The sequence below is a fragment of the Petromyzon marinus genome, chromosome 2 (assembly GCF_048934315.1).
Source record: "Petromyzon marinus isolate PM22_M1 ecotype Great Lakes invasive population chromosome 2, UKy_Petmar_22M1.pri1.0, whole genome shotgun sequence".
NCBI lineage: Eukaryota > Metazoa > Chordata > Hyperoartia > Petromyzontiformes > Petromyzontidae > Petromyzon > Petromyzon marinus.
In genome coordinates this window covers 4,247,331-4,391,509 of record NC_133668.1, presented here as the reverse complement: position 1 = coordinate 4,391,509, position 144,179 = coordinate 4,247,331, and the positions used below count along the sequence as shown (strand labels likewise).

Here is a 144,179-nt window from a genome sequence, read left to right as displayed (position 1 = left end):
CGTGGCCTGGAATATTCTCCAGGTGGCCTCCAGAGCCCGGAGGCACGTTTCTTGTGATACTGTTGCAAATTCTCAGAAGTGTTCAAAACATAATTAAGCACCCTGTATATACAAATAAATAAATGACTTCAAATAAATGAAAATAGAATTCTGGGCACGAACACCGGGAACACGGCGGTTACCACCCTGAACAGAGAGGCGGGCCGAGTCTGTGTTATTGACGCGAGTCTCGGGAGAACGTCCATGCGCATGCAGCCAAACAGCCCACACACAATACCCCCGCTATTCCGCCAGTCGTCGTGGTTACCATCAGGAATCGACGTTTGTCTCGGATGTGTCCGCAACGTTCGCCTCTGGCCGGTCGTCTCGCTCAGTCAACCCACGGCACCTGGGTCTGTCCCGTGACCTCGTGCAGCCCAGCTGCGAGCCTTCGACACCTCACGTGGCCTCAAATGGCCCCCCCCAATGGCCTGGTACAGGCGCTCTGGTGACATCACCGCCACTTAGTGGCGAAGGAGGGTTGTTGTTGTTGTTACTGCTGTCCGCCTCTGGTTTGTTCCCCTTCGACCTAACGCGCAGCCTAAACGGAGCAAAATAATGGATGCTTAAACCATCTTTCGGTAAAGTCACGTAGGTAGAAAAATAAAATAAAACAAATCACGACGTTTCGATCGCAACACAAGCAATCATCATCAGGTGGGACAACCACGGCAAGAAAATGCTGAAGTAGGCGAGAGAGCTGCCGTAGCAAGAGGTTATAGAGGTAAGAGAGAGGGGAGGCAAGGGGGGAAAGAGCGGGGGGGGGGGGTAGGGGAAGGGGGGGGCTGGGTAAGCGCTAGGGGGAGAGACGACGTGAGAAGTGGGAAGCTGAGTTTGGGACACGGGGGGGAATTTGTTTTTTTAATCAACGAATCGAGTACTCAGCGAGTCGATTAATCGTTTCACGTTATCTACGGACGAGGCATGCGCCACACAAACTATGAATGCTCACGAAAAGTGAAATTGAAAAAAAGTCTACCGACTTAAACACATCGCGTGATTACTTACCGCGCTTTATAGGAATTAGAACTGAATTGACGCGATTTGAATCGCTAGAACACCGCTGCTGTTTTTGTTTTCAATTGTCGTGCCTTACGCATTGGCAAAGTGCTGTGTTACCTCCACTTGTGAAGCCCAAATCTCCCTTTGAAACCCCAGGTATCCTTTGAGAAAGAACTAGGATCTCGCCAGTATGTATTTAAACCAGGACTGATGTCCCTTGCAATCTGTGTTCAGGCCATTTCTCATTCCCACCGCTGGATAAAGCGCCGCTCACGCCACGCTGTAAAGGGGTCGTGGGGGGTTTTGTGACCATACTTCACCACGATGGCATCCCTGCGGACGGGTTCCGGGCGGGGAAGCACAATTTACCGAGTGCGAAATGAGCGCTTGACGTTTCGTCCTGTTACCCTCCGCCGGCTGCGAGGAATACGGAGCCGGAGTGCGTTGCGCTCGGAGGCACGCATGTGGCACACTCGAGGGGACGTCGAGAGGAGAGAAAGCCCGACGAGAGAGAGTCGATACCGGGAGTAGCAGAGCGCGAGGCGTGGGAACACCGCCTCGCGAGGCGCATCCCGGGGCCCTGGTTCCCAAACTTATCCCGACGGAGCCGCCACGCCCGGCCACGCGCAGCAGCGCTCACGTAGCCGCCAGGAACCCCTGGGAAGTTCCACTCCGCTGCCCTCCATCCCTACAAACCCCTGTCACGTTCAACAATGCTCTCGTGGGCTATTGGTTGAGCCGCTGGCTTCTCTGTGTTCTGCGACGCGACTCGTTTGCGCGTAGCCTCACATGTAAACAACGCGTGTTTGCACGTTTACGCTGGTGATTATATTGTTGTTGACGACGATGGACGTTCGTAAATTTGTTTATTTTTCTAAACGCTCCCTTGCTTACCGGGGCCCTAAAGCTAGAACAAACGCCAGCAATAAACAGCACGAACGAAGGTGTGACAGATAAGCGGGCTGTAAGCGGGACGGTTGAACGGGTCACCGTGGTGATGTTGATGATGTCGGGAAGAGGTAGAGACGAGGTTGTCGTGAATGTGTTTCCGTCTGTCTGTCACTCGCAGGCGTTTCCGCGGGTTTCATAAACGGTGTCCGCGGGTGTCCGCGTGCCGCTATCGGCGGTAATTATTAACGGGGCCGCGTGCTCGTTCGTCGCTGAGTCAGCAGCTTCGCTCGCTCGCTCGCTCCTCTCTCGACACAACTCATTTCGGGAGAGAGCGGCCGCTCCCTATAATTAGGTTTTCTTTAATCTCGACGCGCAGCGCTCTCGGCCGCCCCGAGATAGCGCTGCGGCTGAAGAGGCAGCCTCCTGCTCTTCCTCTAAGCGAGAGAGAGATCGTGCTCTCTTCACTTTCCCGTGTGGAGGTCAATCTCGCCACTCGTAAGAACGGGCCTTGGTCAGCAGCAGTAGCAGCTTCGAGTGATTTCATTTTGCACCCCGCTGCGGTCGCGTGTCCTGATGGATGTTGTCTACAGACAGACACAAAGATCCACCGTAAAGACTTAACAGACTGTAGGGGCAAGTGCTGTTAGCGAGCACCTATAAAGGCCGGCACGGCACACGATGGGGTGGGTGACCAGCACCACGCCCGGCCGCCTTTGTCTCCCGAGTGGTGATGTTTAGACACCGCACCAGGTACTCATTTGAGGCCCAGGACCGGTTCAGGTAATCGTCACCGGTGTTGGCCGTGAGCGGGAATCGACCCGGGTCGCCAGGTTCGTAGCGCAGCGTAGCGCTAACCACTACACCACCGCTCCCCACACGGGTTCCACACATGAACACACACACACAGACAAAGATCCCCCGTGTAGCCCACTGAAGCTTTTAGGGCAAGTGCTTTCTACCCAGCACCTATGAAGATCCACCCCCGGCAAACACGAGGGGGAGGTGTGGCCAAAAACCACTGCCGGCCGCCTTTGTCTCCCCTGCGCTGTTTACTCACCGCACCACGTGCTCCCATACACGGTGGTGTGAATGTTGAGTTTTCGTACAGAGCGCGGCTGAGTGGCCTGCATTCTCCACAAGGCTGACGATGAAAGTGTTGAGCTGTGTTCTGAATAGAGTTCTTGCCAATACACATCTGGAAGTTCAGTGTTGCCTTAAGCAAGCCTCACTCTGCCGATGAGACGCTGAATTGTCAAAACCGGCCGAGAGTGTTGTGTTGCGTGAAAGCAATGCAGCTGCAAAAATCCACCCCGAGAAGGCCGTGAAGCTGATGGTATGTGTAAAATAAAACACACACACACAAGTTTTATGTTGAGAGACATGTGACAAAGAGGCGAATTGTCTGTTTAATTATTTGGTTGTAGATAAGCGAGTTCGACGCCTCCCCTGCCCCCGCCCCTCCAACGTCCCCCAGATCACCCATGCATGGCGTGTTGACTGTGTTTTTCATCCCAGCCTGCGGACATGGGGAGTGGATCTTTCCATCGTAGAATTGTGAGACAAAACAGGTACCGCGCAGTGCAAAGTCAATCGTGGCTGTCGAATGGAAGCGCGCGCGTTCCCGCCACGCTAACGTGGAATGCCCAGCTCAGCCTTGGAACCGAGGACGGGGAGACTGACGTCACCAAAGCCCTTTCCTGCGCCACGAGACGTTAAAGACCCGGCGAGACGTAGCCTCGGTCACTGCGTGCCCGTGATGCGGATCAATGTTCGAATGCGATCAGAGCGGTGACGGTGGCGGAGGTGGTGGTAACCACACACACCACACGTGTACCCTGGGTCGTGATTATAGTGGTAGCCACACACACCACACGTGTACCCTGGGTCGTGATTATAGTGGTAGCCACACACACCACACGTGTACCCTGGGTCGTGATTATAGTGGTAGCCACACACACCACACGTGTACCCTGGGTCGTGATTATAGTGGTAGCCACACACACCACACGTGTACCCTGGGTCGTGATTATAGTGGTAGCCACACACACCACACGTGTACCCTGGGTGGTGATTATAGTGGTAACCACACACACCACACGTGTACCCTGGGTCGTGATTATGGTGGTGATATTGGTAACCACACACACCACACGTGTACCCTGGGTCGTGATTATGGTGGTGATGGTGGTAACCACACACACCACACGTGTACCCTGGGTCGTGATTATGGTGGTGATGGTGGTAACTACACACACCACACGTGTACCCTGGGTCGTGATTATGGTGGTGATGGTGGTAACTACACACACCACACGTGCACCCTGGGTCGTGATTATAGTGGTGATGGTGGTAGCCACACACACCACACGTGTACCCTGGGTCGTGATTATGGTGGTGATGGTGGTAGCCACACACACCACACGTGTACCCTGGGTCGTGATTATGGTGGTGATGGTGGTAGCCACACACACCACACGTGTACCCTGGGTCGTAATTATGGTGGTGATGGTGGTAACCACACACACCACACGTGTACCCTGGGTCGTGATTATGGTGGTGATGGTGGTAACCACACACACCACACGTGTACCCTGGGTCGTGATTATGGTGGTGATGGTGGTAACTACACACACCACACGTGTACCCTGGGTCGTGATTATGGTGATGGTGGTAGCCACACACACCACACGTGTACCCTGGGTCGTGATTATGGTGGGGATGGTGGTAACCACACACACCACACGTGTACCCTGGGTCGTGATTATGATGACAGTGGTGGTGGTAGTGATAATGATGTCCCTATACACATGCGCGCTGGTGATTATGACGACAACAATGATGATAATGATGACAGACATACACACGAGTGATGATTATGACGCAATGCACATTCACGATGTATGAGATGATGATGTAATCCTCCTAATCTCGAAGGACACAATGCACACACACACACACCGCCTATACAAATGCGCGGCACATTCAACATAAGGTAGGTTGGGTAAACAAAATATTAATGTAAGCCCTTTCTATTTGTAACGCCGCATGAATACATTTGCTCCGTTACCCACAGCTATAAAATGCAAATCCCTCCACATCACATTTATATGCAAATGACGCGTGTTTTTAATGTGCGGCATAAATGCAGCCGATAATTCAGTGAGTGTAAGCAACGGGCGTGATGTGTGTGTGTGCGTGGTCACATGTACATTCCCGCTAACAAAGACACGCAGAGACGCGCACACAAAGACAAAGATCCCCCGTGTAGCCTTAACAGACTGTGGGGGCAAGTGCTGTTAGCGAGCACCTATGAAGGCCGGCACGGCACACGAGGGGGGTGGGTGGCCAACACCACGCCCGGCCGCCTTTGTCTCTCCAGCGGCGATGTTTACACACCGCACCAGGTACTCATTTGAGGCTGAGTCGATATAGGGGAGGCCCAGGACCGGTTCACATAATCTTCACCGGTGTTGGCCGTGAGTGGGAATCGAACCCGGGTAGCCGGGTTCTTGGCGCAGCGCGCTAACCGCTACACTACCGCTCCACACGCACGCACGCACATACAATTCACTCAATTCACTCCCACATACACGGGCAACGCAAAGACAAAGATCCCCCGTATAGCTTTAACAGACCGTTGGGGCAAGTGCTGTTCGCGAGCACCTATGGAGGCCGGCACGGCAACACGATGGGGTGGGTGGCCAGCACCACTCCCGGACGCCTTTGTCTTCCCAATGCTGATGCTTGCACACCTCACCAGTTTCTCACTTGCCGCTGAGTCTACGTTGTATGCACACTCACACGCAGATCCAGAACTCGCATGCACTTCACAACAGCCGCCATTCGCCACTAATTGGCAGTGACGTCACAATGGCAACTGTGCCAGGATTGGTGGGCCTGGAGGCGACGTCACTCGAGGGTTACGTTGCCGATACGCCATCCGCGAGCCGCAATGCCGCCACCTTGTCGTGCTTTGTCCGCCCAGCGTTCTGCTCGTTGTTGTGAGCGTCGCTCTGCCACGTTGCGTTGTTGTTATCATCTCTTGTTGTATTTCGATTTAAAGCTTTCGTGACTGCAGGGATTCATCTTCTTGGTTCTTTCGGTAAAGTCACGTAGAATGGAAACAAAGTAATAAAAATAAAACATAATAAAGCTATTTCTGTGACCAGTCACAAGCTGATCCCTCAGCGATTTCAATGCTAAATTCTCCTGTTTGATATGTAAACTCCTTTGTCAAGGCGCTCCACTTCTCTCACCTAGCTTAAAAGACGCTGCGAATCTTGGCAGCGTTCATTGAAGCGCTGTCGTCCCGACAAGTTCTGTTCCTTCACCTGAAGAAGGCTACTTGTGTTGTGGCCGAAACGTCGTGAGAATTTTATTTTATTATTGTTTTATTTTTATTACTTTGTTTCCATTCTACGTGACTTTACCGAAAGAACCAAGAAGATAAATCTCTTGTTGTCTTTTAAGGCGTACACAGTCTTGTTGATCAGTGTGTTAATTTGTTAAGTGTGCTTGGGGTTGCCGCGGTGGCGAGATGTTAACTACCTCGCCTGGTTTACATGACGCCGTGGGTTCGGTCCCAATCCCGACCCTGACGCCCGCTGTATGTTTGGACTTTGCGTGTTTCTCTTGCCGTGGTCGCGTGGATTTTTCGCCGGGCACCCTCCGGTTTTCCCCTCCACATTTAGAAGCGACATCACGCGCTCAGAGTATTTGAGCTGCCGCTGTACATTGCCACCCGATGATGATGATGATGATGATAAGCCACTGCGTTGGGCGAGCATTTGTGATAGCCACGTCGCTTGTGAAAAACAGCTACATGGCTCAGTGGGCCTTACCTCGTAAACTACAATCAGTCGGTATCGTTTAATAGTCGTTGTTGTTTTGCTTGTGCAAAGCAGCAGCAGCAGCATCGGGTGAGTTGCGCGATTGTTGTTGGGAGGACGGCTGCCTTCACCTCCCCAAGAGCGTCTCTCAATAGCCGCATCCACAGTGGCCGATCCATTTCCTCTCGGCATCGGGAGGAGGGAGAGAGGCGATACAGCAAACCTGCTACGAAGCTGGGTGACGTGATCTAGGCAAGGTTTCCCCAAGTCCCCCTATATCGTATGCGTCGATCTACAATTAAGAGCTGCTTCGTGTGTGCGAGCTTGCGAGACGAGACGGCGGAGCAGTGCGAGCGAAGAAGCAGAGAGACGGGTTTTGTGATCTGCAGTGTGAGTGAGTGGGTGGGTGGATGAGTGAGTGTTGTTGTGATCCGCAGTGTGATGAGTGAGTGAGTGGGGTGAGTGAGAGGGTGAGTGGGTGAGTGTGTTGCTGTGACCTGCAGTGTGGTGTGGATGAGACGAACGTGTCTGGAGAAGAAGAATAAGGAGGAGAATGAGGAGGAGGAGAAGAACATTTCTGCGGTTCATGTTTCTCGCGATGTTATGCGTGGGTGAGCAGAGGTGGAATATAAAATATAAATATATAATATCCACGCTGGTAGCTCGGCGGTAAGAAAGAGATTGCATCGCAACGGAAGGTTGAGGACGGTTGACGCAATCCATCATCCCAACTGGGGGTCGACAAAACGAGTACCACTTTGTGTGGTATTCAAAAGTAGTTGTCCCCGTCGGATAGACTCCCTGCCGCCTCGATGCGGACTTGAGCGGGGAAATCGCCCTGACCCGAGGTTGCTGCGGCATTAACTTTGTCGACACGACCGCTGAGACGTTCGGCTTTGTGCCGATGACGATTGTGAAGATGCTGATGATGCTAAAGGTCCACGCTGGTTGTAGGGTTTGGGGGGGGGGGCACCGCACGTCAGGAGCGCGCGGGATGATTGAGAGCTCACGCCGAGACTCTCCCTCGCCCTGCCCCCCCCTGCCCCCCCCTCTCCTCTCCTCTCAAATGAAATGAATGAAGAGCGACAGCCGCCTCCGCGAGCGCCACTAACGGCGCCATTACCTCCGCGAAAGATTCATAGCGCAAATGTGATTTAGGGTTATTGATTTCGGCAGCGAATTACAAAACAAAAAATACGGGAGACAGAGAGAGAGAAAGAAGAGAGAAGAGGTGGGGGAGGGGGCGAGGTAGGGTGGGGGGGAGGGAGGGAGGGAGTGAAACACAGATAGGAGACGAGAGAGAGAGGAAGAGTTGGCGATATCAGGGAAGTTGGCCGTCATCGCGAGCCACGTGAGTTCGCCCCACATCCTCATCTCCACATCCCCCTGTCCAGGACCCCCTATCCAGGACCCCCTATCCAGGACCCCCTATCCAGGACCCCCTATCCAGGTCCCCCTATCCAGGACCCCCTATCCAGAACCCCCTATCCAGGACCCCCTATCCAGGACCCCCTATCCAGGTCCCCCTATCCAGAACCCCCTATCCATAACCCCCTATCCAGGACCCCCTATCCAGGACCCCCTATCCAGAACCCCCTATCCAGGACCCCCTATCCAGGTCCCCCTATCCAGAACCCCCTATCCAGGACCCCCTATCCAGGTCCCCCTATCCAGGACCCCCTATCCAGAACCCCCTATCCAGGACCCCCTATCCAGGACCCCCTATCCAGGTCCCCCTATCCAGAACCCCCTATCCATAACCCCCTATCCAGGACCCCCTATCCAGGACCCCCTATCCAGAACCCCCTATCCAGGACCCCCTATCCAGGTCCCCCTATCCAGAACCCCCTATCCAGAACCCCCTATCCAGAACCCCCTATCCAGAACCCCCTATCCAGGACCCCCTATCCAGGACCACCTATCCAGGACCCCCTATCCAGGTCCCCCTATCCAGGACCCCCTATCCAGGACCCCCTTGTCCACATCCCCCCGTCCAGGTCCCCGTGTCCATTCCCGCGTGCGGCCGAGACGCACCGCGTGTGCCGGTCTGAGACTTTCATTTTTGGTTCTAACCGCCGGTGCCGCCTCTGAACCGGAACAGTCCGGAACGCTGTTCCGGGAATCCTCTTTGTTGGCACGACGCTGTCCATCTCGCCTTGCGAAGTCCTCACAGGATCACGGGGACAGGGGACACTAATTCTAACGATTCCTGTGGATCGTTGCACAGTGTACTCTAGTGGTAGTGCCTTACGCCGACCACCTCTTACTCCAACCCAAGCCTAGCAGCGTTCCAGAAAATATCGAGTGAGAGAAGCAAGCCCCGCTTATAATGGCCATGAACGACAGTGTTGTTTGGGCAGCGTTCGCGCGGCCGTGAGCATGAACCTAGAAACGTGAGTTTCATTCCAGGCTCTGCGGCTAAATGAGTAACAATAACATATCTGAACCGACCATACGCCCCAAGCTTCACTGGTAACTGCACTAACAAGCGTGGTGAGGAATGGTCAATCCACCCCCCATGTCCGACATGGCGTCGGAAGGCCGTCATCCAGCAGTGGATTGTCCGATGTCTGTAACAATGTGCGTATCGGTTGTGGCTGTGTTCACTGTGTGGTTTGGAGGCACGTGCCCAGCTACTGCCCATATCGTCCCGTGCCCCCCCTCTCTCAAAATTAATTGAGTGATGGGGGGGGGGGTGCAAGGAGGACGCGGATAGCGGCCATAGAGAGAGACACGGAGAGATACTGAGACAGACAGAGAGAGATCAAGGAGCTTGACGTGACCCGGATGAAGCGGAAGACATAGAGAGCGAGCGAGAGACATCGACAGAGAGACAGGGAAATAAACAATGATAGGGGCAGAGAGACACATAGGGAGAGGGAGCAAGAGATAGAGAGGGGGTGGGCAAACAGAAATATCGAGACCGACACGAAGGCAGACAGAGACAGACAGAGAGACAGAGACAGACACAGACAAAGAGACAGACATAAAGCCATACAGATAGAGACAGACACAACGCCAGACACAGAGACAGACCCAGACAGAGAGACAGACTCAGAAACAGACACAACGCCAGACACAACAAAACGTTGATATGGCTAGGGGGGCGGTGGGGGTCTGTGCGCATGCACGTGTGTCGCGAGCATTGTGGCAAGAACAGCCCCACTCCCCCTTAACCCCAGCCCCCCTCCCGCCGGGCCTCCATCCCTCCCGACCGCTCCTCGCAGCTGCCTTGCTCCGAACTCCAGCGTCGTGGACCCCCCCGCCCCCACTCCTCTCCTCGTCTCCTGCCCCCCCCCCCCCAACTCCTCTCCTCGTCTCCTGCCCCCCCCCCCTTCAAGGCGCGGCAGCTGCTTAAAGCGCGCGCTGCCAACCCGCGCTAACACCACGGGGGGGAGCGGGGGGGGGGGGGCAAAGAACTCGCCCCCTCCTCCCCCTCCGCCGCCAGCCCCACTCCTTCACCACCCCTCCCCTTCCAACTTTTTGTTGCGTATTTCGGTATCTACAGAAGACCCCCACCCCCGGTACTTTAATCTGCCGTAAAGGTGGCGAAATGTTAACTGCCTCGCCTGGTATGCAGGAGGTGGTGAGTTCGTTCCTCGACGCTTTCTACGCCATAAGCCAAACTTCGTTTCCACGTGATGACCATAGGCCGTTGCGTTGGGCCTATCCTTCGTGATAGCCGGGTCGTTTCAGAAAAAAAACAATAGCTACGTAGCTCAGTGGGCCTTATCTGGTCCCCTACTTCGGGTAAAGCCGGAGACATTGGCTGTTGGGGCGAGTGCTGTTACAATCACGCGTTGAGAGTTATTTGGCTTCTGCTGCTCTATTAAAACGTCCACGTGATGACAATGATGACTTCTGAAAAAAAACAACTCTACGGCTCAGCGAGCCTTACCTGGAAACATCAAGAGTCGTTTGGTTTAGCGAGCATCTCCGGAGGCAGGCGACTGTGGCACACCCGGTGGGTGGTTATCCCTGAAAGGCTGTGAAGGCCGAAATACACACATTCACTACACACACTACACACACACCACTCACATACACTCACATACACAACAACAGCCGCCATTCGCCACTAAGTGGCGGTGACATCACCACGACGCTTGTGCCAGGCCATGTGCACCTTGAAGTGTCGAACGCCCGCTGGCAGGAGGTCACGGGGCAGACCCAGGTGCCACGGGTCGACTGACTGAGATGACTGGCTGCAGCACCACCTGTGCCCCCTACTGTGCCAATACATATACACACGAGGGGGTGGGTGGCCAGCACCACGCCCGACCGCCTTTGTCTCCCGAGTCGCGATGTTTACACACCGCACTCATTTGAGGCTGAGTCGACCTAGGGGAGGCCCGGGACCAGTTCAGATAATCATCACTGGGTGGTGTTGGCCGTGAGCGGGAATCGAACCCGGGTCGCCAGGTTCATAGCGCAGCGCGCTAACCGCTACACTATCGCTCCCCACATACACACACCACACACACATACACACACCACACCAACATACACCCCATACACACCACGCACACATACACACACCACTCACACACACACCACACACACCACTCACACACACATACACACACCACGCACACATACACACACCACATACGCTTGCGCCTTCGGCTGACCGAGGAGTTGAATCCCCACGGCGCGCGCGCCGCCGAGTAATGAAACAAACGAGGAGACGCGAATGAGGAGGAGGAGGAGCGAGAGAGAGACGCACATCATTGGAGCCGTCCCACTCCGCGCGTTTGTATTCGCGGGGATGTGAGAATAGGATTGGCAGGAGGAGGAGGGCAACAGAGCGACGACTCCACCGAGAACAATTTAACTGGGAGCGGAGCTAAGCGACGGCCTTAATTACTGCGCCTGATATCAGAATTATCTCGCCACCCATTTCGATTCGAGCCGACGCGCGGAAGCCCTACGCAGCTGCACCCCCCCCCCCCCTTACTGCACTCCACCCCCCACCTCCCTCATTCTTCTCTGCATCGCCATCATCATGAGACGACTACGGGCGGCCTCTACGGGCAGGCCAATATGAGCCCACAACGTCATCCGGCTCCCCCTACCCCGTCCTCTCTCTCTCTCTCTCCACTGTTCTTCTCTCGGCCCCGGTGCCACTCGGACCCACGCGGCGTGGGAGCGCGCTCCTCCTGACACTCTTAAGAGCGACTCGCAGCAGCTGCCACTGATGTTGGCAGCTATGGACCGGGCCTCTGGGAGAGCGACGAGAAGCGATGGCAATGTGGGGCGCCGCGGTGGTGCAGACGTTAACTACCTCGCCTGGTTATTCCTGAGGTCGTGGGTTCCATCCCGACCCTGGTGAGATGTTAACTACCTCGCCTGGTATGCGCGAGGTCGTGGGTTCCATCCCGACCCTGACGCCTGCTGTATATTTAGAGTCTGTGTGTTTCTATCCCTGTTGTCACGTGGATTTTTCTCCGGGTCCCCTGGTTTTCCCCCTCCGCATTTAGAATCAACATCACGCGTTTAGAGTGTTTGGCTGCTCTACATTGCCACACGATGGAAAGTCACTTCGTTGAGCTATCGTTTGTGGCCAGGTAGCTTCTGAAAAAGAGCTTATACAGCTTAGTGGGCCTTGCCTGGTTAGATAAAATAGTTTATTTTAGTTAGCGCACTCCGCTTGGGTTCAATTCAAGACCACATTAAAATAAAAATAAAAACCTGCACCGTCACCCCCTTCCCCAACTTCACCAAACCCGCACTGGCCATCGTGGTGAAGTATGGCTAAACAATCCCGGCACGATCAACACGGCTTAACTGAGGCCTTCATCCAACATTGGATTGACGCCAGAAAGGCGTTTAACCTGTAGCAACCGCGAGTCGACGCGCGAACGATGTAGAATCGCCCTCGAAGGTAGAAACCACACGCGGAGCGCCGATGATGGCCATTTATAATCTAACAACCCACGACATTCGATCGATGTGTGTGCGCCCGCTGCATCCTCCCTTATGTCGCCTCGTGTCCGCCGTTACCATCGCCAGCGACCCCCAGGCGCCGGGGTCTTTTTGTATATTCCCGACAGCCAATGCTCTCGGGACATCTGTACAAAAAAAAAGAGCTTTATAGCTCATCGAATTTATGCTTTAATGTTCTCTGGAAGCACTGATGACGATTAACAGCCCCTTTAGAAATCCACTGCTGGTTGAACGCCTCCGTGTCGGACATGAGGGAAGAAGGGGGGGGGGGGAGAGTGGGGGGGGGGGTGTTTGGCCATGCTTCGCTACTCTGTTTCGTGCGGCTTTGTGAAGGTAGAGCGCTGAGGACCGGTTGAGGTATCGCTCGCTACCGATGTTAGCCGTGGCCGGGAGCGAACTCAGGTGGCCGGTTCCTACCACGTGCGTGTTTCTGTGTTTCTAATCCAAGCCTCTCTCGAAAAGAGGAATTTGACCACCGCTAACGGGCGCACCCCTTTCCCTGGACGTGCCTGCAAACAAACAAATAATGAATGAGTGAATGAATGAAACAACGAGGGGTTGACTTTGATGCCCCCACCACCATCCAGATTCCTCGTTCCCCGCTCCGTTTCCCCGCTCCATCTCCCCGTGAGCCTCTCCTCTCTCTCTCTCTCTCCTTCCTCACTCTTCCCTCTTCTCTCGTACTATCCTCTACCACCCCGCACTATGCGCTCTCTACCCTCACATCCATCTTACTCTCATTCTTTCTCTTACATCCGGATTCCCTTTCAGCTCTCTGTTCATTTTCTCAAGCCACAGCATCCCCTTTCTCTCCCCCTGCGTTATTTTCTCCACTCTCTCCGCTCTCTCTATCCCCCCCCCCCCGCCCCCTGTCTGTGGTCACGTGGGACGCTACTTATGGTCAAATTAATGACGCTGGTAAAGGCCGTGGTGATGGCAGTGGCCATGAGAATCACGGCGATAATGGTGGCGATGACAGTGGTGATGGTAATGATGATGACGATGATGCCATCGGTCTTGATGTTTAATGCACAGGAAGCGTTCACTGCAGTTGAAGCATGCTGCCCCGCTGCTTCTGAAACCTCTGGGTGTTGCCGAGCCTCGCTCGGTAATGGGAAGATAATGCTCATTGCTTCTGCTGCCTCGGTCGCTGCGCCTGATCCCCCCTTCCCCTCTCGCTCCCAGTTTTCTCCATCGCCCTCCGCCGCTGGACAGGAGCAGCCGCGCGGCAGGGGAACTGATTTTTACCGGGGGGGGCGGAGGGGGGGATAAACCTCCTCGTCTCCCCCCCCCCCCGACCCCCTCGCTTCCACCTTTCTCTCTCCCTCCTTTCTGCTCTGTCTCTTTCTTCCTTTAGCACGACACACAGCCAGCTAACCACCCAGCACTACCACCTAGCACTACCACCCAGCACTATCACCCAGCACTATCACCCAGCACTACCACCCAACACTACCACCCAGTACTACCACCCAGCACTACCACCCAGCACTACCACCCAGCACTACCACCCAGCACTGAACACCCAGCACTGACCACCCAGCACTACCACCCAGCACTACCATCCAGCACTACCACCCAGCACTGACCAGCTACCCACCCTGCACTACCACCCAGCACTACCACCCAACACTACCACCCAGCACTACCACCAAGCACTACCACCCAACACTACCACCCAGCACTACCACCAAGCACTACCACCCAACACTACCACCCAGCACTACCACCCAGCACTGACCACCCAGCACTACCACCCAGCACTACCATCCAGCACTACCACCCAGCACTGACCAGCTACCCACCCTGCACTACCACCCAGCACTACCACCCAACACTACCACCCAGCACTACCACCAAGCACTACCACCCAACACTACCACCCAGCACTACCACCAAGCACTACCACCCAACACTACCACCCAGGACTACCACAAAGCACTACCACCCAACACTACCACTCAGCACTACCACCCAGCACTGACCACCCAGCACTGACCACCCAGCACTACCACCCAGCACTGCCACCCAAAACTACCACCCAGCACTACCACCCAGCTAACCACCCAGCACTACCACCCAGCACTGACCACCCAGCACTACCACCCAGCACTAACACCCAACACTACCACCCAGCACTACCACCCAGCACTACCACCCAGCACTGACCAGCTACCCACCCTGCACTACCACCCAGCACTACCACCCAGCACTACCACCCAGCTAACCACCCAGCACTACCACCCAGCACTGACTACCCAGCACTACCGCCCAGCACTACCACCGAGCACTAACCAGCTACCCACCCTGCACTACCACCCAGCACTACCACCCAGCTAACCATCCAGCACTACCACCCAGCACTACCACCCAGCACTGACCACCCAGCACTACCACCCAGCACTACCACCCTGCACCTCCACCCAACACTACCACCCAGCATTACCACCCAGCACTACCACCCAGCACTACCACCCAACACTACCACCCAGCACTACCACCCAGCACTACCACCTCGCACTACCACCCAGCACTACCACCCAACACTACCACCGAGTACTACCACCGAGCACTACGACCCAGCACCTCCACCCAGCACTACCACCCAGCACTACCACCCAGCACTACCACCCAACACTACCATCCAGCACTACCACCCAGCACTACCACCCAACACTACCACCCAGCACTACCACCCAGCACTACCACCCAACACTGCTACCCAGCACTATCACCCAGCACTACCACCCAGCTAACCACCCAGCACTACCACCCAACACTGACCACCCAGCACTACCACCCAGCACTACCACCCAGCACTACCACCCAGCACTGACCAGCTACCCACCCTGCACCACCACCCAGCACTACCACCCAACACTACTACCCAGCACTACCACCCAACACTACCACCAAGCACTATAACCCAACACTACCACCCACCACTACCACCCAGCACTACCACCCAGCACTGCCACCCAGTTTTACCACCCAGCACTGACCAGCTACCCACCCTGCACTACCACCCAGCACTACCACCCAGCTAACCACCCAGCACTACCACCCAGCACTGACCACCCAGCACTACCACCCAGCACTGACCACCCAGCACTACCACCCAACACTACCACCCAGCAGTGACCAGCTTCCCACCCTGCACTACCACCCAGCACTATCACCCAGCACTACTACCCAGCACTACCACCCAGCTAACCACCCAGCACTGACCGCCCAGCACTACCACCCAGCACTACCACCCAACACCAACACCCAGCACTAACCAGCTACCCACCCTGAACTACGACCCAGCACTACCACCCAGCACTACCACCCAGCTAACCATCCAACACTACCACCCAGCACTACCACCCAGCACTACCACCCAGCACTACCACCCTGTACCTCCACCCAACACTACCACCCAGCATTACCACCCAGCACTGACCACCCAGCACTACAACCCAACACTACCACCCAGCACTACCACCCAGCACTACCACCTCGCACTACCACCCAGTACTACCACCCAGCACTACCAGCCAGCACCTCCACCCAGCACTACCACCCAGCACTACCACCCAGCACTACCACCCAACACCTCCACCCAACACTACCACCCAGCACTACCACCCAGCACTACCACCCAACACTACTACCCAGCACTATCACCCAGCACTACCACCCAGCTAACCACCCAGCACTACCACCCAGCACTACCACCCAGCACTACCACCCAACACTACCACCCAGCACTGACCAGCTACCCACCCTGCACTACCACCCAGCACTACCACCCAACACTACTACCCAGCACTACCACCCAACACTACCACCCACCACTACCATCAAGCACTACCACCCAGCACTACCACCCAGCACTGACCACCCAGCACTACCACCCAGCACTGCCACCCAGTTTTACCACCCAGCACTGACCAGCTACCCACCCTGCACTACCACCCAGCACTACCTCCCAGCACTACCACCCAGCTAACCACCCAGCACTACCACCCAGCACTGCTACCCAGCACTACCACCCAGTTAACCACCCAGCACTGACCGCCCAGCACTACCACCCAGCACTACCACCCAGCACTACCACCCAGCACTAACCAGCTACCCACCCTGCACTACCACCCAGCACTACCACCAAGCACTACCACCCAGCACTACCACCCAGCTAACCATCCAGCACTACCACCCAGCACTACCACCCAGCACTGACCACCCAGCACTGACCACCCAGCACTACCACCCAGCACTACCACCCAGCACTGCCACCCAACACTACCACCCAGCACTACCACCCAGCACAACCACCCAGCACTGACCAGCTACCCACCCTGCACTAACTACAACCACCTCAACCTGGTGCCCCGTATATCGGCGTGTGTCAGTATGTTGGGGCACGTGCTGTGAGTGAGCGCTCATGATGACCGGCACGGCGCGCGAAGGCCACGTCTGACAGATGTTCACACACCGCACCAGGTACTTCTTTAAGGCCGAGTCGGCCTTGGTGAGAGGGCGGGAGGAAGGAGGGGGGGGGGGGCGGCCCAGCACCCGGGGTTCATATATTCGCGACTTCTTCTTGTCCGTGAGCGAAAATCGCACTCGAGTGGCGGTGTCCGTACCGCGCGGTGCGCTAACCACTGCACCACCGCTCCTACGCCCTACTTATCACCCCGCGGCTTCCTTCCTCTCTCCCACGCTCTCGCTTCGCCCCACCACTGCGGCCACCCACCCACAACTCAACCCCCACCGCCGCCGCCACCACCACCGTCACCGCCGCACACCTCGACTGGCCGAGCCGGAATGGATTATTTCTGGCTGGTTGGGTACAGAGTGGAGTGGCTCGCCCCACACTCCATCTTCGCATTAACAGCGGCCGGGCGTATTTTAGAGGCTTCGCGCCAGGAACGAAAGCGAGTGAGAGATGGCCTCGCCGTGATAATGGTGGGGATGGGTGGCGAGAGGGGAGGGAGGGGGTGGTTCCATTTACGGCCGCCGGGTTTTTAGTAGCCGCGACTTTCGCCAAAGCTTGATAAATCGAGCTCCTCTTCGCGCGGAAGAAATAAAAGAGATTACATTGATTCGGTGGGCCAGGGGATGGCGCGCGCGTAAACGAGCGTCGGAGGGGGGGGGTGGTGATGGATTCCCTCTAAATAAATAAATAAACATCCCACCCCCCCCACACACAACTGTACTCGGGCCTTCTGCTCTCTCTCTCTCGCGCGCGCTCTCTCTTCTTCTCCATCAAGATGATCTGGGTTCTTTATTTATTTATCACCGATCATAATTTACAGCTCTTTGTCGATGCACGCGACGGATCGAGGGCCTCGCCCCCCCCCCCTCCGCCTCCTCTCCACGCCGTGTCGCGCGCGGAGGGATGTTTGGACGGTACGTCTGACCATGCTTCACCACGATGGTCAGTGCGAGTTGGCAAAGGAGATAGGGAGTGAGGGGGTGTGTGTGGGGGGGGGGGCTGTCGCGTGTTTATTATTCACCGCTGATTTCAGCTGTGGCCGGAAATCGAACTCAAGTTTTCCGTGTTCACAACGCAGTGGGTTAAGACCACTGCGCCACCGCTCCTAAGCTCGCCGTCTCGGCGGCCGTGGGAAAGCCGAATCGAACCGTGCCGGGCCGTTCCAGGTCCGGCCCGGCACGGTTACAGCACGGCTCGTTTCCCCGTCAGAATGCTTCCAAGAGCTCCCCCGTCCCTCTGCGGACGGAGGGGAGCGCGAATGAACAAGGGTCGACGCAAGCTGTGGACACGAGATCCCAAGCTATAATCCGTTATATTTGTACATTTTTATTCAGCGGTGTGTTTTGCTTTACGAGCAACGCGCCTTTTCGAGCTGACGATTCGCATCCGCGTGTCGTGACGCCGAAGAGCGGCTGCGGAGGAAGCGGCGCCGCTCACTTTTGAGAGGGAGCCACACGGCCCAGGTGGCCCAGATGGCCCACACGGCCCAGGTGGCCCACACAGCCCAGAGGCCCACACGGCCAAGGTGGCCCACACGGCCAAGGTGGCCCACACGGCCCAGGTGGCCCACACGGCCCAGGTGGCCCACACAGCCCAGAGGCCCACACGACCCAGATGTTCCACACTGCCAAGGTGGCCCACACGGCCCAAATGGCCCAGGTGGTCCACACGGCCCAGGTGGCCCACACGGACCAGGTGGCCCACACGGCCCAGGTGGCCCACACAGCCCAGAGGCCCACACGGCCCAGATGGCCTACACGGCCAAGGTGGCTCACACGGCCCAGGTGGCCCACACAGCCAAAATGGCCCACACGGCCCAGATGGCCCACACGGCCCAGATGGCCCACACGGTCTACATGGCCAAGGTGGCCCACACGGCCCAAAATGGCCCACACGGCTCACACGTCCAAGGTGGCCCAGGAGAATGAGGCGGCGTTTGCGGCCGAGTTGGCCCGTCAAGGTGTGTCGTGAGCATCTGGGCCGAGCACACCTCCCTGATTCTCAAGTTGGGCCGTCCATAAATGATGTCACGCGATTTTGGACGATTTTTGACCCCCCCCCCCCTTCGTCACACGACGTCACAAAAAGTCAGACCCCCCTCAAATATGACGTCACAAAGCTCTGACCCCCCCCCCCCCCACCAAAAAAAATGTCTGGAGGACAGCGCTGTCCTCCAGACAGTCTCAGCGCTGTCCTCCTCCAGACAGTCTCGTCCCCTTCACCTGATGAAGGCCGCTTGTGTTGTGGCCGAAACGTCGTGAGAATATTATTGTGTTATTTTATTTTATCAATTTATTATTTTATTCTCATTCTACGTGACTTTACCGAAAGAACCAAAGAAAATAAATCAAATTTTATTGTTTTATATTTTTATTATTTTATTGTTTCCCTTCTACGTGACTTTACCGAAAGAACCAAGAATATGCTTCAAATCTTTTAAACAATTGTCATTGTAGTGCGTATTTAATGTGGCGCTGCACTCTGATGTTGTAGGAGAAAACATTTTTTTTTTTAAGTCTGTTGTCTATATATATTTCAAGTTGCGTATTTTGATGTGACGTCACATTTCTCAACCCCCCCCCCTCGTCACACATCGTCACAAATGTCTGACCCCCCCCCCCCCCCCAGGTGCGTGGCGTCATTTATGGACGACCCCAAGTTGGGCCGCTTCGCTTGCCCAATAGTCGTGGGAACGCGGCACGCGGCAACCGGCATGGACTGGCTTGGGGTTGTGCTCAAGCTTAGAGCAGCTCTTGATCGACTCAGGAAGTTGAAAGGCACTCAAAACATATATGGCATATGTATTTTAATATATATAAACTCGTCTCAATCCCCCTACCTGTACGGAAAACCAACTGTTCCTCAAGCCACCGGGGGCGACTGGAGTGCAGAGGTCACGACCTCGTTACAAACACCTCGGCGATTCCTAACGCGCCCGACCCGCCGCTAACCCAGGCGGAATAAATAAAATCGGTATTTTTTTTTGGTGAGAGAAAAATAATCTAAGATTTGGACATCGCGGGTTGTTGGCGTGTGAGGTGGGGGTGAGGGGGGGGGCAGCGTTGGAGGCTACGCCCCCCCCGCCCCCCCCCGCCCCCCCCGAGTTTTCCGAATGTCACCGCCCCGTGCAGGTTTCTCAGTGGGCCGAGGCCTCGACCGCGTTCAGAGTCAGTGACGGGATGCGCAGGAGCAGCTCTGCCCTAATGACGGCTCGGCTGAGATGAAACTGCGCGAAGAGCAGCATCAACGGGAGCTGCCACCACCACAGCAACAACCACCACCACCACAGCCAACGCTACCAACACCACCACCACGATCTCTGCCACTACCACCACCACCATGATCATCACCACCATGTCGCATCATCATAATTACCACCACCACTACCACCACAGCAACAACCACCATCACCACCGCCACGATCATCTCGCGTGAGTCTCTGATTCTCAGCCGGGATGGGCCATACAGCCCAGGTGTCAATACGCTCTGCACGCTGGACGGCTAAAGCCCTCTGGCGAGTGGGGGTGCTCGATGGAGGGGGGGTCTCCCCCTATCTGTAGCCATCGGGAGCCGCGGCCGCATTCCACTTCAATTACAAACTCGGTTGTTATGCGCGTCACGCGCCTGATGATTAGTAAAGACGTCCCACGTGACGTACAGAGGGCTCTTTGTATCAACGTGGGGCGTGTTCACCGATCATCGGGCGCGTTAGCGAGCAACTGTGAAGGCCCGAATGGCACTCGAGGGGTGGGAAGGCCAGCACCACAAGACAAAGATCCCCCGAAAGCCTTAACACACTGTTGGTGCGACTGTTAGTAGGCGCCTATTAAGGCCAACGCGGCACAAGACAGGATGGGAGGTCAGCACCACGCCCAGCCGCCTTTGTCTCCCCAGTGGCGATGCGAATACACCGCACCGGTACCCGTTCACATAATCGCCACTGGTGTTGACCGTCAGCGGAAATCCAACTCGGGTCGACCCGCTTCGCCGCGCCACGCGCGCTAACCATTGCGCCACCACTCCCCACCACAAAGACACAGCGACACACGTGAACTCACAAGCGGAACCGTGTGCTGAAAGCCACGTGGCACGAAGGGCGTGCAAACGAGGCAGAACGTTTTCAGAAAATGACACAAACGAGTCCGTCAAAAAATGAACGCGTCTTTGAAACGAATGGTGACCGTAAAATCGCGGCGAATCCTCGCGCTCCGAGAAACACGGGTGGGAGATACATATTCATGGTTCTTTCGGTAAGGTCACGTAGAAGGGAAACAATAAAATTATATAAATATAAAACAATAACATTCTCACGACGTTTCGACTGCAACACAAGCAAACATCATCAGGTGAGAAAACCACAGCAAGAAAATTTGAAAAAAGTGGCGATTATTTTAACGTTAGCACCACGGAGAGCGATTTGACAGTTTGTTCAGATGGACGAGTCCATCTATGTCCGGAAAAGAGGAGGGGGGAGACGAAAATAATGGACGCGGTCTGAAAGCCACCGTAAGCGTGATCAATCAATTAAGACCCGAAATGGTTTATCAAATTCTTCCAATGAGAGAGAGTGGGAGAGTTCGACCTCGAGGGTGGGACGTCGGGGGAGGTAGTGGGGGGGGGGGGCAGGGGGGTGGTGGGGGGGGACAGGGGGGAGGTGGTGGGGGGGACAGGAGGGAGGTGGTGGGGGGGGGACAGGGGGGAGTTGGTGGGGGGGGGCAGTGGGGGGGGACAGGGTGGAGGTGGTGGGGGGGGGACAGGGGGGAGTTGGTGGGGGGGACAGGGGGGAGTTTGGTGGGGGGGGACAGGGGAGAGTTGGTGGAGGGGGACAGGGGGGAGTTGGTAGGGGGGGGCAGTGGGGGGGACAGGGGGGAGGTGGTGGGGGGGAAAGGGTGGTGGGGGGGACAGGGGGGTGTTGGGGGGGACAGGGGGGAGTTTGGTGGTGGGGGGGACAGGGGGGAGTTTGGTGGGGGGGGGGACAGGAGGGAGGTGGTGAGGGGGACAGGGGGGAGTTGGTGGGGGGGGGACACGGCGTAGGTGGGAGGGGGTCAGGGGGTCGGGGGGGGGGGCAAGGGGGAGGGGGGGTGGTGAATGATGTCTCTGGACAGACGAGAAGAGGCGACGCGTGGAGGCTGCGCGTCCTGCCCACCGTGAACCACCGCCACCGCCTCCATCGGCCCCAGCCGGCAACGGCGCAACGACAAAAAAAAACAGAATTCTCTCTTCGCCGGCGGTGAGACCTGGGAAGATTCAGAGAGGAGTTTGAAAACAAAATTAAATGAAGCGAAATTAAATGAGTGAGCGCGCGCGGTGAGGACTGGTGGTGGTTGGGAGTGAGTGGGGCGGTGTGACCTCGGCGCGATGCTGCAGCGCCCGGGCTAATCACGGGCACGCGGCGCGATGGGGGATTTAATAAACACGACGCTAATGTGGACAATTTACTAAACACGGGGAGCAAGCGCCAGCCGGCTGCTCTGGGGTGGGGGTGGGGGGATATCTATCGGCAGCTGCTCGCTCCGTCTCCCGCTCACCCCTTCTCGCTCTCTCCGCGTCTAAGAACAGACGAACGCACGCACACACGCGCCCTGATATTTTTTCAAGGGGGGAGGGGGGTACCACGGTGGCTACGAGATGTTAACTACCTCGCCTGGTGCGCAGGAGGTCGTGGGTTCGAATCCCGACCCTGACGCCTGCTGTATGTTTGGAGTTCGGGTGTCTCTCTCCGCGTGGTCGCGTGGATTTTTCTCCGGGTCCTCCGGTTTTTCCCATCCACATTTAGAATGAACATCATGCGTTTAGAGTATTTGGCTGCTCTAAATTTGCACGTGATAAGCCCACTTCGTTGAGCTATCACTTGTGATAGCCAGGTCGATTCTGAAAAAGAGCGATACAGCTCAGTGGTAAAAAAAAATGTTGTTTTAGTTTAGACATGCACGCACACACACGCAGATAAAACGACCAAAGAGCCAATCTGACCGTTTTCTTTCGACCGAATAAAGTTTCCTAGTTCTCCATGACACCGACCCAAGTGAATTGTCACAATTCAGAGTGTTGCCAATCCGCCGCTGGATGGCTGCCGCGTCGTTCGTAGGCGAATTTTGACCATACTTCACCACACTGTGGCCATCACAGTTCAGTAAAGAGGAGGTGTGGCGGGGATGAACCAGGCCCAGTTGAAACATTGCCGATGTGATCACCAAAAGCGGTGATTACAAAATTCAAAAAACAGAAAACAAGTCCACCAGCACCTTTAATGAAGGCGATGCAGAGATTCAAACGATGCAGAGATTCAAAGGATGCAGAGATTCAAACGATGCAGAGATTCAAACGATGCAGAGATTCAAAGGATGCAGAGATTCAAAGGATGCAGAGATTCAAACGATGCAGAGATTCAAACGATGCAGAGATTCAAACGATGCAGAGATTCAAACGATGCAGAGATTCAAACGATGCAGAGATTCAAACGATGCAGAGATTCAAACGATGCAGAGATTCAAACGATGCAGAGATTCAAACGATGCAGAGATTCAAACGATGCAGAGATTCAAACGATGCAGAGATTCAAACGATGCAGAGATTCAAAAGATGCAGAGATTCAAACGATGCAGAGATTCAAACGATGCAGAGATTCAAACGATGCAGAGATTCAAACGATGCAGAGATTCAAACGATGCAGAGATTCAAACTATGCAGAGATTCAAACGATGCAGAGATTCAAACGATGCAGAGATTCAAACGATGCAGAGATTCAAACGATGCAGAGATTCAAACGATGCAGATATTCAAACGATGCAGAGATTCAAACGATGCAGAGATTCAAACGATGCAGAGATTCAAACGATGCAGAGATTCAAACGATGCAGAGATTCAAACGATGCAGAGATTCAAACGATGCAGAGATTCAAAAGATGCAGAGATTCAAAAGATGCAGAGATTCAAACGATGCAGAGATTCAAACGATGCAGAGATTCAAACGATGCAGAGATTCAAACGATGCAGAGATTCAAACGATGCAGAAATTCAAACTATGCAGAGATTCAAACGATGCAGAGATTCAAACGATGCAGAGATTCAAACGATGCAGAGATTCAAACGATGCAGAGATTCAAACGATGCAGAGATTCAAACGATGCAGATATTCAAACGATGCAGAGATTCAAACAATGCAGAGATTCAAACGATGCAGAGATTCAAACGATGCAGAGATTCAAACGATGCAGAGATTCAAACGATGCAAAGATTCAAACGATGCAGAGATTCAAACGATGCAGAGATTCAAACGATGCAGAGATTCAAACGATGCAGAGATTCATTAACTCCCCCCCCTACTTCGCGCAAGAAAGGCTCACGAGTGACGTCTTCACATCTACACCTCTATTTAAGGAACGAAACAGGAGGAGGATTTCTCCACAAATCTGGCTGTCTGCCTGATGATGGCGGTCGTAATTATTGGCGAAACGTCACGCTACTCAGATTGTAAATGTTGTGGCTTTGCTCTCCAACACATCGGTGTGCTGTACTAGTGACGAATTGGCATGTTTTGTTTACGTGACAACTCCTTACTAGTTGGCTGTGTCGCGTGGTGGCGGGTTTAACGACACATTTATATATTTACGCAATCTAACCCCAAAAAAACTGGTTTTTATGGAAGGTTTTTGAGATTTAGAATTAAAGTGGGCTTAGTTGACCGGTGATCGATGAGGGGGGGGGGACTCATTCTGCGGGTGTGTCTCTAGTTCTGCCGATCCCCACCCTCCACGTGACCCCCAATGACCCCCCCCCCCCCACCGTCCCATCCCCAACCAAAGTTCCACCTCGATGCCGGATACGTAAATATTTTGATTTGCAGCACCCACAAATAATTTAACTTGCCCGAAGGCAGCGGCCCTGAGCCCCGTGGCAATTGGTGTGTCAATAGGCGACTAGACGAGGGCATGCAGGGTAGGGATTGAGTCACGGTTCGTATGTATGTGGAACTTTTGCGCCGTACGTAGCCAACCGGAGGTTCGAGGGGAGGAGAACAAACTAACACGAAAAAAGTTGTAAAGATATTAGATTTAATTGGCTACAGAGCTTTCTTTTTTTTTCAATAAGTGTTTCTCACAACGGCGCTTCTCCGGGCCGCAGGGTTGTCGTGAGACGAGATGACGCGCTACGTTCACCACGGGGTGCTTAACAGGGTCTAGTATAAGTGTGGGGGTGGGCTGCGTGTCAAGAGGGAAACTTCCCCTTCCAACTTTGTTTGTCAAAGGGTGGACGAGCCATTTCCCCCTGTGCCCCCCCCCCCCTCGGGACGGAGCGCTGCGTGGGGTCCCCATGGCGTTTGGCTCTCCACATTCCCACACTTAAAGGTTGTTCGAACGCACCTCGGGGCTAAGTCAAAGAACCCCTGATGGAGTCAGGGAGAGAGACCTTTTAGACGCTCTTTGTGTGTGCTAAGAATACCGCCCCATGAAGCAAAGGTTTCGCGTTTATGGTTTTCATCAATTTGGCCACTTAACGCGCAGTCCCCAACACCGTCTCTCCTGTGTGCGTGTGTTCTCCTCGCGTGTTCTACTGTCGGCACAAACACCCATTGAGTCACGATTCGTACGTACGTTGAACTTCTTTCGCACCGTACGTAGCCAATCGTGCTCATCGGAAGTGCGGTGGAAAGGACACCAATACTAAACGCAACAGCAGATCACAATGCAGTTGGCTTTCTGATCAGTGGCGCGTGCGGAAAAAAAAACTCGTGTGAATTGGGGCGGTGGGGGTAGTCCTAAGTCGGTTGTGGAAATTCCACATTGCTATGGCGGTGGATGTGGAGAGACAGCGGCGACTTTGGTAGGCCATCGTCCAGCAGTGGATCAATCGTGGCTGACGACGATGATGAAAATGACGGCGGTTGGAAGGTTTATCGGCGTGACAAAGAATCGTCAACCCGTCACAACGTGGTACCTATTTGTTGTTGCTGTTGCTGCTGCGTTAGCCACGGAGGGATGATGATAAGTCGTCGACTCGCTCTCCATCCACGCGGGGCCGCGACTCCCCCTGCTGGAGCGAGAAGCGCGCTGCTGCAGGGAGTGGGGGAGGAGGAGGCCGAGTGGGTGCTGGTATAATCATAATCGTTATAAATGGCCTCCTGTAAATCATAAATTTTAAACCCATTAAATTTCACAGCTCCTCTCTCTTTAAGGCGCAGTTACGGATCGTGTTTGTGAGTGACGGACGAGCGGAGCGTCGCGTAACTCTGCGTGCGGGGATGGGAGAGCAGGCGAGGAGCGAAGAGGGGCGGAGGGGAGGGGACGAGGAGGATGGCGTGGGGGGGGGGACAGGCGGAGTGGAACCGTCGAGAGGAGAGCGGAGAACAGTCAGGAGGGAGGGGAGCGGGAGGAGGGAGATGCAAGGAGGAACGGGGAGATGTCGGAGGGAGCAAGGAGAGGAGGTTTCGAAGCGGGAGAGCACAGAAAGCAAAGGGGGGGGTGGGCATTACGCACCCCCCCCCCCCACTCCCTCGCCGTCCACCGTACTCCTTCCCTAAGCAGGTATCAATGCATCGACTAAAATCGATTTGAATGGAACCAATCGCGCGATTCCACAGCCGATCGTTCGCCCGCGTCGCGTGCAATGAAATGGGATCGCAACCGCTCCTGCGCGCGGCTCAGAATCCGAATCTTGGAGGAATCCGATGAGCTATGAAGCGCTTTTCCGCAGATGTCCAGCGGCGTCGGCATTGTGGCCGGACCGCTCCGTTACGCGTTTCACGGTCAGTCTCACACCACCCGCTCCCTACTCCCCCCCCCACCGCCTCTCCCCCCCCCACTACCCTCCCCCCACTACCCCCGAGGTCTCGCGCCCTTAACTCACGCGGCACGCGGTGGCGCACGCGCGGCCCGACAGACACAGCACAGCGAGCGCGCGCCGGGGTGGGGGGGAGGGGGGATTTACGGCCTCGCGCGCGCATGTGGGCAACACCCCCCCCCCCATACACAGTAACATCACACGCATACCTACATACACGTAGAAATACAAAGATCCCCCGTGTGGCCTTAACACACGGTTGGGGCAAGTGTTGTTAACGAGGACCTGCGAAGACCGGCACGGCACACGATGGGGTGGTTGGCCAGCAACACTCCCGGCCGCCTTTGTCTCCCCAGTTGGCGATGTTTACACTCCGCACCGGGTACTCGATTGAGGCTGAGTCGATCTAGGGGAGGCCCAGGATCGGTTCAGATCATCGTCACCGGTGTTGGCCGTGAGCGGGAATCAAAGCCGGGTCGCCGGGTTCGTAGCGCAGCGCAGCGCTAACCGCTACATTACCGCTCCCCCCACACACACACACAGACACCGCTGTTGCAGACCACGGGGAGAGAGAGAAGCCGAGGGAGCTACTGAGTTCAGGTATCCTCGTGCGGATACAGAGAACGCGGCCAGGAGAAGATCTTCGCGCTTTCATAAAGTTACCAACTTGTCCCGGTTTGGTCGGGACAGTCCCTGTTTCGGAAGGGGTACGACCGGTGTGTGTGTGTAGGTGCTCGCCTACAGCACTTGCCCCTACAGTCTGTTAAAGCTATACGGGGGATCTTTGTCTTTGTACCCCCCTGCCCACCCTCCTCGCCCGGGAACACTTCACGAAATCTCGATTTTGTCGTAGATTTAAAAAATTATCCTAAAGCTTTAATCCGGGCTCGCGATTCGGGCACAGGGCGGAGCGATCCGAGCGGCGCCTCAATGTTGACGAGGGGATCCGTGCCGATAACGTCTGGAAGTTCACCAGCGTTGATTGGTGGTGGGGGGGGGGGGAAGCCGACCGCTGATGAGACACTGCGTGTCGGAGGCGGTCCCAGAGGTCCTTGTGCTGACATCAACGCCGCTAGTTATGCACTCCCAGAAGGCGATTGGGCCGATGGGCTGTGTAAGACATACACGTACGCGTACTTTTATTTCGTGTCTGGAGAGACAGATGTGTAGTGACACCCGACGCAGCAAGTCTTCAACAATAGGAGTATTTATTTCTTCCAGCAGGATACCCACGCGGGTGTTCAAGGATTACCTTCACTCTCAGCGTCCCGAACTCTCTCGCTTCCCCCCGTCTCTCTTTCACGAAGAGTCGCTCGTGGCGGCGGGAGGAGGGAGGAGGCCGCCTCCAACGAGCCCCACCACGGGACGGTTTTTCCCGTGATGGCGTGGAGAAGGCCGTGAGACACTCGCTCATCTTACACTGACTCGCTCATCATACGTTGACTCACTCACACATCATACACTCACTCACACAACCACTGACCCATTCACCCATCATACACTGATTCACTCATCATACGCTGACTCACTCACACATCACACACTAACTCACACTACCACTGACCCATTCACTCATCATACACTGGGAGTGTCATGCTGCCAGCTATGGCTGCAAGTTTGGTCGTACATGTTATGTATATCGTTTATTGTTAAATTTGAATCACAATTCCTATGATTACTGTTGTTACATTGTTTTTATAGCTTTATTTTGGTGATTTCGAAAACGCGTGGTTAAGCCATGTTTCTTGCGGAAGTGCGGAGTTGGTCTGATAACTTGAATCTAAATTGTCTTATGGTTGTTATTGTTTGACTTGCATCACGCTGGGATTTTTTCACACAGCGTTGCAATACGGTGGGTTTTTGTGGAAGATTTGCTGGTTTATCCAGGATGTTTCTGTTTCGCGCGTCGTCGCTTTAAGATGTTCTCTGTTCATATTTTGCTGCGGTAGCACCCGACTCAAGAGCCGCATGGCTCACAGGGCTATATACCTAATAAATAAATAACCGTCATATATCCCTCAAGCCTCCTTCCCGAAGGTTCCTTGACCTTCCGCTTTCCCTCCAGCCAATGGCCTTCCCACTTTCCCTAACGAATTCCAACCGTGCCACCCTGTCAATTATCCTCCATTCCCCGTTATTTTCACGTTGAATTTCTCCTCGAATCCCTCGGCCATTTGGCTAAGACCATGAGTCGTATCTAACCAAATCCCCTTTCAGGCCCCGTTAAGTACCAATCTGAGTGGCTTGTTTTATTTCCTGACTGTCCATGCCATGCACGCCGTGTTCCAGAAAAAAAACGAGTGAGCATTTTGGGTTCAGATTGAATCACTGCGGATGCATGCAGGAGACATTGCCCCCGTGTGGGCTGCTGAAAAACCTCCGCCTGGATGGGCGAAGTCACGTGTCCACCGCTGCTAGCGAGCGAGTGGGCGTGGCTGTGAGAGTGGGCGGGGCTACAAGCTCACGACGAGCCCCACGGCACTGTGCTCGCTTTACGCGATCAAGTCGAGCGCCCTCCGTGACCAACTCGTCCATATGGGAGCACGTGGAGCGCCGCGATGGCGAGATGTGATCTCCCTCTCCTGGTATGCAGGAGGTCGTGGGTTCGATACCGACCCTGACGCATGCTGCTGTATATTTTGAGTTTGCGGTGTCTCTCTCCCCGTGGGTCGCACGGATTCATCTCCGGGTCCTCCGGTTTTTTCCTCCATATTTAGAATCAACGTCACGCGCTTATAGTATTTGGCTACTTGTTATACATTTCCACGTGGTAACCTGGCACTTCATTGAGCTATCGCTTGTTGCCAGGTCGCTTCTGAATAAGAGCTACATAGCTCCGTTGGCCTTACCTGGTAAAATAAAACAAACTTTAGTTCATAGTTTAGTTTGGGTGAAATATCTCCCATATTCGCTCTGAGCGACAACGCATCATACACTCGTTCAGCCCACTGGCGCATCACCCAATAATGGTGACGATTCGGTCGCGATTCAAACTGAAGCGTCGATTCGTTTGTTGCGTCCTTATTGATGTCTCGTTTGCTCCCTCTCGTTTCTGGACTGCCTCGCTCCATTACCCCGCTGTGTGTTCTGAATCGTGAGCCTGCTAAACGGTCATAATTTTTGACGATGACAGTGATCTTTTGCGCGTTTTATGACATAATAAATCGAGAGCTTTAATCGTAAATAGTAGATTATTCCGTGCACGATCGATGGGCTGTGAGCGAAGTAGTAACGACGTTCCTGTGCTTTAGCGTCGCTGCTCTGGAGACCGGGAGATCGATCATCGATGTTCGACGTTCGGTCGCCACGTTGTGAAAGATCCATCGCAGAAGATCCCTGGTTTTGATCTTCCACGAAGCTCATGGTCCACCCCAAACCGCATCCGCACAAACCGTGGCAGATGCGGATACCCGATGAACAAATGTAAGATTAAATCTCCAGTGTGCGACCTGTGGGTCATATAGAACAGAGGCCGTATCACGCACAACGACGCAATGCCCCCCCCCCCCTCCCCCCCGATCCACAAACACAAAGGAGGCATCACAGCGGACGACAAACTCCGATGCTCGTGACGCCGTTGTCTGGGCTTGACCGCCCGAATGTGAATTTGCAGTCGTGGCTCTGCATCGACATCAGCAGCCGTACGAGAGACGAAGAAAGGTGGCGAGTGTCGCCTCGGCGGCCGAGTCGGACTCGCGTCTGGTCCCGTGGCGCCGCCTGCTGGCAGAATCCGGCACGGCACGCGGGCTCGGCGCGACATTCGCGACTCCGGCCAGCCATGGGCAAGAGTCGAAACGGGACCCGTCTATAGCAGGGGTGGGGAGAACCTTTTTCCTGCAAAGGGCCATTCGGATATGTATAACATCATTCGCGGGCCATACAAATTTAATTCACTAAAAAATGAGCCTGTTATATTTGGTCAAACATTTAATTAATTCACCCTTAATGTGATGGCTGGAACTGCTTCTCTTTGGTAAGAGGCGTGTGATGATGTTAGCTGGTATTGATGATGGCGAGGCGTGTGATGATGTTAGCCGGTATTGATGATGGCGAGGCGTGTGATGATGTTAGCTGGTATTGACGATGTTGCTACTCGCAACTGCTTTTCCAGGTTTGCTCCTAGATTTATTGGATTTCGAGTCCCGTCTGCGATTGCCTTGGCAGGGCCAGACCCAAATGATTCCGTGGGCCTCATACGGCCCGCGGGCCGGACGTTCCCCACCCCTGGTCTATAGTGGCACGACTTTAGATGGGGGGGGCACACACATATTTACAATGCAAAAACCCCCACCAGCAAACGCCTTTATAACCTCACTCATTCCAAATGCGCATCGCCATAATTCACTCTTATTGACCGCATACAAAAACTAAATTGGAACCGCGAACGCTACGGCCACCTCAGCCGGTAGCATTACCCTAAAACTGTCTTCCGTATCAGGAAATGTTTAGAATCTTTTACATATTTATTTTTAAAGGCAGAGCCAAAGAACCCAACGAAATGCCTTACCCCAGCCCCACCTAAACATCGCACCTCTTGGCTTTGACATTCCTCATCGAAGTCACGAGTGGTGGAACCATCAACCGCATCAGAACATCAACAGGCCGATGCACACATCTCACCCATCAATGGGAAAACTAAAGACACAAGCCACGGTAGTGCGATTGTGGCCATGCAACCCACACTATTGGGCCATGTCGTAAGCCACTGTGATCTGCGCTCCTTCAACGGTGGAGGATGGAACAGCAAAACGACGCGAACTCTCTCTTGGCGCCTTCTCGCCGCGGCCAGCAGACCTCGACATTGCAATTTAGCTGCCGAACCGTACTGCTGCTGCCATCACCACGCGAGGGTAGAACCGAGCCCACCCATCCCATCCGCACCCAGTGCTCCTCACTCATCCCCCGCGCTCCCCAAGGCCACGGACCCCGGTGATTAGCTGCACCGCGCGCCTCTGCGATCCGGCGCGGACTTTGATGTTTGTACACCGATACATCGCGACCCCTCGCGCTTTCACGAACTCGGGCATGGCCCAGACTCGTCCACCACGGGCAATGAGCTCGTGCGCCTGCGCTGTGGATGTGTGGATGGATGAACACGTCAAAGGATCGTGAGAGACGGCGCCTTGCGAGGTGGATGCCTTCATCCAGCAGTGGCTGGACCACCGCTGATACGTCCGCAATATGTGCGTGGTAACGTTACGGCAAATGGGGAAAAGCTATTACCCACGCCTGCGTACTAACAAGCTGCAGGGTTAGATCGAGCCAAACGGCTTGGGAATTTACGACCAACGCTGTCAAACGCTTTGGGAAATTAATGTGAGGGCCGTTGCGTGGACTGATGATGGTGATGTCGGGCGGAGCGAAATCAAGAGGGACCATCGCGAGAGGGTTCATGAATCGTAGACATAGTTACCGGTCATCGGCAGCGGGATGTCTGCTTTAGAGGCACCTCCGCTTTGCACGGTTGGCGAAGTACAATGCGAAAGAAGTTCAACATGCAGTACATACACTTAGCAGGCGAATTCGTTCACTGATGAAGGGAATCGTATGAACGCACGTGTTTTGCAAGAGACCGGAAGCAGTGTGACTGGTCCAGAGTTTGCTTGTGCCGAGTCAATGCTGCTGTAATGATAGCCTCTCAGCAGCGGGGAGCGGTAGCGCTGCGCTATGAAACCTGGCGACCCGAGTTCGATTCCCGCTCAAGGCCAACATCAGTGACGATTATCTGAACCGGTCCTGGGCCTCCCCTAGGTCGCCTCGAATGAGTACCTGGTGCGGTGCGTAAAAACATCGCCACGAGGGAGACAAAGTCGGCCGGGCGCAGTGCTGGCCACCCACCCCCTCGTGTGCCGTTCTGGCCTGTGAAGGTGCTCGTTTTAGAAGACCGTTGGACGGATGGGCTGTGTAAACTGTTCTTGTATTTTTTATTATGTCAAGACAGCCATATAAAAAAACAGTTCACATCAATTGCGTAAACAATGTGAAACGTTAGGCTGACCGTGCTCTTGAGGATAAACAATCAATCTTCGATCCATCATTTTTGGGGAAAAATATGCTTTCAGATTGTTTTCCAGACAAAAGCATAGACTCACCAATGTGTTGCATCTATGCCCAGCTCCCTGGCCCTTCTACAAACAACAACATTTAACATCGGCAACTCACGGAAGTCGCCATCGCCTGCATTCGACGAGACTGGTTCACAGACACCCTGCAGGCCAACAGTTGGACACCTTGCCCGGGGCCACCAGGTCATACCTTTTCTCTGCTTGAGTGGAATTGTGGAGATTATTGTCCAAGTTTAAACACTGCCGTAGCCTCACACTGCGCGGTCATTCGCTGGCTCGACCCCAGCAGCCGTGCAAAGCCGCCGGCGTCCGTTTGCAAACTCATGGCGTCATTTCCCAAGAGCCTCAAGATCCCATTTTAAGAGGATCCTGCCTGGGTTGTCTGCCCAGTAACCATCCTGTGGCAGGGTTGCAGTGTGCAGACACCCAACGGCATACGAGACGACTCAAAACTACATCTATATATTTTATTGAAATGTTCCTTAGTATACACGCTTGACCTGATACATTTATATTTTGTAAATTATTGATTGACAACGGCCCATTGTAGACGGAATCAATGACGTAAATGTAACCAGCCTGCCAGACGCCTCACTCAGCTTGCTTTGAGTTGCTGGATTACCGGTGGGATTTACCAGGCAGTTGTGAATGTAGCGGCCTCTGATGGCTGCAGGGGTCACGTAAAAACACCACACGCGACGCTCCGAATCAAACGTCGTTTCTTACAGGCGTGTCACGCCTTTAACCCTTTCCCATTCGATGACGTACGCGTACGTGTGTGTGCGTCATCGGAACGGAATGGGAAGAAAAATAACTTTATTGGTACCGAGGCTCCCACAAGGCCATGCGGGAGTGCATGTGGCACAGTTTGGCTCCAGCCATCTGACTGCGGTTGTGTCGCTGCAGTTCTCTACGATGAGTACAATGTCTTTAAAAACGGCGCTACGCCTCGCTAAACAAAATATGCCAACCGCTTCCGAGATTCAGCGGTGAACGGGATCCACCCTGCAACTTGCAGACAGATCGAAGCATCGTCCCACCCACAGCGCACACGATACTCACGGCGTCGAGAAGAAGCAAGATCACGGCATTGCGTTAAGCCAGACGTCGTAACGTGTTCTTTATTTACACAAATATAATACAAGCACGGCAAGCACTCGCAAGAGTCGCGATTATCGCGTTTAGGAGCCACGTGACCGAGGTCGCGTGCAGCTCATGTCGAGGTCAGGGAGGGGGGTGGGCCCCGCGCGGTGAGCAGCACAACCAAAACGTGAACACGTCGCATTAAAGACCGGGGAAGTTGGCAAAGTACGAGATGTGGGGTTATGGATAGGGCTCTTGCTCGCGAGAGGGCTTGTACTGTAGTGGCTGCTTGGATAACTAGTCAGGCTCGGTCATTCGGGCGAACGAAAGTGGCTTCCGAGTCGGTTGGTTAAAATTAGGGGAACTATGAGTATTAGTGGCTGGTTGATTAGGAGTAAGGCTACAGTGGCTGTCAGTGCGCATTGCTTGTTGGCAAGGTGGTTACAGCTAGGGGGGACTAGCACTTGGAAGGTTCGTGAGCGCTATAATGCGCCTGGCGAGTGTGCTCCACTCTGAAGAGACTCCCCCTGTCACCCCATCCCAATGTCGCACACGTCCCTTTCTGGCCACATGTTTCCGACGCTCACGGTGCATCTCCATTGATCCGACCTCACCACCGCCTCCTACCTCCGCCCCGCGCACCAAGCACCTGCCGCACACCTCCAAGGGCGTTCAACTTAATCAACGTTTCCCATCGCCAGTGCGAGAGCGACGCCCCCAGCGCGATAGGTCAGTGTTCGCCCCGTGAGGGTCGGGACAGGACACGTGGGTAGGAACCGAATTCTGTTGAAAGCTCCCACCCACCCCACCCCCCGGCGTCACAAACTGAACGCCGAGGCGACGATATTCGCTGCATGGCTTTGCACTCGGGGCGCCGTGGGCGTCCAGACACCCACCCCCAGCAAGGTTTGGAATTCTGCCGAAAGCGAAACCCACAACGTAACGTTTTAAATAAGAGCCCTGGGGGTTCTGTTTTAAGTCGGCAAACTTTTTTTGTTTCTCCCTTCAATGAGGTGACAAGAAAGCCGATGTATGCCCATGACGGAACCTTTAAATACAGACAGCATCGTACGAACAGTCGTCGGCTCAGTACTCGGTTCACGGACCCTGTCTGTAATATTACCAATAACACGACCGGGAACCATCCGTTCGGGAAAACTCCACAACTTCACAACAAGCGTGGCTGTGCCCTTACTTTGCAAATGTCCACGATTTTTCTGCAACCTACTCCCCCCCTTCCATGACTGTATCCTTGTGAAATATCAAACAAAGTTACATGATTGCTTTTCTGCGCGCATATTTCCAAAACATTTAATGTGCACGAAGACGAATTCATTCGCATTTGGTCGCGAATCGAAACCTGTGAACACATTGGCGTCTCGTACTCCAGCGATTCACAACAAAACACGGTACATTTCATACGCAATTTCATTGAGATTTTCTCGCACACGTTTTTACGACTACAACTAAATGGATATCATTTAAATTCAGCCAATCAGGCGTTTTTTTTTTGTTAAGAACCCGCGTGAAAGCGCGGCGTGTACGAGCCCAAGTGATCTGCAATTGCTAAAGTTTTAGGATGACACCCACTGCCCCTTCTTCACCAGCCCAGAAGACTTGTCCTCGTCAGAGCCTACGTAAAATCTAATCAAGGTTGCGTAACACAGCGAGACGAGGGTCTGCCATAGTGCCCCGTTCCCTTGGTCTGTACGTCCCGGGGGTGGGGGGCATGGGGGAAGGGGGGATTGGGGACCTACAGACCACTCACCCGGACCCCTACGGGGTGCAGGGAACTGCAGCAGGGAATCGCCATACAAAACGCTTAAGGCAGAAATATCGTCAAGTAAATATAATATTCAAGTTTTTGGGTGTTTGTGCCGACAGTAGAACACGCGGGGAGAACACACGCACACAGGAGAGCCGGTGTTGGGGACTGCACATTAAGTGGCCAAATTGATGAAAACCATAAACGCGAAACCTTTGCTTCATGGGGCGGTATTCTTAGCACACACAAAGAGCGTCTAAAAGGTCTCTCTCTCTCTCTGACTCCATCAGGGCTGCTCTCTGACTTAGCCCCGAGGTGCGTTCGAACAATCTTTAAGTGTGGGAGTGTGGAGAGCCAAACGCCATGGGGACCCCACGCAGCACTCCGTCCCGAGGAGGGGGGGGGGGCACAGGAGGAAATGGCTCGTCCACCCTTTGACAAACAAAGTTGGAAGGGGAAGTTTCCCTCTTGACACGCAGCCCACCCCCACACTTATACTAGACCCTGTTAAGCACCCCGTGGTGAACGTAGCGCGTCATCTCGTCTCACGACAACCCTGCGGCCCGGAGAAGCGCCGTTGTGAGAAACACTTATTGAAAATAATAAAGCTCTGTTGCCAATTAAATCTAATATCTTTACAACTTTTTGTTGTGTTAGTTTGTTCTCCTCCCCCCGCACCTCCGGTTAGCTACGTACGGTGCAAAAGTTCCACATACATACGAACCGTGACTCAATCCCTACCCTGTATGCCCTAGTTTTGCCGCATATTAACACGCCCATTACCATGGCGCTCGATCCCAAAACCAATTGTGATTGGTAACTCGCTGATTTTTTTTAGCAACAATATTTTTCAAAGCACCTCTCCTCCACCTTGGGGAGACGGTGCCGTCTCTGCACCACGTCTCGTTACACCATCCAGGGACAGACATTCCGAGCCTTAAACATCGACAGCGGTGAAGGAGATGCGAGGCTTAAGACCTGGACCGAACTGATGTTAACTCCACCCAGCAGGACTCCGCGCGTGTGAATACCAAGCGATTCTCAAACTCCAGCCCAGTCTCCCTCAAACGTGCGACTCGGGCTCAAAAAGTGCCACTTTAAATTGAGAAGCCAAGCACCCCAAACACAATGTGAACCAGATTCACATCTGATGAAAAAGCATGGCCGAGAGAAATCCACCGTCCTGGCAATTTCTCCCATTATTGTTGGGACAATGGTTGTTTATTTGCAAAAAATATATTTAATGAAACTGACCGTTCTAGGGGCAGGCGCTGGCTTCAGCGCAGGAAAGGCTGCGGGTAGACCGTGTGGCCGGGCGTGGAGGCCTCTAATGTAACGCTCTGAAGAAGACGGGGTGGGTGGACTACGCAGAGATGAAGAATCACTGTTCGTCTCCCTAACTGTTGGAATTACAATTTGACCAAACGGTACCAAGGCACATGTGTTTCCTGGCCTGAAGAGTTTGTGTTTACTCCTCGTGCTCACACCAATCATTACAGCTTCTTTCCACACACGAAATTTTTTATTACGGAAATGGCCTAACATTAAACGGCAGGATCCCACTGATTAGCTTGCATGCACTAAACAGAATCAGTGTTATTAAATTAGGGCTCTTCAGTGAGACCCCCAGGGGGTGATAACAACACAACCCTGGGGGCAGGTCCCCAAGCGGGACCGGTGGGTGATAGTACCGACGATAAGGGAGAGTGGGCTGCGAACTTCCACAAGGATCACGTGATGGCAAAACACCCCTTGAGTGACATTTCCAGCCTTGGTCTGGACTGCAGTAACTTCACGTTAATCAGAGCGGTGCATAGCCAAGAACGAGGAGCGGTGAATTGTCAATCGTCCCTCGCATCGGCGTGTCCCTCGAACAATAATAATGCTTGCTGGTAGGTGATGACCGTGAAGCGGGGAGGGGGGTATCACGATATTGTGATTTAACAATTTAACATAGGTTTGATGTAGATTCATATTTGTGTGCGACTCCGATATTTCATTTGATTTAACGTTCACTAAATAGTTTGAACGAATTTTATTTTTTCCAGAGAAGCCAATACTCCAAAGAGCCGATTTCGACATTGAAAAGTAGGTTTTCACTTGGGTGTTTCAACGCACGATCTTATCTCTCTTAGCCAGGGCAGGTATAAATAGGCGAGGCGATGCTGGCAGAGCACGAGTGCGTGGGGAGAAAGTCCGGTGCGCCGCCCCGCGACTGCTATAGAGTTTGAGAATCGCGGGGGCCAATGCGAGGGGCAGGGGGTAAAGGGGCCTTGCGTGGACCCGCCCCGCAAAGCAAGTGAGCACCGTTTGACTTTGTCCACACTCATAATCCACAGAAAAGTATTCATGATAGAATACAGAAAAGTATTCATGATAGAATATAGAGGGGGGGGGGCGGGGAGAAAACAAATCTATTTCACATTAGGCATTATAATTTATTTTAAAAAAACAAGCCACCCAACTGCATTCAAATGTCTAAATCCAAACCGCAGGTAAAGAGTCCACCGAAGAGCGGGCACCATGCCTCGAGGGCGAAAAATATAAGCCCAACTTCCCACACTTGCTAAAATCCTCCTCCATGCAACTCCAGCGAAGACCATTTCACAATCTGCAAATTGGCTTGAGTAGACACGTACCGCAGTGTCCAGCCCAAGAGGCCTCAAGTGGCCCATCGTCGAGAAGCAGTTAAAAAAACGGCGCACACAACAAAACTGAACAACGGTGTGTGTGTGGGTTTCTCCGCGTATGAGCAATACAGCAGGCTCCGCACCAAAAAAACCAGTCCGGGTATTATCTCAGGAGTTCCGGCTCTCCTGAAGTGCCCAACGCACGTCCTGTGAAAGGCGCGCACAAGCGAGGCAAGTCGATCGTTCAGCACCGTCGCGTGCGGGCGGCCACGAGCGAGCACCGCGGCAAGGACCGTCCCGAAAATCTCCCGAGTGTTCCCGGGCGCGTCCGTTTTGCGAACGCTGCCGTGGGTCCACAGTTGCTTCCGTCCATTATAAGGCATGAGCGTGCACGTTCATTGAAGTCCGCGCGCACGCGCTCCAGTGTTGCCGGGCGTTCGTCCCACGGTTGATCGATTTCGCTTTTGAGTTCACACTCAAAAGCGCGAACGCTTAATTTTCTTTTCGCATTTGCAGATTGTTTAAAGTTACATCTTGTTTTGTTCCACCAGATAAACTTAGAGACGGAATTCTTGAAACAAGTTTACAAAATCCGTAGGTAAAACGTAATAATACCGCTTTATAATAAAGCTGCTAAACACTTAAACACACACATCTTTAAGGAGCATATAAAAAAATCCAGCTCTCGTTAATCATAATCCAACACCAACGGCGTTTTGGCAGTAGTGGGGTAGTATCGATGGCTGCTTGTTTCACAACTAGCATTGCCTGCACTTCGAGTAAATTTGCCAAATTTCTTCCTGGCTTGCTCGGAACTGAACATCTCTCAACTGAGCGGAGGAGAGCTGCGTTTAAGGTGTCAAAGACCGGTTTCCCCTCCACCACGTCCAAGTGTGGCTAAAACGCGTGCGATTTTACATTTAGTACTCTGCCATCTGTTATGTCACTGTCGCTTAAATGAACTGCCCTTATGAGGTGGAGTGAGGGTGGGTGAAATGAGGCCTCTTTAAAACCACAACCTGAGAGCACCGGTAATATCTGGCAGTGTAACTCAATTCCAATCTGGAGCACAACACCACAAGGAGAAATTATGAACTGCATTAAACCTGTAGTGATTTATGTTTTTGCCTTGCACTGCTTTACAAGGCATGCAAAGGGACATTTACACTTTTGGTGGTTTATGCAATTGGCCAGATGCAACTGGCTAGGCCAATGTGAAGGCTAAGCTGCTCGTTGCCATGCACATGTAGAGCACAGATTGTATTAACTTGCTTACAGAACCCACTGATAAGTTAACAAATTGATATAGTAACATTGACGAGTTAATGCCCCCCTCACACAGTTTATCCTCTCCATTAAAGTTAATTCGGTTTCTGTACGAACCATCACTATAACGGTTTGCATTGAGGTTCGTCTGGCCAACAGAATTCTCCACTCGCGAGTTGGAATCAAAGGCCCAGACTGGCTTAGTGTTTGCCATAAACCGTTACTGCCTACACATAACAATGCATAACATATGCATTACACTTATAGGGGTGGAAGTCAAAATAAATCTATGTTTAGGCTATGGCTTCTATTAAAATTTAAACTTTCCAGACAGGGGCGGAGCCAGGGGGGTGACAGGGTAGACAATTGTCACCCCCGAAAAAAAAAAATCGAAAATCTGAAACATTCTGCGTATAAGTGTACGAAACTCGGTCTGGCGGACTCCGTGCAACTGCATTGTCAGAGTGTGTCGCCAACCGATGGCGTCTAGTTCAACAGCCTGACTCTCTAATCATTCTTGAAATTAAAATTTGTTGAATGTCACCCCGGGCTGAAAATCCTGGCTCCGCCCCTGTTTCCAGAGCTTTAATCAACTTTGAAATGCGTAAAACAGCCGAAACGCACACCTTGTCCGAAATACATTTTGGCAGCTTCGATTGCATTTTATATACAAATCCTCATTAACCCTGTACACATTAGTGCACTGAAACCATTGTCGCCAGGACTTTAATGTGTGTAATTTATCAGACGAAACTAGGCACGGCTGGTGTGCCATTTGGAACCCAAAACATGCAACACGATGTTTGTTTGCCACATCTCCAGCAAACAATCCTTTGGTTAATAAAACATTGTGTGTTTGTGTATTTTATACTTTATTTCTTTAAATAAAAGCAGAGGGAAGAGGCTTACCTTCCACTTTTCAAGTACTGTGCCTTCACTTCATAACATGCCCACGCCATGCCCTCTGCAACAAATTAAAGTTTGGTCTAGACAACAACTTCAAATGTTAAATGCTACACAAAATACGCACATTAAAAGAACCCATCCCAATCGCAAGTAAATTGGGTGCAAATTTCACTGGGGCAGAGTCCCTCTCTCTGTGTGTTATTGGGGGGGGGGAAGGAGGCCAGACACAAACAAATCAAAATCACATAACTGGGTGGGGCTAGAGATGGAAGATCCCCGGCAATACAACCTTACACGGCATCAAACAGTATACTCTAGACGCAGCGCTACGTCACGAGAACTATTTAATGAAAACACAACTGGGGGGGTGAGGCTGTAGTATTCAGCGTAAATAATGAGGGTATAACTTGTGGTTTTGGTGCCCCAGCGGTCCGGTTTACATGCCAATCACTCGAATCCAATACACGTGTGCTCCAAGCTGGTGATTCGGCTTGCTGGCTCCTGCAAGGGTTTTGACATGTTGCTCCCTCCCTCCATATACAATGCAACACTCAATATCAACCAGTGCAAGACAGTAAATTAACCTTAAATTAAATAAACCCGGTAAACATGGTAAGCTCCACAGATATGCAAAAAAAAACCTCAATCAACAGGTGCCTAAGCTGTGACTTCCAGTACATAACTTCAAGCAATTGATGAGGAGAAATCTGAATGAGTTTGACCGTCACCGCCTCTACATGTCAGAAATCTGTATTGTTAGCAAAAAGCAGTTGTGGGGAATATTATCATGGGCACTGGAGCCGAGGGTTTATGAATCTCCCAAACAAGCATTACGTCCTTCTAATTCGGACCAACTCAAATGCGTACATTCCTACCATTTTCCACCACAGATTACCGAGGCCTGGCACAAACTGTTCAGTGCTGCGCTTGCTTGATGCAATTGTCACAAAGTAAAAAAAAGGTTCTAGCTGTGTGTACTTTACTTGAGGGGACACTTGCAAGATGTGGGAAACACAACTTTCAAACTCCACGTAAAAATACATTTAACTCAAGACATTCTGCAAACCAATTAAAATCTCCTTCAAATCTGCCTTGGCAAGTAAATGCTACCAGGTATTTTTGTAACATTGACAAAGGTTCCAAAAGTCCACCCCCTGGCCCAATCCACATCATGGGACCTGGGAAATGGCAGCCCATCGTACCTCACAGGGTCAAGTACAGTGGGGCCGCTACTGTCGCCGTGATGGCCTGTTAGGAGAGCCCTGATAATACCCGAGCCGACGGGGCTCTAGCACAAGTTCCAAAACGGCAGAACAGGCAGAAGTGGATACCTGCATCCTCAACGGCTGTGGATATCGGGCAGCAGATTAGTCTCTAGCACCTTCGGCAGAAGCTGCTCTCTGGATCAATGGAAAAGCTGTTCTCTTTTACTGCACTCTCCACCTCCCCTGCCAGAGTATTCTGGATAATCCAAACATGTGAAATGAAAAGACAACCTTAAAGCACCTGGTTTCAGGCCCTCATTTAAACGGTGTTCATTGTCGACGAGCACGCAATGCTTGGATGACTGGCATGACTGAAAGTCCAGCTGTGGAAGGTCAAGCCAGACCTGCAAGCACTGTTCCCGGTTACTTTTCTGGAAGGTACTCTCCATGAAAGGCCATCGTACACAAACTGGCCAAATATAACATTATCTCCAGTATTACCGAGGTCAAACTCACAGGTAGTGGTCAAGCCACTGTTGACAGCGCAACCATCGCGTAATATGGAGGTCGACATCACCTACTTCCAGAGGAAGTTCAGCATGCCATCATGAAAATGAAAAACGGTCAAGCTAAGCAGCTGGGCTAGATGGTATTTCTCCAGAACCGTTGAAAGGTGCTCTGCATCCAATCACCAGAAGTTTACATGAGCTTTTAATCAAGGTCGGGATGTGCGGCAAAGTACAATGCCGATTGGAGAGAGAGTATAATTGTTTCTCTGCAAAGGGAAGGAATCCTGCATGGCATGCAGCAATTAGAGACCTATATCCCTACTTTCGAGACCGGGAAAGGTTTGGGCTCAAGTAATTCTGGGCAGGCTGCTTGCAAAACACTGTCGCCCACAGCGATCAGGAATCACAGCTGGTCGATCAACGATGCTGCTGTCCTTGCACTCCGCCTACTTGCAGAACTGCACTGCGAGTTCGACTGCCTATTCCGTGTCGCTTAGATTGAGTTGAAGGCGGATTTTAACTCTGTGGATCGATCCACGATCTGCTCTGCCTTGAGAGGGATTGGGATTCCTGGCATCTTGCTGGAAAAATCTGCACACAGGCTACAAGCGCAAAGGTTCGTGTCGAGTCAGAATTCTCACCACGATTCGAGACGACATCTGGAGCACGTCAAGGATGCGTCAACGCACCGGTGCTCTTCTGTCGAGCTATTTCCTGAATCATTTGAAAACGTGACCAATGACCTTGGAGTAAAGATTGGCCGGCACCACTTGACTGACCTCGACTACACCATTAATGCAGCTTTGTTTATTGAGAAGCCTGAAACATTCACACCGATCCCCCAAAACTTGCACAATGCGAGGAAAATGGGACCTTATGTCTCATGGCAGAAAACAAAAGGCCAGAAGAACTTGAGTTCCAGACCTCTCGAAGCACCTTGTGTTATCGAGGGCAACACTGTCGAGGCACTGGAGGAATTTGTCTACCTGGAATCTGTACAAACCACTGTTGGATGATGTAGACCCAATATCATACGCTAAATCGGCATTGCCTCAGGAATATTGAACAGTCTGGACCACATTTAGTCCCAGAAATGGTCCAGTCTGTCTGTGCACCAAATTGAGCCTACCAGTGCTGTTTTGACAGTTTTGTTGTATGATGCCGAGGCCTGGACAATGCTTCAAGTGGATTTGCATCGGCTGCAGTCCTTCCAAATGCGATGCCAAACATGCCTTCTTAAAAACTCATTTCTTTATAGCTTTTTATGTTTAGTTTGTTCTTCCCCTGTACCTCCGATTAGCACGGTTGACTACATACGGTGAAAAATAAATGGTTGGACATGAGAAATGCCACCATTGCATCCAGGACCAGTCTCCGAGCAATCACGAGCTCAATTCGAGGGAAGACGGCCGTCACCTTTTGGACTCGTCGCCCGTTTTGACACGCAAACTCCAGAAAATTGCGCACTTCAGTTGGCGGTTGACATTGTAAGTGGACTGCGACCCTCTAAAGAATGGCGCCGCCCCCGTGGTCATCCCCCCCACCCCCCGCCACACCCCCACCCCCACCATGAGACGTGGATCAAACAAATAACTCGAGACACCGGCATGGCAGCGAGAGCAGAAATTCTGTCGCAAGAGGTCACACGTTTGACGCACCGGTCCTTCGGCGACTATGCGTAATTGATTGACATACAAGCAGCAGGGTTGGGTAATATAACTGTTAAAAAATTAATCAATATTCAATGCAAAACTTCCTTTTCCAATTATAATGCTGGCATGTAAATACAAATGTCATCTCTAAAATGTGTTTTCCGCAGCTCGCCGAGTTCAGTGAAGCCTTTCGCCAAATGGAAACCTTCTCACACCTCATCCTCAATTGTAGCGCGGACATCAGTGAAGTATCTGCGTTATGCCTGCTATCAATCCCCCCCACCGTCCCAGAGCAAAATTCCACGCAGCAGGGCCACCAATGCTCTTGCCACCGAGGAGGCCGATTCCTAACACAAAAGGGGCCTTAAAAAAAAAAATGCATGTTGCCAAGGTCAGGGTAATCACCTTCATTGCAGAAACCTTCCCTTTATGCATGCAGCTTGTTCAACACTACAGTATTCCCTCATTATTCACAAACTTGCTATCTGCGATTTTGGCTATTTTGGCTATCCGCAAATCGCATCCGGAACTCTGCACGACTACTGCATCCAAAGTGATGAGATAAAGTGACGAGAGAGAACGTGGGGCGAGAAAGAGATAAAATGATGAGCAGGATCATCATAATTTAAGGCAAGTTGATTTATGAACTATTATTTCATACTTTATTATTTTTTATTTAAGCAATTTTTTTCATATAACCATTTTTTTTTCATATTTTTCATGTATTTAATAGCTTATTTATGTATTTTTTAAAGATAGGTTTTCGTAGGTCAATATTATTAGTATCCCCGAAATTTTCTATTCACAAGCATCTCCGGAGCGTATTCCACACGAATAGCGAGGGAATACTGTACACAACAGTCAAACTATAAAAAGAAAGGCTACATGAGCCCAAAATGTGACATTGACGATCCCAGTTGGGTTTTTCTTATACAAAAGCAGAGCGCAACGTGATCACAATTGTGAAACCTGCTACAAAATTAACCTTAGAGCGAGAATATAACACAGCAGTATAATCCCCACAGCGTCATGTTCCAGGAAATGTCAGGTCAATATCAAGCTATTGATGATAAAGGGAAACCACTCAGTTTGTTGCTGTTTGACATCACTCACAGCTGCGAAATATACCCTCTTTTGGGAGACTTACATAGTACACAACCATTTATTTAGACTAGTGGGGAAGGGGGGGGGTGTGTCGTGGCAAATTTGTTAGAATCAACGCAGTTCGATAAACAACGTAGAATAGGAATTGTGCCTTCTTCAGGCACTGCACTCCGATACGAACATTTCATATTCAACGCCATTAAAAAACTCACGCTCTAACGTTCAGGCCTTCCTGCGAGCACCTGGATGACGCACGCTAGTGACATTTCCGCACCCTTCTAGATGGAAATAATAATAAAAATCTCGAGCCAAAAAATTATATTTAATTTACGTTTTCTTTGAGCCACTAGTTTCAATAGCCTAGCTATAGAGTGCAGCTCGTTTTTGTCTTCTGGATCTCACGTGGAGGCCTTTAAGCTTAGTGCCTCAAAAGCCTTTGGTCACATTAACACATTTGGCCGCAGACAGCCTGCAGAGAAGCACAGCAACTACTTAAGCGTCATCTGTGAAGCGTCGTCTGTGAAGCGCCATCATAGGCGTGTGAGCAACATAGAAAGAGAAGCACGGTGATGTATAGCAAAAGCGGGATGATATATAACAGCAAGTAAATAAAAAAACACCAAGCCAGCTTGAAAATGTACACAGCAACACAAGCATGTCTGAAATTTAAGAAACTGGCATTCAGGCACAATCAGCTGACAGTGCTGCAGGACACACAAGCCCAGGTGAAGCTGTGGACACACCTGGGACAGTGCGCGGATGCCCATGTTTTTACAGTAGCTACCAAGCCAAAACCTCCGATTCCTGAACTGAAGAAACAATATTCACCTGAAACCCTGTGCGTACGCCAATCCACCCAGAGACGGCACGACGAGGGGACGCTGGAAGGTGACAGCTCTCAAACCTTTCACGGAAAAAAATGTCTTCTAAGCAAATCAATTAAGGTGTCTGTACAGTAGCGCAAAAATACAACTATGTTCACACTTCGCATTAAGGGAATTCATTTTTTGTACATCACAGGTAACAAACACCCACCCAAAAGCAGTTAATGGCTTTTGGTACATAGCTAGTGTGCTTACATATACACTACACTCTTTTCCAGGAGACGTCCGGATGATTGTATTGAACGTCTCTCGCCTGCCAGCATTGCGGCTCACCGAGTGGCAGTGGTGCGAGTTTCTCTCGACAGGGCCACCCACCACGTCCATCAAGCACACACTGCCTCCCCCCCAACCCACCCCCTCCTTGCTTGCAATAGGTTCCTCGAGACAACAGCCTCCCCCTGCACATGTACAAAACAGTGCTGCAATTCACTCGTGCATTGTCTAAAAGCCTCAAGAAATCAAGAGGTTTTCTTCAAGCGCACAAAGGCCGATGATCAGCAAAGTCACATTTTTCTTCCTTGGAGATCGAAATGTCATGCGATCTTGCTTCACAGTTATTTGCTCACTCCATAGATCCACATCATTCTGTAGGTCCCATATGGCTCATTGTGGTGTTTTAGGGAGAATAAGAAGAGGTTTACAAGTTGCTATCACTTGTCTCTGTGCTCCGTACATTGCTCTCTCTCAAGTGTTAAGAGTCTCAATGTTAATGGGGTCCCTTCAGATTTGCTAAGACGACCCCACCCCCACCAATGGAGGCCACCGGCATCGGACTCCTCTCTTCAGCCAGAGCCCTCACTGCGGGGTCCGGGCCTGCGCCACGTAAGGCCTGAAAGGTCCGCCGTGGTAGCCACCTCTGTACGGCCGCCTCGCGGCCCCATGCGCCGCGGGTGGAGAGTACCGACGGGACGAGGCGGGCGGCGGCCGTCGCGTATGCGTGTCCCGCCCCCTCCACCTCTCTGCCGGCCCGGGGCCCGTGGCGCCACCGCCCTGAGGCCCCGTGGCGGCGCTGCCACCCTGCGGCATCGTGGCGCCGCCGTGCGCCTCCACACCGTTCTCCCAGTCCTCCCCGTCCCCTGGGGCCGCCGCCGTTACACCGTTGCTGGCGCTTGAAGGTGGAGGCATGGGAGGCGGTTCTTTGGGAGGCCTCTGGCAAATTTCGGCATAACTCAGCTTCTTTGGTTCCTGATTAAACAAAGCAAGGATGAGAAAAAAACAAGCTTACTCATGGATCAATTATCATTTTCAACCATTGCTTCATGTGTTTGAAAGTACTGATTCATTACAAGCACAGTTGGCAACATACGGTGCGAAAGAAGCTCAACATACATACGTGTTCAGAAGTATTAAAAGCAATACAGAATACACATGTTGGTAACTGTCAGGGCAAAATTTATTTGCATACTTGAACTATGGAACTCTGGATCATGCCAATAATAGCAAACAACTTTATACAAAAGTTGAGTTCATATTGCACCTTGCAGATGGACACATCTAATGTAATGACGCTTTCTACCTTAATTGGACAGTGTACAAAATAACCACATCAATAATAACTGTAGTGAACATGCGCACAATCCACTGGTTGAGCTGTTGCTGCTGCTGATTGTAGTAACACGGTAAAAGTAATGGTGGGAAAGAGGCAGTGGGACTCACAGTCGTGCTGGTGCTGTGTTTGCTCTGAGACACTGCAGGGGCTGAACTCGGGCTTGGGCTGATGACCGGTGGGGAAGCCTCCTGTAGGTGAGGGGGCCCAGGAAGGACACTGTCCCTGGACACGCAGCTTTCACTACTAACGGACACATTACATGCGCACGCAAACACACGTATACACGCACACAAAACCATCCATAGCGTTGGGGCGTAATGCAATTCACAGTATAGTCGAACATCAAGTTTCCAGGCAGCGAAAAGCTGAAAACATTTATTCTGTCTCATTTTCACCATCTAATTTGTATTGTTTAACTTTTTGGTTTTCTTTGCACAGCTTTGTTAACTTCATTAGCTAATGTAACTTTCCCATGTCATTAACGTGAGGTTTGGACACATCTTAAACTATCGATTTTTATCGCCATAATCGTGACCTTGAGATTCTATTTAAACCAATGAATTGATGCATCAGCACGCGTCTAATATAGCTAAATATAAAAGTACAAAAAAGAGGCCAATGGCACACTTCTGCATAATGTCCAAGTGCTGCATTCAGATCTCAATCTGCGCTATCATAGGGACCCGTCCAGGAACCGAGCAGCCCATCCAGAGATAGAAGAAGCAGTGACGGTGAGAGGGAAATGAGAATTGATGGTTATGATGATGGCACAAAACTCAGGTGAAATGAACAGTGGAGAGAGATGGTGAGTGGTCTATGTGGAGACAGGTTGAGAGGGAGGTGGTTAGGCCGCCATCGGCCTGTAGAGTTTCCCTCGCCGCATGGTACTTTGGTCATCATCGGGCGGGGCACTGCATTTAGCAATTGACAGCAAAACGAGGCAACTTCTGCTGAAGAGGGAAGATCTTCCCATTTGCTCATCTTGCAAAATGCTTTCAACTGTCAGTTAAAATGGTGAATAACAAAATGTTTACACTTAGAATGCAACGTAACAATTAATGTATTTCTTGAAATAACAATGTGTTAAATATTCTTAGTTTTTTCGGTAAAGTCACGTTGAAGAGAAACAACAAAATAACAAAATATATATAAAACAATAAAAAAAATTCTCACGACGTTTCGACCATAACTCAAACGGTCATCATCAGGTGTGTCGGTTTGCATAAATTTATTTTTAAAACGGCACATTTATTTATTTATAAAAAACGTTGGCGTCACGCGCAGCGATTGGCAGTTTGCCCAGGACTAGTCCATCTATTTTTTTTGAAAACAGGAGGGCAAAAGAGGAGGGGGGAGACGAAATTTTTTATAATGTATGCTGTCTGAAAGCCACTGTAAACGTGAACAATCAATCAAGAACTGAAATGATTTATCAAATCTTTCCAATGATTGCTAAGATAGAATCCATCTTCTCGGTTGAAATTGTCTCTGTGCTTGTATATGTGGATAGCCTCATGAACGAATCTCTCATGGAAGCCAGATGGCTTACAAAGAACCTCCGTCTTGGAAAAGTCAATGGCATGTGAGCCTACTGAATTAGAACAATGATCTGCTACGGCCGAGGTGTTGGTCCTACCGTGTTTAAGGTCTGCTTTATGTTCACGAATGCGGTCCGAGACATGGCGTTTGGTTTCTCCAATGTAACTACTACCACAGAGGCAACTTAGTCTGTAGACACCAGGGTATTGTATGTCCGGAATCACATCCTTTACAGACGGAACCAGATCACGGATTTTATGTAATGTGTTGAAACGGACCTGGATCTTGTGTTTATTCAAGATTTTGGAGATCTTTTTTGTGATCCCAGCAATGTAGGGTAAAGTGATGGTTTTGAAAGGCTCCTCAAGAGGGTTCTTCTTCATGGTTTGAGTGATAGCTTTGCGGATTGTATAGTCGGAGTAACCATTAGCCCTAAGAGCTTGGTGTACGTGCTTGAGTTCACTGCTTATGTGTTCCTGGTCGGATATGCATTGGGCTCTATGATACAGAGTCTTGATGAGAGAATTCTTCTGTGATGGATGGTGGTGGGAATCCGGTTTCAGATAAGCATCCGTATGGGTAGCTTTCCTGTAGACAGAGTGGCTCATTGAACCATCAGGTCTCTTTTTAATTAGGACATCCAAAAAAGGTATCTTGCCATCTATTTCGACTTCCATGGTAAATCTGATGGCTGGGTGTATGGAATTGATGTGGTCGAAGAATTGGTCTAGAGCAGGCCGGCCATGTGGCCATACACCCAGCCATCAGATTTACCATGGAAGTCGAAATAGATGGCAAGATACCTTTTTTGGATGTCCTAATTAAAAAGAGACCTGATGGTTCAATGAGCCACTCTGTCTACAGGAAAGCTACCCATACGGATGCTTATCTGAAACCGGATTCCCACCACCATCCATCACAGAAGAATTCTCTCATCAAGACTCTGTATCATAGAGCCCAATGCATATCCGACCAGGAACACATAAGCAGTGAACTCAAGCACGTACACCAAGCTCTTAGGGCTAATGGTTACTCCGACTATACAATCCGCAAAGCTATCACTCAAACCATGAAGAAGAACCCTCTTGAGGAGCCTTTCAAAACCATCACTTTACCCTACATTGCTGGGATCACAAAAAAAAGATCTCCAAAATCTTGAATAAACACAAGATCCAGGTCCGTTTCAACACATTACATAAAATCCGTGATCTGGTTCCGTCTGTAAAGGATGTGATTCCGGACATACAATACCCTGGTGTCTACAGACTAAGTTGCCTCTGTGGTAGTAGTTACATTGGAGAAACCAAACGCCATGTCTCGGACCGCATTCGTGAACATAAAGCAGACCTTAAACACGGTAGGACCAACACCTCGGCCGTAGCAGATCATTGTTCTAATTCAGTAGGCTCACATGCCATTGACTTTTCCAAGACGGAGGTTCTTTGTAAGCCATCTGGCTTCCATGAGAGATTCGTTCATGAGGCTATCCACATATACAAGCACAGAGACAATTTCAACCGAGAAGATGGATTCTATCTTAGCAATCATTGGAAAGATTTGATAAATCATTTCAGTTCTTGATTGATTGTTCATGCTTACAGTGGCTTTCAGACAGCATACATTATAAAAAATTTCGTCTCCCCCCTCCTCTTTTAAAAAAAAATAGATGGACTAGTCCTGGGCAAACTGCCAATCGCTGCGCGTGACGCCAACGTTTTTTATAAATAAATAAATGTGCCGTTTTAAAAATAAATTTATGCAAACCGACACACCTGATGATGACCGTTTGAGTTATGGTCGAAACGTCGTGAGAATTTTTTTTATTGTTTTATATATATTTTGTTATTTTGTTGTTTCTCTTCAACGTGACTTTACCGAAAAAACTAAGAATATGAATTACTGCAGTCACGAAAGCTTTAAATCAAAATTTAATGTGTTAAATGTTCTACCCTGGCAATGCTTCCTCCCAATCCAACACATTATGTGAATGTATCAATGGCTGGTGGAAAGGACCAAAGCTGAAAAATGTTAAATTGACCTCTTGTCTTGTCTTCAGCCATCCTCGCTCCGAGGGTTGGCCACACCATGGGCAAACCTTCGCCATGTACATCGGTTTTCTGCCAACCTCATTGTCTGTTCCAGCATGAGCCTCGTCCACGCTTTGATGTTATCTATCTACGTGATCCTTGGTCTTCCTCGCGCACATGAACCGGGTATTATGCCTTGCATAATCTGCTTTTCCAAACAAGTTCCATCTTTTCTCATTAAACAACCATAGTAGGCTAGCTTTCTTGATTTTATCACCTCAAACAGTTTTCTTTGAACACCAGCTTTCTCCAGAACCCATTCATTGTTTTATTTTCAGTTCACGATACATGTAATAAATATCCACCTGAATCCTTTCATTTCAAAGGCATTTATTCGTGCCACCTCGTTCTTCATGACGGTCTAACTTTCACAACCATATGTTGCAAACGGCCACACAAGGGAATGCAGAAGTCTGATCTTCGTTCCAATCTGAATGCTGTGACTCTTCCAAATTTTCTTCAGGGATGATCCAATCGCCTGACCCTTACTCACTTGACTCATGTACAAAATAATTTTAAAACAACGAAGTGCCAGTGTGAAAAAGCAATATCATGAAAGGTGCCTGAAAACAAACGTTAATACAACTCTGCCAAAACCGTTAATTACTTTTCAAAGTAAAACACACAAGAGGGAATTCAACGCAATTTCCTACCAGTCAAATCAAAACAGTCTGAATAAACTTTTTCACAAGAGGTCCGACTCCCCAACACTTCGCAGCCTGAAGGGTGGCATAACGTTGAGACGCAGCTGGCACATGCCACGGTTAAATAAAACGCCAACACCCACCTGCCAAACGTGACGCGTGGTGACGGGGAGGGGCTCTGAGGCTTGGGGGGCAGAGAGACGGGGGCCACGGAGGGAGGCTGGGCCGGAGGCACCTTGGCCGCGACGACCGCCGCTGTGCCGTTCACGCTCCCGCCCTGCGCACGCCAGACGCAGCACAGCAACAGGGCCAAGTTTCTGTTTAACACGCGTGTCAAAAAGCAGCCAATGTTACACAACCAACAATTTAACCAAAGTGCGCCTCCCCCACCATCCCCGTTCGCCCCACAAGTTCACGGCCAATCGTGATGGATTTGAAAGTTTCCTCGTGCAAAGTCTATTGCTTCAAATAAAAATTAAAACGGAGCATGAAATTGCAGACGAATGAGCGCACCACACTGGCACTTAAGAATCGATTTCACATTTCAAATGGTTCATAATCAATAAAATTAAAATCGCACGATAGAAACTGCAACTAATAATTGCATTCATTCCAAGTGCTGCCCTCAGATCTCATAATCTGTGTTATCATAGGGACCCGTTTCAAGTCCGAAGGAGCCCGTCCAGAGAGAAATAGAGTGTTGAGGAGGGGGGAGGGGAGATGGCGATGAGTGGAGACAGAACGACACTTGGATGCAATGAACAATCGAATGAGATAGTGGCACAGGCAGTGGAGAAGTGGGTGGGGGGGAGTTGAGGGCCGGGTCCTCGGCCTGTCGGGTTTCCCTCACAGCGCGGTACTTTGGTCATCATCGGGCAGCAAAAATATCTACGTTCTAGAAACAACACGAGTCACCCGGTCGCTACACATCCTACAACATTTGCTTGACCACTCTAGAAAAAAACATTAACAAAATGTTAAATGTTCCTATGGCTTTCTTCGGTGCACTTGTTTTAAATCCCATGCTCCAAGGAGTAACTTTCAAGACCCGGTTTGGAGAGTATATTCATCATCCATGCAGGATCGACGAATTGAGTACAAGTGCATTCAAAAAACGGTCATTGTCCTTTGATAGTGACTCTCGCTGCATACGTAACATACACCACTGCACTGGGTCAGACCATTCGTGGTGGGAATCACTTCCCAACCAGTACATTACCTTTTGAATTCGAATTAAAAAAACATTATTACGAGGCACATAACAATTCATGCAATTAATTATATGAACTGCCATGATTCAATTGTGATTCCGGAGTGAGTTGTTTTATTTCGTCGTTAACACGGATTGTATAGTTTCTCATTGTTGTCTCTTAGTTGTGCAGTTTTGTTTTGCTTTATTAGCATGAATAGAAACAAAAAATTCCACAAATTACTCAACTGGAATATACACAGTAACCATTGCCCCCTACCAAAAGAGGTTGGCAAGACATCCACTGAAAAAATCACGAGACATGGCGAGGCATACCTGGGTCAACGAGTGCAGTCATAATAATATGCATACAACTTGCATATTCTATTCTTGCACGTGGCAATGTTCAGGAGCTCAATGCCAATGTCGATCTCTGCTAGCCATGAGAGGGATTCAGGAGAGAGTTTGTGTATATTTGCCATTGCTCAATTGAGGAGCGCAGACTAGTGGTCTACTATACGGTCCACAGTTTGGGTTGGTTTAACACGTAGGCTTTCGCGACCAATATTATCCACAAGTTTTTTAGATCGCGTAAATACAAATGGGTCTTTAAACCCACCACCACAGTGCGGTGGCACTTGCATGGCCAGTCGCACCACACTGACTTATCTTTGATCTCATATTCATGAAAGAAAATGCGCACATCAACCTGTTGTTCTGACAAAATGAATGTGTTACATATAATTGAAGCTCATATGCACAATTCGATACATGTATAATGAGCATAAGAATTGGTTGAATGGATCGTTAAAAGTATAATTCATAGGTATGCGAATCAATATTTGATGCTTTTGCCACACCGTGTGGGTCATGGAGGTTTCACCATACTTCACCACACCGGTCAATGCGGGTTGGTGAAAAAATTGGGTTCCCCAGCACCGGAATCAAACCTAGGTCACGGAAGATCGTGGTGTGTGTGTGTGTGGTGCGGGAACCACTGTATTATTAGTGCTCTTCCCAATTGGACGGCTCTAAATTATTACAAATCAACAACGGTGGCCCCAGGAGCCCACGCCCTCTGCCAACGTGGCCTCACCTTGCCAATGCCGGAGCGCACCACGTCCGCCGCCATGCGGCTCTCGTGCCGGCCGCCCTCTCGCACGCTCGGCGCCGCGGCCCCCGGGGCTGCCAGGGCACTGCCCGGCAAGGGGGGGAAATCCGACGGCACCAGCTCCAGCTTGGCGCACGGCGCCGGCAGGGTCGGCGGGGGGGGAGGAGGAAGCGGTGGCGCCGCCGTTGCCGTCGTCGCCGTTGCCGCAGCGGCAGCCAGCAGCGGTGGCACCGGCTGGTTCGGCTCTGCCGAGGCCTGGGGGATGACCTGCCGAGGCGGTGCAGGCAACGCACGCTCACGCTGGGGACAAGGCGTCGTGCGTCCCAATTCTCAGCGGCGCTGTAATGCCATAAAAACACTGCGAGCGGCTAAACGATCATACAGACGTTAGCCGATCAAAAAAATTGGGGGCATTTCACTTGATTAACCAATGAGATTACTCGATCCATGGATCCCTTGCCAATGAATTGACGCAGTGATTAACCCTCGATGAATCGACACTAACGTGGCTGTCGGATCAACTATGAGGAGATTCGATTACAATACACCTCGATTCACAATCCACAAGACCATATACAGTGAGGGAAAAAAGTATTTGATCCCCTGCTGATTTTGTACGTTTGCCCACTGACAAAGAAATGATCAGTCTGTAATTTTAATGGTAGGTTTATTTGAACAGTGGGAGACAGAATAACAACAAAAATCCAGAAAAACGCATGTCGAAAATGTTATAAATTGATTTGCATTTTAATGAGGGAAATAAGTATACGACCCCTTCTCAATCAGAAAGATGTCTGGCTCCCAGGTGTCTTTTATACAGGTAACGAGCTGAGATTAGGAGCACACTCTTAAAGGGAGTGCTCCTAATCTCAGCTTGTTACCTGTATAAAAGACACCTGTCCACAGAAGCAATCAATCAATCAGATTCCAAACTCTCCACTATGGCCAAGACCAAAGAGTTCTCCAAGGATGTCAGGGACAAGATTGTAGACCTACACAAGGCTGGAATGGGCTACAAGACCATTGCCAAGCAGCTTGGTGGGAAGGTGACAACAGTTGGTGCGATTATTCGCAAATGGAAGAAACACAAAAGAACTGTCAATCTACCTCGGCCTGGGGCTCCATGCAAGATCTCACCACGTGGAGTTACAATGATCATGAGAACGGTGAGGAATCAGCCCCCGAACTACACGGGAGGATCTTGTCAATGATCTCAAGGCAGCTGGGACCATAGTCACCAAGAAAACAATTGGTAACACACTACGCCGTGAAGGACTGAAATCCTGCAGCGCCCGCAAGGTCCCCCTGCTCAAGAAAGCACATATACATGCCCGTCTGAAGTTTGCCAATGAACATCTGAATGATTCAGAGGACAACTGGGTGAAAGTGTTGTGGTCAGATGAGACCAAAATGAAGCTCTTTGGCATCAACTCAACTCGCCGTGTTTGGAGGAGGAATGCTGCCTATGACCCCAAGAACACCATCCCCACCGTCAAACATGGAGGTGGAAACATAATGCTTTGGGAGTGTTTTTCTGCTAAGGGGTCAGGACAACTTCACCGCATCAAAGGGACGATGGACGGGGCCATGTACCGTCAAATATTGGGTGAGAACCTCCTTCCCTCAACCAGGGCATTGAAAATGGGTCGTGGATGGGTATTCCAGCATGACAATGACCCAAAACACACGGCCAAGGCAACAACGAGTGGCTCAAGAAGAAGCACATTAAGGTCCTGGAGTGGCTTAGCCAGTATCCAGACGTTAATCCCATAGAAAATCTGTGGAGGGAGCTGAAAGTTCGAGTTGCCAAACGTCAGCCTCAAAACCTTAATGACTTGGAGAAGATCTGCAAAGAGGAGTGGGACAAAATCCCTCCTGAGGTGTGCAAACCTGGTGGCCAACTACAAGAAACATCTGACCTCTGTGATTGCCAACAAGGGTTTTGCCACCAAGTACTAAGTCATGTTTTGCAGAGGGGTCAAATACTTATTTCCCTCATTAAAATGCAAATCAATTTATAACATTTTTGACATGCGTTTTTCTGGATTTTTTTTGTTGTTATTCTGTCTCTCTCTGGTCAAATAAACCTACCATTAAATTATAAACTGATCATTTCTTTGTCAGTGGGCAAAAGTACAACATCAGCAGGGGATCAAATACTTTTTTCCCCTCACTGTATGAGCAGACATGCCCCTACAGGCAACGCCATGCCTACTTTCTTCCATACATGGGCTGATCGGTGATTTCGTCGGGTGTCCGATTTTATTGTATTACAGCGCCACCCAGTGTGCAAGAGGGCTGCTGCACACTAGGCTTGTTATAATAGAGGATTCCCCCGCTAGAAGGAATGCGTTCGGGGAAATGCGACTTAACTCTAAAGTACTTCAAGTGAACCCTAATTTCCCAGAGACAATGTTCAAAATAGGGGTTGCGTTCCTAGCCGATGTATAGTCAAAATATGACTAAGTGTCATGAAGTGTATAAAAATGCATATAAAAGTACATACATTTTTATATTCTTTGGGTCTTTCGGTAAAGTCACGTTCTTTCAACCTATCTACGTGACTTTACCGAAAGACCCAAAGAAATATGAATTCCTGCAGTCACGAAAGCTTTAAGTCAGGATACATACATTTTAACGCCTAATAAATACAATTTATGAAATCAAACTTATTCACAATTTATTTAAGAGCTTGATGATCGAGGCATCTTGGGCTGAGCAGTGGTGGAGTTATGCTGACGAAGGGTCAGGATCAAATGCCTCTTTATCTGACAATCAAGCTAGTGTCACACAGCATTGTTCACTGGAAGAAATTTCCACTCTTCTGGGCTCATCTCTGGATCTTCTGGCTTGATTGCAGAACGTTTAAAGAAAATCTGTCCAAAGACAACTGGACACCATTTTTTCTTCTTCTGCTGGTACAGCTCCTTGTGAAAGTGAATGCCACTATATATTAGTGGTGGTGGTATTGCTTCATCAGCCTCTTCCTCAGCTCATTGTTGTTCGAGCTACACGTCAGACTCCTCCATATTGTCGCGTGCACTTTCTCTCCGCCACGTCAAGGGTTGGTTTGTTTCACGTGCGACAGTTGCATGGGCGTGTACAGTAGAAAGTGTGGTTCGTGCACATGGTGTACCACGTTAAGGGAAATCCCCTCCACGTGGTACGTGCTATGCGTGTACAGTGCAGTATCACATCGTAAAAGTCAGTTTTTCATTGAAAAATTTCGCAAAAATGTGCGCATTTATTTTAAGAATGCGTATGCGAAACATTCATCTTTTATTGCCATATGTTCCCTAATTCATAAGCAACGCATATACGAAACAATGCATAATGCAGCAACCTATAGCGGGAGATTTCTGGATAATTAATTTAAGGAAATCAATTATGTTTGCAATACTGGAACAAATCATCACGGAATATTAATAGATTAATTATAATTTATGTAAACACATGGAACTAATATGTTAATGATATTTTTAGGCTGAGCTTGACAAAACTATACAATCTAGACATGATGGTAAAAATGTGAAAATCGGGACTCCAATGAATCGAACGCCGGGGGCTGAATCAATTGACACATATTACATGCATAGGCAATGTCGAGACCAATTTATATGAAAACGTATAACCCTCAAATATCATGGACTAAAAGGCAGTCAAACAGTTTTTCATCATCTTAATACTAGCAAAAAGGGCATCATAAATTAAACCACTCAACCCGAGCCATTCATGTTTTGAAATTTGTAATGTCGATGTGTTGTTTTGCCTTTTGACGTTCTCTGGTCTAACATCAGTGAGACAGTCTCCATTATGGCCTTATATCTTATGTAGGCCAATCAGTTTCAAGGACAATGCATATATTATCAAAGCATGTATGTTTGCACACTTACCACAAGCATGTGTGGTTAATGCAGATTTGATGCCTTACAATAGGTGTCTATTTGGTGTTTGAACATCTTAACACCTGTATTCTTGCCAGAAAGGACAAGGCCTATTATTTTTCTCACACACAAATTCATTACGTTTATATAACGCAACCAAAAGGAGACGGCAGGAAGATTTCTAAAAGCATCTTAGACATGCAACGGGTAAAAGGGTAAACTTACGCTGGTCCTGTCATCTTCCCGCCGTCTTCTCCCTCTGAAGGTTTTCCTGAAATATTAAGAATTGCGTTACAAACCTTACTCTCTCGTAACGACAAAAAAGGTTGAAGGGTTAAGAGCGACACGTCTTTACTTCGAGAACGTTTAGTCAATTACGTTTATTCTGAGATGTCGAGAGACACTTATCCGAAGGCCACTGAATGAACTGCTCGGCTGCTAGCCACGATTGACCCTGAAATCTTCTCGGTTCTTTCGGTAAAGTCACGTACAATGGAATTAAATAATAAAAATAAAACATCAAAATAAAATTCTCACGACGTTTCGGCCACAACACAAGTAGCCTTCTTCAGGTGAAGGAACAGAACTGTCGGGACGACAGCGCTTCAATGAACGCTGCTAAGTCACGTAGAATGGAAATAAAATTAAACCATAGCTATTTCAATTTAGCATTGAAATAGCTATTTCAATGCTAAATTATCCTGTTAGATATGTAAACTCCTTTGTCAAGGCGCTTTACTTCACCCACCTAGCTTAAAAGACGCTGCGAATCTTAGCAGCGTTCATTGAAGCGCTGTCGTCCCGACAGTTCTGTTCCTTCACCTGAAGAAGGCGACTTGTGTTGTGGCCGAAACGACGTGAGAATTTGATTTTATGATGTTTCATTTTTATTATTTCCCTTCTACGTGACTTTACCGAAAGAACCAAGAAGATGAATCCCTGCAGTCACGAAAGCGTTAAATCGAAATAAATGTTAACTAGCCTTTTGCCCGTCCAAGGACGGGTGTATTGCAGTAAATCTGAAACTTGCAAGCAAAAAGCAGACCGCGACGTGATATTCATTGCATCAATTCGTGTGCAATTTGTAAGGCTGCGGTGACAGACTTATTTAATTTAATGGTTATAATCCCTTGTTCAGCATGACGTTATTTTTACTTTGATGTCTCAATAGCGTTAAGGAGATCGCGTGACGTGAGGGTTCTGCCTTTGTAGTGAGGGTTGTAAGTTGACGCCGCCTAGGGGGGAGGAGGTGCCTCGGCCCCCCATGTTGAGTGATGTCACCCGCTAATGAATATTAATGAGGGGGTGTCCATTTGGAATACGTCACCTTGATTATTAATGTGGGAGGCTGTTAAATGTGGAGTGATGTCACCTGTTCATGAGTATTAATGAGGGGGGCTGGCCGACGTGGAGTGATGTCACGCGCGGGACACACAGACATTCTTGGCTCATTATAGTAGTAAATGTCTTTCCTGCCAATTACAATAATCTCCTACCCTTATTAACACTCGCCTACAGTCCTTACTGTGGTTCCCAGGGTTACCGACTACTTTGCTTTATACAATTTAATGCATCCACTTAGCAACCGCCATAAAAAGCTTTAAAACCAACACTTTAACCCCATGCCCCGCCCCCACCAATCAAACTCTTAGTACGTACCTTCCTCTAGCGGACACAAGGCTGGAGTCTCCGAGGTCTATTTCCGTTCGGCGCGAAGGCGAGGGCTCATCTCTCCGCGGGTAGGATGTCTCCGACTTTGTGCGTACTATCGGCTCGTAAACTGCCCGGTAGTGCGGCTCTGCCCCAGATCTGTAGCCGCCCTCCGAGCTGGCGCGGTGGCCGCCGCCGACGCCACCAACTCCGCCGCCCACGGCGGCCAAGACGGCGCTGCCGCCGCCGGCGCTAAGGGGCCTTCGCTGGGGCGGCACGCCGCGCCCATCCCCGTTGACAAGCGGCGTCTGGTCCTGCGTGAAGTGAGAGGTGGACGAGGCCAACGCCGTGGCGGTGCTGCCCCCGCTGCTATCGGAGAAGGAGGACAACTTGTCGATGTGGCTCCTCATGTGCGACTTGGCACCACCACCACCGCCGCCACCCCTGTTTTCACGTTGCGTACACGCACGTGGCACAGTCGATTACACAAGCGCAGAGAGCGTGCACAAACATCCATAGAAAAAGCTTTCATTCAAGTTTTTTTTTGGGTGAGATCGCATAAATATAAAAATGTGTCGTCAATCCACCACCACCACCCAACACAGCCAACCAGTAAGGTTCGTCACATAACGTGAGAATAAGTTACTTCAGCACACCAATGTGTTGGAGAATAAATCCACAACATATACAATTTGAGAACGACATTTCGCTGGTAATTACACCCAGCTTCATTAGGCGATTTTGGCAGAATTGTGAAGAGATGTGCTTTATTGTCATGTGGGTGACCTATCTATATTCAGGCAGTATCTATTACTTTATCACGATTGAATAAACCCATTGAAACGTGCAAAAAATATTGGCATACAAAAAATTGTAAACTTTGTACAAAAACCTGCCAAATTGAATAAACGTTTTCAGTGCAACAGCTGCAGGCACGTAGACATGTTATTGGTCAGAACTATTAAAACAGTCACTCAATGTATACGAGTTGTGACCTGACTTTAAAGGACACCACCCACCATCAACGAGTCAATCAATATCAGTGGAGTAATAAGTGAGCCAAGTATGCGCTGTGTGGAGTAGTGTACTCAGTCTTTTACTTTCATGAAAAAGGACATCTTATCTTATTTTATATTTATAGAGTACCTTAGCTCAAGGCACTTTACATAGTTTTAAAAGCGGTAACAAAAAGAGTAATTTCGATGTCAAGGGAGTACAACACAAGGGCAGAGGAATGAGTGACTGTAACAGAGGGCATGGCATGTGAGGTCACGGAAAGGGCTGTAGGGGAGGGCCGGGACGGAGTTGAGAGGCAAGGGGAGGGAAGAGGAAGGGAATGGGCAATGGAGCAGAGGTGAGGCTTTACAAGAGGAACAAAAGGAGGTGGAGGGGGACTGCTTAATGTACAGGGGAAGTCTATTCCAGTGGTAGGGTGCACGGAGGGAGAAAGATTGTGAACAGCACGAGGGGGCCTATAAAGAGATTAGAGGCGAGGTGGAGAACGGCCATTGAGAAATTTAAAGACTACTACAAGGCATTTGAAAAGACAGCGGCAGTAAAGAGAAGCCAGCGAAGTTGAGGGAGAAGTGAAGTTTGAGAATTAAATGGGGGATTGAAAATAACTGGCGCAGGGCGCATTTGGAATTTGTTGAAGGAGCTTGAGTGTGTAGGCAGACAGACCAAGAAGAGCATAGCCGTAGTCCAGATGAGTAAAGAACAGAGCACAAACCCGGAGGTTGGCGGCAGAAAGTGAAATGAGAGGGAACATTTTCCTGACATTGAATCGACAGATGTGAGCAGTCACGGCGACGTGGGTGGAAAAATTGAGTGGAAAAAACCAAGAGTGTTTTATTACTCTTCGGGGATCGAATGACCTCATTAACCCTCCTTGATAAATATATAACACATTATGTAAAATCAACAACGGCCAGCTTACATGAATAGCCCCTTGTCATAGCAGAATAGTACTGATACCGTCAGCTCAAGGCTGCCAATGGAAATAAATGTAGAGCCCCTTTGTTAATACAGTGCTGTGTGAAGGCCTCCACCCCCCAATGCAATGTTGGTCATTGGGGTAGCTTGGCTGGTCAGAATGTGGGATTGGTTAAGGCGAGGCCTAGGACCGGTTGAGATATAACTCACCACTTACATTAGCCACGGCTAGCAACCAAACTCGGTTCGCCAAGTTCTATCCACTGCGGTGTGTGCAAGCCACACGTCACCGCGTCACCCACCAATGAAAATGCTACACACCCCAATGCTTGTCTGAGCAGATACGTTTGGATTTCAAAACCGAACTGCAAATGAACACGATGCAATCGCATGCCAATCAAGCACGCCAGGAACATTCCCCTCACCTGCCCCTGCTGGAGAAGTGCCTGTGAGGCAGCGAGTTTCCGTGCTTGTAGTGGCCGGGTGCTGGGAACCCATTCAGGAAGGCCGCATTCTGAAAAGCCTGCACATGCAACCACGCATCCACAGACAAGTCGCCCCTGTAAACAGGTGGTGCCTGCGCCGCCTGCGCCTGTAAATAAAGTGAAGATGGCAATGTTAAGTGATGTCACACTGCAACACACATCGAAGTCAATTCAGTAACGTCCCAACAGCACTGTTGTAACAGTGCCTTTGACTAGCTTGACCCAACTAAAATGTATTTTTCACCGTCCATGAAGCATACCAGACAGCCCGGGGCACACAAACTGGGTGCATATGTAAAAGACAAGAGGTATTAGTGTTTTTTTGCTTTTAATCTTCATTAAAGTAATGAAAAAAACAAGGCAAAAACTCACTGCCTTTGTTTTTGAGAAATAGTTTTTTTAAGATACCTAAACGTTCATTCAGGTATTAATGATATTATACCCAAGTGCTACCAACACGCATTACTTCGATTTCCTGACAGATGTTACTCAAAATACATACATTTCTAGCTTAAAATAAAATGTTATTACATTGAAGACAGTGCATGTCAACACCGTTTATTTAGATTATCACAGGAGCTTTACCATGGGCTATAGATCAGCTACTGGAGCAGCAGGCATCCACTCCTAAACCACGAATTCCAAGTTGATTCAGCCTAATAATCAGAATATATATTTATACTGGAGGAATCCGAGGAGCTATAAAGCTCTTTTCACATTTGTGCAGTAGGGGCAGATCAGAACGTTACAACAACAAACAGTACAAAAACACGACAGGAGTGCAAAGTATTGGAAAGGTAAACAAATCACCCAAACACATGCAAATAACACGAAACCATCCTCATCCTACCAGGCAAAATCCACCGAGGTAGTCATTAATTTTTCAGAAGGGACCTGGCCACAAATGAAACGAAGTGGCTAATCATATGGAAATTTATAGCAGCAAAACAATGTAAAGAATCTCGATGCATGTTTCTAAATGTGGAGGGAAAAACTGGAGGACCCGGAGAAAAATCCCCACGACCACGGGGAGAACATGCAAACTCCAAATATACAAGTGTCAGGGTCTGTATTGAACCCCCTGACCTCCTGCATACCAGGCAAGGAAGATAACATCACAACACCGTGGCGCCCCTTAAACAGTGTTTAAGTTCAAATTGCATTAATACATCAATTCCCAAGCTTGGGAAAGGCAGCAAAACAACAGCAAAAACAGTCCCAAACCACACCAAGACAACACAGTCCCTCAATAAAATTGTGGGATCAATTACAAAAATTCCACACTCCTATTGAAATGAAAAGTCCCTCGAAAGGACAACCACTGGTGACTCCCATAAAGTGGTACTTATAACATTAACCATGGAGTAATGATCCAATCACCAACTGCGATTTGAACTCGCAATGTTCTAACTACAAGCCGGGCATTCAGAAATTATGCAATTCACAGCCTGGGGTGGGTGCGTGTCAAGGACTGGTTGATAGATCACTCGCCAATGATGCCAGTCACGGCTGGAAATCGAACTCCGGTCGCCAGACTTTGTGGCAGTGCTGCTAAACACCGCGCCACCGCTGCCTACTCCAACAGCCCATCAATACGGGCATACATGGATTCGATTCCATCACTGGATCGGGACCGCCAGAGGAGGGTGGGAGCAACACAAATGCCAGACACAGAGAGAGGGAACCTGTGACTATCAAGCGGCCCTACCAGAGATGCCGTGTCGAAATAGCCCTGCGGTGTGGCCGGCCAGGGCTGGGGCAGCACGCTGTAGAGCGGGTACTGCTGCTGCTGCTGCTGTTGAGTGGGGGGTGGCGGTGCCGGAGGTGGGGCATACACAGGCTGCATGTACATGGTCGGCGCATACTGCTGCTGTTGCTGGTGCTGCTGCTGCTGCTGTTGCTGCGCATAAATTGCCCCACCGCCACCCGCTACGCCACCTCCCTCCGCCGAGCGCAGCCCATTCTTCGGCAGGAAGACATTCATGGCCATGGGCTTGGCCTTTATCCGTGCCTGCACGAGATACGTTTTCACACATCAAGTTTGTTTTGTTTAACCAATGTGAGAACTCACAAGTACGGGATATGGAGTCTCATTTGAGAGAGCGACCTGGGTCACCGAAATAACAAAAGCAACAAAACCAAACAAGTACTGAAGATAAGCGAAAGTTGGTGCTACAAAACCTCAGGTTAAAGAAAAATATCAACAAGCACTGATACTATGTGCTTGTGTCAATGCTGAAGAATGTCAAATTAAAAGTGTTAACTAGATCTATTTTTATTATTTTATTGTTTCCCTTCTACATGACTTTAGCGAAAGAACCAAGAAAATATATATAGTACTGACGTGGTTTTTTTCTTCATATTTTTACGAGAATTAGCCAATGTATTTACCCAGAATTAGACAACTACATTTAAAACTACTCAACGTAACCTCTTTTTTAATGTCAAACCATTTATGGTGTCTATAATATTCTTTATCACGCACTGCTAGGTATTCATGCCAAACACAAAACATAAGCAACAACAGAAACTGGTCAAGAGCTGCATCAACACTTCATGAAGCTATTAATTGAGGTAGTTGGCCAGTACAATGTACTGTCTTCATTAACAGGATCATGAGCTGCAGTTTGGCATAATACCCTCTCGTCTCCTGTCCTTAAAACTCAAATTCACAGAAATAGAATGTTTTTGCGTCTTCATTCCCTCTGTACGTGAACAACAATGGGCTAAACGTCACATGTGACAAGACACGCAGAAGGGACTTACCATAATGGGTTTTCCCAGAAATGTTTTTGCTTCTTCCCTCAGATACTTGTAAGCCTGCCAAACGCAAATAAAAAAAAGTTTTAAAAAATCAGTCCATCAAATGACCTTCGCTTTCTGACTCTACCGCATTTAAAATAGATTCTAAGAAATTCATGTATGCCTTCTACACGAGCTTTACGGTTGTCGATTTATACTTTTGCATTGCAATACAAACCACACGTTATAAAGAAGCATTCTTTCAATGAGATGTGCACTCTTTGCTATATATTCTTGCCAAATGTTCACGTGCAACCATAGGTCTACTTGCTCACGCCACTGCTGGCGAAAGGGCCTCCCCCCACTTGAGGAATCTCTAGCAGGTGTTTTGGCGCTGTTCCATGCTGGTTAAACGACTTGGAAGAGGTGAAGGAACCCACACTTTACTCCACCACAAGTGACGTGCCATTTGACTGTGGTGCACCACTTGTGTAACTTCTTTTGCACCGTACGTAGCCAACCGTGCTAATCGGAGGTGCGGGCGAAGGACAACAAACTAAACACAACAAGCAGTTCTAAAGAAATGAGGAGACAGAGATGGGAGGATTTAAAAAAAGACTTGCACTATTGTTTCAACTGCCGAGCCAGAGAGATGGAACCGGCGACCTCTGGTTTGCAAGTCCCATGTGAGAACTGTTACACAACAGCAGGATTCAAAAGCCTTCAAACAAAAAATCATTGCGGTCATGCCACTGCAACATGCATATTTTCATTATCCCATTTAACGGAAGCTTACTTCAACTGAGGATTTAAAACAGTGAAGCAAACACTTTAGGAACATTCACCCTTGCTCTAGAAAAAGTATTTCCTTCCAAAGCGTGTTGGCAGCCTCGGGACTATGTTTTGAATGAAAAGAAAAATAAGACTGCTCCTCTGTAGACAGCACTTACAATACAAGATTTCTAGAAGACCATTACCAAGCGTGCAAAATAGGGGGCTCCCCCAACAACCAACAGTGACAGGCACTCAAATACTAAGCCAATTGGCAATCCCAGTTCAGAGGAACTTGTGACAACCATTCACTTCTGAAAAAAGCATTCTAAAACTAGGCTGCTGTGACATCATTTGAATACGATACAATTTGGATTAGCTTCTAAATGTGATTCAAGATGACGTAAAAAACCGTGGACATATTTCATAGAGACGAATAGGCTACCAGGCTGAAGGATTTCCAAACTATAAGGGAAGCAGTTTAACACATAGGCTTTCGCAACCAATATCATCCACAAGGTTTTTTTTTGTATTACATCACGTAAATATATAAATGTATACTCTTTGGTTCTTTCGGTAAAGTAACGTAGGTAGAAAAATAAAAAATATACATCACGACGTTTCGATTGCAACACAAAGCGGTCGTCCTCAGGCAGAAACAATATAATCCAGCAGTGGAACTGATGAACCAGCAGTTGTGATCGAAACGTCGTGATTTATTATTTTATTTTTCTACCTACGTGACTTTACCGAAAGAACCAAAGAGTACGGATTCCTGCAGTCACGAAAGCTTCAAATCAAGATATATAAATGTGTCGCTAAAAACCCGCCACCACCCGACACAGCCAAACGTTGTAGCTTGGCTCTCCAACACACCGGTGTGCTGTACACCAGTGACGAATTGGCACGTTCTGTTTACGTGACAACCCTTACTAGTTGGCTGTGTTGGGTGGTGGTGGGTTTTAACAACACATTTAGATATTTACGTGATCTAACCCAAAAAAAACCTTTATTATACAAGAGAAGATGAGAATTAGCGACCTTAAAATGATTGAATATTGCCTTCGGGGCTTCAACAGAAGCCCTTGGTCACACGACCCATTCAACTTGTAACAAAGAGCAGAAAAAATTAGCGGTGATACATCAAGCGCTGGAAGTGCCTGACAGTGTGCACATGGACGGACCAACGCAGATGTGAGAGAAGACAACAGAGCAAGGACCTCCCGCGCGGGGTGTTTCACGCACCTGCTGAGCGTCGGCGTCCGTCTCAAACGTGATGTACCAGCTGTCATTGTGAGCAAACTCGCAGCTCACGAACCGTCCGCAGTTGCCATTGGTGAACAGCTTCTCAACCTCCTGCATTCCCCCGCAATACAGATGTCACCCAGAGTGAAGCTCATTCTCTCGAGTCGAGGAGAAAAGCCTTAACTCATCGGTCGTTTGGTCCTTGCATTATGCACACCACATATGCTCACAGTTAAATTAACTTAAAGTGTGTATTTTTACACTTAACACTCGGTATGGCAATGAGGGTATAGTACCTGGTTAAAAGTAGAAAATTGGAGAGAGAAAAAATTATAGTCTGAAACTATTATAAAATAATGCAAAAATAAATTCCAATAAAGCAATATAAAAAGACAGCATATTTCGTATACAGTATCAGTGCCCCAAAGCATAGAAGTGTGTTTGAGTATTGTTGTTCAAGAATAAAATATTCATTACCTGTGCATTCATTTTCGAATTTCAGCAGGGATCCATTATCTCAGGGAGTTTTAATTAAAATGCCGACCTCAAATGAAGTCTAAATGTGGTGTCACATTCGCATCGAATGGCTCAAACAACCAAGTTGTGTTCTCAGCAACGTGTAATTAGGGCAGCTTAACATGACAAATGTTAATAGCAGTGTACATGGCAATATACACACTGTACGGATAGGTTTGAAATTACTTACATTTCTAACATCGACATTAAACTAAGGAAATATAAAAACATGTGGCACTAATAATTCGAGACATTACAATTTAAAATAATACTTAATAACGGTGTTTCGCCATATTTTCCACCAAGTTGATAGGTAAAACACTATTTTAGTAACGCTTGGATAATAGCAAATTTAATCTAAAAAGTCAGAATAACGAATGCAGTTGAATACGTGACGTATACGTTTAACAAAATGCCCTATGCCCTCAAATGTTTGCGCGCAACTAAAATGAAGGTGTGATATGCATCACGGAGATAAGGAGAAGGCTCTTGGTAAGGCTATTCACAGCAACATTTCACTATATTTTCCAAAAACTGGATTGGAGAACTAAAGAGATGCAGTGAAAGTATAAGTTTCACTGATTCACGTAAACATTGTTACAACCAATGGACATAAGCTACAGGAAACAAGAGAAAAACGAACACTTAAGATATGAGCGAAACAAGTCCTGTATACAACAAGTTAATTGGACCATATTATCACCTGCCATAAAGTACATGGGACTAGAAACATGGACTTTGACTGGAAACTTGGAATAAGAAGAGGCAAAGTGTGGCCATAGACCAGAGAACACATGTAAGCACATCTTGTGAAATGTTAAGGAAAGTGGTCTTCACCGTATAACAGCTTTAGTGTTTTACTTAGAGTCAATGTATACATATTTTCTGGACTGCTTGCAACTTAAAATACTGATAAACCTCCTGAAATCAGCAAATATATTATTTCAGTAAATAAATAAATGTATTTTCAAATGTTCTGTTTCATAATAGAAAAGCTCCACATGAGCATTCCCTTTCAAAGGGAAACACAAACACACTGTGTGGAAGTGACAGAGCTCACATCTACCAACAGGAGCCAATGGAGAGAATAAAAAATGCCTGCCAAGCCTAGGACATGACAGCATGACTCTCACGTGTGTGCCAACATCTCCAACCACCCCCCCAAAGTCCCTAATTCATTGTCGCCATGCTGACCATGAGCAGCGAGGTGGCCTTACCTCCACAGGCGTGCTCGCGGGAACCTCTCTCAGGATCACAATGCAGCGCTTTTGATTCGGCCTTACCCTCTCCCCCTTCTCATCCACATGCACCAGGGCAGATGCTACACACGCGCGCACACACAAGCCCAGCGACATGTCGTTTGCTGTTCTTCACCCACACCTCAGATGAGCACGGTTGGCTAGGTACGGTGTGAAATAAGTTCAACATACATTCATCCTTTGTAAGTGCTGTAGTTTCCTCTGAAAACTGGGCCAATGGATTCCAAGTCCATCATCAATCACTGCGTATGCCTCATGCTCTGATGCACCGCCACTGATGAACAAGGACTGATGACTAAGAGTTGCGCACTGCAACATTCTTTTGCTAAATGGTGTGCAAAGTAATATTCTTGCATCATAAGGTACTTTTGCTCACCCACATGCCTTTGCACACTCAGTTCAACCTTTGGCCACTCCACCAAGCCTAATACCCCCTTCCACTTCGCCAAATCAGCTAATGTTCATGAAGATCATATTGTAACTAATCCACAAACTATCCAGGTATATGCCCTACAATTTAACATATGAACAAAAAATATATAATTACAGAGCTAAGCTTCTGAAATTACATGCCAAGCAAAGGCCCCCCCCCCTTTATGCTCTTCTATGACACAACAGCCCAACCTCAATGGATGACGTTAGGGTGTACGCAATCATATTTGTGGCTGGAAGTGTCTTTCCCTATTAGGCAGCTGCTTTTGCAGCCAAGTTCAGCAAGATTCGGGGACATGCGGCCCCAGCGGGCTGGCAATTCAGCAGGTAACAGCCTATTGGAGCTAGTAGAAGAAAGCTTTTCGGTGAAATCCAATAAACAAAACTGCCATGGTTTAATACGCATCGTGAACACGTTGATCACTTAACCACCAAAAATCAAACAATGCAATTAGAATTTGTACAGCATCCAAATCTGACTGCATTAAAACGCTGCTACCTGCCCGTAGTTGAAACCTGGATTCCCAACAAACATCTGAGGGGGAAAAAAAAAATCCCCCAGAAAATAAATTATGGCCTTAGGAGGGCATACACAGCAATGCGGGACAGTGAAACTTCAAACACAAACTGTGCCGCTCCGTTCTGCTTGTAGCAATGGAAGCCAGAGTGGCGTGCGCGCTACTCACACTTGAGGGTGTCTACGATGAGTTGCAGGTCGGAGGTGAGCCGCTTGACTTGGTTAAAGTTGGCAATGGTCCAGATGGGAACATACTGGTCGCTGTCCATCTGGGACACCAGGTACAGGTCGTTTGCCAGGTTCTCTCTGCACATCGTAACACACTCCCTCCGTTACTCACCGCCGCACAATGGCACAGCACTCGCTACACTCACCACCACCCACCACATCATCATCAAAACGGCACACGAGGTCAGTTTTAATTAAGCTAATCATTACAATTCACGCAAATATCAAGCAACATTCATGTGCATTCTTGATTTGAAGCTTTCGTGACTGCAGGAATCCATACTCTTTGGTTCTTTCGGTAAAGTCACGTAGGTAGAAAAAATATACTAGATCACGACGTTTCGATCGCCACACAAGCAATCGTCTTCCACCTCTGTGGCGATCGAAACGTCGTGATCTATTATATTTTTTCTACCTACGTGACTTTACCAAAAGAACCAAAGAGTATTCATGTGCGTGTCGACTCGTTAGTCAATGTGTAGGGGTGTTGTGGGAAGGAAACACAGTGTGGGAAGGTAACACAGCCACACCTTGGTGGCTACAACGACGTCCGCTATAGCCCCGCCCTCAGTGGTGTATGGGTATAAAGGGCGGGGAGCCAGAGAGCTCGGGGCAGTGTGTTGGGGCCAAGAATTAAGAACCAGTGAAGAAGGAAGGCTGGCTAGATAGACTCTGGGACTTCCCTGACCGCTGTCCTTTTGAGGGCCGGCAGGGTAAGCCAGTGGTGCGGCCCCAGAGCCTCAGAGCCAGAGCCCTTTCAAGGGTCGGTCTGGTTGGTGGGGTGCCGTAACCTGTGCTTGACCAGGGCCAAATCAGATAGCCTCCTCTAGCGCCTGTAGCTGGAGGAACTAGGAACACAGGAATTAGGCTAGATAACCTAGGGGGTGTCCCAGCGTGTATATGGGTGAAGGGGCCGTTACCCCTTCCAGTGTAACCCTTGTTAAGTTGAATAAACAGTGCTGCCTCTACTCCACCGTCTCTGTATCCCGTGAACCCACTACAAATGCAATGCTGCATGAGGGTCTCTCCGCACAGTGCTGGACGTGGCCGTTATTTGACAATACTTCACCGTGCTAGTCTGTGCGGTTTGAAGGCAGGGAACATAGCAGTCTGGGTGATATGGTCATAGGCAAAAAAACATTTCAGCAAATGTAAAATTAAGTTGTGAAGTAGCAGGGTTTTTTTAGATTGTGAATAAACATTTAGTCAAGATACCCTCTTCCAGCTACTGGAAACCTATCTCGCACCTTTATACTCTTCACACTGTGCGTGCGCTGGAAGATTGTGCCAAGGAAAACACAACTGATTAACTAAATTGAATCTGTATCCCTCCATGCACGTCTGTAATGGATGCTACAAGGAAGCAACATGAAGCTTCCCGATGTAATACGTTTCTGTGAATGCAAGCAGCGTGCATCGAGGCAACAAAGGTTCCAGATTGACTTTCAGATTCAACCTAGATTCACTTTGAACCCTTTGCAACAAAAATATGTTATAGCCACGCACGATAATTTATGTTTTCCCTTAGGAATATTTTCCAATAAACTATTTCCTCACAATATTAAATACTCTACACAATCGGGCTAAAAGGAAGTAATGATGGGGCATGCACCACAGATTCCTAGCGAGAGCCGAGACGTTTATTTAATAAGGGCAGAGCCCCACATTGAAACTTACAACTCCTTTTCACGCACAAACAAATGGAGTCGAGTTCTCCAGCCAACTAAGTTTATAGACACATCAAGTTGATTTTAAACAGTTATGTCTCCATGACTATCAGAGTTAATCGAGCGACAGTTGGTTTGAGTATAACTTCCAATCTGCTCAAATTCTGACGCAAAATTCAGACCAGTCCATGTCGTGAAATCGTCACCGTCATTCATCTTGGCAAATTGGTAGCAAGCTCGAGTTGTACAAAAACATGAAAACAGGGCTGGGGGAGGAACTTAAGTACATACTTGAGCTCTGTAGTCTGTTTCCTGAAGGCGTCTCTGATCTTTATTAACTGCCCAATAATTAAAAGTGTCCCGACAATGCTGACCTGCTGGTGATTGTGACCTTTAACATTCACTCAAATACATTACTCATCAATCAACAAACAGGTAGCACTGCTCACCTGGCCAGCTCAACAACCTTCTAAGCTCATGTCAAAAGACACCATACTTTTACATTGTTCAGTTCAGTGAGATAAGTACCTTGAAAAATAGTATTCCAGTTGCTTTTTCAGGACTTCCTTCAGCTCCTCTGGACTCATAGTGTTACTTTCTTGTAGTTCGGATCCACCTAAAAATACATATTTAACATTATTACATTTTACAGGCTTTCTTAAGTGTTAAGTTAAATAATTAGACAACCATTAATCTTAACAACTACAGGAATCCCTGCTATACGCAAGGAATTTGTTCCGGGTAAATGGTTCTTACCTCTAAATAACTTAAAGCAAACTAGTTTCCCGAATAAATGTTAAAATCAGGGGTTGTGTTCCTACCGACGTCTGGTGAAAATGTGACCAAATGTCATGAAGTGTACAAAAATGCATATACATTTACATACATTTGAATGCCTAATCAATAAAAAGAGTTGCATAAAACTTTTCCAGAAATTGTTTAAGGGCTTGCTGCTCGAGGCCTCTTGGAGTGAATAGTGGTGGAGTTATGCAGACGACGAAGGGGCAGGTTCCACTGCCTCTTCATCTGACGATCAAGCCAGAGCCACAGCGAGGAAAAAGGCTCTCTTCTGGGCTCTTCTATGGACCTTCTGGCTTGATTGCAGAATGTATAAGAAATTCTGTCCAAAGACAGCTGGACAGCATTTTTCATCTTCCACTGTGTGCATTCCTCATTGCAATATTGCGTTAAAAAATGCGTGCGGATTTTCTAGAGGAACGCGTATGCGAAACATTACACTTTTAGGGAAATGTTCTGTTATTCATCAGCAACTCAGATGTGAAACAACTCATTATGCGACAACTTATAGCGAGGAATGCCTGCATTTTAGTAAGACCCATTGTTTAAAAAACGTAAATTCTCCTGGAAAACTGGTATAACCAATCATTAATAATGGTGTGTTTTTAAAAAAAAAGGTCAATTCTCCTGGAAAACTGATTTAATGAATCATTAATAAATGGTTTGCATATAAATCAACTTCAAATGTTTCATTTCACCATTGCCAGGGTATGAGATAGAGAGGAAGTCAATGTACGTGTGCCTGAAATTTTCAGCTCTCAGCCTATTATCTGTGTTTCTTACAGATGGGGAATATGTTCATTAACGCCAAATATTTTAGTTAACAAAAATATTCAAACTAAAGCTGCCAACAGTTTTGTGCCCATTTGTGCCAAGCCCACCTTACCAATTTGCGTTATCTTCTGCAAGGCTTCGTACTCTCCGGGGATAGGCTCCTGCGGTGGTGCCGCCGCCAGCAAAACCACCTCTCCGTTCAAGGCTGGCGCCTCCGTGGCCAAGGCATCCGCGGGCTCTGCTGCCAATGCCAACCGAGCCTCCCCAACGACACAGGCAGTGTCGCCGTGCGACTCGCTAGCCACAGCCGCCTGCGTCTCAAAAGGTAAGTCGCCAGTGGCACTGGCGGTGGGACACGGGGACTCGGGCGGCGCGGCGACGGTGCCAGTGACCGGGGATGAGCCCTCGGCCAGCGGGCTCTGCGTTGAGGCCGGAGGGAGCGGCGCCGGATTGGAAGGCGGTTCTTGGGAGCTGGAATGGGGATCCTGCTGCTGCTCAGCAGTCGCGACCTGAGGCTCATCGATGGTGCCGTCGGGCTCGCCCGGTGGGATAACGGCCAAGGACTGGGCTTCCTCTGGCTCGGCGTGAAGATGAGACTGCACGTCCGCACCCGCCGTTGGTGTCTCCGCTCCGCCATTGCCATTCATCCGTGCATAGACTGCTAAGAAACACATATCGCACGCACCCATGAAAACGTGTGCATTGCAAACATGCTCAATCATGCGGTGTGTACGAAGAGTTTACCTCTCTTGGCAAAGCAGCATTTCAGGTGAGCACACAAAACCTGTGTGGGGGTTTTCTCCAGACGTTTCCATGCATGCGCCAGTAATGTTCGGCTAGAGACGTGTTAGGTTAAACAAAAATCTGTATTATATTTTCTAAAATGTGGAAGCTTTACCTCTTCATCTTCTTAAGTAGTTTATGCATATAGCACACAAATCATGTATACTTGTCATGGCAAAAAAACTATTTGCTGACTGTAGTTCCTACAGCAAGGCCACTTAACATTCGAACTGACAAAATGCATATAGGCAAAATACACTTTTAAACACATCTGCCTCAGAAATTGTTCTAGGAACTACAAGGAGTTGGCTTAATAGGTTTTTTTAATCTACGCTTGCTCATGTTTTGCACTTCGAAAAAAAGCATAAATCATTTATAAGTTTGCTTTGTGTTTATACTTGTGCTGTTTCATAGGTTTTATTAGATAATTGGTTACTTTGATGACCACCTTTGGTGCTTCTGGCTCGAATGTACCTCACTGGAACGTGTTTGTTTTGCTGGCATGTAATTTCAGGTGCCATGGGTGCTAAAATGTGTTCCATTTTAATACAATTCTTAACAGCTCTTAAAGCATAAAGCTTACCGATAGCACATGCTGGGATGGTTTCCTTTAAAGCTCCATCCTTAGTGCAGCCACCACCGTCCAACTCCACCACTGCAACTCCACCACCTCCACCATCCATCCCTCCCACTGCCTCCTCCATGGGATTATGCCAAGCTTCAGCATTTGGATTCAACATCACGCCATCTGATGTAACCTGAAAGCAAACCCACCCTTCAGTATTCACTTTGCATTCAAATTTCTTCCAGAACCACAAAAACCTGAAAATGCTGTAACACATTTAAGGAAATGTACACTATGCTTTATGGTAAATGCTTGCCGATGTCAGGTGCAATCACGTCTCTGGTGCATCTCAGACTTGCTGTGTTGATGGACCAGCACTGATGCAGTCAACGTGTTGCACTGTAACTAAAACCAAGACTCGTCAAATTAGCTATGCAAACACAAAATAACCTTATAAACTGATGTTTGACTCGTTCCATGGACGGAATTAAAATCTAGAACACCATGATGAACAATATTGTTCAACTTATCATGAATATCATCATAGGCCTCTACCAGTCAAGATCTTTGGTAAAAAGTGAGAAAGTCCTTCAGTTTAATTACATACAGCTGCACACACATCAGCCAATCTCCCTCCAATGCAGCTATCAACAAATACACTACTCAAGTCAGCTCCTGTTAACACTATCGGGACCACATCACTATCCCAGAAAAATACACGAGTGCGAGAAAGCTGCCTGAGATTTTCATGCAGCCAAAGCACCATGCGTAACATTAGTAGCCGTCCGCCTTTTAGCGTTCTCTGATCAAACGCTGTTTGAGACTAGGCGCTAAAGAAAGCGGTCTCTGGTGTGGACCAATCAGTTTCAAAGACAATGCATCATATATGACCAGAGCGTGTTTTTGTTTGCATGTTCACCACAAGTACTAGACATTATTCCTTGCAAAAGGTTTCTGTTTGTGGTTTTAACATCTTAACACAACTGTTTTATTGCCAGAAAGGGTAAAACCAATTCGTATATTAGTAGCAAATTACCTTGGTCAGGTTTCAAATAGGAATACTACTGTGCACATTGCACCAATGCAAGTTGCTCTTTTAATGTACTCTGCAAACATTGATTTGGAGCATTACCATGCAATTTAATTGAGCGTTTTAAAATTAACAAAAGGGTAGAGAAACCACTGTCAACTGCACAAAAATATCGCGATACGTTTTAGAAAGAAAATTGTGAAACGTAGTTTCCCCACACATCAGGCAGCCCCATAACGAGTTGCCAGCCAGCTTATTTCACCACTGTTCTATTCCTATCATTTGGCACTCCTTGCTCAAGTGGCATGCATCAACAACATGCTCAACCTACGCATACAGCAATCCCCACACCCTCTCACCGCTGCTGTCTCAAACTAGGATTTCAGTCAAATCTTACTTTAATCCTGGTTTAAACAAGTAGTATCATCCCACCTCCAAGTCGACAATGAGTGAACGCATTCATCGGCGGCACATAACCCAGACACTCGCTAACATTTGTTAATATTTGAACCTTTGAACCTTATGTCAGGACTCCGGGGCCCCATAAGCCCCCAGCTCTCACATAAATATTATATGTTAATGAAAACAAAAACTCTGCTATTTTTCACCAATGGGCTTGAAGGATGGTGGCAAGTCTTGTCTTGTTAAACTATGCCTTTAAAACTGACAACTATTTACCTGCAGTACCTCTATTTAAATACACTATCGAAAAAATCATTTACACCCCTGTCAATCATCGTGTTTCGCAGTGCGGATTTGTGAACGCACTTTGTAAACAGTACATGAAATAGTACGCGTTTTCAATGCGCTGTTCATATTATAACAAGCGTTTATACCAATGTTACTCTACAGAGCAGTGGGTCGCCGCTCGTCTTATCCGCATTTATACGAGCGGTATGTGGGGACTATGGCTTAACAGCAACAACAAAAAACTATCTGCACAGATGCATACGGACAAGATAAGTATAATAAAACAGGAGGAATTAACGGTGCAACACATCTCATCTGTTAAATATCTGCAGGTAATAGGATTGTCATCGATTGATCCTGACTGCAGACATTGGTAGGTCACAAATAATAATGAAGATAAGAGCGCAGTTTCACTGTATTATGCATAACGTTATCTAACCTATAAAAGGCATTTTTGTCTGTCTGCGTGGGTACCTTGTGACGTTTTTTAACTGACAAACTGTGGGGTTTACGTATCGAAAAAGTACACGGATACCACGCCGTATGCCCCGAGTCGAGAAAGTGCTATTCGTATTTCACATCTGTCAAATTTAAAGTAGTTAAATGAAAAATGTATTCCCTTTATCAACACAGGGTGGCGCCAGAGCACGAATCTGCGCATGCGCGAGAAAGCCAGCTCCACCGTGTGATGTCCTCCTCTCCCCTATGTGTGCACTTACTACTATAGGGTCGGTAGATGCTATTATAGTCCTTAGATTATATTATTGTAGAGCAGGCAGGGGGGGGGTAACAGCCCAGCCCCAGCCTGCAAAGGTGCCACCTCGGCCGGCTGGGAAATCTAGGCGAGGTCGGGGGCTCTGCACGGGACTAGGCCTCACCACTACACTGTGAAGTTAGTATTATAGAGTCGATATATACGACTATAGAGTAGGTAGATACTACAGTAGAGTAGGTAGATACTACTGTAGAATAGGTAGATACTACTGTAGAGTTTGGAGTTACTGCTACTGTAGAGCGGGCGTTGGGGGGGAGTGAAGCAGCCCAGCCCCAGCTTGCCAAGGTGCCACCTCGGCCGTCTGGGCAATCTAGGCGAGGCCGGGGGCTTTGCATGGGACTAGGCCTCTATAGAGTTGATATATACTGCTATAGAGTCAGCATGTACTACTGTAGTGATAGCAGATACCGCTCCAGTCAGCATACACCGCTGTAGTGATAGTAGGTACCGCCAGTCAGCATGCACCGCTGTAGTGATAACAGATACCGCCACAGTCAGCATGCACCGCTGTAGTGATAGCAGATACCACCAGAGTCAGCATGCACCGCTGTAGTGATAGCAGGTACCGCCAGCGTCAGCATGCACCGCTGTAGTGATAGCAGATACCACCAGTCAGCATGCACCGCTGCAGTGATAGCAGATACCGCCATAGTCAGCATGCACCGCTGTAGTGATAGCAGATACCGCCAGAGTCAGCATGCACCGCTGTAGTGATAGCAGATACCGCCAGTCAGCATGCACCGCTGTAGTGAAAGCAGGTACCGCCGCAGTCAGGATGCACTGCTGTAGTGATTGCAGATACCGCCACAGGTACCACCAGAGTCAGCATGCACCGCTGTAGTGATAGCAGATACCACCACAGTCAGCATGCACCACTGCAGTGATAGCAAATACCGCCACAGACAGCATGCACCGCTGTAGTGATAGCAAATACCGCCAGTCAGCATGCATCACTGTAGTGATAAGCAGATACCGCCACAGTCAGGATGCACTGCTGTAGTGATTGCAGATACCGCCACAGGTACCGCCAGAGTTAGCATGCACCGCTATAGTGATAGCAGATACCGCCAGTCAACATGCACCGCTGTAGTGATAGCAGGTATCGCCAGTCAGCATACACCGCTGTAGTGATAGCAGGTACCGCCAGAGTCAGCATGCACCGCTGTAATGATAGCAGGTACCGCCAGAGTCAGCATACACCGCTGTAGTGATAGCAGGTACCGCCGCAGTCAGGATGCACTGCTGTAGTGATTGCAGATACTGCCACAGGTACCGCCAGAGTCAGCATGCACCGCTGTAGTGATAGCAGATACCACTAGTCAGCATGCACCGCTGCAGTGATAGCAAATACCGCCACAGTCAGCATGCACCGCTGTAGTGATAGCAAATACCGCCAGTCAGCATGCATCACTGTAGTGATAAGCAGGTACCGCCACAGTCAGCGTGCACCGCTGTAGTGATAGCAGGTACTGCCACAGTCAGTGTGCACTGCTGTAGTGATAGCAGGTACTGCCACAGTCAGTGTGCACCGCTGTAGTGATAGCAGGTACCGCCACAATCAGTGTGCACTGCTGTAGTGATAGCAGTTCCCAAGTGTCCAATTAGAGGAAAGTGCGTCTGCTGAAAAAAGCAGAGGAAAGTGTTATGTTTGAGTGAAAAGGTAACATTTTTGACGAGATACCAGTGAGTGTCTGCGGTAGGCAGACATTTTGCTATAAGCGACTCGACTGTGAGGTCCATTAAAAAGGAACGCGAATGCAATCAGGGAAAGTGTTGCGGCTAGTGCTCCCCAGAGTGCTTAAATGATAAAAACTGTGGCGTTGTTATCAAACACCTGTATCTCCCTCGGAGTCATCCACCTGAATTATACACCATCATCTCCATTGGCGTCATCTCAAAGGTAATAAAAAATAAATAATTTTTTAATCATTATTTATTGTAGTCATTGTTATTAAACATTTACCATTTCCCCCCTATGTTCACTCGTACCATTGCAACAAGGTTTCTGGCATTAGCGAATTCGGCATTCGCAGGCGTTTTCAAGAACGTCACCCTCGCGGATAGAGAAGGTTCGCCATACTTAGAATTAACTCTATACCGTACTTAGAATTAACTCTATACAAATTGGTTTGGTGTTCACTTGCCTTTTATCCTGGATTCAAATTATGGGCATAACCCTTTGGTAAACTTAACATGAAAATATACTTTATGATTGACAATCTCAATAAGCGACTTTAAATCTGAAAATGTCTTATCCCAGGAGATAAGCTATCTTCACAAAAACGCTCTCTGCCCCTCACACACATTAAATTAAGATTGGAAAAACAACATCCATAGATACACAGCCTCACCAACAGACACGTACAAATTTAACTCTAGAAACTATCCATTAAATTATTCATTAACATTATCTGAATGAAATCGTGCATGTAAGAATTGATAGGGTTTTTTATAGGGGTTTTATGCAAATTATTCCTAAAGACTGCAATCAATGAGACTAAAACAAAATAGAAACGCAATATTAAAGACAAACAAGACAAAGATCCCCCATATAGCCTTAATAGGCTGTTGGGGCAAGTGTTGTTCGCGAGCACCTATTAAGGCCAGCACGGCACACAAGAGGGTGGGGGTGGCCAGGACCACGCCCGGCCGCCTTTGTCTCCCAAGTGGCGATGTTTACACATCGCACCAGGTACTCATATGAGGCTCAGTCAGCCTAGCAGAGGCCCAAGACCGGTTCAAATAAGCCATTGGTATTGGCCGTGAGCAGGAATCGAACCCAGCGCGCTAACCGCTACACTCCCGTTCCCCCTGAAAGGCAGTAAGATAAAAAGGAAAATGCAGTCCAAATAAATCTGCAAATTTATTTTAAAATGACCCCAAATAATTAAAGTGAATTTTATCGTCATGACTAGTTCATAAATATCAGGAACTCCCATAACTGAAGAACATTAAACATTACTGTTTGCCATAAACAGTGCAAAAATTGTCTACATACACCTCTGATAATTATTAGCACAGTTGGCTACGCAAGGTGCGAAAAAAGTTAAAAATAGAAACAATCTTGCCATATGTCAATTGAAGCAGACCGAGTCTGACACTGACATTGCTTTAACCTGAGAAATGTCTTGTGGGCATCTCATCAAAATAATCACACGAGCAAGCGTCGACGCCACCAGGAGAATATGAATTGATATCAATTCAGTTCATAAATGTAAACCGTTCATATTTACAAGTAGTCATTAAATATATTCCCTGCAATGAAGCTACCAACCTGTGGCAACCTTTGATGGGAAAGAGAATAGCCAAAGCTAGTCATGCATTTCAAGTAAACTTTAAAGTACAGTACCGAACAATTTGATAATTCTCAGCCTTACACTCCAAACGTACAATGTTGAACAAAGAAACACAAGTGGCTTATTTTAACATCATTCCCCAAAGCTCTGTTGTGTGCCATCAGAGCTGAAAGGGAGGACTTTAAACAGCAGCAAATCAAAACGAATAAACGTTGACAAAAATTATTACTGTCATGCACAGGCTCGCAAAATAAATATTACCACTAAAATATTCCACATGCTAAAATTAAGATCAATAAAAAACATTACTAAAACGATGTGTGTTATTGGACTAGAACTCAAACCATTCATGTTTATTTCGTCTGCTTAGAATATAATTTACCTGAACACAAACAAAAACAGTCTGAGCAATGTAAATGTACAGTATATCATATATAATATATAATTGTGCATCTGCACAATTGGTAGAATATCCAATGCCAACTGTTCTCAGTGTCCAATTGACCCCCATGGGATGCAAAAAATCTAATCTGTGCCCATTATTAACCTGCAAGCACTCATGTAAGACGTGCAAGAGGTCAAAATCACTGATTGCAATCGACAGTGAGAGAGTGTACTTAGCACTGCGACAAAAATTTGATGTTGGTAACAAAAACCATTCACATTGATCAGGGTGACGACGGTGCCCACCTGTGGCTAAAACAAGCATGGGCAGGTAGGGCAGAGCAGTGATAACACATTATGTCTCACAAGCATCAAGGACCTGGGTTTGATTCCCAAATGGGGCACTTTTATGTATGGAGTTTATGTTTTCCCTCTGTTCTCCATGGGTTTCCTCCAGAATCTCTACTTTCCTCCAATAGCTAAAAACATACAATGTCATTGTTTTGTTTTGCCAGACAAGCCAATACAGGTCCATCCTGAAAAAAAGAGCCTTCAGACTCAGTGCAGCTTTCCTGGGTACATTCCTAACAATCATACATATTCTTACTGCATCTAAAATAAATACAACACAATGGCCTGAAATAAAAACATCCACCGACAATTGACAAATACAGGAGAACCTTGATTATGGTGGGTTTATACCAATCGCGGGCAACCTGTTTGTATACAAATTTATCCATCGCAGGGGTTAAGTTTTGGCTTTTCGTGGGTATACTGTACCCGGAAGTACTGTATCATTGGCTGATACCGTAGTGTGGGGCAGGCGAGGGACGCGAGGTAGTGTCGCAGCTCTACCTTTGCCGTAGAAGCATCTCGAGGACAAAGACTAAAAACAGACTGTTAGGGCAAGTGCTGTTAGCGAGCGCCTATGAAGGCTGGCATTGCACACAAGGGGGTGGGGTATCTAGCACCACGCCTGGTCGCCTTCGTCTCCCCAGTGGCAACGATTACACACCGCACCAGGTATTTGAGGATGAGTCGACCTAGGGGAGGCCTAGGACCGATTCAGATAATCGTCACTGGTATTGGGTGTGAGCGGGAATCGAACTCGGGTCGCCGAGTTCGTAGCGTGCGCACGCTAACCGTAGCGCTCCCGCTACCCATTCGCGGACAAACACACACACCCCCCCCTGCTTTGGATCACCATCAGCAAGTACAGTATTTATGTAGAATTCATACTATTATTTGTCGAGGAATGTTTTCATATAGGGTTTTTACATGTTTATGTCAATATTTTTTTTATTTGGCAATACAGTACCCATTTCAATTGTGATGTGTCTATTGTTGGTTGCAGTGTACCTAACCCCATTATTTAGGTAAGGTTTAAGTATTAAATATCGCGTTTTTGGCTTTCGCGGCACTTTTCAATAACATAACCCCCGCGATATTCAAGGGCCACCTCTATATTAATACTGTATGCTGATGGCACAACCATATATAAAGAAACCTGACCATTTTAATTAATCACGTAAAAAATATTCAGTTAACACAGCCGTTAAAGTTACTCACCATCTGTTATTGGTCAATGGAATTCGAAAAATGTACATTTTGAATTGTATGGCACTCAATCCATGAGTGGTTATTAATAACGTGTGCTATTTAACAGGCAAAACACTTTTTTTACAAGTGGATGAACTGCATAAGTGAAAACACACAATTGAACCTCGATTCATTGGACACTCACATTCGACTCTCCTCAATAAGAGGCAGGTTAACCAACACTTTAGGTGATTGTTGAGCACTATTTGTATTTCCATTAAGCCGTAAACCAATGATATATACCACTATGTCACACGATTTTTGTTCCTGGGTAGTGTTATTTTCTAATTGCTTATGCCTCAAAAGTATAGAAAATGGCTATTATTCCCCACAAACTTTGCTTTTGTGACCAGGACTTTAAGTGAAGGACACAAATGCACACGTTTCCTAATTTAAAATAGGTAAATTACAAAATATCACTGTCCTGCTCACAAAAGCAAAGTTTGTGGGGATTAATGGCTATTTTCTGTACTTTTGAGGCGTAAGCAATTGGAAAAAAACACTTACTACCAAGGAACAAAAAATGTAAAAAAAAATTGTTACACAGTGAATTGTAAATAGAGGTTATGCAATCCTTCATAAAGTATAACCGAGAAAGAGCTTTAACCGTAAACAATACTGTGCCGATTTAATTTTAAGCCAAAGAAAGTCGACTTTGGAAACCACAAGGCATGTCTAAAAATATTACAATAGTTAACATGTTTTAATTAAAATTCAACAGCATTGCACACCCTTCATGGTGCTGAGTGGAATAAATAAATCAGCTTGGAACGTAAAAAAATCGCACACACACAACACTCAAGAGTTCACAAGCCACAGCTGAAAGCAAAGCCAACAGTCAAGCAAATACGCAGTCGGGTAATGTGCCCAGTGACCTTGCAGAGTTGCATAGCTCTCCGTGGTTGGTACAAGTTAGAGCTGGCATCGCCGCCACTACCCGGGTACACTGCGCAAAAGTGTAATGTAACCACTGCAGCGCCCGCCTACAGCTCGTGGCGGTGTGCCGACTACTACACACGCACCGGCAACGTGGATCCTTGGGCAGTTTCAGCCACAACTTCGCTGTCCCGGTCCGATGTCATTTTGTCCCTTTTAAGTCTTCCAACGCTGAAAGTAAAAAAAAAATTAAACAAAGTAACGAAGTTATTGACAAGTCAACGACGCGCAACACACAAGACTGGCCGAGAAATCAATCAAACCTTCAGTCAAGCGATCAACAACTCTCGCCCGGATTGAAGAAACACACGTTAACTTTAAAGGCACGTACTGGGCCACGTCTCCTGTACATGAAAGCTCGACTTCCTAGTACGCGTCCGAGCATCAACACAATGAATGAGGCCTGCTGTGCGCCCACCGTCTCGCTTCAAGGGTGAAAGAAAACGCCACACACCCGAGTTCGGGGCCCAGGCATTGTGAACGAGGCTGGTGTCCACTTTCAAACCCCGTGTGCTAGTTGAACAGCTGTGGGGTGGCGGGCACAGCCCTTTGCATTGTGAACCGTCAAATGGCCACCTCGGCAATGCAACGAGGCCTAAGCCGCGTGTGTGGCGGCTTGCGCCAGTACGCAATGTCATTAACAATCTCAATTTAAGCTGGAAAGACCGCGAGAGTGTGTGTGTGTAAAAGCATAACCACCCCACCCCCACTCATTCCTTCCTGCGAATGTGACGATTCGCAAGAGGTCAATGCGCTTTACAACACTCACTTCAATGGGCACCACCAACCGGCAGGGTAAAAAAAAATGCATCATTGCGAGTTGTCTCCACTACTGTAACGCGCAAACACGCGGCGGGGGCCTGCGTCACACTTCACCGTAAAACTGTCGCCGCCACAATAGCTAAGTGCATAAAGGCCCGTACGCGCACATCTACGCGGAAATCTCTGGAGAGAATTCACCACGGCGGCGCTATTATTATTATTTGTACCCCCTTATTAAAAGCAAAAAAGATTAACAAAAGCACCACCCAATATCGGATGAGTCGGCAATTGTCGGCGCACTGTTTCTCCACCAGCCCGATCCGAGGGTGAGCGGAGGAGGGCGGAGGATGGCTGAACACGCCCGCAGTGAATGTCGCAGCTACAAGCAGCAGCAGTGCGCACATACCACGGGGGTCGGGTGTGCACCGTCAATCACCACGGTGTACACACAGCGGCACGCACACTCACGCTGTACACACAGCGGCACGCACACTCACGGTGTACACACAGCGGCACGCACACTCACGCTGTACACACAGCGGCACGCACACTCACTCACGGTGTACACACAGCGGGTCGCACACTCACGGTGTACACACAGCGAGTCGCACACTCACTCACGGTGTACACACAGTGGCACGCACACACACTCACGGTGTACACACGCCCAACAAACGTTGTCTAGTTCGCAGTATATATGCTTAGACATGCACACAAGTGTGTACACACTTAAAAACGTGTACATGCAGAAGAGTGTACATCTTTTTTTACCAGTGTACATTCAATTCAAGAATGCGTACACGAAGCACCTATGTTGAGACGCACAGATAAAACCGTGCGTACCGAAAAACGTATAGATGCAGCACGGTGTATATGCTTAGACGTGTGTACACAAGCGTATACATGTATATTATACAGCAATGTACAGTACATGCATGTAAAGGTGTGTTATACGTGTATTGTATACGCTTAGAAACGTGTTGTCAATTTACAAACGTGTACACATGTACAAGCTTAGAAATACACTATGCTTACAGTCGCGTACCTTATGAACATGCGTATAAACGTTCATGAACGTGTCTATTATTGTACACGTGTTTATTCAAGTGTTGGAATCGTGTTATTGAGGGATGATGCGGTGACAGGACTTATCGAACTGCACTACGAACCCGGATACATACATTCGCTTCCTAACATGAGCCTCTACTTACCCAACCCGCATTTACCAGCGTGGTGAAGTATGGTCAAACAACCCCCGTGAGTGCCACGTGGGCAGACCACGTAGCAGTGGCCTGACAATGCGATGTCGTATTTACGAGTTTGTAAACGTGCACACAACCGTGTAAACATGTCCACACACTTGTACAGGTTTATCTGTAGTTAAAGCTTGCATACGCCCTTGTAGACATAACCTTGAAAATGCATCAACGCTTGTAATCGTGCATGCACCGTACAATTTAATAAGTATATATATAAAACCTTGCACAGGTTCAAGTGTATAATCAAATCAACATGTATGAACGTGTATAGCCTTGCAGTATGCATAACCTTGTACACATTTGTCAACACGCATATAACCTTGGCACACAGATGAAATTGTGCGTATAATCGTATGCTCCTATCCATGTATTTGATGTGCAAATAACCTTGAACACCCTAACAGTCGTGCATATAATCGCGAGTGCTTCCAGCGTGGACGTAACCTTGCACTTACAATCGTGTAAATAACCAAGGGACACGTTCATACGTGTAATTAACTTTTTTTGCCCGCGTTAAAATTCGTGTGACCCTGCACACGTGAACGATCACGTACGTATATACCGTAATAATCTTGCACATGGGGTATAGCGGCGGTGCACGTTGCAACGTACGTGACGAACAATCAAAGATTCCCCCGCATAACTTTAACAGACTGTTAGGACAAGAGTGCCATTAGCGAGTAGCACCTATGAAGGCCGACACGGCACACGAGGGGGTGGGGGATGGCCAACACCACGCACGACCGCCTTCGTCTCCCCCAGTGGCGATGTTTACACACCACCGCGCCGGGTCACACATTTGAGGCCGAGACGACCTAAGGGAGGCCCAGGACCGGTTCAGATAATCCGTCACCGATATTGGCCGTGAGCGGACAATCGACCTTGGGGGGGGGGGGGGGTCCACCGGGTTCGTAGCGTAGCGCGCTAACAGCTACACCACCGCTCCCCCCGACGCACAAGACGCACGTGCAACATTTGTGACGGGCGACCGCGATGGAGGCCTGCGCTAGTCGAGCCGCCCGGGTGATAACGAATTGATTGGGGGGGAAAGAGAGAGAGAGAGAAAAAAACACCCAGCCACGGTGACGGGGGGTGGTTGGTAGCGCGAAACCATTCAGCCTAAAAAAAAAAACCCTCCACAATCGGCGGTGTTAATCAATGCCTCGAATCGGTGTTACGGTAAGTGGCTCGAATAATGTGACGACTAACGGAGGCTTCCAGAAGACGCGCGGCGCGAACCGCCTCTCGACAAACAGCAAAGGCGCGGGCGCGCGCCCGCGCGCGGTCGTCAGGAGGGAAACGTTGAAGCTGCGACGTTAACGCGACAGCAGCGGCGGCGGCGCGTTTTTTTGCGGAACGGTCACGGTCGTTTCGCGCCTTCCGAAACGACCGTGACGTTCTGACGGGTACATAAGCAGTAAATAAACGCAGTACAACGGAGAACGTTTCAAACGTTGCGGCGACGTCCAGCGCGTTCCCTTTAACATGGCGCCGCTCGGTCTGACCGCCCGCCCGCCCGCCCGCCCGCCACCCCGCCACCCCCACCACCAACCGCGCCATGCACAAACGCACGACGCCAACTTTAACCTCGCGGGCTCCCGCACGACGACGACAACAACAACACGGCAACAACGGGGGCGCGTTACTATCCCGCTCGCCGCCTCGCCTCACCCCGAGTTGCGAGAAGGTGAAGAGGCGCGCCGCCGCTCTCCACTCGCTCCTCCGCTCTCAACGGACGGCACGAGGGCTCGAGCAGAGGGGCGGGCTTGGGGGCGATGTAAATGGGCGGGGTTAATGGTAAAGTGGGCGGGGTTAAGTAAAAAATAATAGGCGGGGAATATGAGTGGGGAGGGGGCGCGAGGGTCAGGGATGTAAATGAACGGGGGTACGTAGAAAGTGGGCGGGTTTACGCGATAAATGGGCGGGGCTATGGGTGCGGTTGCTGGTCAGGGCTGTAAATGGGCGGAGTTAAATGATAAGTGGGAGAGGCTATGAGTGGAGGGGGAGGGGCTGGAGGGAAGATAGCGGCGGTCTCTCGTTGAAGAAGGGAAAAGAGAGAATTGTTAGAGGCCCGGAGGGTGAGGGACGGAGCTGCGAGAAGAGGCGGTGGGAACTCGGCCGTGAGGGGCGGGCTTAGGGAAGTTAAAGAAGGGGGAGGGAGGGGGTGTCACGAGGTGGAGAGGCGGTGTTTAGTGGTGGAGGGGGCGGGGTCAGGAGTTGAGGGGCGGGGTCAGGAGTTGAGGGGCGAGGTCAGGAGTTGAGGGGCGGGGTTAGAGTGGGTTGAGGTCACGGAACCCGCGAGCGAGCGCGCCGGCCGGAAACTCCTCGAGCTCGCGCCTCTTTTTCCTCCTCCTCCTCCGCGTCCCTCTCACGCTTTCCCGCCTCCTCCGCGTCCTTCTCACGCTTTCCCGCCTCCTCCTCCGCGTCCTTCTCACGCTTTCCCGCCTCTTCCTCCTCCGCGTCCTTCTCACGCTTTCCCGCCTCTTCCTCCTCCGCGTCCTTCTCACGCTTTCCCGCCTCTTCCTCCTCCGCGTCCTTCTCACGCTTTCCCGCCTCCTCCGCGTCCTTCTCACGCTTTCCCGCCTCTTCCTCCTCCTCCGCGTCCTTCTCACGCTTTCCCGCCTCCTCCTCCGCGTCCTTCTCACGCTTTCCCGCCTCTTCCTCCTCCACGTCCTTCTCACGCTTTCCCGCCTCCTCCGCGTCCTTCTCACGCTTTCCCGCCAAGCGCGCGCTCCCTCGCCAACTGTTCCGGTCCCGCGGCACTCCTCCTCCGAACTTCCCCACCCGCCTGCAGCACGGGACGAGTCGTTCGTTTTCCTCGGGACATGTCGACCCATGCATGGCACCTTGCTGGGTTCTTGGCAGCGGGCGTTCGACACTTCACGTGGCCTGGCACAGGCGCCGTTGTGACGTCGCCGCAACTTAGTGGCGAATGGCGGTTGTTGTTGTTTGAGTGGTTGACACGGAATGGTGACCACATGCTTGGTGCGTCTGCCAGTCGTTTCCCTCAGTCGACCGATGGCACACCACCTGGGTCTGGCCCCGGTGGCCTCCTGCAGCCAGCGGCGATCCTTCGACACTTCACGTGGTCTCAAAGTGCACCTAGCCTGGCACATTCTGCTGGGCCACGTAGCGACCAGCAGAGAAGGCGGCGCGCTGCACGATCTCTTGTAGTGCTGTTACTTCTGTGCTCCTCTTTGCCATCAACTCGCTCTGGAGTGAGGAGATTGACAAATAGGATGTACATGATCGCGTACACGTCAGGCATAATTTCCAGTGATGTACTTGGTATGAGAAACTGGGAATATAATAATTACACAACCCTTAGAAAGTTGATTAATTTCCATCATTCTGAGTTACGATGTTTCTGATCATGTTTACTTTGGCTCCATTAGCCCAAATCTAGCGTAACCATGATCGTGCATGGTGTTTACCAATCCAATGGTACTATCCAACCCTCAAACCTGCTTAGCTTGCCATTCATTTTCATATGTCAATTTACTCATTCAATCAGAAAGCTTTGTTATTCATATCAGCCAGGCCCCGTGGTGTAAAGTGTCATGAAGAAAGGTTCATTGCCCAAAACGTCGCCGATTATGTTTCCTTAGGGCAGTGGTTCTGAACCTGGGGGTGCGAGATGCCCTTTCTGGGGGTAGCGAGACGTGGCTAGATTTATTTTTATTATTTAAAGGTAATTCATCGAAAACACATTAAGAAACGTGCACATAAGTTACAATTAACGTCGTACTGAGATTATAAATGTGTTTTTTGCTCTCCAACACATCGGTGTGCTGTACTAGTAACGATTTGGCACGTGTTTACGTGACAAACCTTACTAATTGGCTGTGTCGGCGGGTTAATTTTACGCGATCTAACCCAAACAAAAACTTTTATTACGGATGATTGGTCGCGAAAGCTCACGTGCTAAACTACCACTTTGTTTAATCAAACCTACGTTTTGATTTACGCGATCTAACCCAAACAAAAACTCTTATTACGGATGATTGGTCACGAAAGCTCACGTGCTAAACTACCACTTTGTTTAATCAAACCTACGTTTTGATTAAACATGCATTTCCCTTAACTGCCATTGATAACCAAAGGGGTGCAAGGCTGCGGTAAAAAGGTTAAGAACAATATTCTTAGCTCTTTCGGTAAAGTCACGTTGAAGGGAAACAATAAAATAATAGAATATATTTAAAACAATAAAAATTCTCACGACGTTTCGACCAAAACACAAACGACCATAACACAAACGGTCATCATCAGGTGTTGGTTTTCACACCTGATGATGACCGTTTGTGTTATGGTCGAAACGTCGTGAGAATTTTTATTGTTTTATATATATATTATTATTTTATTGTTTCCCATTCAACGTGACTTTACCGAAAGAGCTAAGAATATGAATTACTGCAGTCACGAAAGCTTTAAATCAAAAGGTTAAGAACCGTTCCCTTAGGGTGAATTAGTCAGAGCACGTTTGCATATAATTTACATATCGTTTGCATAACTAATCGAGGGTTGCTAGGTTACGTGTTCTTGCGTGGGGGGGTGGGGTTGAGAGAGGGTGGGGGGGAGAATTTCAAACGCCTCTTCCGCCACTTCACAACCCGGTCGCACCCGACCAAATCAGTGCGCCGCCGCCCGTGTTGGTGGTGGTGGGGGTTAATTGGCGCTTTTATTTTTTTCAGTAATCGCCCTGCGGTTTATTTGACGCGCCGTCGCTTTCAACGACGAGGCGCTCGGGCCAAGGAAGCTCGCTCCTTTTTTTTAATTCGGTACTGATGCGATGTTTTTGTTAAAACCGCTTGCGTGCAAACGCGGCACTACTTTGTTCGACGAGCCGAACGCACGCAGCGCGCGCGCGTGCCGCAGTGCGGGGCGGGGGCGCCCGCGCGCTCGTGTCCGTGACGTCACGCCGGGAGGAGACGGTTGTTGCGCGATGACGTCACTACGTTTTGAATGACGCACAACCGGACTTTGGCCGTCGGCAATCGAGTGCAATTCCTGTATTGTTGTAGCACGTGTTCGGGGCTTTCGTCAGCGTTGGGGGACGCGTGCGATGGCCCTGCAACGCTTGTGGCCCAGTGCTTTGGGGGATAGGGGTTGGGTGGATCACGTGGAGATTTGTGAAATTCACTGGGCAGTGCAGCAAGTGGGGTTCGGGAACCCATCTGTGCGGCCCCGTGTTTTTTTTTGTTCCATGTGTCCGTGGCGGGCTCTATCTGGGTACTCCGGTTTACCTCCCAAACAGCAAAACAATCCATAAAGGCCTCCGCAACCCCCCCCCCCACCGCACTACTGATGCGTAAGGGAACCAGTCTCACCTGTTAAGCAGCGATAAAGCGATTGGGGGAGATGGTAAACCCCGTTTACATTCAAACTAAATCCCCAGTACAACCCAATTGTGCGATTCGCTTCATGTCACTGCAAGAGCATCTTCTTTGGTTCTTTCGGTAAAGTCACGTAGAATGAGAATAAAATAATAAATTGATAAAATAACACAATAATATTTTTGTTATTTTTTGTTATTATATTTTGTTATTTTATTTTATCAATGTATTATTTTATTCTCATTCTACGTGACTTTACCGAAAGAACCAAAGAAGATGAATCATTGCAGTCACGAAAGCTTTAAATCGAAATGCAAGAGCATCGTTCTTCATTGAGAGGCCCGCGGGTCACTGGCGGCCCTGGTGGCCTTTAGTGGGGCCCCCGACAACACACAACACGTGAACACCACACCCCCATCATCATCGTGCTGCTGTCAAACCCAACAATGGATTCAAACGTGTGGCGGCCCTCACCACTGATGATGTCTTAACGGCGAAAGTGGCCCCCCTCTGAAATTTTGTGAAGAACAATGTTCGAGACGACCATGGAAGCGGATCTCTATATCCCTATATAATGGGACCTTTTTTGCCAGTATCAAAGTATGAAAAATAAGAATAGGTTTGACCCTTTCCAACAATAAAACAGGTGTTAAGATTTTGATTTAAAGCTTTCGTGACTGCACGGATTTATATTCTTGATTCTTTCGGTAAAGTCACGTAGAAGGGAAACAATAAAATAATACAAATATCAAACAATACAATTCTCACGACGTTTCGACTGCAACACAAGCAATCATCATCAGGTGTGAAAACCACAGCAAGAAATTTTGAAAAAGTGGCGGGTTTTTTAATGTTAGCACCACGGAGAGCGATATGGCAGTTAATAAAATGGACGAGTCCATCTATGTTCGGAAAAGAGGAGGGGGGAGACGAAAATAATGGATGCAGTCTGAAAGCCACCGTAAGCGTGAACAATCAATTAAGACCCGAAATGGTTTATCAAATCCTTGCAATGATTGCTAAGTCAGAATCCATGTTCTCGGTTGAAATTGTCTGTGTTTGTATATGTGGATAGCCTCATGAACGAATCTCTCATGGTAGCCAGATTGCTTGCAAAGAACCTCTGTCTTGGAGAAGTCAATGTCATGTGAGCCTACTGAATTATAACAGTGATCTGCCACGGCCGAGGTGTTGGTCCTACCGTCTTTTAGGTCTGCTTTGTGTTCACGAATGCGGTCCGAGACATGTCGTTTGGTTTCTCCAATGTAACTACTACCACAGAGGCAACTTAGTTTGTAGACGCCAGGGTACTGTATGTACGGAATCACATCTTTTACATTGGAGAAACCAAACGACATGTCTTGGACCGCATTCGTGAACACAAATCAGACCTAAAACCTGATGCTGCTGTGGTTTTCACACCTGATGATGATTGCTTGTGTTGCAGTCGAAACGTCATGAGAATTGTATTGTTTAAATTTTTTATTATTTTATTGTTTCCCTTCTACGTGACTAATTTCTCTAATTTGAAAATACATTTTTCTAGTTTGAAAACTGTCTCTAGATTGAAAATAAATTTCTCTAATTTGAAAACTAATTTCTCTAGATTGAAAACTAATTTCTCTAGTTTGAAAATAAATTTCTCTAGTTTTTAAAACTGTCTCTACATTGAAAAGTTTTTCTCTAGGTTGAAAACTAATTTCTCTCGATTGAAAACTAATTCCTCTCGATTGAAAACTAATGTCTCTAGATTGAAAACTTATTTCTCTAGATTGAAAACTAATTTCTCTAGGTTGAAAACTAATTTCTCTCGATGGAAAACTAATTTCTCTCGATTGAAAACGAATTTCTCTCGATGCAAAACTAATATATCTAGTTTGAAAACTAATTTCTCTAGATTGAAAACTAATTTCTATAGATTGAAAACGAATTTCTCTAGATTTAAAACTAATGTCTCTCGATTGAAACTGTCTCTCCATTGAAAACTAATTTCTCTCGATTGAAAACTAATTTCTCTAGATTGAAAACAAATTTATCTAGATTGAAGACTAATTTCTCTAGATTGAAAACGAATGTGTTGATTGAAAACGATTTTCTCTCGATTGAAAACTAATTTCTCTAGTTTGAAACTAATTTCTCTAGTTTTAAAACTAATTTCCCTAGTTTGAAAACTAATTTCCCTAGTTTGAAAGCTAATTTCGCTCGATTGAAAACTATTTTTTCTCGATTGAAAACTAATTTCTCTAGTTTGAAAACTAATTTCGCTTGATTGAAAACTAATATCTCTAGATTGAAAACAAATTTCTACAGTTTGAAAACAAATTTCTCTAGTTTGAAAACTAATTTCGCTAAATTGAAAACAAATTTCCCTAATTTGAAAACTCATTTCTCTAGATTTAAAACTCACTTTTCTAGATTGAAAACTAATTTCTGTATATTGAAAACTAATTTCTCAAGATTGAAAACTAATTTCCCTAGATTGAAAACTAATTTTTCTAGATTGAAAACTAATTTCCCTAGATTGAAAACGAATTTCTCTTAAGTTTCAAAACTCATTTAAAACTGCTTGTTGTGTATAGTTTGTTGTCCTTCCCCCGCACCTCTGATTAGCAAGGCTGGCTATGTACGACGTGAAAGAAGTTTAACATAAATACACTTCCCTTGACTTCCCATTTTACTCAGTGCCTAAAAATTACCATAGGGTCCCAACTCAGCCCTCTGACCTCTGAACATTATCACTAGATCCCAACCCTTTTACAAGCTTGCAAAGCAGCTCCTTACTACTACTACCCCTTGTGTTAACCGTACTCCTATAGTCCACCTCTGCTGGAAACTTGGCCCAGCCGCCTTTCACGTTTTTTTTTCGTCTGCTTGTCACATTGGCGATCAAGTGTAATGGCAGGGTCCTCAATAATTGATGAGACTCGCTGGCAAAAGCCTTAGCTTCAGCAACAGGCGACGCGAGTCTGGAGGTCATCCAGGGAAGGGATGGGCTGCCTTCATAAATGAAACATTCAGTTCTATGCTTTAAAAATACCATTAAATTCCCCTTTATTTAACGAGAACCAAAAGAGGGCTAGGCTCTATTTGCATTACTCCTGCCTCTATGTATGTATATGGGTATGTTCTTGAAATATCTAGACATCGTCCCATCGGGAAGCTATTCCAGCAAGCGAGGCTGCGTTTGCTGGGTCATGTAGCCCATATGCCCAAGCAGCTTCTGTCTGACCGAAAAGAGGGCGGCTAAACGGGCGCTGCACGGGCTGGAGAAGAGATAACCCTGATGTGGTACAGGATGATGTGGAGCTGAGTGGACTTTGCCGATGACTGGTACTAACAGCGCCAAGATCAGCCTCTGTGGAGGAGGCTCGTGAAGGACGCTACTTAGGCAATTGGAGGCAGTCGCCCTCCAGCAACAACAGAGGGCAGAAGAGCGACGCTCACAACAATGAGCAGAGCGCCAGGCGGCTTAATATCCTAAAACGCAGCGAGGTGGCATAGTGAGGAGCACGGGTGGTGCATCTGCCAGTCATCTCGGTCGGTTAGCCCATACGGCCTGAGTCTGTCCTGTGACTTGCCAGCAGCGAGAGCCTTCCACACCACGTGATGATGTCATAGTGACCTATCCTGGCACAAGCGTTATGGTGAAGTTACCATCACGAATTGGGGAATGGCGGCTGTGTCTATCAGGGTTGTGTCTGTCACTGCATGCATGTGTGTATGTTCGAGCTGCAATCTCCTGGACGAGGCACGTGGCCTGACACAGGCGCCGTGGTAACGTCACCGTCACTTCGTGGCGAATGGCGGGTATTGGTATGGGGGGAAATCTCATGAAGGCGTCCTGTTAATGACGCGTATGATAGCGTGTCGCCGTGTGGACGTCGGGGGCCGGTGGCGCAGTGGTTGGCGTGCTTCGGTCAGGTATGTCATTATTGGCGAGTGATATCCGAAACCGTCCTGGGCGTTCTCTCGGGCGACTCGGCTTTAAACGAATACCTGGTGCGGGGTGTAAATATGAGCATTGTGTGTGTGTGGGGGGGGGGGGAGTTTGGGGGGGATGGAAGAGTTTGGGGGGAGGGGTGAAGCATGGTGACATCACACCAGAGCAGCGTTTAAGAGGCCGGGATGACCCCCCCACCCACCTCTTACCGCCCTCCCGGCTCCAGCCCGGCACCATGAGCTTCACGTGCTTTCGCTTCGGCTCCAGCGCTGGATACGCGCAGCAGGGGGCCCAACCTGGACCCTTCACCCTCGAGACGCCCCGACTCGGGGTGACCCAACGAATGGCCGATTCACCCGACCCTGCAGTGGAATCTAACTCGGCGACACGGAGTCCCGACACATCCCGGTGAGGGCTGTTCAGCCTCGCGCTTAGCCGGGGCTGTTATAGACACCGTAATCCCCTCCCTCCTGCTCCATCGCACCTCATCCTTCTTATCCTGCTCCTTATTCTTCCTCTCATCTCACCGTCTCGTCTCGTCTCCCAGTTTTCTCTCCTTCAATCTCTCTGCTCCACGTCTCCAATCTCATTCCCCTGCCTCGTCATCTCTCTCACCCTTCTTTCGCATCTCTCCCTCGTCTCCTCTCTCCTTTTTTACGATCAGAGGAAACAAGAAGATGCCCGGTGTAGTCGGCACTTTGCTTCGTTCATCATTTTTTTGTTTTTTTCCCCAATGCTTTGCTTTATGTGCCCCCCTCCCCCTTTTTAAAATGAAATATTTCACAAAAGACTTCACGCTCTGCTCTCCTCCCGGTCTCTTCTCCCTCGTCTCCAGATCTCTTCACACTCCTCTCTACAACCTTTTGTCTCATCCTCTTCTCACGACCCATCTCCTTTCTTACACTCTCTTCACGTCTCCTCTCGTCTCTTCTCTCCCTTGTCTTCCTTGTCCACGCTCTCGCGTCTCCCGGTCTCCTCTGTCGCATCCTCCTTCTCATGCCTCTCTCTCTTTCTGTTTGCGAGCGCACGCAGTCCCAGAGGCAGCGAGACTCATTTTATTGGGGGGGGGGGGGGCAGCAGACGGTGGTACAGAGAGATACATCGTATTATACTGCTATGCTTCCACATATATGCTTTCAATTGTCAGTTTCCAACACCGACCTCTCCTCCAACATCCTCGACCCGCGCACGCACATTACCCACATCACCCAACATCAGCTACATCACCCAGCGTCACCCAACATCAGCCACATCACCCAACATCACCCACATCACCCAACATCAGCCACATCACTTAGCGTCAGCTACATCACCCAACATCACCCATATCACCCAACATCAGCCACATCACCCAACTTCAGCTACATCACCCAACATCACCCACATCACCCAACATCACCCACATCACCCAACATCAGCCACATCGCCCAGCATCAGCTACATCGCCGAACATTAGCTACATCACCCAACATCACCCAACATCACCCAACATCACCCACATGACCCGACATCAGCTACATCACCGAACATCACCCACATCCAGGGCTTAAGTTCTAACTTTTCACTGCATATTGTCCGGGTCGCTGGTGGACTGGAGTAGGCAGTAAGTCAAGAGTAGCCACAGCCCTCGCGAAATGTATACTGGATGTTGTGTGCAGGGTGGGAAAATAGTGTAAACAGTACATGGGTAAACCAAAGTGTATGGATTCCTGCAATCACGAAAGCTTCAAATCAAGATTGAACCGCCTCTACGGGGAGGGTTTCCACACATCTGTTAGAGCTTTTAACAGACTACGAAACAAGAAGGCTCACATGATCAAGTCTCTCAGCAGTATTTCCTGCTGTGGTTGTTCCACCTGATGAAGATTGCTTGTGTTGCGATCGGAACGTCGTGATTTATTTCATTTCTATCTACGTGACTTTACCGAAAGAACCAAAGAGTACATGGGCACACCACCTTTCATCAATCGGCAGGTCGTGCGGTGGGGCAAATTGTGCGTGCTCCCACCCCTTCCAAGACGCTTGAAAGCGTCGACCCAAATACGCCCCATCGGCGTGCTCTGCAGAAATTGCTCTTCAGCCAGCAGTGTCGCGAGCGAGGCATTGCAGGGCTGCGCCTTTACCGTCCAACCACAACCCCCTCCCGTCCCCCGGCAGGGTGACCATCACCCCGCCGCACCCGACCGCGACCCCGCGGGAGCCCTCGTACCCCGAGGAGCTGCTGTCGGGGCTGGCGTCTCTGCGCGCGAGCGAGGAGCTCACGGACGTGGTGCTGCTGAGCGCCGAGCCCTCGGCGCCGTTCCGCGCTCACCGCGCCGTGCTCGCCGCGGCCTCGCCCTTCTTCAGGGCGATGTTCGCCGCGGGGTCGATGCGGGAGTCGCGCAGCGGCGTGGTGGAACTGCGCGGCGTCGCGGCGCCCACGCTCGCCCTCCTCCTCGACTTCGTCTACTCGGGCCGAGTGCCCGCCGCTCCGGCCCTGCGGTCGGAGCAAGCGGCCGCGCTGCTCGTGGCCGCGGACATGATGCAGGTGAGAGGGAGGGCCGACGACGGCGGCGGTGGTGGGGACGTAGGGTGGGACGCGCGTGGGAAGGGGGTGAGTGGACATGCGGAGCCGTGCCGTGGTGCCTGCGCTGCACGTGGCTGCTGCCTGTGATTCAAAACTGTGGAGGCAGCAGGGAGGGTTGGTGGATCACCGCGGCTGATGTAATAACCCTCCCTTACCGTGGGCGTCGAGGAGAGGTCGTACCCTTGCTCGCCAGGAGGCGGTAGAGCAAGTGGACTAATTGCCATCTTCTTTGGTTCTTTCGGTAAAGTCACGTAGAATGATAATAAAATAATAAATTGATAAAATAAAATAACACTGTCTGGTAGGACAGTCTCGCCCCCTTCACCTGATGAAGGCCGCTTGTGTTGTGGCCGAAACGTTGTGAGAATATTATTGTGTTATTTTATTTTATCAATTTATTATTTTATTATCATTCTACGTGACTTTACCGAAAGAACCAAAGAAGATGAATCATTGCAGTCACGAAAGCTTTAAATCGAAATATAATTGCCATCTGTTTCCATCTGTATGTGTGTATTTGGAACAAACACAGGCCTCACACCTGCACACTGTCCCGTCACGCGAGGACCGACTGAGCAAAGGTCCTGCTGCTTGGCGGGTTATGGGTGTGGGTTGGCGGACCACAGGGAGACCAGAGTGTGTGCACTATTGGCGAGTCAGTCGTGTGCGTATGCATGTTGGGCTTCTTTCGCACCGTACGTAGCCAATCGTGGTAATCGGAGGTAGGGGGGGAGGACAACAAACTAAACACAAAAAGCAGCTTTTAAGGAATGAGTGTTCTAATCCAAATTATTTCAAAGTGCATAGCTCCAGTGGCTTCCGAATATCGGAGGAAAAGCATTCCAGACGGCCGCATACGCGCATCTTAAAGCGCAATGCAGTGACTGTCTTGTTTGATGGCCCGCCAAAAGCCGCTGCTGCTGCGAGGGTGACCGTGAGAGTTCGCGTGATGGTTTACTGTGGTTCATTTGTGGTAAGCTGTCTGTGTGTAATGAGTGCGACCTGATAACATTTTGGGAAGCCAATGCAGTTCGGCGAGCACCGGACGGACACGGTCAAATAGAGTGTTACCCCTTCACTCGCTTGGGTTGTCTCCGGATGCTTCGGTTTCCTACATCAATGTGGCGGCAGGACCGACCTGAAAACGAGTCCTACGACTCAGTGTTGCTTCTCTGGATAAAAGTCAATTATAACTCATTTTAGGGTGTGGACTGTAGAAATACGTGGAGGGGAGGTGAGGGTGGACACGTGCGTAATTTGGGAGGTCACACCTTTTGAGATATTCTTCAGATCTACGTGAGGCCGGTGTGAACTGATAACGCACCTGGAACAGGTGGAAATTATAAAGGCTGACACATCTCTCCCACTGGAGATGCATCCTTCCGACATAAACTAAACTAAATTATTAAACTTTTTTTTTATTTCCAGGTAAAGGCCCACTGAGCTATATAGCCCTTTTTCAGAAGCGATCTATCACAAATTATAGCTCAACGAACATGGCTTATCATGTGGAAATGTATATTAGCCAAATACTCTGAACGCATGCTTCTAAATGTGGAGGGAAAAAAAAAACAGAGGACTCGGAGAAAAATCTATGCGACCACGGGGAGAGAGACACCGCAAACTCCAAATATACAGCAGGCGTCAAGCTTGGGATCGAACCCATGACCTCCTGTATACCAGGCGAGATAGTTAACATCTCGCCACCGTGGCACCCCTACCCACGTGTGTCCACTCGCGTGTGGCCGCGCAGGTCATGAGCCTCAAGGCGAAGTGCGAGCGCTCGCTTGTGGTCTCTGTGAGCGAGGAAAACTGCGCGGCGCTCCTGGCGCTGGCGGCGCGCTTCGGCTGCCCGGAGCTGAGGGCCGAGGCCACGACGCAAGCCCTGGCGGCCTTTGGGACCGTGTGGCCCACGGTCGAGTTCCTGCAGCTGCCCCAGGACCTCGTGGAGGAGCTCCTGGGAGACCTGAAGCTCAACGTGGCGAGCGAGGAGGAGGTGGCGCGCTAATTGTTTCAATGGCACAATCGTTACGACTGCACCGCTCTCAGTAGGAATCCCCAATCCCCACATCCGCGTTGCTTTACCTTTCTGGCCTCTCTGTGCTGTGAAGGACCATTGCCCGAAACGTCGACTGTTATATTTATTATTGTTTTATTATTAAAACAGTTACATCTTTTTTTTCTTTATTTCAGGCTGTTATTGACGAATGTTTTGAGATGTTTTTCTTACCTTTCAAAAGAGACGTTTGTAGCAATGGGCTATCGCGGTGGCGTAGCTATCGAGCGTGCAGGCGGTGCAATGGTGGGCCTTCCATTCCGTGCACTAGGGCCCATGCCCAGCGCGCTATGCTGAGGGCCTCTCATGTGGCTATGCAGTCCGTTGTAATGATAATTCCCGTGAATGTAACTTAAAGGGTGACGACTGTGTTGGTGGTTGTACCCACTATTTCTGCAGTAAAGCTCTAGCACTCGATTTTCAGGCACGTGGGACCGGAAGCTGGATTACCCGGAGAAAAGCCACCACACACACGTAAAGACACCGCACGAAAGATCCGTACAGACGGGTCAACGAACCCACGTGTTGTACATCCTGTTCTCCTATAACGCGGGAGTAGTTGCGTTCCTGAAGGAACACCGCGTGATGGAAAATCGCGTTATGTATAAATTATATATAATATAGGGTAAAGTGCAGTCCGCGAGGTGCGTGGGGAGCATCTAGAAGCATCCAGCAGAACCCCAATGCCTTGTGTGATGCTACGCCAAGGCGGCCGTACAACCGCGTATTCCTACTCGCGCAACGCAGTTCTGTTCACTCAATCGCGTTATATCCAATTCGCTTAATGAAAACACGCGTTATAGGAGACCGGAATGTACTTCATTTGCTACCCACCTCCACGTGATCCACCAACCCTCGGATCACAGGCGCGTGTCGCCCCCCTCCCCCCGCCGCCGCCTGCCGCCGCCCCCCGGCAGGTGCTCACGGCAGCCGTGGCGTGGCTCAAGTGGCCCGGCGCGGAACATCCCCGGTGGGAGGACGAGGAGGCGGCGTACGGCGTCCTGCGTCACGTCAAGTTCCCGTGCCTCCCGGGTGCCGCGCTCCGAGCCGCCGAGAATCTCGCCGCCGAGTTGGGCCTCAAGTGCCGGCGGCTGGTGGAGGAGGCGTGGAGCTACAGGCTGAGCCCCGCGCGGCGGGAGGAGCTCAAGTCGGAGAGGTCCTGCCCGCGGCCCTCCACGGGGCGCGTCGAGGCGCTGCTGCTGATGGGCAGCGACGCCAGCGTGTGCGTGATGCGGCCCCTGCTGCCGTCACCATCACTGTCGTCGTCGTCGTCGTCGTTATCGGCGTCATTGTCAGCGGTGGTGTCGGCCGCAACATCGTCATCACCGTCAGCCTCGGCGTCATCATCGTCAGCCTCGGCGTCATCAGCAGCAGCACCACTGCCTTCATCAGCTGCATTGTCATCACCAGCGGCAGCGTTTGCATCTTCGTCGTCACCAGCAGTAGCTGTAGAGTCGCCCGTATCATCACCACCAGCAGCAGTCGATCGCGAGTTCTCTTTTACGACTCGCATGGCACGGCTACCGCGGCCAACCTCCTCCACCTCGTTATCGCAACCGTCGTCGTCATCATCAGCCTGTGCGCTGCTGCCCACGTCTAACGCGGCGGTGCTGGGCGGGTTCGTGTTCGTGCTGTGCCGCAAGGGGCTCGGGGGCACCGAGTCGCTCTGCAAGTACGAGCCGTGCGCCGACGGCTGGATCGAGTGCCGCGCCCCAACTCCCACCGCGGCGACGACGACGACGACGAGGAGAAACTCCCCAGCGCTCGTGGCGGCCGGGGAGCGCCTGTACCTGCTGGGAGGTGGCGTGCGTTCCGTCTCCTCCTACGACCCCCGCAGTAACACGTGGAGGGAAGCCGGGCACCTGGAGCTGCCCGTCGCTTCCCCAGCGGCCGTGAGTTTGGGGGGCTGGATTTACCTGTTCGGAGGGGAGAGCGACGGCACCGGCGCAGCGGGGGACTCCCGAACCGCGGGGGGCCACGGCGGCCCGGCGGTGGCGGCCGTGCAGCGCTACGACCCGCGGAGCGAGACCACGGAGCTGCTGAGGGACATGCCGGTCGCCGAGCTGGTGTTGGCCGTGGCGTTCGAGGGCCGCGTGTACCTGGCGGCCCGGGCGGGCGGCTGTCCGCCGCGGCGCCTCCTGCAATACGACCCGCAGCAGCAGGAGGCCGGCGGCGGCGGCGGCGGCTTCACGGAGCTGCCGAGCGAGACGCCGAGCCGTGCCGCGGCGCTCACGGCGCTGGTGGTGCACGGGGCGCGCCTCTTCGCCTTCTCGGCGCGGTTCTACGCCCGGCGCAGCCGCCCGCGGGACGCTGAGTGGGAGGCGGCGCGGCCGATCGCGGGCTTCACGAGCGTCCGCGACGCGGTCACCTTCCCCCTGGCCTGCGCCACGACGCCGGCCCGAGACGCGCCCGCCGCGGCGCGTCGGCAGCTGTAGTATGCAGCTCTGTAGGGACTGCTGATGGGGGTTCTTTCCCATGCACGTTGACCTTCTTTCACACCATACGTAGCCAATCCGTGCTAATCGGGAGGTGCGGGGGGAGGACAGAATGCACAACGCACAACAGGGTGCTTTCAACACGTTGTGTGTCGTTCGAAACTAATGGCAAGTGTTACGTGCTATGAAGAAGGGCCATTGTCCGAAACGTCGCCTATCGTTTCCATTTATTGCAGTGTTATTGACGGACGCGTAGAGTTTGTGTTCGTTGTTCTTGTGTTTCACTGCGTGCGCAGCATTAACAAGCAATGTAACGTGTTCAAGGGTGTTTGTGTCTGTTCACGCGCGCGTTGCGTCTTGTCAAGCGCTCCCGTGTCCGATGAGAATAGACGGACAGCGTCATAACGAGCCTGCATGCGGCGTCACTGCAGCTCAATGGACACAGGTCTCCGTCTGTTCACACATGAGCACAATAGTCGCCCTACAACTGTTCTACGCATACTCTTTGGTTCTTTCGGTAAAGTCACGTAATTAGAAATACAATAAAACAAATCACGACGTTTCGATCGCAACACGTGACTTTACCGAAAGAACCAAAGAGTATGGATTCCTGCAGTCACGAAAGCTTAAAATCAAGATTGAACTGTTCTACGTTTCTCTAAGTGTACTATGATCAGTCTAGACATGATCTGCCCGTGCCGACTTACACTGCAGGGAATTCATGATTTAACGTTATGTTCGTGCGCTGTTTTAAGTTTCTCGTGTGACAATTGTTTTTGCATCGATTAATATTATCTCCATTGCTGCAGTTTATTTGTATTTGCTTTTTGTTATTTTCGCGACCCAGGTCACTTGCCAACGACACTCATCTTGGTCTCTTGAATTCTCGCCCTTAAAAACAAACTTGAAACTGTATGAAAAATAAGAATAGGCTTGACCCTTGAAACTGCTTGTAGACTGGGTAGGTGTTCTTGTCTGGGTGAACCTGGGTCCACTCAGCCTTAAATGAGTATTGTACCTGGTGTGGTTGGCTACATACGGTACAAAAGAAGGTAAACATAATACAATGGGGAGGCAAAGGCGGCCGGGCGTAATGTTGGTCACCGTGTGCTGCACCGGCTTTCACATGTGCTCACTCACAGCACTTGCCCCAACAGTCTGTTGAATACTATACGGGGGATATTTGTCTTTGTGTGTAGGTGTTCCTGTGTGTTAGCCTGGACGTGAAAGGGGACGCAGTGGCACAGATCCACCAACAATAAGCGCCGGTGAGCTCATTCAACAGGCGAGGGAGGATACATTGGCTGGGTCAAGCAGCCCGCATGTCCAACCACCGCATGCCCGAACACAGGGGTCGGCAACCTGCGGCTCTTTAAGGACTGCTTCGTGACGTTCATTATGAGGACCGTCTCCTATTCACATTACGGCTCTTGAAATATTTCGTTTTTTTTACCTAATTCCCCAAAAATGGCTCTTGTTATTTTGGTTGCCGACCCATAACCCTCGCAGCTTATCTTTGGCCAGACAGGAAGCAAAATGGGTACGGCAAGGGCTGGAGGAGGAGGACTAATATGGTACAGGAGGCTGTGGAGCTGAATGGACTTGCCGATGACTGGTACCAGCGGTGTCAAGATCGGCCTCTGTGGAGGAGGCTCGTGAAGGACGCTATTTAGGCAATTGGAGGCAGTCGCCTTCCAACAGCAATGGGGGGCGGAGGAGCAATACTCACAACAATGAGCAAAGTACCGGGCGGATAAAATACAGCAAGATAGCAGAGTGGGAGTTTAAAATAACGTAATACGGTTTAAAACAAGCCTGACTTTATGCATTATACAAACATGAAGAAGCGCATTGTGATCCGCTAGTCTTCGGACATCAAAATAAATGTCAGCAAATGTGACTGACTGACAGCAGCAGCAGTGATAAGACAACTGTAGACCGGTTTCATCATTATTAGGACTCATCAACTGCAAAGAATGCTGCTGGAGTACTCTGTATGTGGAGGCCCCCACTTACACACTCGGGGGACCCGCCCATTCGCTTGGCTAATACTGTTCTGATAAAAAAATAAACTTTGTTAATGATGGGAAACGCTGTTCCAATTAGTTTTTTTTTAATCGTCATTTACAGCGTTGACAGTGGGGAGTGCAGGTGGAGCATCCGGCAGTCAACTCAGTGAACACCTGGCCATGTCCCATGACCTGCCAGCGAGCCTTTGACACTTCAGGTGGCCTCAAAATGGCACACCAGCTTTTTTTTCTTTTACCTGGTAAGGCCCACTGAGCTATTTAGCTGTTTTTTTCATAAGTGACCTGGCCACAAATAATAGCTAGTGACTTGTGGTATTTTAGAGCAGCCAAATACTCTTAAACGCACGAGCACGACTGTCGGGTAACGTCACCGCCACTTGGTGGCGAATGACAGCTCATTTCTATGCGTAGAAAGCGGTGGCAGTAGGTACGTATTATCAATTGTGCTATGAAGCTGATAACTTAAATTCCCAGCCATGGCTACCATCACGTAGCAAGTGATATCTGAATCTGTCCTGGGTTACCATATATTGACTCGGCCATAATTCAACACCTTGTGCGGTGTCTATACATCAGCAATGGGGAGACAAAGGCGGCTGGGCGTGGTTTCCGACCACACCACTCGCTCGTGCGCCGTCCCGGTCTTCATTACATCCTCGCTATCAAGCACTTGCCCTGACAAATCTCAAGGGGTATAAGGGATCTTTGTGTTTGTATGTCCGAGTTTGAACGTGCGAGTGTGCGCGCTCTCAATTATATAGCACTCCACCATGTCGATTAAGCTAATCGGGGATCTGTAGTACGTGTGTGGGTGGGAGGGGGTACACTTAGGGGAACACTAAGGGGAGAGAGAGACGAATCGAGGGACAGAGTGCGTAGCGAGTCTCTAAAATAACTTCTCTGCACACACGGCGTGCCACGAGGGAGCGAGGAGACGGCGCTGGCAGTGTCCCGGCTTCGGCGATGAGTGCGAGGGTGTCCCTCTAGGCTCATCAGCGAGCCATTACTGCAGATGGGCTGCCTGGCAGAGCAAGTGCCATCAATAATGCACCAAGAGACCGAGAGACGCGGGTAGAGTGGCAGGGTGAGTGGGAGACGAGGCAAGGACACGGGGGAGGACTCCAATTCACATGATGGTTCAAGTGCCTCTGATCTTGTATAGAACTTTACCCAAAAGCCAGGCAATTAACATTTGTCTACCCGATTATTAATACAAATAATTGACCTCCCATAAAGTGTGATGCTGAAGCGTTTGGAAAGTGGGAGATGTCCGATATCGGTCACTAGTATCAATCTCAAAAGAGAGTTGGCTGTGTTCACAATGTAAACATAAAATAGCATTTTGTTCCATCAGCCTCTGGGCCTCCTGGACCAATTATTTCCACCAGCATTTGTTCAAGCAATCAGTTCACATTATGACGATGCACAATACATCTTGGAGTGTTGCTGTTCTGCCATCCACGAACACGTAACGGTGGTACTGAGCGGCTATTGTCTTTAACATCAGGCAACCCAACAGAAATGTCTCAGGCCACCACTGCGTTGATGAGACTTGGAGAAGTCAAAATCGGTGCAGTATTCTCTGTTCAAACAAATGGTGCTGAATAACCATGGTTCAGAAAGCCAAGAGGCTGAGGGACTAACCTGTGACTTTTTTTTACTTTTGAAGACCCGTGTATCTTTATTATTGTATTATAATCATGTGTAGTTTTATATTGCGTCGTCATTCACGAAAATTGCATCTCGCAAACGTCGAGGAACCACAAACCGGAAGGCATCATCAGCCTGATTGCCAGTCGCCACTTCGAACAATTGCCCAAGCTCTGCGGTTCGCTATATATTCGTTTTTTTGTCAGCCAATTGTTGAGTGATCATACATGTGGGATGAAAATGAATCACCCGGAGAACCCCCACGAATAGTGAGGGGGCAACACTGTTCCAGACAGGAGAGACGAATGTTATCAGTCGCTGTACCGCCTTCTCTTGGCAAGCCAAGGTATGGCAATTCGACGCCCATAGGAAGGGAGTATAACGTTTGTCATCCATCAACCCTCACTGCCTCCAGTGCTGGAATAGAGGCGTGCATAGCTTCCACCGTATTACTCACAATCCACTAATGATTTCTCGATATAGACGGTAGATCTGCTGAGTTTAGCGTGTACCATCCGAATCATGCTGGCTATGTAAACGAGGCCTTTCACCAATACATGCACAACAGGCTTGAGCCTGCATAGTGCTTGGATGGGTGACCGCCATGCACACAATTGGTGCTGTAGGCCGTAGCATGACTACCATTTAATCAGAGGGCAGCGCAGAAATCAAAAGCTGTACTGAACTGTGCGCCTACGTCTATGTTCCCCACATAGAAAAAGTACGGTCAAACAACCATAACTCGCACGACATGGGGAGGTCCTTATCCAGCAGTAGACTGGACAAAGAGCCGTGTATGAACCCGAGTGCACACGGGCTTAACGTGTGCGTCAACACGAGACGACTTCTCAGTGTGGGACGCGTTGTGCGGTACAGACCCCAAGGTCTGCGGTTTATCGATCACAAAAGCTTCCCTTTACATGCATCTCCAACACACAGGTGAGGTGGAGGGTTCGCACAGAGCAGTTTAATTTATTCACCGGTTCGACGTTTCCAAAGCAACAACAATTTTGAACCTCCGGGGCCGAGAGGGCCCAACTCCACAACCCAAGTGTTTATAATGAGAGGCGTGCAAGGTGTCAGCGTCTCACCCCACACACCGCTGTGATTATTTTTACGTTCAGTTCGATGGCTTTGTCCACCGACACTTCTATCAGGAAGCCACTTCGGCGAACAGCGACATCGTCGAGGGACGCGGAGTGCACGAGGCCACGCGAGTGACGGGCAACTGCAGGCTAAACCGCGAGGATGCATTGCAGGGAAAACCCAACACCCGAGCGAACATCTCGAGCAATCGCCCTCCTTCGCAAGCCAGCGGTGCCCTTCGGATATAAAGAAAAAAACGGCATTAATTAATCCGTGAATAAATGCAACTGAATGCCAATTTCATTGTTTTGGCCTCCTGGGTATAGCCTGCCAGTTCACCTTTCCGCGCGGGTTCGTCACACTCCCTCATTGATCGATTTGAAATGGCCGGGCCTGGGAGTGGTTCTGCGTATTCGACGGACTCTGGTTGTGGATGGGGTTGCACAGTCACAGGCAACAAGTAACAGAACCCAAGTTTGGAGCATTAAGCTTCCTGGACACACGTGTGTACACGTGTGTACGCACGTGTGTGTGTGCGCGCGGGTGCATGTGTGCGCGTTCACGTGTGTGAGCATCACATTACCAGAATGTGCAACTCGGCAAAAACCCGAAGAGAAGCGATGCAGCCAAGCTGCCAGTAACAATATGCAAGTCGAGCCCTGTAAACAGTCGAAAACTAGGGGTGGAGTTACCGGACGCACTGGACTGGAGCACGAAGCTCAGAGGAAGAGAAGGACGTTGGTGCAATCTGCTCCAGTTTGCTCCCAAAGATCCGGTCCGGGTTGCCGATAATCATTTCCTCAAACCCATTGTGTAGTTCATGGGCTCGGTTTTGAAATTACACTTGTCGGTACCATCCAATGCGGTAAGATATTGACACCAATTGTGATACGGTCAATCACTGCGAAAACCTTTTCAAAGGTTTTTATTTTATTTGATTAAACACGCACCTTTTACATCAACAAGCGCAGCTGTTGGCCGTGTAAAATATTGATGCAAGGAGTTTCTGACCTGGAGCCATATCTGCCCAGGCAGTGTGGCAAGCTAAAATTTGAAGTTTGTCGCAATAACTCTTCATCATCCTCATCATCAATATCATCAATATCATCATGCCAATTCTGGCCGTGTCACAGCTGACGTGCTGCGGCTCTGTAAAGACAAAAAAAAAAACCTCGGTTCAGAATCGTGGGCCAACCTGGAGCGGAGGGACTTGAGACAAATCTTTGGCCAACAACGGCTCAACGTACAAAAAGGCCTCCGTCAAGGAGGGCGATAAGATAAAACATTTACATAGAAAAAGAACCCTTACACCATGGGTAAACGAGGGAAGGCATAGATTGCGATGATGCAGAAGAAGGCAGGGCAGGGGGGACAGAGTTGGAAGCGGGGTGTGAGATAGGCGCACGCTTTCCCTGCCCCATTGCGTGCAACTCCTTCGGACGAGAGGTCGACAACCGGCACGGAGCCAAGGACCGGCGGAGCGATCGAAAAACAACGCCCCCGACGCCTTCCCTCACCCACCCACCCAATTCCCGGTCGGCACTCGCAAAACGTCTTCCCAGGTCCCCCGGAGTGGATTCAGTTACTCGCAACATGATTCAGTCACTCGCAACAGAACACGGGTGACTTTCACGCGGCGTCATCGTTACGCCGTTGCGTTTCAACGGCCGTCCCCACGGTGGTGGGACCCACCAAGTTGCATGGACAGGCTTTGCTCTCACCCGGGAGAGATCAGCGTTGGGATAACAATATTAGCAACGGTCATAAAACGATTTGCTTTGTACTTTTATTATTTGTACGTTCCGTATAAATCCCACTTCTGCATCGATTCCGACAATGGCATTGCCTCCCCGCCATTAAAAGCCTTCGCTGAAATGTAAAGATCACGGTGTCCCGCAGCTGGTCGGCAAAACGAACACGCAGCCAATCACACGGCAGCATTCGCGCGTCGCGCAAAACTTCTCCAACAAAAAAACAATTCGTTGAGCTCTCCAACACGTGTCCGACTGACGCCGTGAGGTAACCGCAAATCCTCGAGTGTGATTGGCTGCACCAATGTGCTTCACGATTGCCTCTGGATTCACTGGCCCCGGTCAGGCCCACAAAAATCTGCGGAAGCACCACGCTTTATTTTGAACATATTTAAAAGTGTCGTCACCCAGTGCTCACAGGGAAGCGCCGATAAAGATGCATGCAGTGCGGTTTAACGTGGGCGCCGCGGGGAGGAATTTAGCAAGGACAATCGCTTCGTCACTCGGTCGCACGCACTTTTTTTAAGGACATGTTCAACCCGCTCACTTTTAACGTGGCCCGATTCATAAACAGAAAAACGATCAACGTCCACTTCCAAAGAGATTTGCTCCGAATCGCTCACCGCATCATATCACCAACATCAGTGCTGAGAATAATAATTTCCTATTAGGTTTTTTTATCAACACTTCCAAATGTACTACGGTAGAGTCATGATATGACACCAATTAAAAACTCTAGCCATACGAATTTGGTGTCAGAGAATGGCCCCAAGATTGTTTCTGAAGTCCCTTCAACAGGACTTCGGGGCCACAGAACAGCCTTCGATAGGCCACTCATGTCTCATTTTTGCTCAATGCGGAACGCAAATATCTGTGCCAACTTTGTCCGTAGTGTATATTCTCTCTGCACCCCAGGTCCCATCCTGCAAAGAGACTCTCACCTTACCATATATAATATTAATAAACGTATGCATTTTCCTTGCATGTAAATCAAACCAAAATATTTAATCCCCAGAGCCAGATTTTAGTCGAACAAATGTGACTTTTTTTTTAATGCAGTTATTGGTGACCGGGCGGGAATGATCAACTCACTACTCTTTAAATTATCCAGTTTAGTCATGGGTGGCTGAAACCCGGATTCGAAGCCAGGATCTCTGCGACATCAGCTTCAGTGTCTGTCATGGCGCTGGCCTGCAGTGATTATTGACGGCAGCAAATGACCCCACAACCACTGGGCTTAATTTAAGTGAGCGCTCCACAAGTCGAGTAGCGCAGAAGGAAGCGGACAATGCTTTCAACACGTCGTGATGAGAGTTAACGTCCGACTAATTGGGGAGCGCCCGCACGCTGCCGCTACTTGGTTAAATTTCTCTTCGCCATGCCGGCTCGAGGGGAAGTCGCCGTCTCCGCCACGGAAAGCGCTCGTCCGCAGTGCAAGTGGGGAGAGGAGGCATGCGCGAGCCATCGCCGTGCACCGACGATGGGCGTCGCGCCTCTCTCGCGCCGGCAGCGCGTGCGTCACCCCCCCCCCCCCTGCACCCTCACTACGAGTAGCCGCTCCCGGCCGAGACTCGCGATGACAAAATGATCCCAATGCCTCCCTGTTACGGCGATGAACTGTCGAGTTCTCCGATCGTTCGTCCAGTTTCCAGCCAAGTGAAGGTTATGGACCATCGATGGTCTCTTGAACACGCGAGAGTAACTCAATGTTGTAAGTAGCAGTGCCCAATTGAGACATTGTGGGAATTTAAACTATAAAGACAAACGCTTTTGTTTTTTTCAAAAAATACAGGGTGCAAACTGCAGTGCAGTGCCAGCTCAGATCTTCACACATCAACCAGTTTCGGGGCAGAAGAGTACTCAACTCCTCTTCTCCAGGAGATAACATCCCCCTAATTTATTTACGGAATTCGATGGACTGCACCATACAACAGTGCTGGAACAGTGCTCTCACCCTGACACACAAGGTCACACCCTGCTGATGAGACTCTGAAAGCAGAAACCCGATCCAGAGTTTGATATGAGAACATACGTTTGCTGGGATTGGTCCGCAGAGCCTTGGACCAATCCAGACCGACAGGCTGATGGACTCTAAAGGCTATATATATAATTCAAATGTGACCGTCAGATCCCTATAGGCGGTGGACAATGCATGCGATTCACTGGACACTCGCCGGCCAATGACTTCCTAATAAACGCGTTTGATTGCCAGGGCTCGACAGGCGGCTAACGGAGAGGGCAACGGTCGCCGCAGAACTCAACGGCTCCTAGCCACGAGTCGTCGGCAGTCTGCAGCTCTCCCAGTTTGGTGACGCGCAACGTCGTCCGCTGCGTAATGCACGAACGGAGGGGGATCGCCAGACCCCAACCAAAAACTCCAGACTGCAGACGAGGAAAGAGGCGATGGACGAGGTGGCATGGGGGGGGGGGGGTCAAGGATGGTCAAGAGGCAGAGTTTGGTGGTGGGGGGGGTTTGGAAGGGTCCAGGGTTCGTGGGCTATAGTATGCAGTCCGCTGGAAATTATACAAATATACAAAACACGACACGGGGGGGGGGGGGTGAGGGGGGGTGGGGGGTCACCCTAATAATGAAGGTGCACCCAGGAAAACACTGATCAGGTGGGGGGGGGAAAAAACAACGAAAAATGAGCAGCAGCCACACTGCACCGATGAGGGGCTAAATATACAAAACAAAATGAACGGTTTACATCGTCGCACAACGTAGGCTGATTGATGCGTCGCAGCGCCGAGCTGTGGACGCGGCGCCGGCTGGGCAAGCGGGCGGGCGGGCGAGCGGCTCGCTATTACTTCATTACTGCACACGAGCCGTCGGTGAGGGGGGGAGGGGGATCTGGCGCTCCGCACGCAGAGGTCACGCGGTGGTCATGGCGCAAGCAGCGGGCTCCGGCGACGTCTCAATGATATAATTACGCACGTCGTGTGCCCAGCATGCACCAAGCATCGCCCGTGAATGTGTCTCGGAGGGCGGGAGATACGGACAGCGGACAAACGACTTTTTCACCTAACCCCGCGTTTAACCCCAACATGATGCACACATATTTTTTTTATTTTACTTTTTTTTCTCCATTCGCAACTGCAATTTCGGCCAGCCCGAGGATTTAACCGAGGAGGGTCTTTGAGGTCGGTCGTCTTCCCTCGCTTCCTGTGTCGCGTTCCTCAGTCCTACTCCTCTGTCGCTCCCTCTCTCTCTCTCTCTCCGCTCAGGTGCGTTCTCTGCCCCCCGCTCGCTCCTCCTTGGTGTCCGCCCGCCTCCCTCCACGAGGCGTGCGCACGAGGCACACGCGCGCCTCGCCTCGCCTCGTCAGTCGGGTGGGATGAGCACCACCTCCTCGATATCGTCGAAGCTGTCGATCTCCACCATGGGCGAGAGCGACGCGGGGGGGGGCGGCGGCTTCCACGGTGACTCGGCGAGGCACGACGGGTAGAGCTTCGCCACGGTGCACTTGAAGTCACGGCCCAGGTCCCAGAGCACGCGCTCCGACACCTGCTGCAGCAGCTCCCAGCGGTCGAGCGCCGCGTCGTAGCGGTACACGGCGTAGCGCGGCCGGTCGGCCAGGTGCGTCTCGCGCAGGAACACGCACAGCGAGCCGAGCAGCGCGAAGGCGCGCACGCACGGGTCCGAGTAGCGGCGCGCGGGGATGCAGGCGCGCATCTCCCACGCGTTGGCCTGCGAGTCGAACACCTCCACCGAGATGGAGGAGCCGTTGAGCGTGCCCGACGGCACCCTGATGCCACAGCCGCCGCCGCTGATGTGCAGCCCGCCGATGTAGTAGATGCGGCCGTCGAGGGCAGCGGCCGAGGCGAAGCAGCGGCTCGTGCGGCGCAGCGACAGCTCCGTCCACGAGTCGGCCGCCGGGTCGTAGCAGAAGGTGCGGTCGTGCGCCATGGCGTAGACGCGCCCGCGGCACTCCACCGCCGCGCACCACTGCCACGGGAAGGGGGCTGGCGACACAGGCGACCACGCGTCGCGCCGCACGTCGTAGCGCTCCACCGAGCGCCGGCCCGGCTCCACCACCACCTCGCCACCCAGCGCGTACACCTGGACGCGCGCGCACGCACGCACGCAAACCCTTAAGCACACGTGTACGTTTCCGCCCGCAAGAACGTGCGCGCACGGGTGATGGTGTACGTGGCGGGGGTTGGTATTGTAAAGGGTGGCAGGGAGTAGAGAAGTTGAGAGTTGGGAAGGCAGAACCAGACGGGGCAACTGGCACACCTAGCAAAGGGAGAAGAGAGCAAGGTGAGGAAGGGGGGTAGACGGTAAGGAGCAGTGACCGTAGAGAGTGGAGTTGAGGCGAGGATCGCACTTCAGGGAATGTCACGAGGAAGGAGCAGAGGATGGGGGCAAGCGAGGTGTCGGCGGGGGGGGGGGGGTTTTGGGAGACGGGACGAGCGAGGGCGATGTCGGCCGTGCGGTTCCACCCCCTCCCCCACCTGCGCACGGCAGTAGACGAGCGCCGGTTGCGTCCGTGCCTGCAGCATGGGCGCCTTGCCCACCCAGGCGTTCTGCTGCGCGTCGAACCAGTAGAAGGAGCGCACCGGCACGCGGCCGTGCGGGTGGCCTTGCTGCGGCGTGGCCGGCGCAGTCTCCGAGCCGCCGCTCGCCCCGAAGCCCGGGGAGCCCGTGAGCGCCATGCCCCCGGCAATATAGAGGTCGTTGTCCGGCGTGACCAGCACGCCCACCTTGCGCAGCTCGCCGGGCGGGCTGCACAAGCGGTAAACCTGTGGGGTGCACACGAGTGGTAGGGGGGGGGAGGGGGTGCAACCGTCACGACTTGATGCGTCGAACGCGGAGCCAAAGAGGGGACTCGGTTAACCCAGGCTCGGGGTGCCGAGCCTCTTTCGTACAGATCATGCATTCAGATTCTTGGTGCGGCTAAATGCAAACCCGGTTAATCGGGGTACGGCTAGCTGAGATGTTACCGTATATCTTGCTTTCAGCCGTAAAGTAAATTAAAAGAACGTTATATATACACACACATATTTATATCAATATATATTTAAAGGGCATTGCCTTTCCGGCCTGAGGGCTGTAGCAGATGGCCGCCTGGGCTCCTGGGCGGCTGCCCTCATCCCCAACCGGCACCTCCACAAACACCACCATCTCCTCCTTGGTCATGCCCAGTCGCGGCTTGAAGAAGCGTGGCATGGACTTGTAGAGGCCCTGCACCACCACTGACTTGTCGTTGGGCGGGAGGCCCTGGAACCAGGCGCGCTGCGTCACCTGCACAGCACGCCACAAGCAAAGATAGCACCACAGAGACCGCCGCCACGCGGCGCTGGGACCACCTCGGCTTATGAGATTTTTCTTTCGTACGGAAGAAATCTGTGTGGCATACGTAAAGTTCGAAATCCAGTTGATGGAATCAAGGGACAGTGAATGTACTAAAGAAAACTATTTTAGATTTTACCAGGTAAGGCCCACTGAGCTATATAGCTCTTTTTAAGAAGCAACCTGGCTACAAATGATAACTCAACGAAGTGGCTTGTTACGTGGAAACATATAGCAAACAACTACTACTCTAAACGCGTGTTTTTACACATGGATGGAAAAACCGGAGGACCCGTAGAAAAATCCACGCGACCACAGGGGAGAGCATGCAAACTCCAAATATACAGGCATCAGGGTCAGGATGGAAACCAAACTCCTGCATACCAGGCGACAGAGTTAACATCTCGCCACCGCGGCGCCCCATGCATTCCACGCAGTCCTCCTGCGAATGAGCACAGCAACCGCGCGTTCACCAAGTAGGCCATCGTTTGTTTGGCTGCTCCATGGTGACGCGTTGGAGATTCGTTCATCTCCCATTTACGGAGCAGGTGTCCACACCTTCCGCTGGACCGTGCGGATGTGGCTCACAGAGGAGCATTGCGTGGGAGGGAGGCCGCAAACCAAGAGTGACAAGGATGCTTCGCAGGATTGGAGTTGATGCGACAGCCACTAGTAGTGGCTGGGCTCTCTCATTACAATTTTGAACTGCACGCACGTGCCACAAGGCCCCGGATAAATTTAAACTGGGGTACCCTGGCAAGATCGGAGTCATCGTTTAGTGTTTGGACCGCCAGTCGCATTAGTGTCATTCCAATTAATTTATAACGTCTAATTGCAAATTCATCTCAAAATGCTGTACAAAACGGAAATGGGCTTTGCAGAAAAGGGAGGGTTCGTGTATTTCTACTCAAATGTGTGAATGAACACACTTCGTAGAGAAGCGACAGTCAGTCATGGGCAGAGGAGAAGAGGAAGATCTTGTGAGCGTGCAATTGAACAGGGGCCAACCAATTAGCGTAGCCAACAAATTTGCATGGATGACTACGTATGGTGCTAAAGAGGTTCAACATGCATACATACAGTAGTTGGTTAGTGCGTCAGTTGCGAGGATGAGTACTCGAGGCTGGTTGGTAGTTGGTTAGGTTGACTTTGGTTTTGGTTAGTGGGAGGGCTGGAACTAGTGGGAATTTGGTTAGTTGATTAGGGTCATTGTCAGGGCTCGTGATAGTGGCTAGGTGGCTATGGTAAGGGATGGCATTTTATTGGCTACTTGCCACCTCCTCCCCAATGCAACCTATGGCCTCTTTTGTTTTTTATCCACATTTGAGTTGCTGATGTGCCAAGCGCCATCACTCAGCCGTCAGCGAAAATGGTGGCAATCCTCACCCCGTGTCTTCTAGGGAATTGTTTAATATTTCGATTTAAAGCCTTCGTGACTGCAATGATTCATCTTCTTTGGTTCTTTCGGTAAAGTCACGTAGAATGAGAATAAAACAATAAATTGATAAAATAAAATAACACAATATTCTCACGACGTTTCGGTCACAACACAAGCGGCCTTGTGTTGTGGCCGAAACGTCGTGAGAATATTATTGTGTTATTTTATTTTATCAATTTACTATTTTATTCTCATTCTACGTGACTTTACCGAAAGAACCAAAGAAGTTGTTTAATATTATCAACAGTTATCATGAACGTAGAAACCATGAGCTGGGGGGAACAGAGGTAAAAAATAAAGAGGACATTTTTAATTTAACGGTGCATCGGTATGCGCCGAACGCTTATGCAACCGGTCATAAGGGTTAAAGGGGCCCAGCCAGGGATTGCAGCTTGTAGGATGTGGGGTTGTGAGGTCGTGAGGTTGTGAGTTCGTGGGGCAAGGTGTGGTAGGATTTGGAGGCGAGGGGTCGCATGGTGTCATGAGGTCACGGGGCTCAGGGTCACGTGGAGGGGGGGGGCAGCACCTCAGACAGCGCGTCGATGCGGATGTGCCCGAGCACGGCGGAGAGGTACTGCGAGCGCGACGACGGGCTGTACTCCAGCCACAGCATGGCTGCTTCCCGCACCGTCTCCTCCTTCTCCACGTTGAGGTTGTCGCTGCCGAGCACCTGCGGAGGTGATAATGAAACATTGCTATCAAATCCCACCGCATGACCCAGGGTGATCAGTGCAGGTTGGTTAAGTCAGGAAGCATTCGAGTAACTTAACATCTTCGAATTTGCTGCACCACTGCCCTCTGCTGACGACCAAATGGAACAGCCCTGTGGTCACCTAAAATTAATCTCGCATGCATTTGCGAGCACTATCCCGGCTCAACCTTGCCATTAGCTTCCGAAAGGTGACACGATCGGACACGTCCTCCTTGGTGAATTTGTCATAGGCAAGAGGGTAATCTAAAGGAAATCACGATGATAAAGACGTTGATAAAAAAAACACATAAACTGGTACTGTCCTTTCCGCTCCTCCGATGAGATCGGCTGGCTATGTACTGTGCCAACATACATACTTACTTCAGCGAGTTACAATTCCTCTGGTCGCACCGGGACACTGTAAGAAAACCCCTAAACGGATGTTACTGCCGCCGTTGTCGATGCCATCGGACGTTTCTGTTCCGCTCACCTCCATGAGCAGCTGCGGCTGGAGCTGCAGGAAGTGCTCGTGCCGGCACAGCGCCGGGAAGCGGTGCTCCACCATACGACGCGCCGCCGTCTTCAGCTCGCCGCACGCATACATGTCTGCGAAGCCGAGCAGGTGCAGGCAGTTCTCCGTGCACACCTTCTTCACCAAGTAGTCACGGCAGCGACACACCACCTCCTCTACCTGCACGAGGCAGTGCAGCGGTGGGCGGCAGAGGGTGGCGGGAGGGAGGGAGGCCAAGTGAACATGATGCTCTTGAAATGCAGACACATTTGTTATTTATTTTAATAATTGTTTTTTTTTTTTTTTACCAGAGTGTAGTAGAAATATGCTGTCAGCGTCCTGCCATGAAATGAAGGAGGAACATAAAACTCCAGCATAGGAGTGACCACCCGCCCCCCACTGTTAGTAAACAGCTCATGGTTTTGTTTTCATCCACACCCACGGGGCTGAACCACTTCTGAACTACTTTCCTATGTTCACGAGCAATAACCAAGGGCCATTTCTAGAAATGTCGCTGTTTATGTGTTTTTTTTTTAAGGAAGTGATATTGACAAATGTGTTTCGGTTATTTGTTACTTTCCTGTTTGCATTGCAGTAAAAAAAAAAATTGTTTTTCCCCAAAATAGAATTCTGTCAAATTATGTGAAAACCGAAATTTAAAACAACGGTTTCATCATCAACTCACTGCACTTGAAATAATCTCTTAAACACGGATGGCTGTAGCATCTCAGCGATACCACTGAGTGCTCTGACCTTCGAGCAACCTAGCCACCAGTATCCCTAGTTTTAATTTCAATGTCAGAGTCATGGACAACACCGTGTTTATATGCCGGGTCTTTTTATGAGAATGGCGTGGAGTAATGTGGTGCGCAGTAAAGGACAGCGGAGGAATGAGGTGCAGGGTGCAGAGTGACGCGGCGCTAATAAGGTGCGGTGCGGGGTGATGCGACAGACCTGCAGGAAGGTGGCCGTCTCAAACAGCTGCTCCGCCACCCCGTCACTCATCTCCAGGTGGCCGGTGTACGCGTAAGCCACGATGATCTGCAGCGTCGCCGAGTCCACGTTGTGCAGGTTCACATGGGTCTGCTTGCTCTCACTCAGCCCGCTCATGAACATGGCCCTGGGCGGGGAGGGGGGGGGTTATTATTGGAGGGCAAGGCGGTTGGGGAAGGGAAGGGGGGGATAAGGGGGACAACAGTGGGGAGAGTTTGTTATTGCCAAGCCAGCACCAACATAGGCATGTGGTGCTTATTTCAACATGAACTTTATAAAGAAAAATATAAATGCACTTGAACATCGAGAAACAATGGACGAGTCAATCCACAAGGTATCTTTTGCCGAGGCCTTATTTGCACAACAAATCAATGTCCACTGAATGCTGTGGCCCACTGTTTGCAAGTCAATCCTCAGTGAGCTACGAACCTGGCAACCAGAGTTCGAATCCCGGCCATGACTAACATCAGTGTCGAGTGATATGAACCGGTCCTGGGGTTCAGTGCTTTACCACACCGCACTGACACAGCGCGATGAAGTACGGTCAGATATCCCCATGACCCCCCTGACATGGGAGGGCTTTCATCCAGCAGTGGATTAACAAGGGGAAGCTCATTATTTTACTTTATGTATTCAATCCAGTGAGAGTCCAGAGGCTCACCATCTCTTGTGCAAGTGAGACCTGGGTAATGTGGTACCATTGAACCCTGTACTATAGAAATCAGCGATGCTGTCACATGGTTAATGCCAGCTCATTTGATTTACTATTAGTTCTGTCTATGTTATAAAGCTCAAGAACACTGTCCAATAAAAATGACCCAAGGACATTATCTAAGTCAAAACTACCATCAACAATGAATTAATGTTGCTCCGTTCAACATGAAAAACCTCTGCAGCTCAAGCATTATCGCGTGTGCTACTGCGTCTCCAGACCAAGGGCCGATGTCTGGATGAATTGAAAAGACAATTGAAAGGGGGAGCAATTATTCAGCTGGTCAATATCAATTTGTGAATGTGTAATGTTATTACAATATGAAGAGTTTCATTCCGTCGGTGTCTCGAGACACCGTAAATCAGTGTTCTTAATTGCAAGGCTTGCACGGGCCAGTGGCTGTCCCTGGTGGCATTTAGTATGACCCCTGACAATAGGCAAATGTGAAAACACCCCCATCATCGTGCTGCCAAACCCCAATGTTTTCAAATGTGAGATGTCTTACGTGCCCCCCCCTCTGAAAATTAGTGAAGAACACTGTCGTAAACAAATACTATATTTCCCATTTCTGCTTCGTACCAAGAAGGGAAATTTGCTCTCATATTTTCGTCACGATGCGAAAACTTTCATCATTAGTCACCGCATCGCTCTTATAGTGCTCACCCTGCATGCTAATCCCCTCCCCGTGCATCATCCAGCCAGACTAAAAAAAAACAGAGACGCTGACGCAGACCCAACATTCACAAAATCAATACAAATTATAAACTCCAGCGCGCACAGCAAGTTCTGCGGCTTGGCATGAGCAGTGATTGCAATGAGGTCTGGAAAGTTCTAGAAAGTGCTGTGTTTAAAAATAAAAATCATCAGCCATAAAACAATCCACTGCCAGATGAAGGCTTCCAAAAGCATGCAATATCCATCACGGTCCAGTGATGTAACAATCCACCTAGCACCTGCATAAAACCTGATTTTATAAATCCATCTCCTCAGTGGATATCCTCTTGAGCGTGTTCAAAGTGAATATGATGTCTCTAAAATGCACGTGTGTTATAATCCATGTGTTCCTTTCTATCTCTAAAATGAAACTTCCAAGCACTCATCTTAGCCAGGCGGTGGTGCCGTACACCCGTAATCCAGCACTGTGGAGGCAACGTTTGTGTGGTGGATCACACAAATGTTGCGACATGCCCTTTCCGTGGCTGTTGAGCTCGCATACCCTGGCTCGCAAGGAGAAGGCAGGATAGTGTTGACCCCTCGCACGTGAGTTTTCTCCAGACGCTCCAGTTTCCTCCCACATGTAAACGCTCAATCATAATTTGCCAATAACACTTTCGGGTAATATACAGAGTATCGCAGAGCTTATGGGACATTTGGCACCGGTTCAACCGCCCTTCCCCGCTCGTCTGTAGTTCCTCGTACCTCTGCGTCGTTCTCTCTCTTCAAGAGTGACATATTACTCAGTGGTGCATTACAAGTTGATATTATTTTGTTTATCTCTCCATGCTCTTTTGCACATTACTCTGCTTTTCTTACATTGCCTTCAGCAGTGTCTACGTGCTTATTATCCCTGTCACAGCAGGCACTTCACACAGGCCACGGACCGGTACCGGACTGGTACCGGTCCGTGGCGTGTTAGGAACCGGGCCGCACAGCAGGAGGTGAGCGGTGAGACCGCGCGTGGCCCGCCCCCATTATTTTATTTACCACTTCCGTCCGCGCCTCTTGTCTCAGTCACAGTGTTGGTTAACCCACAAGCTAACCCCCTAGTAGCCAAAATGAGTAAAAAACAAACGTCGCTGGAGAGCTTCTTTGAAAAGGGGGCAAGACCCAATGATGACCCCCCCCCCCCACCGTGAAAAAATTGTCTTCCACGAAACCTGTCCCTGGTGCCAAAAAGGTTGGGGACCGCTGCTCTAGTGACATTGATATCTATGTTGCTTTTCATGATTAAGTTTAGCTTTCCAAAGTCCCTCCAAGTAAATGTCACGTGCCAGTTCATTTCAGGATTCTTATCGAGGTCTGCCTTCAATAACCGACCTTTTGATACGATGACCAAAATCCTTTTTTTCATAATTTTTAGTGGAAAATCATTCAAATAACCATGCACTTTATTTATCCAGGAATGCCTCATTTGTTACCCAGGTCCCTCTTGATAACAGTAAAAATAGTAATGCCAACCAGTTCCCCAGGAAAGTTTCAAGATTCTTAAGACTTTTTTTTCAAGAAGGTAAGTAACTGCATTTGGAGATTCAGCCAATTTCATTAATGCGCATTTGGCATGTGAATGAAACCAGAGAACCAACATTTTTTTTATCCCAAGCATACAAGGGGATAATACACTCACAATGCCATGCAGATTCGTTCATGAATCCATTTCTGTACTAGCAAACCTAATACACTCAGTTTATCTCAAAATGGTAAGTGGCAGAAATATTGGTAAATTAGCTCTTTTTCATTTAAATACAGGTAGAGGGGTTAAACGGTTCAAAGCATACTGTTCTCCGAACCGGATGATCTCAATTCCATTCCCGATCATGGCTAACAGTGAAGTGATGTCTGAACCTCTGAGCGATGCCAAAACCAGTCCAGGGCGACCCTTCCGCTTCACCAACCCGCACCGACCAGCATGGTAAGGTATGGTTAAATCATTCCCGTGACCGAAACTGCACGGGGAGCCCTTCGTCCAGGGGCGGAATGGGAAAGGGCAGTACATCAGTGGAAACTGTACAGGCCCCATCATGAGATCAGGGTTGAATCCCACAAAAAGTTATAATTTCCAGCATCGCCACGAACGGTACAGAAACTGTACATGTGCTCACCGTGTCGTGAAGTGCAGTTCAAACGTTGCCCGGCTTCAACCCTTCAACAGCGCTAAACGCGGCATGGCCAGGCTTCGCACATTGGGCATCCATCGCTAGGTAAGTCATGGTCACAAAAGGAGTCTGTGCGTGTGGGCGGACATGATGCGAGTGACTCACGCAGGAATGTGGACCCGCATGGACGCCTATGTGCACGCGAGCTGTGAGGTTGAATCCTGGGTTAGAGAACACACGACCTCCTCGTGTGCTGTGCAGATCTTAATGGTTGCTGGCAAACAGCCTCAACTCTCTGTCGTTTTGCATGTGTGTAAACGCATGTGTTGCACTCAATCTCGTCAGAAAATTTAAGTAGGGTTAAGCCTGAATAGCGCTTGGATGGGCAACCACCATGCATGCCAGGTTGTTTTGAGTAGCAACGGGGCTATAATGGTGGCAGTAAACGGCAGTTTAGCAAAATCCATTGTTTTACTGAACCAGGCTCGAACATTCAGGGGCCATCTTCCTTCATAAGCTGCAATGTCTAGCGTGACATGACGTACGGTCAAATAACTATTCTTTGGGTCTTTCGGTAAAGCCACTTAGATAGAAAAATTAACTCTTTTAAAAAAGTTTTTTTTTTAAATAACGGTTTTATTAACAACTTCGTTTAACTCAGGGTCGAGAAGTACGTCAATGGTGCCTGAGACACGCGGCGCCTGCTTTTGTGCGAGCCGACTCCACAGTTTAGGGACCGCGGCGTTTTTGACCTACACAAATATATATAAATAATAAGGCGTCCATACAAAATGTTAATTGCTTTAAAGTAGCAAATTAATTGATTAATTGATGCCGAAGTTGATACAGGCATGCATTGTCACTGGATCTGAGTATGTGTGCAAAATGTGGAATTGATTGGACAACGGGAAGTGGACGAAATTTTGATTACAAGATTTGACCCAGACAAACAGAGGAATCAAGTGAAGTAAAACCGTTGAATAATAAAAATATCACGTTTCGATCGCAACACAAGCAATCGTCATCAGGTGAAAAAAATATAGCGGCAGAGCTGCTGCAGCAGGATGTTATATAGGTTTGAGATGGGTTTAGCCCAAGGGCGTAAGTGGGCGGGGCTAGAGATGGAATTTGCATGTCAATGTAAGATCGCAGCGCTCATATATCGCCACGACGACGCAGCTGTGCTTCAGCAGCTCTGCCGCTTTATTTTTTTCAACCGATGACGATTGCTTGTGTTGCGATCGAAACGTCGTGATATTTTTGTAATTTTTCTATCTACGTGGCTTTACCGAAAGACCCACAGAATATGAATTCCTGCAGTCACGAAAAGCTTTAAGTCAAGGTCAAATAACTGTTACGACAACCGCGCGCGTCTGTGTGCGCGCGCATGCATGTACGCGTGCGCGCGAATATCGGCTCCACTGACCGGAAGTAGGAGCTGCACGCGGCCAGCACAGTCCGGTGGCACGGGAACTCGTTGCCCTCGGCAACCAGCACGACGTCGGTGAGCAGCTGGCGCTCGTAGAAACCGCGCAGCTGCTCCAGCAGGCACACGGCGTACTCCGCGTCCACGCGCCGTTCGCGCCCGCACCCCTCTGACATGGTCGCCGACGCGGACTCGCAAGCGGTGGCAAAAATATGAAGGGGAGGACAATCGGGCGGGACGGGCGGCAAGCCGGCGCCTTGTGTGGTGGGACGAGGGCGACGATTGGGGGGGGAGGGGGAGGAAGAGGAAGGGAGGTGCGCGTTGGGCAGGGTAGAGAGACCGGGGTAGGCGATGGGATCCGGTTGCTTTGGGGGAACGGGGCAAGGGGAAGAGGGGGAGGTTGCACGGCTCAGGATGCGCAGCTCTCTTCTTGCCAGAAACAAAGCTCTGCAACTGGGCAAGAAGGTTCTCCCAACGAGCAATCAAAGATTGCCAGGACTCGTAAAGCGCTTTTTTTTTTTAACTAAAGGTAACGATAATCCAGTTTTATCCCCCCCCACCCCCCCCCCCCAAAAGTTTTCCACGAGCAGTTCTTTGGCGCGGTGCGCTGGATGTGTTAACGTTTCAAAAGACAGCACTCGTAAGACCTAACCTAAACAAGCGTTTGCGCTTCTGTTTCTTCATCGGTTTTCCCTGGAGGCGAACATCGGAGAGGGGCCTGCGCGTTTCTTGGAAACGCCCGAGACGTTATCATAAAGTTGGCGTGCAGGCGGTGCCGTCGTTGGCAGCGGGGCGCTCCCACGACGCACCTCTCTGGTGACACCGCGCAATCATTTTCGTCCCCCCGCGGAGTCGGCGGTCAATTGTGTGGACAGCGATGGTACTCGTGCTGCAGGCGGGACCGGAAAGCGGGTAACAAATGCACGCCGCCGTCGATGCAGCAACCTGCTTCGGCCAGCCAATCCTGCGGAAATAACAAGCGGCGTTTCAAGAAAGGATGTTGTTTCCAATCGGACAGTTTTTTTTTTGTTACAAGCTTTAGATGCGGAGTGAGGCTTTATCCGATCGTAATGTTTCGACGGAAATGATATCAACCATCCTCCATGGTTCATAGCATCAGTATGACACTACAAGAATCTATTTTTAATTGGTCCCTTTAACACTGTATTAGGTGGAACTTGTTTTATGGGCGTATCCATAAGATCCACTGCATCTCTGCAGATTTCATTGTATTCAGGCTGACTCACATCTACTAAAAATCAAAACAATGGCGTTTTGCATGGGCTGACCCCATTATACTACATGGGAACCCTTTATAGACTGAGATTAAACATGAAGCGTTACTCCGGGATCTCTGAGATGATGAAACAGTGTTGATGTGTGTAATACATTCGTCCCTCGGCCACCACAGCTACAACATAGCTTAGCACGGAGTGCTGGGTGGGTGCCTGTGGGTCCGGATTACTCAACAGTGTGCACGTCAACATAAAATAATGAGCAGATGTGTGACCGGACACTTGATACAGAGCTCGCATGTCATAGTAGAAGATTGCTTGACGTGGAAGATGAGCTGTGTGTGATCCAAGAAATCTAAAGTTGGCCATCCTTGCCACGGGAACACAACGATGTCCTTGTCATTTCCATGGTGTGGAAATGAACCTTACGGCGGGACCCCGGGGTCTCATGAGCACTTGGCTCTCGCATAAACATTATTTTATAATGTAAAGAAAAACTCTATTTTTCACCAATGGGTTTGAAGGATGGTAGCAAGTGCTGTCTTGCTAAACTAGACCTTTAAAACTGAAAACTACTTACCTGCAGTACCTCTATTTAAATACACTAACGAAAAAATAATTTACACCCCTGTCAATCATCGGGTTTCTCAGAGTGGATTTGTGAACGCACTTTGTTACAGCAGATACAATAGTACGCGTTTTCAATGCGCTGTTCATATTGTAACGAGCGTTTATACCAATGTTACTCTACAGAGTAGTGTGTCGCCGCTCCCCTTATCCGCATTGATACAAGCGGTATGTGGGGACTATGGCTTAACCGCAAAAAAAAACCTATCTGCACAGATGCATACGGACAAGAGAAGTATTGAGAATAGGTTTTCGCCTTTTTTGGTAACAAAACAGGTGTTAAGATGTCAAAACACCAAACTTAAACCTTTTACAAGGAATCATGTCTGCATTCACCACAATACTTGTGGTCAGAATGCAAATTAAAAAAAACGTTCTGATAATATATGCATTGACTTTGAAACTGAAGTATTATCAAACAGGAGGCATTAACGGTGCAACGCATCTCATCTGTTAAATATCTGCAGGTAATAGGACTGTCATAGATTGATACTGGCTGCAGACATTGGTAGGTCACAAATAATAATGAAGATAAGAGAGCAGTTTCACTGTATTATGCATACCGTTATGACAAATAAAGGACTTAAGTCGTGTAGGCAGTTTGGGCAGCTTTGGATAAGACTTATGATCCTGCCCATACCCGAGCATGGAGCGCATTCGCTTGTTCAGCTCTTCTACGCATTCGTCCTCGCTGCGCTTGGACACGACACGACAACAGAACGATCCGCGCCGGGTGGGTCGCGGCGTTTTGTGTGCGCGGTGGGACGGAGTCGCCAAAAAAAATGAATTACGATTTTGACTTCCGTTTATTCGGGACCCCGGGGGTGCCGCCATAAGGTTCAAATATCCATTTAGCATGGATTTCGTGCGGTAGATTATTAAATTTCGCTGCGCGGATTACAATTCCACCCCCCCCCCGCGTTTTTGAATGAACCACACAGCTGTTGTCCGTTTCTTACAACTGCTCATTCATGAGGCGAAACGCAGGGAGAGGGGCCCTGGGAGCAGATGAAACGTTTGAGTGGAGTGACCACGCATTCTTTTACGACCAGTCCCAGTGGCCCCTTATTACATGTAGCAATATAATCCGATTTAGTTGCACCAATTTAACTTATGACAAAAAAAAGTTTCAAATAAAAAAAACCCCATCATCTCAATGAGGTCGTTTGATCTCCTTTCGTAAGTAGTTGAAAAATAATAATTATTTATTGTAGTGTCAAAACAACGCGGTCGAATGCGAAAAAACAACTCAAGGCCCATCAGCCGTGTCGCAGTGTGCAACTTGCAGCGACTACTAGCACCAGCGCCGTCTTTGGTTTCAATCTCTTTCACGTCGGGAGCGAATACAAAATCGCACGAGCGGTCGGAGCGAGTCACGCAATCAAACACGTCGCGCGTTTACCTCCACAAAGGCTGTCACCGCGAATCGACGGTCAGTCACGGGAACCGTACCGGTGTGCACGCGCAGCCCGTTAACTCTGGGTCGCAGACTCGGAACGAAAACAATGTATGCTTCATGCTATTTTAGAGCTATGTCAACAAATGCAGTGTCAGCGACGAAGGCGGTAAAGACGTTGCTCGTGGTAAATTTGTTTTAAGGTTCCAGTTATTTCAATCGTCGTGAACGAATGGATTCGAGAGAAACGGAGACTTGAACGCGATACCTGGGGGTAGCAGCACCCTGCGACGACGTTCCAGCGAAGTCACATTGCTGTACAGTGGCAACGCGCCACGCTATGCCGTGTGGTAAGACTGCATCAGTGCGCGCGTCAACACGTACGTAATTAGACATACGAATTACATAGAAGGGGGCTGTATTTCCTCATAGTACACACCGGGATAATTACACGAAACCCAGTTATTGTGTGTAGTCATGCATTACATTCCTCCGGTTAACACCAACGACATAAGGCCTAATTACACAACAACATGACTTCCGTCTCGCTTAATGAAGACAGATCACGCAAAAAACCGATGTATTGTATCGCTCGTGTAATAATGGAGCAAAATTACATTGAGCATTTTTATTGTTTATCGTCGAATTGGAGTCATTGAACTTACCCCGGTGTGCCGTCTCTTGTAATAACGGAGGGGTTAAACACACGGCACGGGTTACGTCTGATGAATCAAGGACACTGGACATATTTGTCTCGTATGTAATAAACAAAGGCTACTCAAAATGAACCGGGTTTGCGGTTTCTTTGCGAAGGAGACACCGATATCCCGGCGCACAAACCAACTCGAGCGTTCTCGGCACCAAAAACAAAAACCGCCACCAACACCGCCACCTTCCCCGCCACAAAACCAAGCGTCATTCACAGCCTTCCTCGCGTGAGTTCGGGATTGCAAGACTCCCCAAAAACGAACGACACCAACAACAACCCAACGCCAAAAAGCGCGCAATCCCGGCGGAAACCACCTCTGGGCTATGCAGCCCTACGGGAAGAGATGCAGCCATAGCCCGGGGGGGGGGGGGGGGGGGAATCCAGGCAAGACCGAGGCTCCGTGAGGACCTCCGGCCCAACTAGGCCTTCGCTCCTCCCGCCCTCGGGCAATCGCGGCGGTGTGGCACCGAACGCGGGAGGCGGGGGACAAAAAAACCAACAGACTGGACGAGAGGCAAATACCTCGCGCGGAGAGAGCGAGCACCGCCTACGAGCGGGATGCCACTCCTAGGAGCGCGGTTCAGGAGGAGCGTCTCGAGCCGTGCGGCCGCGGGCGGAATCGGCCGGGAGAGCAGGCCAACGGTGGGGGCCGCGCCGGAAGTTAGGCCGCATGACGTCACGGCCATACCGGTTCCGGTGGCCCCCGGGTTTCCTTGGGAGGGAGGTTGCGGGGGCGGAGGGAAGAGGGCGGGATGAGAGGGGCGGGGCGATAAAGGAAAGGGGCGGGGCGATAAGGGGACGGGGCGGGGGAAGGGGCGGGGCGTGTGAACGTCGATTGTTGTGCACGAAGCCGCGACTCATATTCTTGGTTCTTTGGGTAAAGTCACCACGTAGAAGGGAAACAATAAAATAATAAAAATATAAAACATGACAATTCTCACGACGTTTCGACTGCAACACAAGCAATCATCATCAGGTGTGAAAACCACAACAAGAACATTTTCTTCTTGTGGTTTTCACACAACAAGAGAATTGTATTGTTTTATATTTTTATTATTTTATTGTTTCCCTTCTACGTGGTGACTTTACCGAAAGAACCAAGCATATGAAGCCCTGCAGTCACGAAAGCTTTAAATAAAAATTGAAGCCGCGACTCTTTTGTGTCGAGTCAAACGATGGCCACGTGATCGCTTTTATTATTTTAAATGTATTTTTATTTTTAAAAAAAATTATTTTGTATCTACGTGACTTAACGTAGAGGAATGTGGAATTTTCACCACCGCCTTTGGGGCTGTAAACTGCTCGGGTAATCAAGGTATTACTTTAACTAGTGGCGCCGTTAAGATTGCTCACTCACTGCTGTGCCCGGATAATGTTCTGTCTGTAGGCCCCCTATATCCGAGGTCTGGTGATTTGCAAGTGCAATGCTCTCTCCTAAACCATTATTATTATTAGCTTAGAGTCGCATCGTGCTGCGTATCAGGGTTATCACGTCGCGCGTGCGTTGGTGCGTACGCGAATGTCTGGTGTTCTACGCAAGTCTCTGCTTCTTCATGAAATCCAAGATTCTCGATGTAAGTGCAGTTGGCATCGGGGGGTGCCACTGCATGCCACGTGAGGCCGGCCCGTGTGTGGAGCACGGGACACGCTGCTCACACCACCGGCAGCACGGCACGGCAGTTGCGCAACGTGCCCTCCGTGTGCACCGTCAGCTCTCGGGGGCGAGAGCGCCGGGAGCGGCGCAGGGGTGACAGGAGGCCATGGCACTGCGGATGAACCCGGAGGGCTAGTGGGGGTGGGGGACCCCGGGACCGGTTCCAGGGGCCTCTGGAAAGGTCGAGAAGGGAGGCGTGCCTAGGAGCGGAGGAAGCCCCGGGACTGGGGATATAAGCCGGACCCCTGAACGTGCCCGGCGGTTGTTGTTGGTCTGAAGACACGAAGACGTCCTCCTGAAGAAGAAGAAGAAGCACCGGGGTCAGGACCAGGACTCGAGTCAGAGTCCGGCTTGACGGCTTCCCCTCCCCAGTTGCGTTCGGGCTAGTTAGTCCGGAGGGACTCCCTCCCCAGTTACCTGGTCAAAGGGGCAGCTGCTCCTTGTTTTAGCGAATGTTATAATAAACGTGTTGCCTCCAAGAAGCGTCGCTCTCCCTCTGTACCCACTACATAAGCATTGGTATTTGTGTACGCCTCTGGGTCACCCTATATGCCTCTCAATATATACCTCTGTGGCAGGGGTTGGCAACCTGCGGCTGCAGAGCGGCATGCGGCCCTGGAAGGACTGCTTCGTGACGCTATTCACATGGATTGTGGCTCTTGAAATATTGCGAGGGGGATTTTTATACCTAATATTAAAATATGACTTTCTGGTTATTTTGGTTGCCGACCCCTGCTGTATGGGTTTCTGTGTGAGTCTATGGGTCTCAATGTGAGTCTGTAGGGCTCAAGATGTCTAAGAGTCAGTGGGTTTATGTGTAAGTCTCTATGTGATTGAAAGATATTTCCGTGTGCACTTTCCTTCGTAGTTGCGAATCCCCGAAGAGTAGTTTAACACGCAAGCTTTAGCGACAAATATTATTCATAATATTATTCATAACATTTTTTGGGTTAGATCGCGTAAGTATGAATGTGTCGTAACCCTCCACCACCCGACACAACCAGTCAGGTTTGTCACGTAAATAAAACGCGCCAATTAGTGACTTCTAGATTTGAAGCTTTCGTGACTGCAAGGATCCATACTCTTTGGTTCTATTCGGCAAAGTCACGTAGGTAAAAAATAAAATAACAAAAAGGATGTCGTTCCTAACTTACATTACCCCGGGGTTTACAAACTGAGCTGCACCTGTGGTGACTGCTATATCGGGGAGACGAAACGACATGTCTCTGACCGAATTCGCGAGCACAAATCAGATTTGAAATGCGGCAGAACGAATTCTTCTGCCGTAGCTGATCACTGTTACAACGCTGTGGGTGATCACGATATAGTTTTCTCCGATACCAAGGTTCTCTGCAAACCCACGGGTTTTTATCAGAGATTTGTCCACGAGGAAATTCAGATTTACAAACACAGACACAATTTCAACCGAGAGGATGGTTTCAAATTAAGCAATCATTGGAAAGATGTTCTAAATCAAACCAAACATTAAACTAATTTTCAATGGTATAGTATATTTATTCAAGTAGTGGTATCCCAAACTTTCACCGCCACTTATTTCCCTTCACACCAACATTATGTAAACTCCTTACCCCCCCACCCCCACCGTGCCGGTCCAGTACATCATTGTATGCTAATTCCTTTGTCAAGGCGTTTTTTGTTTCCTCCCACACAGCTTAAAGGACGCGACCTGGGCTTGCTGTCTTCACTCCAACGCTGTCCTCTGGACAGTCCAGTCCCTTCACTTGATGAAGGCCACTTGTGTTGTGGCCGAAACGTCGTGATTTTTTGTTATTTTATTTTTTACCTACGTGACTTTACCGAATAGAACCAAAGAGTATGAATTAGTGACTACTTCAGCCTACCGGCGTGTTGGAGAGTAAATCCACAACATTTACGAATTGAATACGACGTTTCGCTGGTAATTACATCCAGTATCATCGGCTGATTTCCCAGAATAGTCACCCCTAAGCGCAATTGAGACTCTGCTGTTGTACTGGCTCGCCAGCTTGTAATAGTACATTGGCGCTTTACCGCACTCCACATCGTGCTGAGTTGTGAGCCACGTGGGTGGTGGTGCCGTCACTACCGCCAGTAGCTCACACGGGGGCAGTGTGGGCACATCAATGAAAAGCGACACAACAACAACCGACGTCACCACGGCGGTTGTTGTTGAGGCCACGCAAAGCGTTGAAGGCCCGCTGGCATGAGGCCACGAAACAGACCCAGGTGCCATGGGTTTATTGAGATGACTGGCAGATGCACCGACTGTGCCAACTTTCTGCGTTTTATCCGTCCTGCGCTCCGCTCGTTGTTGTGAGCGACGCTCCTCTGCCCTCTGCTGTGTTGTTGGAGGGCGATTGCCTCCAACTTCTCAGGAACCTGCTCCACAGAGGCCCATCTTGACACCGCTGGTACCAGTCATTGGCAAGCCCTATCAGATCCACATCCTTCTGTACCACATCAGTCCATCTCTTCTCCAGCCCGTGCCACGCCCGTTTAGCCCCCTTTAAACACTCCCTCCCTGCCAAGTAACAACATAATCAAACAATACAATAGGCCTTATTCGTGCTTACACATAAAGATACTGTACAAGTATTTTTTACACATCCTATCATCCACACGGCAGTCTGGCAGTGCACAATTTCAGCAGCATTGGTTCTAGCAAAAGAAAATCCTGAACCGGTTTAAACACTCACTACCCGGCTTGCTTCGTGAACTGCCCGATGTTTCGAGGCAATGACCCTTGACCCCCAGTCCTCGCCCCACAGGTGCAGCAGTTAACGTCAGACGCGGCCAGCATGTAGTAGCATAAACTATTAAACTAAAGTATTTTTTTAATATGTAAGGCCCACTGAGCTATATAGCTCTTTTCAGAAGTGACCTATCGACGTGACTTTACCGAAAGACCCAAGAATATGAATTCCTGCAGTCACGAAAGCTTTAAGTCAAGATTTCACAATTAATAATAGCTCAACGAAGTGGCCTTATCACGTGGACATCTGTTGCAGCCAAATTTGTGCTCTAAAGGCATGCACGTGAATATAATAGATTAGTGGGACTCACGGAAATCTGCACCTCGAAGGGTTGCGAGGACTGGAGTTTAAGACCGTAGCAATACACCGCCAAAGCGATTCGATTGAAATCTCCACTTGCTTTCTAATCGATAATATTTCTATGATTTTTGGTCCTCTTCGTTGTTCAAGTTTAGAAACGTTCGCACATCATTGCCACATATAGTATGCATAGAATTTAAATACATAATAAATAACCGAGTCTCAGACGCACGATCTGATGCATCGTGTGAGCGCAAGAATCGCCTGTAATCGATTAATAAGTGCATCGTGATGTGCCTATAAATTACTATTTTGCAATTAAATAGCCACCGTCTCCCTCGCGATTCAATTATGTAACGTATATACTGTTATTCGCCTTCATGGTGAGGCATCAGTGAGAAATTCCCTACCACAGGCTAGCAAATAACAAAGCCAGTTCTGTATGGGTCTCGTTAAAATTGGAGCGCAGCAGTGAGCTACGCCAAAAACAGACTCCCAAGAACACACACCAGCGTATTTTAATGGTCCTCGTAATTATTACGCATCATCAGTGGGCCATGTCAAGCTACATCTTCGGAGATATTAGGGTCTTATTAGTGAGCCATGGCCGTACACAAACTGTCAATAAGAGCCCAGTCGGTGTGATGGTTGTTGGAGTTGGTAAGGATCATCAGTCGGTTTCATCTTGACCCTTGACGCCTGTACATTTGGAGTTGACGTGTCTCTCTGCCCGTGGTCGCGTGGATTTTTATTCAGGTCCTCCGGTTTTCTCTCCACATTTAGAATCAACATCACGCATTTTGAGTATTTGGCTGCTATAAATATCCACACGATCGGCCACTTTGTCGAGCTATCATCCGTGGCCAGGTCGCTTCCGACAAAGAGCTACAGAGGCTCAGTGGGCCTTGCCTAATAAAATAAAATAAAAAAGTAGTATTTTTGTTTTTAGTTTAGACATAATCCACACAGTGGTGCATTCAGGTATGCACTTCATCACGCGTTTCATCACGAGCCTTGTCGACAGCTACCATGGCTGAAACCCACGTGTCCGGTAGGGCTGAACGATTAATCGATTTCAAATCGAAATTGCAATTTAGAAAACAATGCGATTAGAAAATCGCAACGGCTGCGATTTTTTGCGATTTGCAAAGTCCTATTAATTTCTTATTGAAATTGTTTATTTTTTATTATTATAACTTTATTTATTAAACTTATCAATTGTCCTATGTTTGATTGTTCTATTTCAATTAAAACATTTTAATAAATACATGTTGGAAGCAATACATATCTTATTCTTAGCTCTTTCGGTAAAGTCACGTTGAAAGGAAACAATAAAATAATAAAATATATAAAACAATAAAAAATTCTCACGACGTTTCGACCATAACACAAACGGTCGTCATCAGGTGTGTCGGTTTGCATTAATATATATTTTATTATTTTATTGTTTCCCTTCAACGTGACTTTACCGAAAGAGCTAAGAATATGAATTACTGCAGTCACGAAAGCTTTAAATCAAAATTTAATACATATCTTTTTAAGTTCTCATCCTTGCATGAGAATATACAGAGCAGTTCATATTTTTATGGTATCATGTGGTAACGCTCCATCACGTGTTTTCAATCTATTACACAGTGAATATTGAACTGAAGCTTGACTTAAACAATGTAATCGCAAATCAAATTGCAATCGCAATGTCAGAAAAATCGCAATGAGATATTTCCCCCAAATCGTTCAGCCCTAGTGTCCGGCCCAAGCCCGCGGCAACCTTCCATAACTAGTCAAGACGATATCTCCGACTTGCGTACAGTAGACACTTAAATAGGAAATAGCAATGCAGTACTTCTATATTTTAACGCAAAATAACCGTTTGTATATGCAACCGCCGCCCGAGCCTCGTTTACACAGTCTGCCGGCCACTTTGTTCGCGCGTTGGTTTTTAAACCGCGCGGGCAGTTGTATTTAATAAAGAACTCCCTTCTCTTCTTATCAGCCGGAGAAATCTGGTATCAAGTTTCGGGTCACATGACTTCCCCCGCCAACCCCCAGCGCGCCCGAGATGTGCCCACACAGGCTGAGTTTTCCCAACCAATTATGTTACGATACGGCGGTGCGGACTGGAGCGAGCACGGAACGAGTAGCCTTGCGCGTCGCCGGGGGTGGTATACTGGATGTGGTGCACCGCGCGTAGATAATGCTTTTACTCGAATAAAACAAGAAAAGGACGCAGTTAAAATATTAACATCATATATATTTGTATCCTGGTCATGTGTGAGATACGTTTTTTTTTTTAGACAGACGTGTGCATTTTTGCATTTTCCAATAATTGTTCACACAAACAACACTTCGCCATCACCAGCCACGACCAATTCACCGGGCAGCAGCGGATTATTATTGGCTATTCCGTGCTGACGATTACTAAGCACGATGAGAACCGATGTCACGATCAGAACCGATGTCTCGTTGTCCTTCCGACGAATATCATTGTCCACAGTTTTGTCTCGAGAGTCGGCGGTCCAGTCCAAGGCTGCGTTTGTTAAACAGGCCTCGTGCTGGTGTCCCGTGATGGGATAAACCGCCCCTTTGGTCGTGACAATCGCTCCTTCTGCTGCCTATAAGCCAGTGACGTGCGGTGAGGTCAATGGCTGGGGAGGCACTGGCTGGTATTAGAGCCAGATTTTACACACTGAAGGGGGCGTGGCCTCACTGAGGTGGGCGTGTTCTCACAGAGGGGGGGCGTGTCTGACACGCCCCCATCAGTGAGGCAGATGTGATAGCTGCCTCCCCTAGTGCTTTTTCATTGCAGTTTCATGACGAGACCAGCGAGCCTAAATATATTTATACACATACGTGAAATAAGTTACCTGGAGTATGGAAGGCAAGGACATGAAATGAAGGGGTCTACAAACATTACATTGGTGACATACTGAGATAGTAACAGGCACGCGCTTATTGCTCGCGCTCCATCCAGTTAGTGAGGGGTTGCGCAATCAGAGGGGAGGCTGAGCTCGTCGCTGCCTCACCTCTCGTCTCTTCCTGTATTTGCAGCGGAGCTCCGCAAATTTGGCGATTTTAACTATAAAAATGATTGGAATCGTACAGAAATGGCATTTATAACACAGATCAGTGGAAAAATTTTAAATTTTTAGTTGATTCTTTTTCACTTTTCGTAACAGCTAATTTCATTGGAGTATGACAGGTGAGGCTGTGCTTCCCCTGTCTCCCCTGACCGCACGTCCCTGCTATAAACCACAATGTGCGTGTGTACGTAGGCAGACTCGTGTTCCTAGCCTGCACGCAAACTTTATATTTTTTTCTCAGATGAGTTTGCTCATCGCTTACAAGAAGTGATAGAACTCTAGTTGACATATTCCACCACCGGTGAATCAGCGGGTTCATAATGGCCTTGTCATAGACACCGAGCCGTTACCGTTGAAATCATCGGTCCGTTCTCAAGTGCTGTAAATTGATGATCTCAGCCCGGTCACCAATGCGTGCACAAACATTTGTATTATAAATTTTGATTTAAAGCTTTCGTGACTGCAGTGATTCATATATATTTGTATTATATTAGAGGAAAGGTGTGGCGTTTCTTTGAATACATAATTTGGTTAAATCCCTTCGCTGAAAATAAAAACAATTCGCTTCGACTGACGTGCAATAAATACTTTTCAGGGCACATCCAAACGACACCCCTGGGAGTGGCCAATAGCCGCTCTGTGATATCATCTTCCGAGGGCCGTTATTCCGACGCGTCTCGAGTTTGGAATTGGGAAATTATTCGGCGCGACGACGACACAGGAATGCGACGGGGGGGGGGGGGTGGCCCTAAAACAGACGAGCAACGTGCGCATATCGGCGCGTCGACCAGCAGCGTGGTCGACGCGAGTGGCCTCCGCAGATTTCTTCCTCGAGATTCCTGCGCGAGGCGACACGCGGAGAGCGTCACGTGACCGCGCCGATATGGCTGTGTCACGTGGCCTGGATAGTGGAAGTGGGGTGGGGGGAGACCGGTGGGGGGTGATGGTGGTGGGGGGGGAGTGAATGGGATGAAGAGGAGGGAGGGGTAGGGGGGGGGCTGTGTGGAGATGGTGGTGTGGGGGGTTGTGAAGAGTGGAGTTGATGGGATGAGGAGGAGGAGGGGTGGGGGGAGTTTGTTGTAGATGGAGAGGAGGTGGAGGAGTCGTTGGAGAGTCGCTGTGGATGTATGATGAAGAGGGCCGGTGGGCAGGGTGGAGACGGGTAGCGGCTCCAGAACTATAGATAGAGTGGCGTTCGTGGTGGCAGCTGGGGGGAGGAGCAGGCAAGCTCTAGATGGGGGAGGTGGGGAAGGGGAGAGGACGGTTATAGGAGTGGGTGCGGGGAGACGCTAGAGGAATCGGAGAGCGCGGCGCGGAGAGGAGAGAGGGTGAAGAGGAGTGGTGGTGGTGGTGGCTGGGGGAGGCTGTGGCGTTGCCCGTATGGTGTCGTGCACTCGTGCGCTCCAGCGTACGGCAGCAGCACGCACGCACGCGCGGACGCACGGGCGCAGAAGAGGAGAGTCAGACAGCTGGCTACAGTTAGACACACGGGCAGAATAGGACACGGGGACATCGACTGACAACGCGGAGAGACGCAACACAAAGACTCGGGGAGAGACAGCGAGAGAGAGAGAGAGAGAAAAACACAGATCCACAGGCCCACAGAGAGACGCGGAGAGACAAAGGTGCGGAAAGACACGCGGACGAAGGGACAGACGGATACGCAGACCGAGGGACTGAGAGTCGGAGGGATACCCCCCCTCCCCACCCAGCCCCTAAGCCCAGCCCAGGCGAGGCTGCCCCTTGACTGCTGCCCCCCAGCACCGCGAGGAGGGAGCCCGCATGGCCGAGCGTGGAGGCGACGCGGCCCCGCGTCTCCCGCCCGACGTGAGAGCGCGCCTCGCCGAGCTGGAGCTGGAGCTCTCGGAAGGTACCGAGAGGGATTTAACTCTCCCGCGCTCTCCCACACCCTCTTCCCCCACCCGGCCGGCCTCTCTCCGCTCTTTATCTCCCTCGTCTATCCCCTTCCCGCCCCAGCTCGCTCCGTACATCTCCACGAGTTTTTCCATCTCTCCGCTCTCGCTGCGGAGTCCTCGTCATCTGTGTCCCCCCCCCCTCACGAAGCTCTCTAATCTCTCCCAGCTCTCTCTCTCTCAGCTCTATATGTGATCTTCGTGTTGTCTCCATTATCTCTGCACCGCGCTTCTAGCTGTACCCGTGATCTCCCGATCCCTGCCCCCCCCATCGATCTCCGTGCATTCTCCCGTCGCCTTTAATATCTCCCTAATATCTCCCTGCTTCCCATACTGTCTCTCGGTTATCGCCGCTCTCCCTCCTCCCTTCTCTGTCCGTTCCCCACGTGTGTCCATGTACGGGGGGGGGGGGGGGTCATTGATGCGCAGCCACTGACGCGCGTGCATATGCTGATATGCATAATGATGGGTGGGTGCGATACGTGCATTGAGCAATGCGTGTTACGTGCAACGGCGCTGCGCGTGTACATGCACGGACCAGTTTGTGGGCACGTGCATTGCGTCGTAGTGTGCACACGCAGAGAGGCTTAGTGGCGTGCGCATGCACAGGTGTGGAGTCTGCGTGCAGGGGTCATTTGCAGCAAATCTTCTGCGTACGCGCGCGGACAGCTGTCGCGTTCGCATGCACGCAACGAAGACTGCACACGGTAGATGATGAGACGCGTGCGGTGAGCGCGGTTGCTGTTGATGGTTTCCGCTGCCGATTTTGTTCGTGATCATTGCGAGCATCGCTTTTGTGCGAGAGAGTCAATCCGGGTCGTTCCGCGCGGACAAGCTGACCCCCCCGCCATAAAAATGTGGAATTTCCACTTCTGGCTCGGGCTAACAACTGAAGGGCGATCGCCGTCCCAATGCTAGATGGGTGACTTGATTTCACTCGTGGTGGTGGTTGTTGTCGTCGATGGGTTCTGTTTAACGCGTTCGTGGTTGTGTGTGGTTGTTTGGCTAAGTGGGGGGGGGGGGGGGGGGGTAGAAAATTGAAGGCCAACAACATCCATTGTTGTGCTGTACTTCTATGCTCCCAACTATGCCCTTTGCCTTCACCCACCTGCACTGACCAGGATTAAGTATAGTGAAATAAACCCCAGCTACCCGCGTTGCGTGTGGAGGCCTTCATCCAGCAGTGGATTGACAAAATAGCTGTACATGTGTGTGGTTTTGTGTGTATTAAGAGAGCGGTGGTGCAGCGGTTAACAACTGAACCGGTCCTGGGCCTCCCCCAGGTCGACTGAGCCTCAAATGAGTGCCTGGTGCGGTGTGTAAACGTCGCCACTGGGGATGCAAAGGCAGCCGGGCGTGGTGCTGGCCACCCACCCCTCGTGTGCCGTGCCAGCCCTTTATAGGTGCTCGCTAACAGCACTTGCCTCAACAGTTTATTAAGACCCTACGGGGGATCTTGGTGTTTGTGTGAGGGCCTGTATGGTTATTCAGTTCAATAAAATATAGTATTTATAGAATCTGCATCTCAAGATACTGTACAAGAAGTAGGGCAGCACTGACATCACAAGCCACGTCTGTGTTCGCGCGGGTCTGTGCACACGTGATCCGATACGTGCATCGTGGAGCTACAAAATCGAAGTCAATGATCGATCCATCTCACTCCCTCTCTCTCTCTGCTCGAGTCTTTTTCGCGAATCTCGGCCACGGATCCGTCGATGTGGGCGGCGGGGGGGGGCTGCCCGTTCCTTGCTGCGCTCGGAACGCGCCACGTCTCGCTCCGGTGCGCGCAATCGCGCCGCGCGATGATGACTCGAGGCGTTCACGCGCCAGAAGAAGATCTTTTCCGGTGCCGGTTCGGTGCCAATTCGGTGCTGAAGGCACCTTAGCTTGGGTTTGTTCATTGTTGAAGACACCCAGGCTAATGGTTCATGATGAGACGGACGTTCTACGACGCGGGAATGGTGAAATCACGGCGAGGCCTATCACCCATGATCTCCATCATCATCGTCGTCGTGATGGCTCGGGGAAACTGCTGTCAGCTGTTCCCTTAAAGCGTCACGGGGAGGGCGGAGTCGGCAGTGTCCCGGTTAGAGGGGATCAGCCGCGCACTGTCTTAAAGCGACCGGTTAAATGTGGTTATGTAACGTTCATCATTGCTTTCCGTTTTAACTATTAATATTGTTAAATTGTTTAATCACTCTGAACGGCGTTGGTGTTATTAATATCACGATCTTCATCTTGATGATCATCGTCACAATCGTTATCCTCGTCACCACCGCCAACCATCACCGTCAACCATCATAACCATGGCCACCGCCGTTATCATCTCCATCACAACTACCACCAACATCATCATCATCGTCGTGAGAGCGTGGACATTCATCAGAGCATTCTCCTCCTCCTCATTCTTCGTCTTCCCGTCGCTGTTGAGCGGCTGAGATCGACCAAAAAATAACCGTGCACGAGCTCCCAGCGCCCTCCACCTCATCGCCACGTGCCGAATGCGAAGCAATCTCTGTGCGCGTGTCCCTGTGGGGAGCGGTGGTGCAGCGGTCAGCGCGCTGCGCTACGAACCTGGCCACCCGGGTTCGATTTCACGCTCACGGTCAACAACCGGTGACGATTATCCGACCCAGTCCTGGGTCTCCCTTAGGTCTACTCGGCCTCAAATTAGTACCTGGTGCGGTTTGGACACGTCGCCACTAGGGAGACAAAGGCGGCTGGGCGTGGTGCTGACCATCCACCGCCCTCGTGTGATGTGTCAGCCTTCATAGGTGCTTCTCGCTAACAGCACTTGCCCCAACAGTCTGTTAAGTCTGTACGGGGGGATCTTTGCGTTTGTTTTGTGTGAGTTCGTCTGCTTGTCTTTGCGGGGAGCGGTAGTGTAATGCTTAGCGCACTGCGCTACGAACCTGGCAACCCGAATTCCATTTCCGCTCACGGCGGCCACAATCAGTGGCGAATATCTGAACCTTCAATGAGTACCTGGTACGGTGTGTAAAATATCAGCGTTGGGGAGACAAAGGCAGCCGAGGCGTGGTGCTGATCACACCACCCAACCCCTCGTGTGCCGTCATAGGTGCCCGCTAACTGCACTTGCCCTTACAGTATGTTAAGGCTATACGGGGGATCTTTGTATGTGTGTGTGTGTGCTTCCGTCTCGCTGTCTGTGTGTGCCTCGCACTCTGTCTCTGTCATTTTTAGGCCAAATGCGCCAGGTGAATAATTAATGGGGTGCGTGTTAATTTTAAATATTAATGCGCTCCCATTCACTGCCTATTTATTACTCAAGTGCGGAGAGCTCCTGAGCCCGCGCGTGCGTCTTGCAGGGCGAGGCCGTGACGGGTGATGATGGTGGTGATGATGGTGACACTGGTGGTGCTGGTGTTAATGCTAATTACAACCTTTCATTATGTTTGCAATGATGGTCTTCATAATGGTTATCATGCCGGCAATGACGATGCGGCATCATCTACATTGACATTACGTGCACATACAGCTGCATCTCAATGCACACTTAATGATGATTATAATGGGCGTTGCCATGATGATGAGTGTAGCTGGGCTGTGGTGGTGCCTGCGCTGTGGAGGCTGCAGCGAGGGTTAGTGGATCACCGCAGTGATGGTGTGGAACTCCCCTCCCGTAGGCGTCGAGGAGGAGCCATACCCTGGCTCGCCAGGAGAAGGCAGTAAAGCAAGTGGACCGATCGCCATATGTTGCCATCTGTAGGGGGGTGGAGTGTTACCCCCCCCCGCCCCTTCCCCCCTTGCGCGCGTGGGGTTTCTTTGGATGTTCCGGTTTCATCCCACACGTGTTTTATAAACTCTGGTCATTAATTGGCTGAAATCATCTTAAAATAAATAAAAACCCAATGTAGCAGCAGGACCCTCCTTAAAAAAGTGTCCTATGACTCAATGTTGCTTTCCTTTATAAATAAGTGAATTAATATTAAAGTGGTGACGGTCATGATGTATGTGATAGTTCATTATGATGATGGTATTGTCGTGACCATCACTGTGATTGTGATGATTGCATCCATTATCTTGGAAACAAATCTGGTCTGTACTTGTGCACAGTCCCCTTAAGACAATGGGCGTGTATATATATTCTTGGTTCTTTCGGTAAAGTCACTTCAACGTGACTTTACCGAAAGTCCCTTCAACGTGACTTTACCGAAAGAACCAAGAATATGAATCACTGCAGTCACGAAAGCTGTAAATCAGAATACAATGAGCGTGTTTTAGACTGAGCCTCTCTAACAGGGACGCTGGCTCCCATGGCTTCCCCCTGACCCTTTAAGCGACAAGAATGCCCGGGTCCCAGCACTTATGAAGGGGACTGCGTCCACTTAACGTGGCAATGGTCCGTGTACAGACACACACATTGCCTCCCCCTCGTGTCAGTCACAGGCGTGTAGGGACGTAAGTGTCTGTGTATGTGTTCACGCATTCCTGTATGTGTGCGAAGTGCTTACTACGCGTCTGTATGCAATGTGTGTGTGTGCTCACGGCCAACACCGGTGACGATCATCTGAATCGGTCGTGGGACTCCCCTAGGTCGACTCAGCCTCAAATGAGTGCCTGGTGCGGTGTGTAAACATCGCCACTGGGGAGGCAAAGGCGGTCGGGCGTGGTGTCTGGCCATCCACCCCCTGGTGTACCGTTCCGGCCTTCGTAGGTGCTGCTCGCTAACAGCACTTGCCCCTCCAGTCTGTTAAGGCTATACGGGGGATCTTTGTATTTGTGTTATGGATTGGGCAGCGGTCGTGTGGTGGTTTAGCGCGCTGCGCTGCGAACCCGGCGAGCCGAGTTCAATTCCCGCTCACGGCCAAGACCGGTGACGATTATCTGAACCGGTCCAGAGCCTCCCCGAGGTCGACTTAGCCTCAAATGAGTACCTGGTGCTATGTGTAAAAAAAAAAACATTGCCACTAGAGAGACAAAGGCGGCCGGGCGTGGTGTTGGCCACCCACCCCTTTGTGTGCCATGCCGGCCTTCATAGGTGCTTGCTGACAGCACTTGCCCCAACAGTCTGTTCAGGCTACACGGGGGAGCTTTGTTATGGATTGCGGAGAGCAGTGGCGCAGTGGTTCGGTCACTAAGCTGTGAACCTGCCAGACTGAGTTCGAGTCCCGGGCCAGGTCTGTTGCGCTCTGCTAATTACCAGCGCTGGTCACACCCTCGCGATCGGTATTGGTTCTGGTCACACCGGCCCCCTTGACAGAGGTTTTCGCTCTCAGCTCTTGCCCCAACAGTCTGTGTAGGCTACACTTGGGACAGAGGGGTATGTTTGCGACGGTGTGTTTGTTTATCACTGTGCGCAACTGCTGTTACTATTGTTTTGAGTTTGCAGTTATGTTTGTAATACTGTATAACAACAAAGCCCCGTTAACCATTATGAATAAAAGTTATTCTTATCAGACCGCCATGGTGTAAAGTGCAGAATCAAACTCGTATTTTCCACTCTCTCTGGCCTCTCTAAATATGCCTAATGAAGAAGGGCCATTGCCCGAAACGTCGCCTACTATATACTTCTCGTTTCAGGCCACACACACACGCGCGGTGCTAATAAAACAGCGTGCTTAGTTTTATTTTTCTCACACGTGCTTTGTGCACCACTGACAACGCAGCAACAACAGCAGCAGCATCGAACAATGCTTACAATACAACAAGGCCGTAGCCATGGAGTCAACATTGGGGGGGGGGGGGACCAAATCTTGCAGGGTGTCTGGGGGTATCCAACCCAGAAAAACAGATCTAAATTTGAAAACTAATTTCCTGCCTAAAATATTTTAAAATTCACTAACACATGGGATGGGCTTTTTATTTATTTATTTACAATAATGTCTAATAGTGTTATTGTATTTACATTGCTCTGTTTTTACTTTTTTTCCTTTTCTTGTTTCATTGTATGTAATGGCAGAGATTATGGATTAATAAAGTACAACCATAACCACAATCATATGAACAGAAATCTATGGATTGATTTATGTGAAGACAAGTCCAGATATTGTGGCCAAGGTTTAGCAAATTGTTGTTTTATTTACATAGCATCGCAATATATTGGGGGGGGGGACATTTTGAGCATATGTGAATATTGGGGGTGATGTGTCCCCTCCAATATATATTATAATTACGGCCTTGCAATACAATACCGTGCCACGCGCCTGCACACTCATTCCATGGAGCGCTTTGCACCGTGCAAGTCGATGTCAGAAAATCGCTCATCAGCTGTGGGCTCGCTCGCTTGGGCTTGAGTGGCGCCGCTACTGCCGCCTCCTGCCGTGTGAGCTGTGAGCACGCGGCTGACCTCGCCTCGACTCCCCGGCAACAACAGCAGCAGCAGCACGAGGTTTTTTTTGTTGCTGTTGCGCCAACGCCATTAGCGGATTAAATCGGAGCCGCGGTGCGCAAAAACGCAGCCTGCCGCTCGCCGCTTCGGGCCCGCAACGTCGCGTGGCCGAACTGCGGTGGACAGACGTCGCGGCGAGACGTCGGGGGTGTGCCCGGGTTTAGGGAGGTAGCGAGTGATGCGGTCCTGGGTGAATCTCGATGGTCAGGACGCACTCGACAGCGTGGTGAAGTATGGTCGAGCAGTCAGCGCGACGGACACGGCGCGAGGAGGCCTTCGTTCATTTATGATTTACTTCTTGTCCAGCGGTGGGTTGACCGCGGCTTGATGGCTTAGGTCGAGCGTTGAATGAGTGCTTGCGGTCCAATGCCTTCCAGCAGCATTGGTTGAAATCGCTGGACCGGTCTCGATGTCTCAGTGTCACCGGCAGCATTCGTTTAACAGGGCCACACCCTGCCGATGAGTCTAAATGTTCACCGAAACGGGCCCAGGGGTTGATGTTCAGCCTTTGTCAAGCCGCCGGTGACGAGGGTCAAACACACTGTGTTTGACTCTACTGCACCTTGCTGCCACATTGCTTTAACGAAAGTAGCCTGGGACGCATTGCGGTCTGGAAGGGCCATTGATCGATCGCCATAAATTACAAGTTATTGTTGTTTATTTATTTGTTTGCTTTTTTCCCCAATTCAATCTCCTTTATATATTGTCCCTGGAGACCACAGGTCTCGTGTTCAAAGAGCACCCGGGAACATGACGTATGGTTACACATCGACACAGCGAAGAGTCTCGTACACTAGATTAAGCAATTTAAATTAACACATTTTAATTCATCATCACGTTCCAAGGCAGATAACCCATAGGTGTCAGCTGCACATTTCGTCATTTGTGCTAATATGCTCAAGTGGTGCCACATCTTTCTGGCACCAATCTCTTATGATGTCGTCATCAATCCATTCTCTGTTTGGTCTTCCAGTTCCTTACTTTTTTTTCCCGAACAACAACAACAGCACACGTGTAATAATAGGGGGGTTTTCCCCCTTTTTTCTGGCAACAAAACTGAAACCTTTTTACAAGGATTCATGTCTGCATTAACCACAATACCTGCAGTTTTTTGTTTGCATTTTGACTGCAGCTATTGTGGTTAATGCAGACATGAATCCTTGTAAAAAGGTTTCAGTTTTGTTGCCAGAAAAAAGGGGAAAACCCCTATTATTACGTTTTACTACTGGCAAAGGAGGTCTAATGAAACACGTTAAATTATCCTGTTGTTGTTCATCCAGCACGTGTGTCCAAATAGTGCCAGTTTCCTTCTCATCAATGCCTGGATCATCAGGTCTACTTCCGTGTGCAACCTCTTTCCTTACTTCAAAGTTGGCCACTCTTTGAGTCCAGCTTAGATGCAGCAGTATCCTTTTGTAGCAATACATTTCAAGCGCCAATATTTTATCTCAATATATTATCTTCAATTCATCATACATTCTTGATAATGTGCCTGTCCTGAGGTCGGTTTGCAAATAGAGTTGAACACGCAGCCAGACTGATGATGTTGTTGATGCCTGTGGTCGGCTGAGTCTCTATGTAAGTCTTTGGGTCTCTATGTAAGTCTTTGGGTCTCTATGTAAGTCCATGTGTTTCCGTGTACGTCTGTTGGTCTATGAGTCTGTACATCCTTTGGGCCTCAATTTATGGATCCACTCTTTGTCACTCCACTCCAATTGGCCAAACATCCTCTTCTTGAAAGAGACCCGTGGTTATTGTTTAGAGATTGCAGCTAAGATCTGCGAAGTGCAGTACAACTCCGCGGGCAAGAGGAGTTGCATCGCGCTATGGTTTTCTGAAATCCGCACAACGGCTGCTGCCTCCTGATCCCGTACTTGAGCCGTCTGCCGTGTATTTCAAGATTGTGTCATCAACACAATCGGCAGAAGAGCCAGCCAACTTGTTGATGGGAGAAAAACGTGGAACTTAAAAGACACAGCAGGGATGTTGGACGAAAATGCTGTTGGTGTCTCTCGGTGTGTGGACACCGATGGCACGCCGCACGGACTCTTGAGCCACCCTTTCCTGGACACACGCGCACACGACACACACCTACGAATATTATTATAGTCGCAGATGTGATGACCCCCCCCCCCCCCGTTGGCTTGAGATAACCTGCTGGACATGTCCACTCTCTCTCTCTGTCCATGATCATTGTTTATCTCTGTGGGTGTGGGTGTCTCCCCTCTCGCTATCTCTGCGTCTCTCCGTGCTCGGGTTATTTATGGAGTGGCAGTTCGCGGCTGCTGTTGTGGTCATG

The 144,179-nt window shown here is 49.6% G+C and overlaps 4 protein-coding genes across 9 annotated transcripts in view; 2 read left to right on the top strand and 2 right to left on the bottom strand.

The window, feature by feature from the left end:
• Positions 1-34,130: 34,130 nt before the first annotated feature.
• On the bottom strand, positions 34,131-87,035 carry LOC116949268 (uncharacterized). 4 transcript variants are annotated; one of them, XM_032966395.2, is made up of 17 exons: positions 86,809-87,035; positions 83,203-83,287; positions 74,425-74,599; positions 73,171-73,716; positions 72,015-72,102; positions 69,761-69,897; positions 68,601-68,704; positions 66,868-66,978; positions 64,876-64,929; positions 63,818-64,120; positions 62,050-62,216; positions 59,702-60,136; positions 58,268-58,313; positions 54,144-54,425; positions 52,002-52,135; positions 47,696-47,831; positions 34,131-47,224 (listed from the first exon to the last, which is right to left on the bottom strand). In XM_032966395.2, exons 2-17 carry the CDS (start codon positions 83,260-83,262, stop codon positions 46,835-46,837), a joined length of 3,168 nt encoding a protein of 1,055 aa, XP_032822286.2. In that variant the 5' UTR covers positions 83,263-83,287; positions 86,809-87,035; the 3' UTR covers positions 34,131-46,834. The 4 variants fall into 4 exon arrangements, with proteins under 4 accessions (XP_032822286.2, XP_032822295.2, XP_032822260.2 ...); XM_032966404.2 differs by having other exon boundaries at positions 62,050-62,147; positions 73,171-73,719; positions 86,809-87,019; XM_032966369.2 differs by having other exon boundaries at positions 73,171-73,719; positions 86,809-86,988.
• A 7,506-nt stretch (positions 87,036-94,541) lies between these two features.
• LOC116944312 (uncharacterized) lies at positions 94,542-102,413 on the top strand. The gene is made up of 4 exons (XM_032957878.2): positions 94,542-94,818; positions 96,568-96,937; positions 98,730-98,972; positions 99,950-102,413. Exons 1-4 carry the CDS (start codon positions 94,646-94,648, stop codon positions 101,465-101,467), a joined length of 2,304 nt encoding a protein of 767 aa, XP_032813769.2. The 5' UTR covers positions 94,542-94,645; the 3' UTR covers positions 101,468-102,413.
• Positions 102,414-106,099: 3,686 nt separating this feature from the next.
• KBTBD2 (kelch repeat and BTB domain containing 2) lies at positions 106,100-126,522 on the bottom strand. Of its 3 annotated transcripts, none has more exons than XM_032966417.2 (8): positions 126,351-126,522; positions 121,862-122,825; positions 116,872-117,037; positions 115,897-116,097; positions 115,242-115,385; positions 113,020-113,229; positions 112,440-112,727; positions 106,100-112,044 (listed from the first exon to the last, which is right to left on the bottom strand). In XM_032966417.2, the coding sequence occupies exons 2-8, from the start codon at positions 122,035-122,037 to the stop codon at positions 111,307-111,309; spliced, it is 1,923 nt and encodes a 640-aa protein (XP_032822308.1). In that variant the 5' UTR covers positions 122,038-122,825; positions 126,351-126,522; the 3' UTR covers positions 106,100-111,306. The 3 variants fall into 3 exon arrangements, with proteins under 3 accessions (XP_032822308.1, XP_032822324.1, XP_032822317.1); XM_032966433.2 differs by lacking the exon at positions 126,351-126,522 and adding an exon at positions 126,143-126,179; XM_032966426.2 differs by lacking the exon at positions 126,351-126,522 and adding an exon at positions 125,388-126,133.
• Positions 126,523-134,891: 8,369 nt separating this feature from the next.
• LOC116944335 (disco-interacting protein 2 homolog C-like) overlaps positions 134,892-144,179 on the top strand; it is a 235,676-nt gene continuing 226,388 nt past the window's right edge. Inside the window, exon 1 of the mRNA XM_076069209.1 lies at positions 134,892-135,485. Coding sequence (XP_075925324.1) covers positions 135,398-135,485 — 88 coding nt within the window. The 5' untranslated portion in view covers positions 134,892-135,397. The remainder of the gene's footprint in view (positions 135,486-144,179) is intronic.

Coding starts and splice junctions, on each gene's coding strand:
- LOC116949268 (XM_032966369.2), bottom strand. CDS start 83,262: ATGACATCGGACCGGGACAGCGAAGTTGTGGCTGAAACTGCCCAAGGA. Junction 68,705..69,760: donor CATCGTAGACACCCTCAAGT/GTGAGTAGCGCG, acceptor GCGCGTGTGTAG/CATCTGCCCTGGTGCATGTG. Junction 64,121..64,875: donor TTCTGGGAAAACCCATTATG/GTAAGTCCCTTC, acceptor TATCTCGTGCAG/GCACGGATAAAGGCCAAGCC.
- LOC116944312 (XM_032957878.2), top strand. CDS start 94,646: ATGAGCTTCACGTGCTTTCGCTTCGGCTCCAGCGCTGGATACGCGCAG. Junction 94,819..96,567: donor CGGAGTCCCGACACATCCCG/GTGAGGGCTGTT, acceptor GTCCCCCGGCAG/GGTGACCATCACCCCGCCGC. Junction 96,938..98,729: donor TGGCCGCGGACATGATGCAG/GTGAGAGGGAGG, acceptor GTGGCCGCGCAG/GTCATGAGCCTCAAGGCGAA.
- KBTBD2 (XM_032966417.2), bottom strand. CDS start 122,037: ATGTCAGAGGGGTGCGGGCGCGAACGGCGCGTGGACGCGGAGTACGCC. Junction 113,230..115,241: donor GCATCGACGCGCTGTCTGAG/GTGCTGCCCCCC, acceptor CGTGCTGTGCAG/GTGACGCAGCGCGCCTGGTT. Junction 112,045..112,439: donor TCGTCTACTGCCGTGCGCAG/GTGGGGGAGGGG, acceptor GCGCGCGTCCAG/GTGTACGCGCTGGGTGGCGA.